This window comes from Oryctolagus cuniculus, chromosome X (genome assembly GCF_964237555.1).
Source record: "Oryctolagus cuniculus chromosome X, mOryCun1.1, whole genome shotgun sequence".
Classification (NCBI taxonomy): domain Eukaryota; kingdom Metazoa; phylum Chordata; class Mammalia; order Lagomorpha; family Leporidae; genus Oryctolagus; species Oryctolagus cuniculus.
Window position 1 is genome coordinate 65,450,014 of NC_091453.1, and position 119,718 is coordinate 65,569,731.

Here is a 119,718-nt window from a genome sequence, read left to right on the forward strand (position 1 = left end):
CCATTTTGTCAAAATTCCCACTTAACACACCCAAACATCTCAAACTCACTCTTTGTTGACCTTCTATAACCCCATTTTTAAAGTTTTTTTTTTTTTAAAGAGAAGGTAGACAGATACATGTTGGTAAATGCTGACTATATTCACACAGAGACATAGTCTAATCTCTGAGCCCAACATAAAGAGAACGGAGGAAAAAAGCAATAATTCTATGCACTACTACACAGGGTCCTACCACCCTCCAGCTTCCAGCAGAGTGAAGGCAGCAGGTGTTCTTTTGTTTCCCCACGGATCACAGTGGTCAGTCAACTGATTTTTGACGAAGGTGTCAAGACTATACATTGGAGAAGGGATAGTCTTTTTAATAAATGGGACTGGCAAAATTAGATATACATAAGTAGAAGAATTAAATTTGATTCATATGTCTTGCCATATAAAATTAACTGAAGATGGATCAAAGATTTAAACTATAAAATTATAAAACTATAAAATTTATAGAAGAAAACAGGGGAAACATATCAAGACATTGGCATAGGTGATGATTTTCTAGGATAAGACTCCAAAAGCAAAGGCAACAAAAGCAAAATATGACAAATAGGGTTATATCAAACAGTCATTCCTGCACAGCAAAGCAAACAATGCAGTGAGGAGACCTCCAACAGAATGAGAGAAAGTATATTTATTTGCAAGCTACTTATCTGACAAAGGATTAATACTCAGAATATATGAGGGACTCAAAAAACAGCCAATCCAATTAATAAATGGGCAAAGGATGTGAACAGACATTTCTCAAAAAAGGAAAAAATATAAATGGTCAACAAATCTATGACGACAAGGCTCAATATCAGCAGCCATCAAGGAAATGCAAATGAAAACTACAATGAGATATTACCTCACCCCTGTTAGAATGGCTATTACCAAAAAGACATAATGTGACAGACACTGGCAAGTATACAGAGAAACAGGAACTCTTACACACTGATGGTGGAAACGTAAATTGTTAGAGACATGTGAAACTCTATATGGAGATTTCTCAAAACCTAGAAATAGAACTGCCATATGATCCAGCAATCCCACTACTGAGTATATTATCCAAAAGATATGAAATCATTATACCAAAGAGATACCTACTCTGTCATGTTTATTCCAGCACTGGTCACAATAACCCATATATGGAACCAACCAAGGTATTCATCATCAGATGAATGAACAAAATATGATTTATGTACATAATGGAATATTATTAAACTGTAGAAAAGAATGAAATCTTGTCATTTGTAGCAAAGTGGACAGAACTGGAGGACATCATGTTAAGTGAAGTAAGCCAGATAGACAGCAGAAAGTAAGCCAGAAAGACAAATACTGTTGTATTTTCCCTCAAAGGAAGAAGTTTAAAAAAATTCAATATGAACACAAAATGATGGTAACCAGAGGCTAAGAGGTATAGAAGTTTCAATAGTGGGTAACAAATGAGAGACTAAAGGAATAAATTTTAGTGTTACACAGTATAGTAGGGATATATATATATATAATTATATCTAATATATAAACTAATACATCATTTAGTATGTATTGTATGAACAAATGAAAGAATGAGGCTCCAAGCTCCAACCTTAATGTCAAAGAACAGGAAACGTTGATTACCTTGTTCTGATCAGAACTCACTGCATACATGAAATGTCACATTGTAGCCCTTAAATATGTAACTTTTTAAAATCCTTTTGCAAGAAGTTTATTATTATTATGCATACTTCTATCATGTTACTCAGTTTATCAGATTAACAGATTATCAGTTAACAGATTTTCTGATCATATGTTTAAAATATTGTACATGTAAGATCATGTCATTAGCAAACAGAACAATTTCACTTCCTTTCTCAGCAGGATGCCTTTTATTTTTGTGTCTTGTTTAATTACTATGGTTAGGACTTGTAGTAATATATTGAGAACAATAGTGAGTATCCTTGTCTTATCTATGATCTTAAAGGAAAAGCTTTCAACTTTTAACCTTGAGAATGGTGTTAGCGGTAGTTTTATCATGCATGATCATTATTGAGATACATTCCCTTGCATCTGGTGTTGTGGTATAGCAGGTTAAGCTGCTACCTGAGTCCCAGATGGGTGCCAGTTCATGTCGCAGCTGATCCACTTCCAATCAGCCCCCTAATAGCCTGGGAAAAGCATCAGAAGATGGCCTAAGCACGTGGGTCCTTGTCACCTACATGGGAGACCTGAAAGAAGCTCCAGCCTACCAGATTTGGCCTGGCCCAGCTCTGGCCACTGCACTCATCTGGGAAATGAACCAGCAGATGGAAGATCTATCTCTCTGTGTGTCTCCCTCTCTCACTGTAACTCTTTTAAATAAATCAATCTTTTAAAAAAAGATACATTCCCACTCTTATGTTTAACAGGGATCACATTTCAGTTAATTTTCAACACTTAAGAATAACTGTGTATTAATTACAGAATTAAACCAGTCATATTAAGTAGAACAGACAAAAAAACTACTAAGAGGGATAATGTATTAAGTTGTTCATTAACAGTCAGGGCTATGCTGATCAAGTCACCGTTTCCCATAGTGTCCATTTCACTTCAACAGGTTTCCTTTTTGGTGTTCAGTCAGTTGTCACCGATCAGGGAGAACATATGGTATTTGTCCCTTTGGGACTGGCTTAGTTCACTCAGCATGATGTGTTCCAGATTCCTCCATTTTGTTGCAAATGACTGGATTTCGTTGTTTCTTACTGCGGTATAGTATTCTAAAGAGTACATATCCCATAATTTCTTTATCCAGTCTACCGTTGATGGGCATTTAGGTTGGTTCCAGGTCTTAGCTATTGTGAATTGAGCTGCAATAAACATTAGGCTGCAGACCGCTTTTTTGTTTGCCAATTTAAATTCCTTTGGGTAAATTCCAAGGAGTGGGATGGCTGGGTCAAACGGTCCCACATAAGAGTGGGAATAAGAGAGGGAAGAGATGTATAATTTGGGACATGCTCAAGCTGACTTGCCCCAAATGGTAGAGTTAGAAACATACCAGGGGATTCCAATTCAATCCCATCAAGGTGGCATGTACCAATGCCATCTCACTATTCCAAGTGATCAATTTCAGTTCACAATTGATCATAATGAAAGGACTAAGAGTCAAAGGGAGCACATAAACAAGTCTAGTACCTGCTAACACTAACCGATAGAATACATAAAGGGGAGAGTGATCCAACATGGGAAGTGAGATACTCAGCAGACTCATAGAATGGCAGATGTCCTAAATAGCACTCTGGCCTCAGAATCAGCCCTAAAGGCATTCGGATCTGGCTGAAAAGCCCATGAGAGTATTTCAGGCATGGAAAGCCAAGACACTCTGGCAAAAGATCTCTGTGAGTGAGATCCCAGTGGAAAGAACAGGTCTTCAAAGAAGGAGGTACCTTTCTCTGAAGGGAGGAGAGAACCTCCACTTTGACTATGACCTTGTCTAAACAAGATAAGAGTCAGAGAACTCAGAGGGCTTCCATAGCCTTGGAAACTCATGACTGGAGCATAGGGAGATTACTGATGCCATAGACAGGAGTGTCAATTGGTAAAGTCAACAACAGGAGTCACTGTGCACTTACTCCTCATGTAGGATCTCTGTCCTTAATGTGCTGTGCATTGAGATTTAATGCTATAACGAGTACTCAAACAATATATTTCACTTTGTGTTTCTATGGGGGTGCAAACTGTTGAAATCTTTACTTAATGCATACTAAACTGATCCTCTGTAAAAAAAAAAAAAAGAAATTATCAACTCCCAACTTGACTCTCACTGGGATTAAACATGACAATAGGTCTGATCTGATTTCATCATCATTTAAAAAAAATAGTCTATTATTTTTCACTTTATGTTTCTGTGTGGGAGCAAACTGTTGAAATCCTTACTTAATGTATACTAAGCTGATCTTCTGTATATTAAGATAATTGAAAATGAATCTTGATGTGAATGGAAGGGGAGAGGGAGTGGGAAAGGAGAGGGTTGTGGGTGGGAGGGACGGTATGTGGGGGAAGCCATTGTAATCCATAAATCGTACTTTGGAAATTTATATTCATTAAATAAAAGTTAAAAAAAAGATACATTCCATGTATACTTCATCTGTAGAGCATTTTAATCATGGGAGGATGTTGAATTTTGTCAAATATTTTCTGCATCTATTTAAATGATCGTATAGTAGTTGACTTTCACTCTTTTAATGTGATTTATTATATTTATTGATTTATATGTGTTGAGCAATTATTTCATCCAAGGAATAAATCCCACGTGATTCTAGTGAGTTATTCTTTTAACATGCCATTAAATTCAGTTTAGTAGTATTCTGTTGAGGATTTTTGCATCTTTGTTCATCAGAGCTAATGACTTAACAATTTTATTTGCCTGTGGTATTCTTGTAATGTGATACTTTCAGCCTTTTTGTATGAAATGTTTAAATATATTTCTTAATGTTTTCTCCATTGCAGTTACATTGTTTATGATTTCATTTTTTCTTCTACTAGCTGTTTCTCTCTAGTACTGTGTTTCTATTCGATTACTCTTGAAATGGTATTATGCACAGGCAACTTGTGAAAATCTAAAGTTAATCTATATTTTTACCCTTGTTCTAAATAGTAAGAATTATGAAATGTATATTTCTATCGTCATGTATTTAATTACATTTATTGCTCATTAACTGTTTAGCATTATTGCTGCTTTATAAAATATTCATTTCCAATAACTACAAATTAAGCATTTGATTTTCTCCTCTTTCTTGTACTAAGCATCACCAACTTTGGATTTTGGTTTAATATTAGGTAGCAGTGATCTGATTTGTCAAGAAATTTGTTTGGGTTTTATGGCAGATTGCATTTTCAAAGAAGGCTCATATGCTCTCATAAAAAAGTGACGCAGGCACTCTTTCCATAAAGAGATTGTGTTTTCTCTTCCCCTTTAAAGTTGGACACGTTTCACATGACCCAAGGACTATGGCAGAAGTTGACATTATGTGACTTCTGAGTCATAAAAGTCGACGGAAATGTAATGTGTTCCCTGGAATTCTCACTTGAAGCCTTCAGCCACTAGGAAAGCAATCTGATTGCCCTGAGAGCTCTATGCTATAAGGAAGTACAAACTGGCCCACATGGAAATCTCACATGCAAAAGTCTTGACCTCTTGTCTCCTCTCTGACATGCAACTACTGAAAAATTTCAACAGAGACCTACTCTATAAAGTCTATTCTACAGAAACTGTGAAAGATAAGAAAATCATTGTTATCTTAAGCCCTAAAGTTTGGAGTTATTTGTTACACACCAATAGGTAATTAAAACAAGTCTCCCTTGTACTTAAAAGACATTTTCACACGGAATAAAGTTTCAGGTTGATAGTTATTTTCTTTGAGAACATAAAGATATAATTGCCTTTTTGCCTTTATTAAGTTGTTTTAGAGAAGTCAGTTGTCATTCTATCTATTGCTTTTCTATGTGTTTTTTTTTTCCTGATTTTAATTTTTTCTCTTAGGCTTTCTGCACTTTATGATATGTCTCATATTTCCTTACTTAAAAATGCACTTATTTGAAAAGCAGAAAGAGAGAGAGAGAGAAAGAGAGAGAGAGTGTGTGTGTCACATTTAGTGATTCACTCTCCAAATGGCTGGGCTGAAGTCAGGAGCCAGGAACTCTATCTGGGGCTCCCACATGGGGAAGAGGGAGCCAAGCACTTGGGCAATCATTCCCTGCTTTCCCAGGCACATTAGCAGGAGCTGGATCAGAAGTCCAATAGCTAGGACTGGACTGGCTCTCTCAAATGGGATGTCAATGTTGCAAGCAGTGCCATTACTCACTCGCCATAACACTGGTCCTTCAGTATTTCTTTTAAGTTTTGCTGCATAAAATTCATTTGTATTTGGATTCAATTGACTCATGTCTTAAATCATCTTTGGAAAAGGCTCAGTTATCTTTTTAATACTGCGCCTGCTCCATTCTCCCTCTCTTTTTTGTCTTTCTATAGCTCAGAAGAGAGTAGATGCTAGCTAAAACTTCTTACATTGTCCACCACATTACTTAACCTCCTCTCCACATTTTCCATATTTGCATCTCTATATGATAAATTATTATCATTTCTTCTTGTATAAGTGGATTTTTAAAAATCATGGGAACATGGACTGTAAAGTTTATTCTGGTGTGAAATAAATTTGAAATCCGTGCATAGTTTTTCAGTGTATTTTCTGTGAACTTTTTGAAAACTTTGCATAGGCATGGAAATAAAAATTTTTGCATCAACATAAACTTCTAAATTTCATTTTCTGTTTACTTTTTGAAGTCCCCTTGTATATAACCCAATTAGTCCTCCCTTAAGCTGTGTTCAATCTACTATTAATAGCACTCACTGAATTCCTTTTATTGCTTCTTTAAAGTTCTAGTTGCTTCAAGTCTGCTATATTACTTTTTTCCTCATTCCTTTCTCCTGAAGATGTTTTCAAGCTTTTTATTTATCTCTCATAGCATAATTAGCTTAAATATTTTAGATTTTTTCTCGTGATTCTAGTATCTGAAGACTTTCCATTTCTGATGATCTTGTTCCTCCTGTGCTTGATTATCTTGTAGTGCTCATTATCCCTGTCAAGATGACTTGAGGAGATTCTCCTGGGCCTAAAAGTTTCCTCAAAGAGCCTAGGGTTTAATTCTTCTAGGTGATTGGGAGTCATAAGGGCAATAAATTAAAAATTTTTCATCCAGGCTCTTGTCTCCCGCAAAGACAGACATACTAAAAGGGGAGAGAGATTATATGCAAACCAGGACAGCTTATTTGGCAGTGAGGGAACATACATTTACATGCAAGTGTGGGCTGCCCTACACAAACAAATCCAACTGAGTGGGCCAAAGAACGGCCCACAAACCAGGAAAGAAAGGAAAACCAAAAACAGTACCTGCAACATGAAGTCCGTCCAAGAGTACAGGCAGGAGAGTAAAGATGTTCTGTTCAGACCGAAGTTTGCGTGCTGAAAGAAAACAGGAGCACAAAGGAGCTCCAAAGAAATGGGTTCAGCGACTCAACGCAAGACCCACCACATAAAAACATTGCGCTACTGGCTTCTCCTCCTTTTGTAGCCTCTGCGTGCAGGTCCCAGATATAAGGTGCATTATGAGAACTCATACCTTTTTTTTTTTTCTTTCTGATTGACAGTTAAGGAGTGGAGGCCTCTGGCTCAGCTCCATTCCCAGTGAGGGGATACTGACCAAGTCCTAGCCTGCTCCAGGGCCCCAGAGCTTCTTCCAAGAGACACCTCCACGCTAGTCCCAGGGTGAGTGCTGGGGTTGGGGGAGGGAGTGGGCCTCGGGGCTGGCGGCTTCTGCTTGTCTACCCGGATCCCTCATTAGGAGTGCTTAAGTCTAGAAACATTTTAAACTTCTTCCACAGTTTATGGTTCCTTGTACCACCCCATTGATATAAATTTGGGCTGGAATTTTAACTTTAGAAATAGGTTTTTTTCTTGTTGCTCTGCTCAGCATGAAATCAATTCTCTAGCAATGTCTTGGAGGTGGGGAATGAGAGTATTTCCAATTCTCCTCTACCCAGAGGGTATAGCTCTGTGGGGATACCGGATTAATATAGGGAAGGTCTCCTTTGATTTATGTCTCCTTTATTCTGTGAGTATATTGTTGTTTGGAAGAAAATAAACATTGGTCTAAAAAGAGGTAAATAATTAGGAAACGGGACTCAATCAGAGCATGGGATACCAATCTTAAAAGTGAGAAAAACATGTAACAGCACCAGTGAAAACTCATCAACACCTCCAGTAGGGGTTGGCAGACTATAGACTGTATCTATTTTGTAAATGAAATCTTATTGGAACACAGCCATGCTCATTTCTCTGCACACTATTTACAGCTGTTTTTGCACTATGAGACAAAGTTGAAGTGTTGAGAAAGATACTCTATGGCCCACAAAACCCTAAATTAGTTACTATCTGGCCCTTTGAAGACAAAATTTGCTAGTTCCTTTCCTTTTTTAAGGAAGTCACTTCAAACTTTATGTAAGGTAGCTACAAATAAACATAGCTCAAAAGAAAGTTTAATGTTGCAAATGTCATGTTCAGAGATAAGGTGTTGAGGCATTTGCCTGGTCCAATGATTGCCAACTTTGAAGGGTTTTAATAGTTCTAATAAAATAAATTCATAGGAAATTTTAGAACTCCAATTAATTAAATTCATTTGACATTGCCAGAAAATGAAAGTCAGTATTGTATTTTGATAGTTGAAGTTACAAAGGTGCACAGACTATTATATGGATTAACTGTAACACCTATGACTCGTGTGTATATTTGCAGTCATCTTTAATCTGTTGCAGAATTACCTATACCTAAGCATATGACAGCTGTCATGTTTTGGTTTTACCTTTGAAAGAGAAAAATCAGGAAAAAGTACAGATGTACTCATGGGTACTCTACTTCCAAGTATTTAATTTCTCCTATGGATTGACATTGACAAACATCAAACTATTTATGTACTATACAAACACATTTTGTGGGGCTTGAATAAAGGTCTGGAGATGACAAAAGATTGGAACAAATGGGCCCAGATAAAACTTCCTTTTTCTCAGAGTGAAAGATACCTACTAGATAATAGATATAGTTTTATCCACCAAGAAAACTGAAGTGTTCCTTTGAGGTATATGCCTGTCCAGCCTATCTGGAGATCAAAATCTCAGTGCAAATAGTTATCTGGGTTTTTATAAAATTAATAATTCTATTTTATTTGATGTGTAGTGAAGGCAATGCTTCTATTGATATTTGTCCTATATATTTTAACACATGCATGGATTCTTATAATCACTACCAGTGATAAGATAAAGGATTCAAACACCTCAAAGAATTCTCTCATGCTGCATCATTTTATAGTCAGACTCTTACCAGAACTAATCATTGACATCCATGCTCTTACAGTTTTGTCTTTTCAATAAACACATATAAATGCAATAATAAAACATGGATTCCTTTTGACCCACACTCTTCTTTTAGTAAAATGCACTTAAGATTCATTCATGTTCTTGTATGAATAAATATCATTTTTACTTCTGAGTAGAATTCCATTGTATGACTCTTCCAGTGTTGAAGGACATTTGTGTTATTTCCAGTTTTGGGAAATTATGAATAAACTTGCAATAAATATTTGAGTGCAGGATTTTGGGTGAAAATATGTTTTCAGTTCTCTAAAACAAATGCCTAGAAATACAGTTAAGAGGTTAGTTGGTCCTATCATTGTGATCGGTTGTGAACAGAGGTTGATCACTGGGACTAGTGAGATGGCATTGGTACATGCCACCTTGATGGGATTGAATTGGATTTCTAACATACATAACCATATAAATGTTGGCTAGGTTATTAAGGTTTTGTTGCAAAATCTCATTGAACACTACATTTTTTCTACATTTCAAAATATAAATTAGGGCAAAGATCCCTTCATATTTTGTTTTCTATCAAAGTAAACAACTCTACTTTTCAGGAGGAAAAGGGAAAAGGAGGAGATCTCTTATTGGAATTAAGAAAAGAGCCTGAAAAGTTTTTGAATGTAAGAACACATTTTCAGAAATATCATTCTCAAATTATAATAGTTTTTTTAAAATATAACTTTTTCAGGTCATTTTTTTTTAACTTTTATTTAATGAATATAAATTTCCAAAGTACAGCTTATGGATTACAATGGCTTCCCCCCCATAACGTCCCTCCCACCCGCAACCCTCCCCTCTCCCACTCCCTCTCCCCTTCCATTCACATCAAGATTCATTTTCGATTCTCTTTATATACAGAAGATCAGTTTAGCATACATTAAGTAAAGATTTCAACAGTTTGCTCCCACACAGAAACATAAAGTGAAAAATACTGTTTGAGTACTAGGAACTGTGTTTTTGGTGTGATATTTGAGAAGTCTTTGTTTAATTCAAGTTTATGAAAATTTGTTCCTCTGTATTCTTCAATTAGTTTTAAAATTTTATGAGTTTAATTTAGATTAATGATTAATTTTGTTTAACTTGTGTAAAGGGTAAAAACTTTAGGTCAAGGTACATCTTTTTTTTTTTTTTTTTTACATTTAGAAGTACAGTTGCTCTGGTTCATTTATTGAAAAGATTCACTTTTCTTCATAGAATATAGTTGTATCATTGTCAAAAATTGACCATATTTGTTTGGGTCTAAATCTGAACTTTCTTCTAATTCCATTGATCTATGTTTTTGTCAATACTACACTTTCTTGATTATTACAGCTTTATAGTATATCTTAATATTCAGTAGTGTGTGCCTTCTAGCTTTGTTTTTGTTGTTGTTGTTGGTAAAAGTGGTGTGGCTATTCCACAACCTTTATCTTTCAATATAAATTTGAGAAAAAAACCTCGTATAAAAGGCTAGTGCTATGGATCACTTGGCTAATCCTTTGCCTGTGGTGCCGGTACCCCAGGTTCTAGTCCCAGTTGGGGCGCTGGGTACTAGTCCCGGTTGCTCCTCTTCCAGTCCAGCTCTCTGCTGTGGCCCGGGAGGGCAGAGGAGGATGGCCCAAGTGCTTGGGCCCTGCACCCGCATGGGAGACCCAGAAGAAGCATCTGACTCCAGGCTTTGGATCGGCGCAGTGCCAGCCGTGGTGGCCATTAGAGGAGTGAACCAACGAAAGGAAGACCTTTCTCTCTGTCTCTCTCTTACTATCTATAACTCTCTCTCTGTCTCTCTGTCTCACTGTCTAACTCTGCCTGTCAAAAAAGAAAAAGAAAAAACCTTGTATATATGTGTAAAGAATATTGTTTGTATTTTTACTATAATTGCATTAAATTTATGGACCAATTTGTTGAGAATTGGCATCTCAACCATACTGAATCCTTCAATCCATAGGCAGGGGATGTCTCTCCATTTATTTTTATCCTTTTTGAGTTTTTTTCATCAGCATTTTATGGTTTTAGCATAAACATCTTATGTATATTTTGAATGTCATATTATACCTTAATATTAATTAATACCTTAATTAAATGTTATAGATTAATATTTAATTGAAGGAGATATTGTAAATATCATTTTTGCTTTTATTTTTATTTACAATTGTTCATAAGTAGTATTTAGAAAAGTTACTTATATTTATATGTTCACTTTCTATCCTACAATCTAAGTAAAAATGAGTCTAAAGTATACTGAAGAAAAAAATCAGAGCCCAAAATATTCCACACAAAGTCAATTTCATTGCAAGCAAAACGTGAAAAACACTGCATTGATCCATTTAGAAGACTGAAGTATATATTATATGAAAGATTATAAGAATTATGACAATAAAATACTTATCAAATTATATTTAACCAAGAATTTCTAACTCATTTGGTTATAAAATACTTGGATAGGCATAGCCGTCTAGAGCTAGTGTCATTCCCGTTCACTTTGAGAAATGCTCATCTGAGTAATCTTTTTCTCCGCAGGAGAGGTCAGGTGTCCCTGGGGATTTCCCAGAATCCTGGAAGTCGGACACCTGTTCCATTGCATTCAGTCATATTGATGGTTTATTTACTCTGTCCAGAATCCAAGTCTAATTTTCTCTGTTTCAGTTAATTCTGAGCAAAAATATGCCACAGGTAGAATTTAGTTAAGGATAGGGATCCAGAGACCTTGAAGGAGAAATACCAAATTTTTTTCAGGGATCATCTATCTCTACTGTAGGTATATGTATTATCAAACACCTGATAATTTCCTATAACTTTTTTCATTTCAGTTGATGTCACTAAACTGTCCAGTTTGTAAATTCTCTTATTCATTTTTTCAGATTGAGACAAATGCTTTTTTTATATATCTGATATTCTGAAACATTGCCCAGACTAAAACTTCCCAATAGTGGTTAAATAAGCTCAACTTTAAGTTCTATCAGAAAGTTGGAATGGAGTTCTGCAGGCTCAAATGAGTTGGACTCATTTATTGAAACAAGTGCTTTCATATAACCATTTTAGCTACCTTATATTTCAACTACCTTTGACTAATGCTTGTTGATCCTTTCCAGTATGAATAGACTTCCTGGCCATATAGAACATGGAAGTAAAAAGGCTTAAATAACTTCATGGAAGTAAAAAGGCTTAAATAACTTCACTTTAACACTCTATCCTTTGCCATTGTATCATTTGCCTCAAGCTATGAGTCTGAGCTAGAGATAGATTTTAGCATCATTCCCATAAAACAGGAGATGGAGGCCTGCACTATGGTGCAGTGGGTCAAAGCCCCAGCCTGCAGCACAGGCATCCAATATTGGCACTGTTCTACTTCTGATCCAGCTCCCTGCTAATGCACCTGAGAAAGCAGTAGAGAATGGCCCAAGTGCTTGGGCCCCTGCACACACATGGGAGACCTGGAAGAAGCTCCTGGCTCCTGGCTTTGGCCTGGCCTAGTCCTGGTTGTTGCGGCCATTTGGAGAGTGAACCAGCAGATGGAAGACCTTTTTTTCCTTGTCTCTACCTCTCTCTGTAACTCTGCCTTTTGAGTAAATAAAATAAATCTTTAAAAAGAAAGGGTGGAGTATGGGACTAGCTATACACATGAAAACTGCTGATGCTGATAAAATGTATAAGGTGATAGAGTTATAATTATTTGTTGTTTAATATTCTAAGATAGTTCTGTGCATCAATTTGGATGCATTAATTACTGTTCTGTTTTACCTTAATCATTTTGGGTAGCTAAGCTTTTTAAAAAATAAAACAGGCCCATAGCCTTCTGATACATTCACATTTGCTTTTCAAATTCTATTATTTCACAAAAATCACAGCATACTATCTGTGAATATTACATTTTAAAGTCTTCTACTTGGGTAGTATATTATAATTAGCAAGCACTTTCACATTTGATTCCAATAACAATTTTATGAAGTTGATATGATATTGTATGATATTGTTAAGTGTATCTTTGGTCTTCCTTTCCATTTTCTGGCATACAACTCCTAAAATCCTTGAAATCTTCAAGGCAACAAAGGTCATTTTATCTGTTGACTAGCAACCTCTAGGTAGTTTCAGTGTGGAAAGTGGTCACTTGGAACAATTAAGGCAGGATTAGAGGGTTGTAACTTTTACCCTTCCTCTCCAGTCCCTGGAGGAGGAAGAGGGACAGAAGGTTAAGTTGATCACCAAGGACCAATGATTTGATCAATCATGCATATGTAATTAAGCCTCAATAAAAACCAAAAAGGACAGTTTGAAGAGCTTCTGGATAGCCGAACATGGGTAAGGTCCTGAAGGGTGGTACACAGGAGAGGGAAAGGAAATGCCATATCTCTTCCCACATGCACTTCCCTATGTATCTCTTTCATCTAGTATTCTGTATCCTTTGATTATTTTTTCACCTGCAATTTACTAAATATTGTGTGTCTTTAAATGTTTTTATTGAATTTTAAGTTTTTATGTTTTATACAAATTACATGTATTTCATATATACAGATTTAAGAACATAGTGATACTTCCCACACTACCTTTCCTCCCACCCATACTCCCACCTTTCTTCCTCCTCTGTTTCCCATTCCTACACTTAATTGTCACAAAGATCTCTTTTCAGTTTACTTTATACTCATAAGATTAGCCCAACACTAAGTAAAGAGTTCAACAAATAGTATGAAGAAAAAAAAAAAAAAACACTGTTCCTCAACAGTAGAGGCAAGGGCTATAAATGATCATCAAATTTCAAAATGTCAATTTCACTTCAATACATTACATTTAAGGTACTCTATTAGTTACCTCAGATGAGGGAAAGCATATGATATCTGTCTTTTTGGGACTGGCCTATTTCACTAAGTATAATGGTTTCCAGTTGCATCCATTTTGTTGCAAAAGTCAGGCCCGCGCACGCACGAATGAGAGAGAAAAAGAGAGAGGGAGATTATCACTGAGTAGTACTGCATAGTTTATATATACCATAATTTCTTTATCCAGACATCAGTTGATGGACATCTGGGTTGATTCCATAACTTAGCTATTGTGAATTGAGCTGCAATGAACAGGGGGGTACAGATGACTGTTTCATTTGGGGATTTCATTTTGCTTGAATATTCTTTATAATAAAAAAGTAAATGCAAATAGTGTTTCTCTGAGTTGTGTGAGCTGTTCTAGCAAATTATTGCAAATAAGGGGTCCTGGTAACCTGATTTATAGCTTATAGAAGCGAATGTAAAATAACTTGGGGCTTGCAATTGGCATCTGAATTGGGGGGGCAGTCTTGGGGACTGAACCCTCCATCTGTGGTATCTGACTATCTCAGAGTAGACAGTATCAGAATTCAATTGAATTAGAGGACATCTAACTGATGTCTAATCCAGAATTGGTTACTTGCTTAGTGTGTGTGAGAGCATAAGAGAGCATTCTGTATTGTGAGAATATAAGAGAAACTGAGTTGATTTTTCCATTATGCACAGTTACGTTGACCTTCAAGACAGCTCAGTCAAAATGTAAATCATTGTTTTATTGCATTTAATTTATGCAGTGAACATTCTTTACTCCATCCCTTATTCCTGTCATTAATGTAGACAGTTTCATTTTTCTACTTTGTGTATTCACTTCTTTAAATTTTAAAGAATGAATTTGTTAATAATCAGAAACAGTAAAGATTTTCTTCACTGTGTTAGAACTGAATTAGCTTCTAAGGGAGTGTTAATTCTATTCCCCAAATCCATAATCGTAATGAGTTTTCTTCAGTACTAAATATAAAATATCTATATTACTGAATAAGACATAAGAATGGTTAGAAAAGTAATTACAGATTATCTTAACATGTCTGGAGCTAATAATAAGGAATCAACTCTTACTACCCTATCCAGCAATGTGAGAACGGTAGCATGCTAATGAAGCCTGCAGAACATAGAATGTCAGTTCCTTGGATTTTCAAGTGTAAGCAAAGTACAATTATTAAGTACACAAATATATTTTATTCATATATATTTATTAATCAATAATAGGATAGTATTAACACCCTCATAAAAGAGAAATAAAACAATCGAAGCTGAATATTATGCAATGCTCAAGAGAATTCTTAAGAGTAGAAACTTTCATGAGAATGATAAACCTCTCTGAAGTGAACAAGAATAGTCAACATCTGTGTCATAGTTAGATATAATCTCATTTCTTATATACTGTCTCCGAGTTTCAAGCTATTTCTCCCTTATATGCAGTGATGGGAAACAGTGATGAATGAGGCTAAGGGATGAGATGAGTGTAAAAGTTTCACACATTAATTGTAGCCCAACCACATCCACGTAGCTTCATCAAAATGCTACCTATCTGGGGCCAGCACTGTGGTGTAGTAGGTTAAGCCGCCACATGCAGTGCCCACATCCCATATGGGCACCAGTTCATGTCCTGGCTGCTCTACTTCTGATCCAGCTCTCTGCTATGGCCTGGAAAAGCAGTAGAGGATAGCCCAAGTCCTTGGGCTCCTGCACCCACGTGGGAAACCTGGAAGAAGCTCCTGGCTCCTGGCTTTGGATCAGCGCAGCTCTGGTTGTTGCAGCCAACTGGGGAGTGAATCAGCAGATGGAAGACTCTCTCTCTCTCTCTCTCTCCGTCTCCTTCTCTGTGGAGAGCAGCCCGGACTTAGACTAAGTTACTGGAATTAAGACTTATTCTATGCATCTGCTCTCCCACAATATGGCGCTGGGAGAGAAGAAAACAGCTTCTACACAGCTGCCTCCAGTTCAGCCAATAAACTGTAGGACTTGCTCCTGATTGGAGGAGAGCAGCGTACTCGGCGTGTGGGCAGCCGAGTTAGGATTGGCGGAGGAGGACTATAAAGGAGGAGAGAGACGGCATGCACCAGGAACATCTAAGGGGAACATCTAAGGGGAACACCTGTGCAGCCCCCGAGAGAGCCGGCTGGCGGTGTGCCGCTCCCCTGCGGAAGTGGGGAATGTGGCCAGGGGGAACTGCCCTTCCACGGAGGTGGAAGGGACAGTAGCCAACCCGGGAAGAACCAGCAGCAAACCCGGGGAGGGCCGAGCAGACAAAAGAACAGCGCAGGGTCCTGTGTCATTCCTCCACGAAGAGGGGGAGCGACATTCTCTCTGTGTGTAACTCTGACTTTCAAATTAATAAATAAATCTTTAAAAAATGCTCCATATCTAAGATTTTTGGAGAGCAGGAATGACCAGCATTTTGTGGATCAAGGAGTTCTTACTCATCTCAATCTCTTACTTTCTTTACTAGATCACCTCTTGGCTAGCATCAGATATTAACAGCACTTTGTGTTTAATTCAGATTTAAACAATCAAAACTGTTTAACATCCATTTACTGTTTACACATAAGGTGTATTCAAAATGATACTGCTAATGATATTAGTGAATTATTGATCTGATGTTTTACCAGGCTGTTTGACAGGTCACGTGTTTCTAATTAAATGTTCATTGATTCTTGAGAAACAGTGTTAAAATGAACAAGGATTAGATATGAAAGCTCTGCACACAGCACACAAATATAAATATAAAAGTTAGTGTACAGTAAGTTATTTTAAAGAGTTTTAATATAGATTTTTTGCATATTCTTTCCCCATTATAAAAAGCAGATTCCTTTTAAAGTCAGGTAGAAGCTAGTGTTTCTTACCTAGAATATTTATTAGACAACCACATGCCTAACAATTTAAAAATGTAACAAGCAATATAATACAGTAGACAAGACCTTAGATTCTAAAGTCAGTCTCCCTATCTTCAAATCCCAGACCCACCATTTACTATTATTTATCTTTGGGAATCTTTCCATGTCTATGCCTCAGTTTCTCACCAAATAACCTTCACCAAATTTGAGGATGACATAATATACATAGTAAGTGACCTGTAAATCATTACACTTTGTTCACTCAGCAGAAAAAAAGCTGGCTAGCCATCTGGATGCCTTTGCCTTCTCCAGAATTGTAGTGGTATGCTAGGTGTTACGGTATATATGTGCATCAGGAACATATTTTTTTTCTGAAGATACTCTCAGTGAATATTCTGGAGTTCAGTGGTGCTGAAGAGTTTTGCAAGGCAAAATCTGATGGTTAAATGCCATTATGATTGGAATTTCAAGTAGTAATAATATTACTGCTGACCACATTTAAATTTCATTATGTAGGTGAAACACTCCTTAGGACCTGGAGCTCCCTTCACTGCTGGATTTTAAAAGGCAATCAAATTCAGTGTTTCTTAAGGCACACATAAAGTCAGGGCAAATTTATTTGTAAAACTGCAGAAAGACAAATACAAATACCAACAATTCAGAGCATTTGTGGAATGGTTAGGTTTTTCTGGACCATCCCTTTCCCCTTTCTAGACAGTAATTCAGTCACTTAGACAAATCTCTTCCAGTGTATGTTAGAGAAGCACACTAGGACTGGAGCAAGACAAACAGGTTCCATAAATGAGAGAGAGAGAGTTGCTAGAATGAGACCCCATAGCAACCTTAACTGCAATTATCAGCCGGGTTTTACAGAGAGACTGTACATTTATCTGTGAAAATTAGTGTGTCCCTCGGCTAATACCCCCTATTTTGGTCTGAGATTCTGCAATGATAATACTTATGCTTGTAACTAACTTTGCTAAGCTTACAAACCTTAAGAAAACCACTTTCATATGATGTTTGTGACTTTTTTTTTCTCTAGCTCTAGCAAGTTTTAGCATGGGCATATCTGCAAATTTCCAGTCCCATGGGCTTGGAATCTCTGGCTTCTGCTCTACAGACTCCTTTACCTACTGCATAGCCTTGTAGCTATCTCTGTGGCGAGGCAGGGCCTCTCCTGGCACGGAAACCTGCCAGGTGAATCCGCCCCATAGGGGCGTGCCTGTACCATTTCCTGGAGCAATCTCACAGGGTGGCTCCACTTTTCATTTGAGCTCAAATACTTTGCTGCCTCCTCTGCAGCTGCCAGACCTGCTTCTGCTGCTGCTCAGGTAACTCATCTCTGCCTGGCACGACTCTGGGCAGAGGAGGTTGATAAATGGCTTGAGTACATGTTCCTGCCTGCCTATACTTTTCTTTCATTGTCTCTCTTTGTTTGTTCCTCAGGGAGAGCATCTGGGGAGTCCCTTGCTGACCATTGAGAAGATGATGAGCTCAAGCTATTGGAGTGAGACCAGCAGCAGCAGCTGTGGGACTCAGCAACCCCTAGAGGTGCTGCAGTGCCAGCCCCAGCATTACCACTGCTACCACCAGTCAAGCCAACCTCAGCAGCTTCCAGAAAAAAATGTAGTATACGAGCGAGTGAGGACCTACAGTGGGCCCATGAACAAGGTGGTGCAGGCCTTGGACCCCATCAGCTCACGAGAAGTGCTCTCCCCTCTCAAAGCTGCCTCCTCCTATCAAAACTTGGTTTGGAGCGACCATTCCCAGGTATCATAAAGACAGCTGTGCTAGGCTAATACAGGGAGTAGATCTTGAATCTCATCTCTCTTCTTTCTGCTTCTTTCTCTCTGTTGTACATGATATCTTTTGGTGGATCGCAGTACTGGACAGTAAGCTAAATTCAGTTTCATGCCTATAGTCATTTCTTCATGATTTCTTATGATTTTCATGATTTAACTAGAGCCTAGGAAGCCCCGTTTTCCACTGGATTTGATTGAAAGATCTTAACGGAGGTATTTTTGTTCCCTACTGTAAAACATTCCTCAATTCAAATACAGTAGGTTCTTTCCTTCCTTTCTTAAGAACAGGTTTCCACTGATTCCCTTTATATAAGAAGCAAACAGATATCTTGTACCTAATATGGTAGTACAGGGACAAATTGCATGTATGGAGTGACGAGCAGGTATTTGTGTTCAGCAAATAGTGTGTTGCTCTAGGATAAGTAACAGGTGCAGATGTCTGTTTCAATTGCCATTTGTGTTTCATCTTCTGAAAATGATCAATTACTGTATTATTAGGTAAATATTTTTGGAATATTGGTAGAAGATGTACTTAAAGAGTAGTATAGGACTTAGGAAGGTGAAATGGAAACAATAGTTATATGTAAGCTACAAAAGATGGAACTCTTAAAACACCCTTTAAACTGGAATTAAATCTTTAAGTTTTTTTTTTTAGAATCAATACCTGTACTAACAATCTTGCCAATAAATGAAAAGTAACATTGCAAGAGTATATAAAATGAACAGTTTTAGATCTATTTCACTTTCTGATTCTGCATTAAATTTTCATGTCAAGAAAGAAAAGAAAAATAGTGACTTTTTAAAATTTAACATTGCATTTTGTTTTGTTTTGTGCAGACTGGGAAACTCCTCTTGTAACTAAATCCATATCACTTAAAAGGCAATTGCTATAATGTCATGATTTTTATATATAGCATGTATAATCTTAAAATTCATTTGTTTTCCAAAAACAAATATTACATTATGAAAAATTTCTTGTCTTTAAGTTCTCTAGAAACTTTTATCCAAACTTAAATTGTATTTCCAACATAGAATTTCTACTGTAAATATCTCAAAGTGAAACCATTGGGATACTGTCCTATGTTATGTTATTATACTAGTTGGGGATAATATGGGTTATTTTTCCAAAAACTGAAATATTAAGTAGGATATGAAATGGCATTCTAATATTCATAATGAAACTATTTGAAGGGTATTTTCAAAGATATAGATAACCCTAAAACCCCAAATGCCAAAATTTTGCTTTTATTTCACTCCTTGCATGATTTTAGCATAAAACATGAAAAAAAAATCAAAGATTTACTATTGGGAATTTACTGATTGAGAAAAACTACAGCTGTATTGATATCAAGGGAAGAAAAATGTTATGATCAAAACTACTAGTTTGTATAAGTGATAATAATGCAAATGTACATTCCAACATTCAGTGTTGGGATGATAATGCCTGACTATGTGGGTGTCACCTTTGGTTCCTAGTAGCCCCAAAAGAATGTGAAGGCTGAAAACAATTACTATTATCATAGGAATGCTAAAATCATTGTATTTTTCATAGCTATTTTAACACATTTAACTTCTTCTTGTCAACTTGCTAGTTTAAAAAAGAAAATAAATAGATATGCATTTAAAAGCTGAAACAGTAAATTATAAATATTGACTACTGAATAACCTTTCAAGATCATGCTTTTTTATTTGCTCCATAGTTCAACTTTTTCTTTTAATAATCCCTGGGACCAGGCTTTGAACAGGTGAAGCTTTTTGCAGGACTTTCCCTCTTTTACCTGAAATTAGACAGAGATCCTTACAAGATCATCCTAAAGTGGAATTTCCCATAGAGGAATTTATAAAGACCCTTAGGGACAGAAAGTATGGCCAAAGAAACTAGGATAAAAGATCAGAACGCAGGATATTGTGAAGTCTGAGATTATTTTCATGATAGTAAAGAAAGAAAAATAAGGGCTTGTGCACTAAAATGCTGTTTGTAGATACAAACATTTTAAATTTGTCCAGATACATAAACTTACTTTGTTTCTTGTCTATAATTGATCAGATGTATTTCATGGTTTTCTTGGTAATTATTTTGTCTGATTGATGGGTGTTTCTTGTAGAAGATTAGCTATAGAAATCTTGCTGGTGACGTTGTCTAAACTAATGGTAGAATTGAAATGACTGAGTTTACCAATATGAGCAAGTAAAATCAAACACAGGTGTAAAATCAAACACAGATGGCCTTTTAGAACTGAATGTGGTCTTGTAAATAAATAGATTGCTAGAAGCTACTGGAAACAAAAGAAAACAAACAAACAAGCAAAAAACCCTTACAGTTCAATCTTTAATAAGGCTTAAATATTAACTTACTATCATTAAATGAAATACTGCCTTAAATGAACAGCACATCTGTGAACTAATCATTGGATTTCTATTTTTTCCTTCCATTAGTTTTAGTTTTCATGGAGTTCAAGATATTTTGCATTTGTACAGAAAAACTCAGTTGTAAAGGGAAAGGGTTTGTGTGTGTGTGCATGTATGTGTGCGAGAGAGAGAGAGAGAGAGAGAGAGAGAAGGATCAAATAAAATATTTTAATTTTAGTACTAGTCATTTGTTGAACTGCTGATCAAGTGACCATTTTGTAGGTAAATATTTTGTAGTTTTCTGGATAAATACAATTTGCCTGTCCACTCTGAGGACAAGCAGAGTCTGGCACATATGTCTATATTTCATTTTAAAAGATTTTTTGTGGTAATCAGTATTTTTTGAAAAACAAGGTTTGGCACAAGAAGGGATTTCTTAATGTTCATCTTATAAGGGTTGCTATTCTTTTAAATTTGAAAATCGCAACCAAATCTAATGCTGAAAAACAGCCTAGAGGAAAATATGTGTTTATGAATATGAATGTCCTCTACTCTCAATAATTATTCGGTTGGTGCTTACCTTTGTTTACCTTTTTTTTTTTTTTACTTTTCTTTGGTTACAAAGATTGTGGATAGCTCCCCTACTGTGCCAGGATTTCTGTACACTATGCGAAAATCTTCCTGTTCTGTGGGGAGGGGTATGTTCCTTTAAAAAGTTGTTGTTCAAGGGTGTGGTCACTAAAGTGAATGATTGTTCAGGGAAGTGGTTTGCCTGAAAAAAGAATGAGGTCATAGGATAAAGTGGCCAGCGTTTTCAGCTTCTGTCATCCTTTTTGTCTTACAATTGAATGAAGCTATAGAAATTGTGAATGCAACGAATTGCTGGATGAAAATGCCCATAGAATTTGTTTTTTTTTTTTTATATTTATTTATTTATTTGAAAGTCTGAATTACACAGAGAGAGGAGAGGCAGAGAGAGAGAGGTCTTCCATCTGCTGGTTCACTCCCCAATTGGCCACAACAAATGGAGCTGTGCCGATCTGAAGCCAGGAGCCAGGAGCTTCTTCCAGGTTTCCCACGTGTGTGCAGGGGCCCAAGTCCATCTTCCACTGCTTTCCCAGGCCATAGCAGAGAGCTGGATCGGAAGTTGAGCAGCCAGGACTCGAACCAGTGTCCATACGGGATGCCAGCACTACAGGTGGCAGCTTTACCCGCTACACCACAGCGCTGGCCCTGCCCATAGCATTTGTATAAGGGAGGTCTGATAATAAATTACTAGGCCTATTTTCAGTCAATGGAATTTGCAAGCTGTCATTGTGTGTATGTATGTGCATGCACACACCTTTGCATGTGTTTGAGAGAGAGGGATGAGGGGACAGTGGGAAGAGAGGATAATTTTCAACTGTCCTGGTCCAAATTTCTTTTCTCGACAATTTATGTTAAAAGAACTGGGAGCCATGATCTTAAACTTCACTTAAAAGTTAAAACTTTTCTAAACAAGTATATTTGGGCCAAATGTTTTTCACTTCAAAAGCTATCCCAATAGAGGTCCTTTTTTGACTTCATGGAATTCAGAGATAAGTTTATTTTGGTGCAGAAAATTGAGATCCATGCATAATTTTGAAGACCTGTCATATGTCTCGATTTCATTTTTTTAATTCATCTTTTAATTTTATTTTTTACAAACATTTTATAGTAGTCTTTACACTTACAGTTTTTTACTTTTTTTAAGGGGCTAGAGTCTTGCTATGTGGCCATGGAGTTATTTATTTTCATCGTATTTGAGAGAGAGAGAATCTTACATCTGTTGGTTCAATCCTCAAATGCCCACAATAGCAGAGGCTGTGGCATATGGAAGCCAGTAGCCTGGAATTCAAACTGGTTTGGAATCAAAAGCAGAGCCAGGTCTGGAACCCAGGCACCTTCATACGGGTGCCAGTGTCCCAGGTGGTGGCTTAATTACTGCACCAAATGTCTGCCCCTATTTCCAGTTTTTAAAAACAGAGCGCATGTACTGCAAGGAGACTGCAAGTCTTATTTCTTCTCTGTCTCATAATTCCCTTCAAAAACAAAAACAAAAAACCATGAGCCCCTTAAATGAGGGCTTACTAGTACATTCTATTGTTTCCTTTACATGAAAACAAAATCACAGACTTTATTCTAAATGATGGAAGTATTTGCTTCACCTAAAGAAAGACCATTATAATTTGTGTATTTCTTGCTGTGTAAAGTTCAGAATAACACGCCAACCATAGACTAAGGCAAGGGTGTAACCATGTAACCAAAGTAGCTTCCATACTACTCAGGGATTTTATCCAAGTGATAGTTTCCCTTGGCAAATTCTTTCAGCATAAATGTCAAGAAGTTTTTAAAAATATTCTCTTTTTGAACTTCTTACCTAAACTGTTCCCAACATTACTTTCAGTGATTCTCATAGTCATTGGGACTGACAGGAACATCCACAAGACTCCCCTTGTTGTCCTTCTTAGAAATTTGTACTATGTATTAGTCTTGAAGTAAACTTTTTAAATTCAAATTAAACAACATGAAAGAGTTCCATGTTCATTTCAACAAGTTTTCAAATATTTAGAGAACAAAGTCCTATACTACCCATGCATTTTTGTATCTATTTCCTAATTCTCATCCCCATCAGTCTCTCTAGTATCTGTTGCACATGGTCTTGAGCTCTTTGATCTGAGTTATCAACAGGAAAACGAAAGCCAGTGGGTATTGACTGACAAGGTTTAGATTTGGCAGTCTAAAGAGCAGTCTGAGAACACTGTATGGTGAAAATGTTCATGCAAATGAGTCTTTGCAGAATGTCTCAGAGAGAACCACAAAAAATAAATGTGCAGTGCAGTGATGAGGTGCACTTTGGCAGAACAGAACAACGAAGCCATCTAGTTGTAATGAGTGAGAACATAGGCTTTGGTTTTAGCCATCTTGGTTTTTAATTCTGGCTTCAGGGACTCTTAGTTGTATGCACCAGTTGCCTCATCTGTGAAGTGGAACAATAATAACACCTAACTCATTTGTGATAATCTGTGCTGGAAAATGCATAGCACAGTGCCTTACACATTTTAAGTTTTATTTGATGCATTAACCAAACAAATTGCTTGCTTTCTCAGGACCTCAGTTTCCTCACTTTTAAAGCAGGGAAACTAATAGTTTCTTTCAGGATTGTAGTGGGTATTGAATGAGATAACTTGTGAAGGTGTCCCGCAAAATATCTGGCACAAAGTTATCACTGAATAATTTTCTTTCTTTTATCTGTATTATTGATTTCTGAAAATACAATTGACAAAAGCCCTTTGCTGCAGAGACAAGACACTAAACTAAATTAACAGACTCTAAAGTGAGAGTTCCTTTGACATGGAAAGATTAGGTAAGCACCCATGCTTGAAAGACTTATTAGGACTCTACTAGCTATGAAAGACTAATGAGGAAAAGCATTAAAGCAATTTTCTGAAATATATGGTATATGATCAAAAGACTGGAACAGCAGGAATATATTTATAATGTTTACTGGCATAAATATCCTTTAGAAGGATGAATTTGGGAGTTCTCATGTTCTTAGTCTTTGAACTTGAACCTCAGTAGTTCAGATGGAGTTCTTAATTTGCTGTTCTTTCTTTTTTAATTATAAAGTGACACCAATTGTTAAACCTTGCTTGAAGTCTACCCCTTTACCTAAGGCTTCCTCTAGAGTGCACTTCTACTAAGGTAGTCACTAGCCCACATGTGGCTACTTATATTTGAATTTAAATAAATTAAATTGAAATCCATTCCATTTTTCAGTTACATTAGCTTTATTTTAAGTGCTCAACAGTCACGTGTTATTAGTGACTACTATACAGGACAGCACAGATATAAAATATTTCTACCATTGCAGAGAGTTCTACTGGACAGTGAAGCTCTGTACATTTAAGACATTCATTATTTACATAGAAATGTCTCTGAAGCCAATACATTTAAAAAGATTTGTGTGTACAACTGTGTGATCAAAGTGCTGCTAGTTTATATGATCAACTATAATCAACAAATAGGAATGGAAAGAAATGAAGTCATAGCCCCTCACAGTTTAAGTGTAAAGTAGCTACTTCATTAGAAGGGGAACTGAATCCATAATTTTTTTTTTTCTTATTTGAAAGGTAGAGTTACAAAGAGAGAGAAAGGAAGAGACAGAGACAGAGAGATCTCTCAACCACTGATTCATTCCCCAAATGACCATAATGATCAGATCTGAATCAGGCTGAAGCCAGGTACCAGAAGCCACTTCCGAGGGTCCCATATGAGTGTAGGGGCCCAAGCACTTGGGCCATCTTCCACTGCTTTCCCAGGTGCATTAGCAGGGAGCTGGATCAGAATTGGAGCAGCTGAGACTCTAACTGGTGTCCATATTGGAGGCCAGAATTGTAGGCAGCAGCTTAACCCTGTCCATCACAAATCTGGGCCCCCATAAAACATCAGTAGAAGAATTGAATGTAGAATTGAATTATGTATGTATACATGTATCTATTCTTCTATCTGTACATTTTTTTCCCAAAAGCCCACTGTTTGACACAGCTTTGATTAAGAAGAGTAAAAAGATGAAAATTAACCCCCTCAATCACAATACATCTTCCTTTCTTTTGCTCACATGATCTGAGTTTTATATCCTTTCTGCAACAGCTTCATCTTTTCCTTCACCCACTGAATTCATTTTGAACCTTAGTAAAGTTAAATATAATTCTAATTCTTAAAGATGAGCTAATCAAGGCACAAAGATGTTATGTAACTTGCTCAAATTCATATAGCTAACATATGGTAGAACCAGGATTTAAATCCAGCAATCTAGTCCCAGGTATATGACTATAACCACTATGCTATATAATAATCATATATTTGTGGTCTACACATTTGATTCTTTTTATATTATACAGTTTCTGCTTATATTTCAGGATCATTTGCTTTCATGTGCTACAATTATGAACCAGCTAAAATCCTTTGAAACATAAACCAGGATATAAATAAATAATCTAAATGAACATTTCATGCTTTTAAAGTATGTCATTTACAAAGAAGGGAGAATTTTTATTCAGAATTCTCTTTTGTGTGTTTTTCTCATAAGTATTACTATTTTGCATCCAAATATATGAGGCTCCAGCACTGGATAATAATTTTCTTACTAGTTATTAGTTATTAAAGACTCATAAATGCTTTGGGAAAACGTTAATAGAAATATTATGAAGAAATAAAATCAGCTTATACAGCTTATACTTTTTTGTAAAACTCACAATGTCTATGAAAAATGACATTTGATTTGTAATTTAAAATCAGGTCCAAAGTTATCTTTGAACTCCTCACCTTGAGGATGTTGAAGGACCTCCCACGAATCCTACCATACATTTACAGTCTATCTCCCAATACCCATCTACTCTCTCCTTGTGTTTCTAGCATACTGTATTGTTCTGTTTCTTGAACAAACTGAGCACTTTGTCTCCCTCCATACCCCAGCCTATGTTCATTCCATTACTTGCTCTCGCAACATCCACCCTCTCTGACATCTCTGTTGGAATCCCACTCATTTACAAAACCATCTTCAAGATTTTTCAACTTTGAGTCTTCTTAACCTCTCCTTAATGGAGTTCTCCACTCCTACTTCTATCCTTTACATGGTCTCCTTTTAAAGCTAGTATCGCTTTGCACTAACTAACATGACACAGGTACTTACAATTCTGAATATTATTTCTGTGGCACTTATTTCTCACCATCACACACTGTGTACTTCTTGGGGGTTGAATTTTTTCTTAAATCAAAACTCAGACGAATCAAAATGAATGTTTTGAGAAGTAGAATGGAATTGGAAATTATATGTAAGTCTCCTCTCTCTCTTTCTATCTCCCCTCTCCCTCCTTCCCTTCCTCTTTGCCTCCCTCACTCCTGCTGTCTTTCTCTTTCCTCTCACTTTCTGTGGTTATGACTACCAAAAATGCCTGAATATGGCTGACAGAAGTGGCTTTAGTAAAGTTATATGACTTAACTGGGCTGGACTGTTTGTGGCTTTCACTTTTCTATGCCCTCTCAGAACTGAAAATGGTAAGACACAAATTGCCTCTATGAAAGTTAACTGTGATACTTGTTCTCAAACTGTGTGTGTGTGTGTGTGTGCGTGTGTGAAAATTGTTGAAATCTTTACTTAGTATAGAGTTGGTCTTCTGTGTACAAAGTTAATTGAAAATGAATCTTAATGGCGAATGGGACTGGGAATGGGAGGGGGATAAGGAGGAGGTGTGGGATAAGGAGTGTGGATGGGAGGGCGGTTATGGTGGGAAGAATAACTATATTCCTAAAGTTGTAAATATAAAATTTGTATTCCTTTAAAAATAAATTAATTAAAAAAGGTGAACAACACTTGCAATAAACATAAGGAAGCTGTTTAGTAAGTCAATTAGTTTTCTATTATAGTTCTTAGACCCCCACTAAGCATCTGAACTTAACTTGTTTATATTTGGCTTATGTATTTTTCCTATGGACAAATATTTATCATTATTATTATTATTTATCATTATTTATTCTGTCATCACATCATTTCTCTGGGATCTTGTGATAATTCCTTAAATCAAACTATCTCAGAATTACTAATTAGTCTGTTTATAGATATACCTCCTCCACCTTCCCTACTGTTGAAATTTTGTCTATGTAAAGTGTTTATATGTATTGAATTCATTCATTGACTCTGTGAATTGACTTTTATGTATGTTCCAGGGATTCCCTCATTAAAAATACTCCTATTATTCAGAACTCATCCATATACAAAAAAACCATTTAGAATCTTCCAGGGAAAAAATAGTAGCATTTTACCCATTTCTCTTCTAACACTGACTTCAGCTTAGATGCATAGGTTTCTACATTAAATTATTTAAATCTTCAGAAACCTAATTATACATACAAATATGTTCTCTAGAATAATTGATTAAATTCCCTACAAACATCTCATATCACTCCTTTGCCTTCCCCCAACACCAAAAAAAAAAAAAAAAAAAAAAAAACCACCTTCAGTGACACTCAGTGTTGATAAATCTTAGTCTTTCAAGGCTCTCCCTGCTCTTATGATCCTTGGCTTATAGAGCTCCCCTTCTAATTTTCCATTTTCAGCCAAAATGTAAGCTAATGTTTTCTAAATATAGCCCTCAATTTTTTACAACTGTTTCTTTCACTCATGTTGCTCTTACACTTAAAATTCTCCTATCCTCCAACCTTACCAATCTAGACAGGCTGAAATTATACCAGTTTTTCGAGACTTTTCTCAAGTGTAATATTATGATCAAATTTGATTTTCCTAGGTTTAAGTTATCTCTTAGTGCTCAAAATTCCCATAGTAAACTCTTTATAGCTCTTATGTAGTCTTTATTCTTATTTATAATCATAGGTTTTATCTACTACCTGATCATAATTGTGGTGAGAATAGAGATTATATTCTATGTATCACTTATATCTCTCTCAATACCATTACAGAATGAGTAGTGGACAAAGTAACTTAGTCACTTATATAACCAGTACAGTAAAAATAATGTCTCATACTCATAGGTGCATTTATTACTTTAATCCTTAGAATTTCAAAAATAAGTTATAAAGCATTATTATTTTAATTGTACAAATTATACAATGTATGAAAAAGACAAAATGCATTGGGTATTATTTATCTATTATAGAAATAAAGAAACCAAAGCTTAGGTTGGGTGTCTGTCACAACAGTTATAACACTACTTGGGATACCTACATACCATATTGGAGTGCTCAGGTTAAAGCTTGGTTCTGCTCACAATTCCAGCTCCCTGCTAATGTGTCTTGAAAGGCAGCAGAGGACAGCCGAGATACTTGGGCCCCTGCCATCCACATAGGAGAGCCAGATGGAGTTCCTGGCTCCTGGCTTCAGCCTGACCCAGCCCTGGCTATTGCAGTCATTTGGCGAGTGAACCAGCAGAAGAAAGATCTCTGTCTACCTGTCTCTCTCTAATTCTCTGTCTCTCTCTGACACCCTGCTTTTCAAATAAATAAATAAATCTTTTTTTAAAAAAAAATAGCATGTGCAAGTTAGTACAGCTTGTTAATGCACTGAATTTAGAAACCAGCTCCCAATATTTTCATTACATATGCTACCTCCTTTAAGTAATCTTATAAGCTAAAGTTTTTTTTTTCAGTTTAAACAGGTTGATTTTTTATTTCAGTAAATCATTGGATGATTACCCTTACTGTATTTTTCCATTGTAAGATTTCATAATCAGAATAGAATATATCAAGCATATATTAGAGGCCAAAATCATTTCCATTCTGATATTCAATATCTTGCCTTGAAACAGTCCTGGAATTCAACTTTAATCATAAAAGTTTAAGGTTTTACTTATACCTGGAAGAGAATAAACTTCCTCAGTTTCTGATTTCCCTCTTTTTTAAAAAAATTTATTTATTATATTTATTTGAAAGGCTGAGAGACAAAGAGGGACAAGGAGCCAGAGACAGATGTCTCATTTTTGGGTCACTCCCCCAAATGCCTTCAAGGGCTGAGGTTAGGCCAGGCTGAAGCCAGGATCCTGAAAGTCAATCCAAGATGCCCATGTGGGTGGCAGAATCCCAAATACTTGAAATATCACTTGCTGCCTCCCAGGATTACATTATCAGGAAGCTGGAATTGAGAGTAAAGCCAGGACTCCAACCCAGACACTCTGATATGGGATGTAAGGGGTCTCCAAGCATCATCTTAACCAGTATACCAAAGATCTGCCACTGCTTTCCCTTCTTTTCACAAATACACTGAGGTACTCAAAACCATTATCACTGAGGTTAATAACAGAAATTTGGGCCATTTGTACTTCTTCTGACTTAACTATGAAGCACATACTTATTTTAACAAGAAGTTGGAAGATACATTTTGTGAATAGTGAATTCCCTAGGAAACCAGTTTCTCAACTCTGATTTAGCGTGTACTAAGTAAAATATGGACAATTATCTCAAGTGATGTAGTGAAATTATCTCAAAAAGCAGACTGATTTTAATCCACTCTGATCTTAAAAATTGCTAATGCCATATGTACTTCATAAAAAGTGAAAAAGAAGGAGGAAGAGAGCTGTTTCAAGTTTCTCAAACCTGAAAATTGTGTCTTGAGGCAGCATTGGAAAAATAGGCCTGAATTTTACACCAGGCCTGAGCCCACATAATCATAAACAGAATTCTTTTTCATCAGAACTATACCTAGGAGAAGTTGCCAACAAGGTAATGTTTATGTATTTAGCAGGTCTGAGCCACAGGAATAAATGACTCAATAATGTGATGAATATTTTATCAGATAAAGGATATTCTTCCTGCAAAAGTGAAGGGCTTGGATGATACAAGTATAAATAAAAATTCAGTGTCTTATTGAGGTTAGCAGCTTCTGACTATGCTTTGTAAATATATCATGTACTCTACAAACGTCTGTCGAATTTATAGCTTAAATTATTTAATCAGCACTATTTTCTCACAAGGCAATTTCAAGTGAGTCTCCCATTTTCAGACATCCATAAGTTGCTTTTGATAGTAAATAATAAAAAAGCAAAGTAACTTCCTATTTTAAGGAATAATCAAAATTAATCATATGATTTCATTCCACAACTTGAAAAACAGAACATACAATGAGGCAATACGATGTGACACAATGCAATGAGTAAGAAAGAGCATTAGTTCTAGAGTCATGCTACCAAGTTGAAATTACAACATCTTAGTATTATCTGTGTGGTTTTCATCTACTTACTTCACTCATCTTTGTATAACATCGCTTATGTGTACAAGTGGGGTGTAATAATAACTCCCTTGTGGGATTCTTTTGGGTGTTAAATGAGATGATATGTGTAATATATATTTGGCATAGGAAACTCTAAATAGGTGTTAGTTATCATCATCATCATCACATGAAAATAAGACTGACAACTTTAAAGGATTTGAAGCTGTCTTTTAAGTATGGAAAAATATGTTGGGAATGATCTCCTGTATTCACAGTACATCATAAACAGAAAGAAGTTTGAAAATCTTCCAACAATACTCTCCAACACCCACATACCATTTCTCACATGAGAAAACTGAAGCTCAAGGAGATGGTGTGGGTAGCCATAGCTGGCTAGTAGTGCATGTAAATTAAACACCCAACCCTCCCAAAAAAGAAAAGCCAGGACCTGATGACTTCACTGAATTCCACTGACATTTATAGAAGAACTAACTCTAATTCTTCTCAAAATATTCAAGACAATTGAAAGTGAAGAAGTCCTCCCTAACTCTTTCTATGAAGCCAACATCACCTTCATTCATAAACCTGAAAAAGGTACAACAGTGAAAAAGAACTAGATGATGAACATAGACACAAAAGTCATCAGCAAAGTATCAACCAATCAAATCCAACAACGCATCAGAAAGATCATTCACCCAGACCAAGTAGGATTTATTCCTGGTGTGCAGGGATGGTTCACCGTTCAGAAATCAATCAATGTTACACATCACATTAGCAAAAAGAAGAACAAAAATCATATATAATCACAATAGATGCAGAGAAAGCATTTGATAAAATTGAACATCCTTTCATGATGAAAACTTTAAGCAAATTTGGTATAGAAGGAACGTTCCTCAACACAATCAAGGTAATTTATGACAAACCCATGGCTAGCGTCCTATTGAATGGGGGAAAATTGGAAGCATTCCCATTAAGATCCAGAACCAAACAAGAATGCCCACTCCCACCGTTGCTATTCAAAGTTTTAGTATTTACTGGAAGTTTTAACCAGGGCCATTAGGGAAGGAAAAGGAATCAAAGTGATACAAATTGGGAAGGAAGAAGTCAAACTATCCCTATTGGCAGAAGACATGATTCAATATATAGGGGATCCAAAAGGCTCCAAGAAGAGACTTCTGGAATTCATAAAAGAGTTTGGTAAAGTGGCAGGATATAAAATCAACACATAAGAATCAACAAACTTTGTATACACAGACAATCCCATGGTTGTGAAAGAATTTCTAAGATCAATCCTATTCATAATAGCTACAAAACAATCAAACACCTTAGAATAAATTTAACGAAGTATGTCAAAGATCTCTATGATGAGAATTATAAAACATTAAAGAACGAAATAGAAGACACAAAAAATGGAAAAAATCTTCCATATTCATGAATTGAAAGAATTGATATCATCAAAAATGTCCATGCTACCAAAAGCAATTTACAGATTGAATATTATTAACAATCAAAATACCAAGGACATTCTCCTCAGATATAGAAAAATTATGCTGAAATTCATATGGAAACAAAGGAGACCCCAAATAGCTAAAGCAATCTTATACATCAAAAACAAAGCTGGGGGCATCACATTACCAGATTTCAAGACATATTACAAGGAAGTTAGAATCAAAACATCCTGGTAATGGTACAAAACAGATGGATATACAAATTGAACAGAATAGAAATTCCAGAAATCAACCCATGCATCTATATAACCAACCTACCTTTGATAAAGGAGATAAAATTAATCCCTAGAGCAAGGACAGACTATTTAACAAATGGTGCTGGGAAAACTGAATCTCCACATGGACAAATATGAAGACATGACCCTTACCTTACACCTTACACAAAAATCCATTCAAAATGGACTCAAAATGGATCAAAGACCTAAATCTATAACCCAATACCATCAAATCGTTAGAGAACATTGGAAAAAACCCTGCAAGACATTAGCATAGGCAAGGAGTTATTGGAAAAGACACCAGAGGCATGAGCTATCAAAGCCAAAATTGACAAATGGGATTATATCAAATTGAGAAGCTTATGTACTGCAAAAGAAACACTCGGTGAAGTGAAGAGGCAACCAAAAGAATGGGAGAAATTATTTGCAAACTATACAACTGATAAAGGATCAATAAACAGATTATATAAAGAGATCAAGAAAGTCAACAGTAAACAACCCAGTTAATAAATGGGCAAAGGACTTAAACAGGCATTTTTAAAAAGAGGAAATCCAAATGGCCAACAGACACATGAAAAAATGCTCAGGTTCACTAGCCATCAGGGGAATGCAAATCAAAACCACAATGAGGTTTCACCTCACCTCCATTAGAATGGCTTTAATACAAATCAACAAACAACAAATGCTGGTGAAAATGTGGGGGAAAAGGTACCCTAATCCACTCTGGTGGGAATGTAAACTGGTAAAGCCACTGTGGAAGATAGTATAATAGATATCTCTGAAATCTGAATCAAGACCTACCATAAGACCCAGCCATCCCATTCCTGGGAATTTACCAAAGGAAATGAAATCAGCATATGAAAGTTACCTGTACCCTCATGTTTATTGCAGCTCAATTCACAATAGCAAAGATATGAAATCAACTCAAATGTCCTCAACTGAAAACTGGATAAAGAAATTATAGGACATGTACACCATGGAATACTATACAGTGGGGAAAAATGAAATCCTGTTGTTTGCAACAAAATAAATGAAACTGGAAAACATCATACTTAGTGAAATAAGCCAGTACCAAAAGGACAAATATCATATGTTCTCCCTGATCGGTGATATCTAATAGAACACCTAAAAGTTAATCTATGTAAGTGAAATTGACATTTTGAAATGCAATAAATTTGAACAGTCCTTGTCTCAAGTGTTGAAGAATAGTTTTTTATGCTATTTGTTGAACTCTTTATTTAGTACAGAGTTAATCTTATGTGTATAAAGTTAATTGAAAATAGATCTTAGTAAAAATAAGAATTGAAATAGGAGAGGGAGGAGAAAGAAGGGTAGGAGTGCAGGTGGGAGGGTGGGTAGGGTGGGAAGAATCACTATGTTCCTAAAGTTGCATTTATGAAAGGCATGAAGTTTGAATACCTTAAATAAAAGGATTTTTGGGAATAAAAACAGGTATCCTGGCCCTATATTTGGGACTCTGTGCTGCATCATGATAGCTACCACTGCCTAATGCCTGTCTTGATTATTTGGTTATCAGGAATGTGGAGCTGTGACACAGAGGGCATAAAAACAAATAGAAATGTAACTTCTCATTGAATTTGATAATTTCAATATAAAAGATTTAGGTAAGCTACACAAAAATGAGTGATACTGAAAATTACACACTGATATGTGCCTTTAAAATATTCTCTTCCATTCAGAAACATTTTTAACCATGTTATAAAGACCACGTGGGCTGATTTGCTGCAATCCTGCCTAGAGATACATGCAACCAAAAGTACCTCCCATTATCATGATATTGTTCATTTTGGGTGTTTACTCAGACTGTCTTATAATTTGTAGACTCCCAGGGAAATAGGATTTTCTTTAGCAAATCTTTCTGTAATTAACAGTTTACTCTCAGAAATGAACCCTTATGATCAGCCTAAAGCCACACTACTGCAATTTGAATTCATGCTAGTCAATACTGTATATCTTAATATATTTGACTTATATTAAAGTACCATCATAATGTTTTATTTTTGAAGCTACTCTATTTGCCCTCTAATGCTCACATGAGGGTAATAAGAGAAAAGTCACATTTGCCTAGATGATCAACTTTTTTAGCTCATATAGAGCTAAAAATACCCAAGTATATTGTTATCTATGAGTTCTAGAGTTATAAATTATAATTTTTAGCTCTATAAAATTAGTGTACCAGCTTTTCAAATATAAGAATCTTAAAGAATTCCTTCATTTTACCACCAGACTAGTGTTTACTGAAACACATCATTTCTTCCCTTTAAATATCTACTATCTCAGCATCTGAATAAAGTAACCCTGCCTAGGCTAGTAGAAAGAAATGTCTTCATGGGTGATGTGTGCATGTCTGTGTGTGTGTGCCTATGTGGATTATTTTCTGAATGTTTATTAGACTTCTTAGTTTACTGTTTTATATTTAAAATTTAGTCCAGTTGGCTAGAAAGGTTTATTATGTTTCATTTACTAATGCAATTGTATTTTAATTGGTAAAGAGAGAAGGTGAGAACTACCATTTATAGAACATTCACCAGGTGCCAGCAGTGTGCACAAACTGTCTTCTCAGAATGATATTAGCATTAAATCCAGCTTAAACTGGCCAAACATTTGTAGAAAAGCAATCTCCAGTCATGCTCAATTTCAAACATTGCTGTTGGATGTGTAATTAGCATAACCATTTGGAAAGTCAACTGGGCAAGATCCATAAAATGAATCATGTACATCCTCCATTCCCAATAAATCCCACATCTTTGTGAGATTTTAGACAAACATTCACATTGCACAAGGATATTTCTTGAAGCGTAGTGAAAACCTGGAAAAAATTTGACCAATAATCACTTGGTAAATACGTAAATAAGCTATCAAGCAAACATTATGTAATATTATTAATTTAAAATAATGAATTGACATATCTAGTTTATAATATAAGATGTATTTTTTGGCTTGTTATAGACCAATAAGTATTACTATTTATACATAGAAATTTATGTGAAGACATAACTCACAGCAATGATTACTGGTATGCAAGTCATGTGAGTGGAGGGAAAATGGTTAGGGGAAGATCTTAATTTATTTGTATATAGGTGTTTATATTAAGAACGTATTCATGTGGGGCCAGTGCTGCGGCTCACTTGGTTAATCCTCCACCTGCAGCACCAGCATCCCATATGGGCACCGGTTCTAGTCCTGGTTGCTCCTCTTCCAGTCCAGCTCTCTGCTGTGGCCTGAGATAGCAGTAGAGGATGGCCCAAGTGCCTGGGCCCCTGTACCCCCATGGGAGACCAGGAAGAGGCACCTGGCTCCTGGCTCCTAGGGCCACGGTGGCCATTGGGGGTGAACCAATGGAAGAAAGACCTTTCTCTCTGTCTCTCCCTTTCACCATCTGTAACTCTACTTCTCAAATAAATAAATAAAATCTTTTTAAAAAAGAATGTATTCATGTATTTTTTGCACAACTAAAAATCACTTCTCTCTTTTCTTGTCTATCTAACCTACTCGTCTTGGGTCTGCGTGCCAAATCTAGTTGTGCCCTGTCAAGTAGGTAACCACTTTCTTAAACTGAAAAACATGTACTTGTTTGGTCTACAAGCTTTAATTTCCCTACATTTGAGCTGTTCTCAGCTGCCAACAGAAAATCCAGGAATTTTCAAAGGCTGCCTGGAAACACTGAGCTTGTAGCATTGCAGCTGATATAAGGGGTGGAGGAAGATGAAAACGTTACAAGTTAAACAACAATAATAAACCAAAGCACGTAAGACATTTGGCAGTTTGAGTAAATTCATAGTCTTGTTTTAAGGACACATATTACATTTACATTATAGCTATATTCCTATATAAGGCAGTGCTTCCCTTATAAATCTGTGATTCTGCTTTTTAACAGTCTCCATGCTCTCAAGTAAAAATATTTTTATCTTTGTGGGAAAGTATCCTGGATTTTTTCCATTGACTGTAAATTATAGTAAGGTCTGAAAGGATTGAGTAATGCCATCAACTCTGCACACCAATAAAGCTATGCAGCCTTGCTGATTTGGGAAAAATATAAACAATGCCAGTAGAATAAATGGAATGATCATTTTATTGAACTATTATTAAAAATTATATCCCTTCACTTTAATAGATCAATGTTTCTACAGCATGGCCTGCTCTTTGAAATTAAACCAGAAGCAGATATGACAAAGCAAAATTAAGAGTCAGTTTGATGTAATCTAAGGGAAGTAATCAATTTTTCAAAAGTATTTTCCTATATTGGTTTGAGAATTTTAAAATTTGATGCTTTTGTTTGATGAAAATTTTCAACTTATTAATTGCATACATAAAATAGCTTTGGTGGGTATTTAAGCAGATTTCTCAAAAAAAGAATACAAAGTAATAGCACAAAGATAACATGTTGATATGAAAGCACTCTGGAACTCATTTGTCATTAGGTTACTTGCGACACTGACAAGGTAATTCAGTAATATACTCTTTGGAAAGATGTACTTCATCTACGAAAGCATTGTACAATCTTGTTTCTTTTTTTATTATTTTATTTTTAACTTTTATTTAATGAATATAAATTTCCAAAGTACGATTTATGGATTACAATGGCTTCCCCCACATACCGTCCCTCCCACCCACTACCCTCTCCTTTCCCACTCCCTCTCCCCTCCATTCACATCAAGATTCATTTTTGATTATCTTAATATACAGAAGATCAGCTTAGTATACATTAAGTAAGGATTTCAACAGTTTGCTCTCACACAGAAACATAAAGTGAAAAATAATAGACTATTTTTTTTAAATGATGATGAAATCAGATCAGACCTATTGTCATGTTTAATCCCAGTGAGAGTCAAGTTGGGAGTTGATCATTTCTTTTTTTTTTTTACAGAGGATCAGTTTAGTATGCATTAAGTAAAGATTTCAACAGTTTGCACCCCCATAGAAACACAAAGTGAAATATATTGTTTGAGTACTCGTTATAGCATTAAATCTCAATACACAGCACATTAAGGACAGAGATCCTACATGAGGAGTAAGTGCACAGTGACTCCTGTTGTTGACTTTACCAATTGACACTCCTGTCTATGGCATCAGTAGTCTCCCTATGCTCCAGTCATGAGTTTCCAAGGCTATGGAAGCCCTCTGAGTTCTCCGATTCTTATCTTGTTTAGACAAGGTCATAGTCAAAGTGGAGGTTCTCTCCTCCCTTCAGAGAAAGGTACCTCCTTCTTTGAAGACCTGTTCTTTCCACTGGGATCTCACTCACAGAGATCTTTTGCCAGAGTGTCTTGGCTTTCCATGCCTGAAATACTCTCATGGGCTTTTCAGCCAGATCCGAATGCCTTTAGGGCTGATTCTGAGGCCAGAGTGCTATTTAGGACATCTGCCATTCTATGAGTCTGCTGAGTATCTCACTTCCCATGTTGGATCACTCTCCCCTCTACGAAAGCATTGTACAATCTTGTTTCTAACAAATAAAATTATACAAAATTGAAAGAAGTAATACCTTAAGAACCTAAGACTTACAAATGACGCTGCTCAATAACAATTTGTGAATCTTCCTCTGTTTCTCTCAACAGGAACTCCATTCTCCAACTTTGAAAATTTCTACTTGTGCCCCAAGCACACTACATATAACCCAAAATACTGAACAGGTAAAAGTAGTTATGAATTAGATGATATCCATTTCTCATTTTTATAAGTCATGCTCATATGTGTAAGCAATCTTTAGGCTCTCATAAGACTTGACGCATTCATAAAATGTTAGGACACAACAAAAATAAAGGAGGTTCCCACATTTGATAATCAGCTCAGTCCATTAAAAGAATATGAAGCAAGTGCTATGAATCAAATATTTTAGTTTCATTACCTACTCAATCTAATTGCTTTTGAGAGCAGTTTAATTTTAGCCAAGAATCTCCAAGTGAGTATGGATATTTTAAGAGTGCTTAATTTGAGCACAAATAAAGTGCCTAAATCTTGGATTGATTGACTTGACTTTCTGAGTGATAGACTTTAAATCTGCACTCAGAAAGAATGACTTATATGGTTATAGTCAGAACTAGTCATTTTCATTGATGTATGATTTGAGATCTGCAAAAGTCTGCTTATCCTTTATATACTAACAATTCCACTTTTGTAATTATTCTTTTTAAAGACTTATATTTGTTATTTATTTCCATCTTATTTGAAAGGGAGAGAGAGAGAGAATCAGAGAGAGAAATAGAGAAAGAGGGGAGCCTGTGGCCTAGCTAGTAATGGCAACGGCTGTGACCAGCATCCCATATGGGCACCAGTCGATGTCCTGACTGCTTCACTTCCAATCCAACTCCCTGTTAATGTCCTGGAAAAAGCAGTGGAGGATGGCCCAAGTGTTAGAGGCCCTGCATCCATGTGGGAGACCCAGGTGAAGCTCCTGGCTCCTGGCTTCAGCCTGACTCAGCTCTGACAGTTGCAGCCACTTGCATCCACAGTGGATGGAAGATTTATTCTCTCTCTCTCTCTCTCTCTCTCTCTCTCAAATCTGGCTTTCAAGTAAATAAATAAATCTTATTTAAGAAAAAAAAGGAATAGAGAAAGATCTTTCATCTGCTGGTTGACTCCCAAATGCCCACAAGAGCCAGGACTGGGCCAAGCTGAAGTCTGGAGTCAGGAATTCAATCTGGGTCTCCCATATGAGTGGAAGGGACACAAGTACCAGAGCTGTCACTTTCTACCTCCAATGGTGCACATTAGCAGGATGCTGAAATGGGGCATAGAGCCTAGACTTGAACCCAGGTACTCTGAAAGGGGATATGAGAGTCGCAAGTGATGTCTAAACCACTGTGCCAAATGCCTGCCCCATGAAAGATTATTTTTTTTTTGACAGGCAGAGTTAGAGAGTGAGAAAGAGAGTGACAGAGAGAAAGGTCTTCCTTCCATTGGTTCACCCCCAAATGGCCCAAATGGCCGCTACAGCCAGCGGGCTGCACCGATCCGAAGCCAGGAGCCAGGTGCTTCTCCTGGTCTCCCATGCAGGTACAGGGCCCAAGCACTTGGGCCATCCTCCACTGCCTTCCCGGGCCACAGCAGAGTGCTGGACTGGAAGAGGAGCAACCAGGACAGAACTGGCACCCCAACTGGGACTAGAACCTGGGGTGCTGGCACCGCAGGCAGAGGATTAGCCTAGTGAGCCATGGCGCCGGCCAAGATTATTCTTGAAACTAGGCACTATGTGTCCAAAATGTTATCTATAATAATAATACCGTATTAAGAAAAATGTGTTTAATTAGCAAGTTGTCATATATCACAAAGTAAATTATAAGAAAACAAAACATAGTAAGAAATGTATTACCACGTAAGAGGAGAATACAAAAAGTGAGATTTAGAGAATATGAGGAAGAAATATACTATTTTAAGGTAGCAGTTCCACTCAGATGAGGTGCCAGCCTATGGACTTTGACAATGAGGGTACATGTGAACAAAAATTCTGGTTTTAGACCATGAGTACAATAAGAAAGATGTGATACTGTGGGGGAAAAAAAGGATAAGATTATATTTTAAAAAACACCCTTTTCTTATCACTTCCCAATTTAACGGAAAGTAGAGCTGGGTCTATTAGAATAAAATGTATGCAGGAAACATTTGCTGAGTACTAAGTATGTGCTAAATATTACACAAAGGTCAATTAGACATAATCACTGTTCTCAAGGAGCTCATAGACTAGCATGGATCATATACATGACAACCTCAGGACAGTGGAGTAAAGAATATGCTTGACTTAGAAATGGAGCCCTGGGGCCAGTGCCGTGTCATAGCAGGTAAAACCACTACCTGCAGTGCTGGCATCCCATATAGGCGCCAGTTTGAGTCCAGGCTGCTCCAATTCTGATCCAGCTCTCTGTTATGGCCTGGGAAAGCAGTGGAAGATGGCCCAAGTCTTTGGGCCCCTGCACCCACATCGGAGACCTGGAAGAAACTCCTGGCTTTGAGTTGGCCCAGCTCAGGCCCTTGCAGCCACTTGTGGAGTGAGCCAGTAGATGGGAGACCTCTTTTTCTCTCTGTTTCTTCCTTTCTCTCAGTAATATGCCTTTCAAATAAAATAAATCTTTAAAAAATAGCAAATAGTAAAAAATTAAGAAAAAGAAATGGAGCCCTATGGGACCACCAAAGTATGATTGCCTTAAAAAAATTAGTACCTTTAATCAGAGAATTACTTACTATACTCACATCCAGTAAGAAAATTGCTTTAATTAAGTTGTTTTTCTTAACAAAAGGCTTTAAAATTGGGTTTATTATACATTTTATTTCTGATATTGAAAATATGCAGTTATTGTCAAAAAATTTGGAATTAGAATATAAAGGAGCAAAAAGAAAAATCACTCATTATTCCCTTCCCACCCAGAGACATTTGTAACATTTTGTTGTGTTTTATTCTACTCAAATACATTGCATCCTTGTTATCTCACTTAACTATGTAAGCTTTTTCCATGTAAACTTGCATTATTCAAGATTCATAGGCTATACATTTCAGCCTATGTATGATTATTTAATCTTTTCTCTCTCCATAGGAGAGTAGTCTTCATACTGTATCCTCAACAGCATTATTATTTAGTATCTAGCAAAATAGTGTAGTTTTATTGAACTCTTTTTATTAAGGTTATTAACCATTTTCATTTTTTCTTTTATAAATTATTCACATCATTTACTCATTTTTCTATTTGTATGAAGATTTTTTTCTCATTGATGTGTAAGAACTCTCTTTATATTAATAGCATTGACTTTTTTTCCATCAAAAGTTTACAAACATTTTGTTCTAGAATGTTGTCTCCCTTTTAATGCTTGTTACATCTCTTCTCTTCCAACACACTGAAATATTAAATATTTAAGTACACATACACACACACATTTTTCTCTTTGTGTCTCCTCTCTAAATGTAGAGTGTCTTTTCTAAACCAAAAAATTAATTAATAGATATTAAGGGACACTTTCTTAATATGATGTGCTGATGTTTAATATAAAATGAATATTTTGAAACTCTTATCTAATGAATTTTAGAAATTGTAATGAAATACCATGAAATTAGTAGAATACAATTACCAAGCAGAGTGCTGAACACATAACACAAGCTTCCATACTCTATGTGTCTAAGACTGAAATTAACTAAGTCATAAAATTGTACATAGCTAGTCATGCAAATGACTCTAAAATTTCACTCTTAAAATTGTTCCCTATTATTAATTATGGCTCCAAGGTTACTAAATAACTATAATTATATACAGCTTTTATCATTTCATCACAGGAACTCCATTCTCCAACAATGAAAGTCACTACATACCCACAGACCACTATTAGAAGATATATAGTACAAAATCCTGAACAGGTAAGATGTCGCACAAACTCTTTTCTCAATATATAATTCCTTAGGATCTTAAAGAAGACTGAATCAGTTACCAGATCCTTAAAATTCAGTTGTTGGACATTCTTGAAGTTCTAAAGTGACTAATCATCGGTATCAAAAATGTCATCTTTAATTCCAGACAGCCTTGAACCCATACGTTATAATTCAGATATGCAACAGTGCCAAGCAGCTTGGAAATTCTTTGATTATAAAGGCTTTCTATTTCTATAGCCCCACCCTTGGGCTACAGAGGATCCTTATGTACTTTGAACCAAAGAAAAGAGGGACAAAGTTCTTTCACAGACCTCACATAGAAACTCTATCAACTGTTATATCAGGGGTTGGAGTCTTTAGTCAATTTAGATTTGCCTTTAAGATAGGAGCTAGGATGAAGAAAATTAAAAGTCAAAAGTTCAAAAGTATCTCCATTGTTTTGTTGCCTAATGACTATGTGAACTTTGGTACCCAGCAATGAGCTGCTTAGAAAATTGCAGTATTATATTTCTTACTTAGTTATATAACCTTATATTTCACAAATCAGGATATTATTCTCATCTCACTTTGAAGAGAAAACTAAGGAAACGTTTTTCCCACAATGATAATCCTTCCTTGATGTAGACATTCATATATATGCATATTACTTCTTTAGCTACAACAGGAGGGTTCATTACCTTACCAGAGCATCAGCTATACAATTGTAAAAATGTGATCCAGATAGGAAAAGAAATTCTTCATTTTGTTCTTTATTTACTTTCTGTTTTAGGAAATGATATTCCCTCCCCCATAATAAAATTACTTGCATCAGCTGCGGAGAGCAAAGGGTTAAATTAGGATGCCATTCTTGCTACTAATGTAGGTGGTTGAGAAAGATGTACTAGACTTCTATTAGCATCTAGCACCTTCTTCCTATTTATTTATTTATTGATTGATTATTTGACACATAGAGTTATAGACAGTGAGAAAGAGACAGAGAGCAAGGTCTTCCTTCCGTTGGTTCACTCCCCAAACGGCCGCTACGGCCGGCGCTGTGCCAGTCCGAAGCCAGAAGCCAGGTACTTCTTCCTGGTCTCCCATGCAGGTGCTAGGGGCCCAAGCACTTGGGCCATCCTGCACTGCCCTCCCAGGCCACAGCAGAGAGCTAGACTGGAAGAGGAGCAACCAGGACTAGAACCCGGTGCCCATATGGGATGCCGGCGCCGCAGGCGGAGGATTAACCAAGTGAGCCACGGTGCTGGCTCCTCATTTATTTATTTTAAAATCATGTTCTCGTGTCTCCTTAGCAAGTTTGCTAAGTGTTCACATGTGTCTATGCGAATCCACGTACACACAGGTTCTGAGTTTAGGGCGATGGTGATTGCGTTGGACATTTGGTTGAGTTTTCATATATCCATGTAAATACTGAAAGAATATGATTACAGCTAGAGCAACTGTCTGCTTCATCTTTAGCAGAATCAAATGTTTAAGCAACAAATCTGAAAATTGTGTGAGAGAAAAGATGAGGAATAAAGGGAGAGGAGAATGTATCTCTCTCATTTTGGCAATCATTTTACACTTTTCTTTTCTCCATCTCTCTCATTTCCTTTCTTGCACAAAAACTGGGCAATATGCATACTTGAATGCGTATTACAGTTGATATCCCTGACTTTCAAAGAGTTAGTTCTAGATAGCACATTCTTCCTATAATGTGAGATCTGCTATATGCTTATCTAGGATCTATACAGAGAGATTTTAACTATGATATCATTTGGATTCCAATCCACTTTGTCAACAGTTCTTATATAACTTTGGACGAATCATTCTTTAGCTAATGGGAAAAAGAAAAATTAATATTTATTGAGTATATACTGCATGCTAAGCAAGTTACATACTTTATCCAATTCAGTCCCTTAAAATGTGAGGACAGTAGCACAGAGAAATTTAATCATATATTCCATGAGTATTTTGTAAATTCTCCACTATGTGTTAGAAATTTCCCTAAGAACTGGGGATAGAACAGTGAACAAATTAAGGTCCAAACCTTCTTGAAACTTGAGTTCTTAACTGATGCTAAACAATTCAGGTATGAAGTGACAGAGTTGGAACTGAATTAAACAATGTAGAGCTGGGAATGAAACATTTGCAAATGAAGATTAATTAATGATGGAGGTGAATTAGTTACCAGACACTTACCCACCCATTTACCCACCATGTAGTTACAACAGCAAAGAAATTAGAAACATGTATGTAAGTACATAACGTAGTAGAAAAACTGGGCTTGCCCCTTTAAGAGCTTGTTGTTATGGCTCTGTTCAGCTACAAACAAGCAAAAATTTCTTATGGAGAAGACTCAACAGGAGGTTGAAGAAAAAAAGCAGTTTTATTTTTTAACTCTTTCCATTATTAAGAACTAAAACAAATTTCAAGTGCTATGCTTTGTAAACAAAAATAATCTAGCCAGTTTTATGAAGCATCTTGAAAATCCTGTTTAGATATATTCCCATTTTATTTATGTAAGTATATTTCTTTTTTGTTTGCACTTTTAAATTCCCCCCGAGAAGATTCTAGTTTAATTACAATATTTATAATAAGCTGAGCCTCCTAAATGGCAACTTTATCCTCTTTCACCTCCCAGCTTGTCTAATCTTTATTTCTCTTCCCTGTAATTAAACTGATTTCAATCCACTTCTCTCATTATGATTTCCTTCTTTTTCTGTTCAGCCTTTTTATTTTTGGTTGCTCCTCATCTTCCCTATTCTCCATTTGTCGACATTTTACTCAAAGGATTTATGCATTCTGGCTTATAACTTGATTCAGATATGAATGAAATACTTTTGTTCTGTCAGTGGATAGAATGTAATTAATATTTATCAGTTTCATTAATTTTCCAGTTGTGGAGCTCCTGCTATGAGGAGGAAACCATACAGCCTTCAAATAGAAACAAGGAAATATAAGGCATGTTTCACAAACTAAAGATGCTTATAGTTCCTTTCAGGAAGAGAAATAAAACATGTCCACAAATCGTTATGTAAAATGCATGGTCAGATGTATTACAGATATCATGAGAGAAATACATTTAAGGTCTTATTGGAGTTCAGATGCTGAAGATAACACATTTATTTGGGAGGAATCAGGGAAAGATTTATTGCGATATTTAAGGTATGAATATGCTTAAATTATTATTAGCATCATTTTACCAGTGAGGCAACTAAAGTTTAAATAAGTACGATTTGCTCAGTTCTTCTGACTCAAATTCATCACTTTTTTTCTGATAGGTATTCTAGGGACAGCTTTGACAAGATTTGTTAACCTCTCAGATAACGGAGGTTAAAAGAAGAAAAGTCAAATATGATTCTGTGCTTTTCAGCTCGAGACACTGGGAGAATGCTGGATCAAATAAAAGGATTGAGAAGTGAGGGGAGAAGCAGCTGGTTTGAGAGAGGGGAAGATTGTGAGATCCGCTTGCATCAGTGATCTCTGAAATGCATGGAGGGGAAGATGCGCAGCAGATAGTTAAGACTGGTTGAGAGAAAGGTCACACCTGAGGTAGAGACATGGGACTTATTCTCCTTAAAGTCATCAGTCAAGCTGTGGGAATGATCACTGAGAGGTAACAGAGAGGATAGAAGCCAGAACTTTGAGAAATGCATACTTTAAGGGAGCAGAAAGAGGAGGCCACTTTCACAGGCACAGGTGTTGTCAGATATGAATATAAATACTGAGCTACTGAAGCAAACAAAGAGGGTAGTCAACCATCTCACATGACAAAAACACTAAGGAAGATGAACTTTGAAAATGTTTTCCCTGATCAGGGGTAACTAATAGAGTACCTAAATTGTAATGTATTGCAGTGAAATGGACATGTTGAGGTTCTATGATTGTTTACAGCCCTTGTCTCTTCTGTTGAGCAAGTTTTTTTTTCCTTCATACTATTTGTTGAACTCTTTTACTTAGTGTAGGGTTAACCTTACAATCATTAAGTAAACTAAAAGTAGATCTTTAGAAAAATTAAGAGTAGGAATGGGAGAGGGGGGATGAAGAAGGGTTGGAGTGTGGGTGGGAGGGAGGGAAGTATGACTATATTCCTAAGTGTGTATATATGAAATACATGAAATTTGTATAACTTAAATAAAATTTTAAAAAAACAGAAACAAAAGCAAAAAAATAGGATTCAACTATTGAGGAAGTGATATTGATATTTGACTTGATAATGATAACAGTTTCAGTATACTATGGAGGCAAAACCCAGATGCCAGAAGTTAATGGATGGGCCAGCGCCTCGGCTCAATAGGCGCCGGCACCCCGGGTTCTAGTCCTGGTCGGGGCGTCGGATTCTTTCCCAGTTGCCCCTCTTCCTGTCCAGCTCTCTGCTGTGGCCAGGGAGTGCAGTGGAGGATGGCCCAAGTACTTGGGCCCTGCACCCCATGGGAGACCAGGAGAAGCACCTGGCTCCTGCCTTCGGATCAGTGCGGTGCGCCGGTCACAGCGCGCCAGCCGTGGCGGCCATTGGAGATTGAACCAACAGCAAAAGGAAGACCTTTCTCTCTGTCTCTCTCTCTGTCCACTTTGCCTGTCAAAAAAAAAAAAAGTTAATGGATGAGTTGATCAAGAGGAAGTGGCAGAAATGAATGAGGATCACTCTTCTGGAAAAGATATTGGTCAAAGAAAGAGTAGATGGGATAGTAGCTAAAGGAGAAAAAGGAATTTTGGGAGAACCAAGAGAGTTGTAAATAAAATGAAATAACCAGTAATATGGAAGGCTAGAGGTACAACAGAGAAAGGAGACAAATGGAATAAGATTCTGGAAATGGAGAGAGGGGAAAGGATTTTAAGTACAGATAAAGAAGTGACTTCAGGAAAAGAAATAACAGTATGCCCTTCTCTTTAATGAGATGGAAGGGGCAAAAACTGAGAAGTTTGAGGTTGTAGGAGCTAAGAGAAAGACATTAATAGATAGATTATGTTGATTTTCTCCATAAGAGAGCGAGGGGGAATGAGCGCAGGAGGTTGAGAAAAATGAAGTTTTGTAACCACAGTTAAAAAGAATTTAATGATTACAAATATGATAGAAGTACCCCCTTGAAGTTGGATAACTTGAACTTGTAATCAGCAAAGCTTTTGTGAAAAAGAATTTTCCAGCAATGCTTTGTGGCCTGGGAACAGTAAAGTAGATGTTGACAATTATTTACTTTGTAAGATGTGAGAACTACTGCCAGAGAGTCTAAAAGTGACAATTAAAGTTATAAGATCAGCTGTTTTGAAAACACCTGCTAATTTTTAGGGTGGATCTGGCACTGATCCAAACATACAGATTGGGGGGAAAAAAGAGAAGCTGCAAAGTATTAAAACTGTAGCAGCTCATTAAGAAATCTAATGTTTCTGATTTTTTTTGCTGATTTTTTTGTTTAGAATGGTTTATTCATATAAATATTTGGTTTTACTTTCTTAAAGATTTGGGGGAAAGTACCCTTCTAAATATGGAGTATATTTTTTTTTCACAAAGTCATTTCAAATAATAAGATCTTAATGTATTCTGGAGAGAATTAGCACCATTAGTGCCTAAACTATTCTTTTTTTTTTTTTAATAAATGGTTCAGTACTTGTACCAAAATTTAGCTCACAGAGAAGAAAAATTGATTTTTTTTTGCCAAATTTGCCCCTCCTTTATTTTTCGATTGATTTGAAAGGCCAAGTTAGAGAGAGAGAGAAAGACAGAGAGATATTCCAACTGCTGCTTCACTCCCCAGATGGCCAAATGGCCAGAGGTGGGCCAACCTGAAGTAGGGGCCTGGAGTTTCATCCAGGTCTCCACATGAGTGCAGGGGCCCAGGTATTGGTCTATCCACCACTGATTTCACAGGTTCATTAGCAGGAAGCTGGATCAGAAGTGGAACAGCTGGGACTCCAGTGCCATGTGGGATACAGGCGTCACAGGTGGTAGCATGACCCACTGATCCACAATGCCTGCCCATTCCCCCTCCCCAATCCCTTAGAAGAGGCTATATCTTTAAAATAGAGGTCATATCTCTCTCACTATCCACTCTGCCTGTCAAAAAAAAAATAGAGGTCAGATCATCCCTTCTCACTCAATCACCTGTTCATTTGCTATGGGGAATTCAAAATGGATAAATTTCCTTCCTTCAATAAGCCAACTTTTATATATTTTTAAACTTGATATCCAAGAAATATTCTAAGAAGATTTTAAATATTATGGTATTGATTTTAAATATATTACTTTATTATTAAAAGACAATGCCATTTGTAAGCTAGAATCACAGATTAAGGGTACTTGAAAATATATTATTTTACTTGATACAATATATCTTGCATTATAATCTCTGTGATAAGGAAACTGAGCCTGAGACAGTTAAAAATTTACATAGGTTTCCACAGCACATATAGGTGACGGAGGAAGAACTGTAATATAGATTGTATGGTTCCATACCTTTTTCATTAGATTTGTTTCCATAGATTTTACTAATAAAACTCAATGAATTTCTAGTAGTCCAAGTCCAGTTTACTTTGTAGTTATCACCTATTGACTTCTCTGAAGCATCTATGCCTTTGACTTCCTATGTTTTTGAATATTTCTTTTCTCTTGACGTCTGTGATATTTTTGCTTTTCTGATTCTTAGTTTTTTAAAAACTTGTCTGAATATCTATCTTTGGTCTTCACTTTCAGCAATTGCATGTTACTTAGCACTGCTAAGCAGGTGGTTCTGAAATCTGGATCTGCAGCATTGAACTTCCCACCTAGTTACAGACTTGTGTTTTCAACTGTGTGCTAGATGTCTTTATCTGAGTGCCCAAATGCACAATTTTTGTAAAAGAGAATGCTTGGTAGTTGTTTAGGATCGTTTGATACATGTTAAAGGAATTACAGTGCACTATATACTTTGCTAAGTGTTATGAGGAATTAAAGCATGAATCAGCCCTAGATTGTTGCTAGGAAAGTACATAAAACTCAACATGTTTCTATGTTTTTATTTTTAAGATTTATTTATTTATTTACTTGAAATGCAGAGTGACAGGGAGAGGGAGAGACAGAGTGAGAGAATGATCTGCTGATTTACTCCCCAAATGGCTGCAATGACTGAGGCTGGGCCATACCAACCAGAAGCCCAGAATTCTATCCTGGTCTCCTACATGGGTGGCAAGGGCCCAAGAACTTGGGCTGTCATTTGTAACATTTGCTGTTTTCCCAGTTGCATTAGCATAGAGCTGGATTGGAAGTAAAACAGTTGAGCTCAAACTAGCACTCCATTGTGGGATGTCAGTGTGGCAAGTGACAACTTAATTTGCTGTACCACAATACCCACTGCAAAGTTTTTGTTTCTGGTACCAATGGCCATACAGTAGACACCTCAGATTTGAAATCTCAGAGTCATCTTTGAAAAGTACTGTTCTAGCGGTAGGTGTTTGGCCTGACAGTGAAGATGCCAATATCCCATATTTGAGTCATGGTTGTGGCTCCTGACTCTAGATTTTTGCTAATGCAGAATGTGGGAGTCAGAAGGTGATGCCTGAAATAGTTGATTCCCTGTCACTTGTGTGAGAGAACTGAGCTGAGTTCCTGGATCCTGGCTTTGACCTGACCCAGCCCTAGCCATTGTGGCTATTTGGGGAGTGAACCAGTGGAAAGAAGAGCACACTCCTTCAAATAATAATAATAATAATAATAATAATAATAGAATCTGTGTATCTCCGTTTTTTAAAAAAAGTACTGATCATGATCATTAGGATAATCTTCTAACTTGTCTCCTCACCTATACCCTTTCTGAACCCTTTCTGTTCTCTAATTAATCTTCTTGATTAATTAGACTTCTGTTGATCTTACATTCCTGATTAAAAGTACTTAACGATTTCTCACTGCTTGTAGAACCAAAGTTCTGTCTGCTAAATATAACTTACTCTTTTCCAAACTTGGTGACTTAAGTTATTTTTCACTTGGAAAATCATCTTTCATCTCTTCAGATCCAAGGACCACCTCAACCTTTAAAACACTACTTGAACCAAGTACCCTACATGAGCACTGCCAGATGAAACTCAGTTTTTCCTACTTTTACCTCTATCCTATATGTTCTTTATCTGTAGCTCTATGAACATGTATCACAATCTACCTTGTAGTATAGATGTTTATATTCATATATTATCTAGACCAGTGATTGACAAAATGTTTCTGTAAAGGCCCATATAGTACATATTTTAGGCTTTGTAGCCCATATAGGTCCTAGATCTCCTTTTTTAAATTTTTAATTTGTTTTGTTTGTTTGTTTTGGTGGGTGGAGAGAGAGAGAGAGCGCTCCCATCTATTGGTTGACTTCCCCAAATGACTGTCATTGCCAGGGCTGGGCTGAGGCTGATATGAAGAGCCAGGGACTCAATCCAGGTCTCCCACATTGGGGATAGGGACCCAACTACTTGAGGCATTATCATCTTAAGAGATGCATTAGTAGGAAGTTGGAATTAGAAGCTGTAGCCAGTAATGGAACCCAGGCACTACAATGTGGGACATGGGTGTCTTAACTGGTATCTTACTTGCTAGGTGAAATACCTGTCCCTGTTTTTTTTTTTTTCTTTCTAGTTCTCAAAAAAATCTAAATACTATTCTGCACTTGAGAACAGTAAAAAATTTTCTGCCATAGTTTGGTGACCACTGATGAATATTAAATTCTCCTGGTAATAATATAAGTCTGATTCATGTTTATATGCCTCATAGCTCTTAGCAAAGTATGTTGTGCATAGCAAGCACCTAAATCTTACATGATTGCAAAAAACTACCAAAGAAATTCTCTTTTACGAAACAAATGCAAAATAGCGTCTAAAAGAATATTTCTAATTTTATCCATCTTTAGATTTAATAGTTCATCAACTAGTCAAATTTAGTCACACATTTTACTAAAATATCCATGAACCATTTAGTTAAATCACCGTTTATTCAAACTTGAATACAGGAAGTATATAGCTTTTGATTCAAAGTGTCTTGCCTTCTCAACAACCAGTGTCTTGGGCCTGTTGTTCTAAGAATACTTATTATAGCAGATGATAAAAATGCTAGCACGTTTTGTTTATTTTGAAATAGTTCTATACACATTAACTGCTTATATTTTTGGCCATCCCTCCTTCTATACCATTCCCCTATTTTATAAAATAAATGAGTGCAAACTTTGTTTTGTATCAAAGCAACAACAAAAAAATCCCAGCTCTCCCTATATAAATAAGACTCAATGAAAAACAAGAGAAAAATAATGTAGTACCTTATACATTTATTTTAGACTTCTTATATGATTCTTATTAGTCTTTCCTTGGCTTCATTCAGATCTTGGACATGTCACCAGCCTTTATTTCATTGGCTGACATCTTCTAACCACTTGGCTAATCCTACAGTAATTTAGTTGATTGTACAGAGATACAGTGGCTCTTGAAGCCTCTACTCTGTTCTTAATATTCAAAACATATGTTGTACTGAGAGTCTCAGCCTTGATTATAATCACATGTAAGAACTGTACACTTCAAGGGCACCCAAATTGAGTTCTAGGAAAAAAAAATCTTTAATATAGTTATACCTACTTTATGGATTAGTAGTTTCAAATTATGTTTATTTTGCAATTGTTCAACAATACTTTCGCATAGAAAGAAACCTGCCAGTGAAGCCAATTTAAATGAGGTTGACCTCCTGCTTGTCTACCTCAGAGGAAACTCATTATAACTTGCCTGAGGAATAGAAAAAAAAAAATTGCTTTCCTGTCCTACTCCAATCTCCCCCAAAGATTTCGTTAGATTTAATAAAATGTAGTGGGAGAAATTCAGATTGTTCTTTTTGATAAAATGGACTATATTTATTACTATTTCCGTACATTAGTCAGAACTTTATTGATATGTCATTGCTACTGTCTTCCTCCATTCTGCCATTACCTCGCAGCCTGTTAGAGACGATATTTGCTTTAGTTAAGAGTCATAGGAAAAGATACTTTTTAAAGCAAAACACAATCTTTCCCATCTTTGTAGGAACCACTGTCGCCATTCCTAAGAGGGGGCCATTTCTTCCCAGGAAACAATGTTATTTATGAAAAAACAATAAGAAAAGTAGAGAAGCTGAATACAGACCAGGTAAGTAATATTTCTTTTTAAAATTGTTATGTAAGTGTATAACTTAATGCATGAATATTTTAAGGAAGTTAAAATCACGAAGTGTTAGAAAAGACCACCATGTGTTTTGACAGTGTGTCATTATGCCTGCACTTCGCATCATCCTTTATACTTTCATATCCATTTTCTCATGTGATGTATTATTGTCCCCATTTTACTAAAAGGGAAATCAAGGATATGTGAGGTCACATAGAAAATTAGTAAATTAGTGGTGGAGGGGCTGGTGTTGTGGCACAGCAGATGAAGCCACCACCTGCAACACCAGCATCCCATACGGGTGCCAGTTTGAGTCCCCGGTATTCCACCTCTCAGCCAGTTCCCTGCTAGTGTGCCTAGGAAAGCAGTGGAAGATGGAACAAGTGCTTGAGTTCCTGCATGCATATGGGAGATCCAGATGGAATTCCAGGCTCCTGGCTTCTACCTGGCCCACCCACAAACTGGGTGACTTAAAACAAGAAAAATGTATTATCTCACAGTTCTGGAGGCCCGAAGTCTGAAATTCACTGTGTGACTAGGACCATGATCCCTCTGAAGCTACCTGGGAAGGAATTTTCACACCTGTCTTCTAGCATCTGGTAGCCTCGGGCATTCCTTGGTTTGTGGTACATCATTAATCCTCTGTATTCATGTGGGACCTTCCCAGTATATTCTCACATTATCTTTTTCTGTGCATGCATACTTTTGTGTTCAAATTTTCCATTTTTATAAGGACACCATTGTATGAGATTAGGGACCATCCTGATGATTATCCCTTGATTAACTATATAAGAAACTATTTCCAAACAAGGTCACATTTTAATTTACTTGGAGTTAGGTATCTTTGAGAAGACAGTACAATTAAACCCATAACAGACAGTTATTATTGAATTAGTTTTCATAACAAATTCACTTTTCTCATGTGTATATCAAACTAACTAAAAAAATACTAGATTTTTCTTTTTAAACTTCTTAGCATGAGAACATGTTTTATTTTTATGAGCACTATGGACAGTTGTTACCAGAGTGATAGGTACTAACTCATTATTTATTTGATGTCCCGTAAAATTGAAATGCAATAAACTCCAAGACATATACATCCATATATTTAAGAATTTTATGTGCTTAGAAAGCTGGATATATTCTGAAAGGTATGATATGATATGTATTTTACACAAATCTTCCAAAGAAACCACAGAGTACTTCTGGACATTTGAGTCCAAATAGAAGCATTTCATCAAATATTTCTGCTCTTCAAGGAACACTTTCCTGAAGCTGTTAAATTATAATATATGTCCCTTACCCAACCAGACTGCCAAAACAAAAGTCTGATGTATTTTAGACAGTAAGAAATGTTTGAGGCACATCATTCCATGCTGCTTCCAGCTTCTTGTTTCAAAGAAAGTAAATGACCTTTTTAATTATTGGTCTCTAGAGTTTGCTATTTGGCTGGAACAACTAAAGAAAAGTTCTAAGAGATCACTGTTTCGCTTACTGCTTTTTTAACAATTTTATAATAGTTTTCAATTTACAAAACAAAAATTATGAAGTAGTACAAAATTCCTATATATCCCATTCCCAGCTTCCCCTATTATTTTTTTTAAGATTTATTTATTTATTTGAAGGCAGAGTTACAGAAAGACAGAGACAGAGAGAGAGAGAGAGATGTCTTCCATCCTCTGGTTCACTTCCCAAATTATTAGTATATTTGTCACAAACTGTAAATCATATGCAGCTTCTGTACTATTAAATATAATATTTACTTCTTTATGCCAACTTTTTCTTATTAACGACTTAAAACCACTTGGAATTTTTTAAAACTTTCATGGAAGCTCTTTGAGGTAAAAGGAACCATACAGATGGAACAAACTATGAGGATAAGCTGGATAAAACCAGAGTATGAATGAACCTATTTACTATGCACATATGACTGCAACAAATAATACCAGTTCTTAGCAGAGGGTTTTTTTTTAGTGAAAGGGTGGTAAAGCAGTACCAATTGCAAGATAATTATCCAGCTCATATGATTTTCACTGTGCATTTCTTTTTTCTCTATCAAAACCAAAAAGTATGAAAAATCAAAAATGTTTGATTTTTCATACTTTGAAACTTCAACTTATGATTTGCTTAAAATATAGTTAAAATTATGTATCTTGCTTTAGAACAATATCTTTAGTTGTTACATGTAAGGCATGCGGAGCCGGCTGAAATGCCCATGAGAGTATTTCAGGCATGGAAAGCCAAGACACTCTGGGGGAAAAAAAAAAAAACCTAAATGAAAGATCTCCACAAGTGAGATCCCAGTGGAAAGAACGGGTCATCAAAGAAGGAGGTACCTTTCTCTGAAGGGAGGAGAGAACTTCCACTTTCACCATGGCCTTGTCTAAATATGATCAGAGTCAGTGAACTCAGGGGGCTTCCATAGCCTTGGCAGCTCATGACAAGAGCCTAGGGTGATTACTGAGGCCATAAACAGGAGTGTCAATTTGTTAAGTCAACAACAGGAGTCACTGTGCACTTACTCCTCATGTAGGATCTTTGTCCTTAGTGTGCTGTACATTGAGATTTAATGCTATACCTAGTACTCAAACAGTATTTTTCACTTTATGTTTCTGTGTGGGAGCAAACTGTTGAAATCTTTACTTAATGTATGCTAAACTGATCTTCTGTATATAAAGAGAATCGAAAATGAATCTTGATGTGAATGGAAGGGGAGAGGGAGTGGATAAGGGGAGGGTTGCGGGTGGGAGGGACGTTATGGGGGGGAAGCCATTGTAATCCATATTCTGTACTTTGGAAATTTATATTCATTAAATAAAAGTTAAAAAAAAAAAACTCTGAAGAATCAAAAACTAAAAACCTCCAAGACTTCAAAGATATCAGTGAATGGTTCAGAGGCCAAATGGGCTCAGGGAAACTGTGAGGTACAACAGATGGGAATGGCAGTGTTCTAGTCAAGAGTCAGCTGATACACTGGAAAGAAATATGATTAAGAAAGGGGCTCTTGGGGCTGATGTTTTGGCATAGAAGGTAAAGCCACCGCCTGCCACACTGGCATCCCATATGGGCGTCAGTTCAAGTCCTGGCTGCTCCACTTCTGATCCAGTTCCCTGCTAATGAGCCTGCAAAAGCAGCAGAGGATGGCTCAAGAGCTTGGGCCCCTGCACCCATGTAGGAGACCTGGATGAAGCTCCTGGCTCCTGGCTTCAGCCTGGTCCAGCTCTGGCTATTGCGGCCATTTGGGGAATGAACCAGTGGAAATCTGAAAGGAAGAAAGGGAGGGAGGAGAGGGAGGGGAGGGAGGAGAGAAGGAAGAAAGAAAGGAAGTAAGGTAGGTAGGGAGGAAGGGACTTTTTTTTCCTTTATTACTCCCTGTTAATGTACCCTTTCCAAGTGTTTCCTAACTTGTTTTTTGAGGAACACAGGTTTGTTTGTTTGTTTGTTTTTTGTTTTGTTTTTTTTTTTTTTTTTTTTCCTTCAGGAGGGATCCTATTTTAGTAGTATATAAACTCCCCATTGACTGATGGTCTGCTCAGATTGTCAGTGTGATTTTATGCTATTCCAATAAATTAAGGGATTTTGTAACATAATAGAACATATTCACTCTCAAAGTGTGTAAGAAAGTTGCTGGTAACCTACATTTAGTTTCCTAAACTGTAAAGATCTTATTGTTAGCATACTTGTAAATCTTGAGACTTGAAAAAAGTCTTGAGAAAATGATTCTATTAATTATTTCTATGACCTTTACTAGCTGTATATCTACCAAGCTGTATATCTACTTGTTGCATACATGAAATGGTCATTTGTATACATAATAAAAATTCAGAGTATTCAACAAAATAAAAATTATAAAAATAATATAAAGAGTATGAAAAGATACATGGAAAAACTGATTTCTTTATCTGGGCTGTCTTGTCTTCTCAGAGGCAACCACTCTTAAAGTTTCTTGGTCAGTGCATGTAAAAGCAGTTGTATATGTTTGTAAATGTATACTCATATGTATGTGCATCGTTTTAAAGTTAAACCATAGGGGAGCATATTATTCATTCTTATACACTGTTGCTTTTTTCACTTAAAATAGATTAAAAATTACTTCATGTAAAAATTTTAAATATGAAATACTTTACTGTATTTTCCAACTTTCCACAATCAAAAGTAAATACAGCAAGCATCTACTTTCAAAATTAACTGTATTGCATGAATGTAAAATTATGTTTCAAAATAGAGTATTCTTTCGAAAACAGTTTTCCTGATGTCCCTTTGTGAAGTAGAGTAATACCAAAATAATAAAGCATATTCAAATATACCTGAAATCCTAAAACTAAAATAACTACCTGTATTTTCTTAGTATGTGTTCTATACTCACCAGAAAGCAAGTCATGAAAATTAAACAAGAAAATAACAAAGCTTTAGTTTAAAAAAAGCAAACTGCAGATATCTTGAGATCAGTAAATGTCATCCAGTATCCCGAATGAACTCTAAGCTAGGAATCATGAGTTACAGTTCCAATTATGCCACTAACTAGCTATGCTATTATAAGTATTTCATCTTTTCTGGACCCCAGGAAGATTTTTTCCCCTGCAAAATTAGTGGAATATGTAATTATAAATTTGATGACAACAATGTTGATGTAGAAATAATAAACGTTTATTTCTCACCTATAAGTTTCTAGTACATATTCTATACAATTTACAGACATTAATTCATTTATTACAACAATCCAATGAGACATGTACTATCTCTAGTTTTACGAATGAGGAAATTGAGGTTTACATAAAGATTGCATAAACAGTTTCCCAAGATCACAGAGTAAGTGGTAGAATCAGAGTTACAGTATGGATTTTCTGGCTTTGAAGAATTAGTAATTGGTTTTCAATCTTTTATTTTTAAATTCATGCTCAGTTTTCATAAGCATAAAAATTTGCCCCCATTGTGACTTTAGTATGCTTCCTGACACTGAAAATCACTACATTATATTATTTTCTTTTATTTTATATCCTTCTATGTTCACTATTAGAGTGTTATTACGTAGTTAGATACTTAAGTACCTGTTGAATCATTAGAGATTAATTAATATTAATATTCATTATAGTCTCAGTATTAACCAGAATATTAATTGAATCAGAACATAAAATTCCCTAACCGATCTAGGTTAGTGTTTAGATAGTCCTAGCCACCTGATCAAATAAAAAGAGAATTTAATACAAATTTTACCAATGGACTAATTTGAAAAATAATATATCACTAATAAAAACTGTAAGTTTTAGGTTTTGAATTACTATTAAAGAGCACATTAAATTTTAAAAATAGTTTCAGTTTTTTATTTATTATTAATTGTTATTCTCAGTGACTATTTTTGACATATGTGTGTGTTTTAGGAATATTATCCTCAAGTTCAATGCCATCATCACATTGTACAACAGCCCCAGATCATCCACTCTACGCAATGCCAACAGTCCCATTCTGGCCAACAAATACAAACTATCACAGGAAGTGATTCAATTTCTACAAACACAGGAGATGAATTGTGCCATAGTGGATCAAGCCAATTACATGAACAGGTAAGATCAATCAGCAATTCCTTCTCAACTCAAAGGATTTTCTGGGATCTCTCTTATACCACTGTACAGGTACTCACATTAACTTTCATGAAAATATTGTTTTGTTATAGCACTTTAAAAACAAACTTTTTCATTTCCGCTCAAAGATAAAACAATATTAAATCTATGTGGTATGTTATGATCTGTTTAATGAATGACTAGCTGATCCTCACTTCTAAAATGGACCCAGCAATTGCACAACATTAAATACTTTTAAGAGTTATGACATTAAATGAACAATGAATTGGAAATAATATTATCTAAGATGATTGTAATGTTCACATGTCACAAGCTGGTAATTACTTCCTGTATGTCTTCTTTGAGAATATATCATACTAAGTCAAGTCAGAATGTGTATGCATTTTATTACATATTACAACAAAATAGAAACTAAAACAGTTGCTAAGGAGAAATCTCCTGGGATATAATCCTCAGTGACTGATTTATGTTATGAAGTCTTCAGAATCTTGTAAACTCTGCTATACAAGTGTTAAAGAAAAACAGGTTTTCTTGTATCTTGACAAAACCAACAGTCATAACTGGAACAGTGGGTAATCATTCACCATTTCTGTTTTTTCATGTCAAATCGACCTCTCTCATGGGCATCTCTTACTAAAAGACAAAAGAAAAGAATAATAAATAAAGAAGGATTCTGACTATACAAGAATTTGATGGGCTTGCATTAAATGTTATGGAAGATTATTTTTAAGGACTGCAACTTTGAAATATACACTTTGGCCATATTGGTTAAAGAAAAAACTACAAGTGATTTACAAATATTTTTTCCAACCTAAAAAAATGCACAAGGTGGTCTTTTCTCTGAATGTCTGTATGTAAATAATGGCTTCTAGAACAACTCACAAACACAATCTAGAGTGTATTGATTTTCTTATGTATTGGGTTAGTAATGACCATAAAAAAGCCTTTTTATTAGATTAAATAATTTTAAATTGTCATTTGTATAACTCGAAGTTGTTCAGATATCAACAATTTCATATGGTTCAATCTAATTCTTAACTTTGCTTTCCATTAGTTTCCTCTAATAGGGGAAATGTAGCAAGCACATAAAACATAATACAAAACAAAATGTCTGTCATGAAAGAAGGTTGACAAACATGCTTTGGGAAAAGAAGAGACAAGAAATTAATTTCAGCTGGGAGATCAAGTGAGGTTTTCCTGAGGAGGTGGAAATTGACCTGTATTTGAAAAATGGGGAATTTCCATATGTGGTATTCTGGTGTTGCTTGGAGGTGATATCATAGGAAGAGGGACTCATGTAAACAAAATCATAGACTTGGAAAAATACATTTGAAGTTTCAAGACTTGATTTGTATGTCATGGAAGACATGTGATAAGGAATACTAGAGTATAGTATTAATGTGAATTGTTAAGACCAGGTCTTGAGGTTGGTTCTGGGCTTTCTTTAGCAGACAACAAAGTGAATGAAGGTTATGAAGTAGGAAAATACTGCTGGGTATGTTTTAGAAGGTAAACTGTAGCAGCTTTTTGTAAGATAGGCTAGCATATAGATTAGTTTTCTTCTTACAATGATCCTATTACAAAAGTGTTATTGTTGTGCTTATTCAGATAAGGAAACTGAGGACTGTCACGGAGGTAGTTTCTCTCGCTCTCACTCTCACTCTCGCTCTCGCTCTGTCTCTCTTTCTCTTTCTCGCTCTTTCTTTCCCTGCTCTTCCCTCCCTCTTAAATAAATAAGTACCGGGGCTGGCGCTGTGGCATAGTGGGTAAAGCTGCTGCCTGTGGTGCTGGCATCACATATGGACACCGGTTCTAGTCCTGGCTGCTCCACTTTCGATCAGCTCTCTGCTATGGCCTGGGAAAGCAGTGAAAGATGGCCCGGGTCCTTGGGCCACTGCACCTTCATGTGAGACCCAGAAGAATCTCCTGGCTCCTGGCTTCAGATTGGCACAGCCCCAGTCGTCCTGGCCATTTGGGGAGTGAACCAGCAGATGGAAGACCCCCCCCCCTTCCCTTTACCTCTCTGTGGCACTGCCTTTCAAATAAATAAATAAATACATATTTTTTAAAAATAAAAAAATAAGTATATAAAATGTAAAGAATTATAAAGTAGACATACTTTAGGCTATTTTACTTTTTTACTAATAAGTTTAATGGAAACTTACAAATTGTGTGTATTATATGTGATGTTTTCAAACATGTGTACATTACTTATTGTCCAGTCAGGGTAAATATATTTATGTCTGCAAATATTTAATATTTATTTATGGTGAAAACAGTTTAAAATTTTGTATAATTTAAAGAGAAAAATATACAGTACATTAACATTGTCCATATTAACCGTACTGTGCACCAGCACTCCTGAACTTTTATAACATTCTAACTGTGACTTCATACCCATTAGCCAACCTTTCCCCATTGCTCCCTATTCCCTTCCCTCCCTATGTTCTGATAGTCACCATTACACTTTTAACTTCTGTAAGATCACTGTTCTATAGAATCCACATATGACTGAGACTGTGTGACACTTGTCTCTCTGGACTTGGCTTATTTCACTTAACATAGTGACCTCCAGTTTCATACAAATTGTTGTAAATGATAAGATTTCATCATTTAAGAAGGAGTAATATTCCCTTGTGTGTATGTTCTTTTTATTTATCCATTCATTAGTGGATGAACACTTAGGCTGTTTTCATTTCTTGGATATTATGAATACTGTTGCTGTACATATGGAAGTACATAAATCTCTTTGATAGAGAAACCAGGAACTAGGAGCTTCTTCCGAGTCTCCCACTTAGGTGCAGGGGCCCAAGCAGTTGGGCCATCTTCTGCTTTCCCAGGCCTTAGCAGAGAGCTGTGTTGGAAGAGGAGCATGTGGCAGTAGAACCAGCACCTATATGGGATGCTGGCGCCACTGGCGGAGGATTAACCTACTGCACCATAGCATCGGCCCCAACTTAGGATTTTAATTCAATTATTTTAGCTTATGAAACTTTATTCTACTGAGCCACATGGCCTTCAGCGATTGACTTGGCTGAACTGAAGTTCAGTTTCTTTATCTATAGTAAAAATCATATTTTAATGTATTATATATGCCACAAGAGAATTAAATGACTTAAAATATGTAAAACATCCAGGTTAATGCTAAACTTATGGATGTTAAAATGGATGTTTGATTCTTGACTTTCTTGCTCTCTCAACTCAGACCTGAAATGTTTTAAAGCATTAATATAAAAATTGTTCCCATTGAAATAGTATTTTTTATAAAACTAAATCACCTTTAAAGTTCCTTTGGCAAAAAAAGGCATTAAAATATTTTTCAAAATTGGGTATCTAAAAATCTGGCTTCAAAATCTTTTTACAATACTGATTTATGTTTATTTCCCATGGTCCTCTCTAGTAACATCATCATTTTGTTTTCAAATTCAAAATATGATGAGTCATATGTCCTTCCTTGCAGAAATTAAGAAAAACATGCTGTGATAATTTTCCTGCTATTAGCAAGGAACAGATAATTTCTCACATGTTAGCAACAAGAAAAAGCTCAGCTAACTCATTTTAGAAGTTGTCATACAGGTGCTTTTTATAAGAACAACTCAAATAATGATCTATATTGTGTGTGCAACTCTTTTCCACTTGGCTTAAGGCTTCCAGGGAATCTTTTGAAATCATGGAAAGTTGTAAAAGGAACATTCCTTCTCTCTTGGATAGTGCTATTACCAGTGAGGAATTCTTCAATTTGTGACTTGATGCCTTTCTTCAATCATTCAGTAATTCACTTTTAGTAGACATCAAAACAGCACAGATCTTACCATCAGCTACTTTTTGGCAGGTCTTTAGGAAGCATGCTACATTGTTTATTTAACAGACTTCATTCACTGATGATGGGATTTTGATGCTGGTTAGTTTAATAAATTCAGCAGTTCTGTCCCTTCACTCGTAAACATTTGGTTCAAACCCTTCTCTGTAATTGTTGCTTTTTTTATCCCTATTATTGAAAATGAGTGCTTTTATGCAAATACTATTCCTTCTAAATACTAAATTCATATCTGTTTGGGGCCCAACGCTACCTTGTATGTCTCCTGTTATTTTCAGCAGCCTCCTCTTATAGTAAACTTTTTTCTAGGCAAGAATTTTTAATAATTTATTCATTTCTTTTCCTTGGAAAGAATAGAGACAGGGAGAAAGAGAGAGATGGAGATCATTTCTATCTGCTTAATTCACTCCCCCAAATGCCTGCAACAGCCAGGACTGGGACAGGCCAAAGCCAGGATCCCAGAACTCAATCCTGGTCTCCCACATAGGTGGCAGGGACCCAGGTACTTCTGCTATCATCTGGTTTCTCACAAATTGCACATTTGGGCCAGAATGGGCCAGGAAGCTTGATGGGAAATGAAGTAGCCAAGTCTTGAAGCAGACTCTCTGATATGGGATGCATGTGTCCGAAGTGGTTACTTAACTGCTGTGCCTAACACTCACCCCTTTGGTACCCTTTTGAACTCTTTTTTTAAAATATTTATTTGCCTGGAAGAGTTAGAAGGTAGGAGGGAGGGAAGGAAGGAGAAAGAGACAGACAGACAAATAACATCTTCAATCTGCTGGTCACTCCCCAAATGGCCACAACAGCCAAAGCTGGGCCAGGCCAAAGCCTGGAGCCAGGAGCTTCATCCAGGTCTCCCACATGGAAGTGGGAGCCCAAGTATTTGGGCCATTCTCTGCTGCTTTCCCAGGCACATTAGCAGGGAGCTGGATCAGAAGTGGAGCAGCTAGGACTCAAACTGGCACCCACATAGGATGCGGGTGTAGCAGGTAGGGGCTTAACTTGCTGTGCCATAGTGCCACTCTCCCTCCTTTTGAACTCTTGCTTTACAACAGACTCATTTTTTTTTAATTTTTACTTGCTTTCTCTTTTTACAAATAAGCTTTTCTTTATTTATTGATGTAATACATATCATAACTTATGGGATCAAATAGTATTAAAAGGCATAAAACAAACAGCAGTTCCCTGTTTCAATATTCTTAACTACCCAGACTTGATTCTCAGAGGCAACCATTTTCTTTTTTTTTTTTTTAGATTTACTTATTTATTTGAAAGGCACAGGCAGAGAGAGAGAGAGAGAGAGAGAGAGAGAGAGAGAAGTCTTCCATCTAATGGTTCACTACCCAGATGGCTGCAATGGCTGGAGCTGGGCTAATCCGAAGCCAGGAGCCAGGAACCTCTTCTGGGTCTCCCATATGGGTGCAGAGGTCCAAGGACTTGGGCTATCTTTTAGTGCTTTCCCAGGCCATAATAGAGAGCTGGATTGGAAGTGGAGCAGCCAGGACTAGAACTGGTGGCCATATGGGATGCCAGCACTGTAGGCAGCAGTTTTACCCACTACGCCACAGTGCCAGCCCCACAACTATTTTCCATTCTTAGTTTCGTCTTGGATTTGGATGTGCTTCCATATCACTAATGTGCATAAACTTAATTCTGCTTTATCTTGTTCCATCAATGTTCTATGTTATCTGTTGATAATGTGGTACATATTTAGATTTCTTAATCTTCCATCTACCTGTTTCAATCTCTTCCACCATTCCAATATGAATAAATCTCCATTTTTTATTGAATCAATATTTAGTGTTTATATTTTGATTGATATAATGTGTTTACTGCTCAACCAATTTGTGTATTATTTTTTCTTCTTTTACTTGTACAACTATTTCTTCTTTTGATGGTGTGAATAATTCCATATTCAGTTTCATTCTTTTGATTTTCTGTGTATATGTTGCTAATTCTTTTCTTAGTATGATTTTATACACAGTAAACAGTTCTGATGTTTGTCAATCAACCATCTCTAATCAACATTCTGCTCTCCTTAAAAATCTGCAGTCCATAGACACTGCCCCTATTGGCTTGAATTATTGCTATCTTCTGACCTTCTGGTCACTCTCCCATCCTTCAAGAGTTTCATCAACAAGCTTACAATCTTCTCTTTCATTTGCACTGAACCCTGCCCTGGAATCATCTCTAAGAACTTCACCACCCATATCAGCGATCTTTCCCACACTCATTATCCTCAATTTCTTCATTGCTGTGTCTTCACTCCACATAAACGTTTGCCTCTCTTTGAACTTATATTATTACTTGAAACAGTTTAGCCTGGAATTCTGAATATCTCTTTCTCTTATCATCACTTTCTTATATCATCTCCTACTCTCTTATTTCTACTTAACCTTGCCCTCACCAAGCTCTCTTTCCCTAAGTACTAAGCTATTGGTTTCCATTACCAATCAATTCATCAGTGCTCTTGCTAGAAGCCCTTAAATATTCTTGCTAACTTCTCCTATTACTACCCTCACTTTGCTGATTTCTCACTTTAGTTAGACTTCCATTCACATTCTCTGCTCATAAATTTTTACTTCCTTGTCAAAATATTCCTTGACTTTTCTTTAGAAAAACCCCAAACAAGGTTGTCTTAGTCTAGCACGGGTTGTCTCTTGTTTGTCTGGACACCCTGCATTGCTAGATGATTCTTTTAATTAATTTATACTGGCTTGTTGCCACAGTCTTCAATGTCTAAGCTTTATCTACCTCAGTCTACTCATATTCTAAATCCCATTGCTGCTCTTTCCCTCTCTGTAGGTGGCCTTGTCTTCTACTGAAAATGGGCAATGAATTTCAAATTTTAGCCTGTACCAGAATCAGTTGGATTACCCGTGTAAATTAGAGATTGCTAGGTCCAAAAATTTGCATTTCCAGGTTCCCTGCTTATCCTAATGCTACTAGTCCAGGGACCACAATTTGAATTCACCATGTGAACTGCTACAGTACTTCATTTCACTGACACCTTTTTCTATACCTTGAGTAAAATTCTGATTCTTTTGCTCTTCAAGAATCAGGACTATAAACTTGGCTTCTAGGTGACTCTCTTCTCAAGCCCACCTTTCTGTTGACTTATAATTCCATGTTTTTTGTCCCTTTAAATGCAAAATTTCCAAAGGAGGAAGGCATGCTGACTTGTTTTCACTTCCTCACTACCCATATATTCCTTAACACTTTGCAAACTGGATGCAAATTTCACTGTGTCCCTGAAACTGCTTTATTGACCTCCAGTTTTCCAAATTCCACTTCATTTTCTTGGTCCTCAACTTGTGCCATTTCTACTGATTTGGCACACATGGTTTATCTATACTATTCTTACATCATTTCTACCCATTATACTGTATCATTGTCTCTATATCCTCTTCTCATTATCTTCTTCCTTCTTGCATCAGGAAGTTTTCCTCCAAAACCATCCTTGACTACCTTCTCTTTTCTCTCTCCTTTCCCTTTGCAATATGATATAAAAGCTTGATTTCTACCACTACCTATACATGGATAACTCCAAAAACTTCCTTCCTCACCCCTATTTGCTTATTTGACATTTCTGTTTGAATCTCCCACAATCACCAACAACTTATCACACCAGCTTTTTACTCTATGGCTCTTAGTTCTATTAATAATATCTCCAGTATTCTAATCACCAGACTTAAAGCTTAACATCATTATTTTTACTTTACCCTTTAGTTTGACATTCCACACCTAATCAGTTGTCATAGTTTTATGATACTTCCTAGATACACATTTTTCATACAGCTGAAAATAGGTTTAATTCTGGAATTCTCTAAGTATTTGATCCATGACCTTCTTTCTAGTCTTTTTTTTTTTTTTTTTTTTTTTTGACAGGCAGAGTGGATAGTGAGAGAGAGAGACAGAGAGAAAGGTCTTACTTTTACCATTGGTTCACCCTCCAGTGGCCGCTGCCGCCAGCGTGCTGCAGCCGGCGCACCGCGCTGATCCGAAGCCAGGAGCCAGGTGCTTCTCCTGGTCTCCCATGGGGTGCAGGGCCCAAGCACTTGGGCCATCCTCCACTGCCTTCCCGGGCCACAGCAGAGAGCTGGCCTGGAAGAGGGGCAACTGGGAAAGAATCCGGCACCCCAACTGGGACTAGAACCCGGTGTGCCGGCGCCGCTAGGTGGAAGATTAGCCTATTGAGCCACGGCGCCAGCTCTTTCTAGTCTTTATCAGTCACCATATTCTTTTTTTTTTTTTTTTTTTTTTTTTTGACAGGCAGAGTGGACAGTGAGAGAGAGAGACAGAGAGAAAGGTCTTCCTTTGCCGTTGGTTCACCCTCCAATGGCCGCCGCTGCAGCCGGCGCACCGCGCTGATCCTGGCAGGAGCCAGGAGCCAGGTGCTTTTTCCTGGTCTCCCATGGGGTGCAGGGCCCAAGCACCTGGGCCATCCTCCACTGCACTCCCTGGCCATAGCAGAGAGCTGGCCTGGAAGAGGGGCAACCGGGACAGAATCCGGCGCCCCAACCGGGACTAGAACCCGGTGTGCCGGCGCCGCAAGGTGGAGGATTAGCCTATTGAGCCACGGCGCCGGCTCAGTCACCATATTCTTAACATTGAATATTAGAATATTCTAGAAGACCATGAAGTCTTGGAGGGAGGATACAGTGTCTTATGTACTTTTGTTTCTAGTAGTGTCTAGGACAGTACCTTAGGAAATTGCAGGGTAAGTTCTGAATAAATATGTGTATAAATGCTATGTTTGGTTTATGGGTATATATTTTAGCCTTAGATTTAAAAAATATAGCCAATAAAATATATTAAAGTGCTAGTGCATATGTACAGCAATTTCTTTCAGAGGCCTAGATTACATTGAATAAATTATATGCTAAAGAATTGAAGAACAGAGAAATAAGAAAGAAGAAAAGATAAAAAGTAGTACCAAAGTTGTTAACAAGGCCTTATATATCTTAAAGTAAAACATTAGTTTAAATTACTTTCCTTCAATATATTTATATGTTTATATATGTATGTATATATATACATACATGTGTATATACACTTCAGGAAATCTTCAAAAACCTGATGGAAAGTGGTTATGAAAAAACTATACATGAATTGCAAATATTTTACAGCAAAGAAACATGTTTTAATTGCACTTCCTCATTAACTTTTTGAAGTACCCTATAGGTATAGGTACAGGTATAGGTATAGGTATTTATACCTCCCAATTCATTTCAAAATGGATTTGGAGTGGCTGATAAGAATAAATAAAGTGAAATATTACAGAAAAAGAAGTGAGCACCAGGGATGGCATCAATACAATGGAACAATAACACCAGAAAGAAAAGAAAGTATGTTAAAATATAGGCCATGAGGTTCTGAATCATTAATAAAACTGAGTTAAAAACTTGTCTCTGAGCTTCCTTGAAGCCATGGGAAAAAGGAAAGTATGATTCATTAGAAATTTTCCATTGTTCAAGAGAAAAAGATTTATAAATTCTTGATATTCACTTTGTGTTATAGCAAAATGTTTTATTTTTCAGTCAGAAAGAATGACTCAAGCTGCTAAAAATCTTGTTTGATCACGTGTGTGCTTTACAGAATGACAATACAAAGCACCTACATGACTCTTGATTCTTTGAGAATGGAATAATCATTGTATTTTTCATCATAATGCCAAAATGTAAATGCACACACTCTCCCACACACCCCAAAAGAGAGAATGGTCTTGTTCAGATTTCACTAAAGTGTATTTCGATGTGATGTGTTAAAGCACCTCTTCCAACTAATGCTTTCCTGTATAGCCTACTTAATTTGAGGTCCAATTTCATCCTTTGTTACAAACTTTCTCACTGCTTACCTAACAAGATTTTATTTGTTACCTCCAGCAACTTTATGTCCATCATTACCTACATTTTGCAGTTGAGGAAACTGAGATTCACAGACTTTAAGTAATTTACTTAACCCACTACTGGGCAGTATGTTTCAAATTCCACTCATTCTTCATGATAACATTTTGCTGTCTAGATTTATTCACATAGAAAGTTAAATCAGATCTTTATTTCAAGTAAAGAACTGTTATGAATAAAGAAGTGGTCATTTTAGAACAAATTTTTATATAATACATTCAATTCATTGTGGTGATATTATTGAAAATATAATATGTACCACATTCTGTACAATTTACCATTTATTTATTAAAATATCTTTGGGGATTAAAATAGCAGTGAGCATTTTCAGGACCTACTTTTCTTATACTTTTCTCTTGCTATAATTGCTACTTTGTGGTACAAAATAGGAAGAAACTTTTTTTACCCTATTAGACAAACTGTGTTGTACCTAAATGCATTTAGCTTTCAGAGACTAATGCCTAGTAGATTAACTATGGTTTGAATATGCCTGACAGCCATTAGCTTCCACAAATCAAAGCAGAGTTAATAAAGTGGTAACCTTATCTATCTATAAGTATTATCATATCCTTATGAGCTTTGTGGGCATATAGGTATAATCAACATATTGTATCCTTTTATTAATAATGAGATTTTTCCTCTGTTATGCAACACTTCAAAAGTTACTACCTAGATGGATCTTAGCACAGCAAATCTTGTTACTTAATATGTTCATGACCTCTTAGGGTGGTAGGCACTTATATATAATCAGTTTTGTATAACATGGCATTTTAAGCACTTTATAATCTGCTAAACAACTCTTCTAAATAAGTGAAATATGCACACACTTAAGCCAATTACAAAGTGAGAATAAATTTAATTAAGTCAAGACCTTGTCCTGCTGGATTGCGATTTGTACCTTGACACAAACTATTCCTTGGCTTGAGAAACATTCTCATAAATGTGTGCTAGGAAGGCTGAAGGGGGCCAGGCAAGAATTTGTAACAAAAGATCAGCCTAATCAGCAACTATTGCATATCTAATATCTGTTTGACTCCATAATCACTACAACCACACTTTGTAAATATAGTTTATCAAAAGTTTCACCCTTGAGAATGAAGCTTTATATATAATACAAAGGTTAGCATGAAAAGTCTACCTACTACTCCTTGGCATCTCATAGATCACAAATATGAAACAAAACCCCAAGTTGGAACCAAGATAACATCCAAAGTAGTGGTAAAGTCCACTTTAGAAATTTTTCTCTTTAGAAATTGTTTCCTTTCTATATATTTTCAGAAAAATTTCGACTAATTAGCCTCTGCTTATACACCTAAACATTATCACCTTGCCTTCAGTATGCTGAAGCAGTTTACATCAATAAGAGATAAGGAATTGGATTTATTCTCCATTATTATAGTCAAATAGGACCTGATTTGTGGGTACTTCATTGATGTGTGCTCAAGAACTTCAAATAATTTTTGAAGAAACAACACATTTTTATATCTGGGAACACCTATTCCTCAGCATAATCTGTGTTCTTGCCCTGTTCACATATGAACAGCTAAAGTCATTATCCAAGGTGACATTTGAGACAGGTTATATTCATGAGGCAGGTGAGTAGATACCAGGTTCAGCTATAACTTCAGTATCTTCTCAACTCAATATTGTTACACAGAGAAAACATCCATCCATTAGGGTTAACATTATTCTGGACCAAACCATTCATGTTTTCTTATGATGGCCCCTATTTTTCAAGGTTAAAAAGGACCTGAATTTGAACCAACTCTAAAAGCTGCACTAAAACAAGCCCACAAACAATTCCAATAAAATTAAAAAGCTTTAAGGAGTTAAGATTTAGTAGTGGAACATATTGCTAACTGGTAGCATTACAGTGTGTGATTATGAATTTTCACCTTGTTCTTGAGTATTAATCCTGTAAAAGACTTGACAATAAATGAGAATTTGACTTCTCTCAGTCCTTTCCTCTCCAAACTTTTAACTCAATTTGGTTTTGGTTTTTACTATTACTCAACTGCTATTTTTAATTGCAGACTATAGAAAACTAAGTAAAAAATATTCTCATATAAAAGATAAGAGTGGGATTTTGTTTCCCAGTTTTCTACTTTGACATCTTTTTTAACCAAAAGAGCCTTTTAATAAAATTTTAATCCTCATAATTTTCCTCTAGCTCAATTAAACTTATTACATGAACTTCAGGTGTATTTTGCTTAGTTTCACACTAGGAAAATAAAAATTCTTATTGTTTCAAATTCTAGCCCAACTAACCTCCAAAATAATGTAGTTGTGGGCAGTGCAATTTCAAAAGAGCCAAGAACAAATAATAGAAGTCATTTTAGAAGACAATATAGAATAGTGATTATAAGACAGCACTGCCTCATCTAATCTTTATGGCACAGTGCCAGGCACATAGTAAGTATAATCATTTCCCTTTGGTAGCTTCTAACACCTCTTTCTAGCTTTGAACATATGCAAATGTTAATGTAAATCATTCCTTGTTCAAGCCTCTGTGATTCATTATTTAGTTGCTTAAAAATAACCCATAAATCATATAAGTAAAGGTTTCATTAATGCCACTAAAAAGTCATGTGAGTAAAGAGTTGTGCACCTAAAAGGACTACCAATGTCAGAATCACAATCACAGTACCATGACGGGAGAATGTGCAAAAAAACAAAAAGAAGTAAATATTTTAAGACCACTTCCAACTATGAAATTACTCTGGCAAACAAATCAAACTGGAAGGGATAGAAACATGATTTTCATAACATTATGAGGAGATTATAATCAGCTATGAGAAAATTATGCAAATACTAAACATATCAGATTAGTTGTTTGAAAATTCTAGCAGGGAAACTCGCACTTGAATATAGTTGGTTGCACAGATGTCCTCTTCTGCTTGGGAAATTTTCAGTATTGGAAGGAATACACATGGAAAGATGAGGAAGAACAGGGACCAGCTACAACAATAGAAATAACCTAAAGATCAGTGCAGTGACACAAACATGATGCATAGATTTCCCTCTTACCCACTTTGATTCTTGAAATCCTGTTTGAAACAATGTTTGTAGGCCACTCCCAGTTTGATGACTAAATATATGGTCCATAAGGACCATGAATAGAACTGGAAATCAACATTTAAGTATTCATATTTATTCTGAATAAAAACTTGTCTAATTTTGACCTTCATTTTCTGAAGGTGCCTATCAGTGACGCACTGATAACCAAGATCCAGAAATGTAGGTCAAAATGAACTGTCAACCTCAAACTCTACAATGAGCTGTTGCAGTTAGACTGAACTTTTCCTCCCAAATTAGGAAAAAGGTACAAGGGACCACTCTGATATTCTTGAGATAGTGTTGCCTCCACTCTTTTTGGCTTTCTCTTCACTAGATAATTCAAGAAAGAAATCTGGAGCCAGCATTGTGACATAGCAGGTTAAGCTGCTGTCTGCAGTGCCGGCATCTCATATGGGTGCTGGTTGGAGTGCTGGCTGCTCCACTTCCAATCCAGCTACCTGCTAACGTACCTGGGAAAGCAGTGGAAGATGGCCCAAGTGCTTCGCCCCTGCACCCACATGGGAGACCCAGATGATGCTTCTGGCTCCTGGCTTAGGCCTGGCCCAGCCCTGGTCATGGCAGCCATTTGGGGAGTGAACCAGCAGATGGAAGATCTCGGTCTCTCCCTCTGTCTCTGTAATTCAACTTTCAAATAAAATAAATAAAAACCTTAAAAAAAAAAAAAACAAAGCAGAGAGAGAAATTTGCAAGAAAATTCCTTGCAGAATCAGCTGGAATTTCAGGCAAATTCTAATCAGTTAGATGACTTCTTTCAATTTAACAGGCACTTATAAAGCAGCGTTATAGTGTTCAATCAGTATTGTGCTGGTGCTGTTGGATAAAATATGACTCATTATTTACTCTTGATTATTTCTTTTGTGGTAGGGAGAGTGTGTTGAGAGAACAAGACATATATCTGTAAAATAATATGAAAAGAATTTGACATAACTGTGCTCAAAGAACTAAATTTAATTAGATTGTTGATGGGTATAAATATAGTCTTCATGGAGGTAATAAATCTTGAGATGGGTTTCATAGGATGGGTAAGCTTTAGCTACACACAAAAAAGAGAAACAATATTCTTGGCAGCAAACAACATGAGTAAGGACCTGGAGGCGAAAATAGCATGGTGCATGCCCAGGACGATGAAATCTACAGCTGTAGCAGACATAATGTTGGGAAATAGAAAATATGACTTTGTTGATGTAAGCATTTAGATATTTTTTATTGGATGTATAGGTCTATGGATATATATTTATATATTCATGTATCATCTACATCTACATCTGCATACTCAAATATGTACTATTTGTTAATTTTATGACGTTTACACGTACAGTGTGATAATCTTGACATAGATTTGCCCATCTATTCATGGTTCACATGGGAAATCTTACTTTATTTATGAGGTAATCATTACCTTCTCTGCAAAGCAACTCCAAAGGATACATGGACAAGAAACTGAAATTGTGGTGAATTCATCCAAACTTTAAAAAATATATAAATATACATTATTTAATAAAAAACATGATGATGCTACATTTTATTTTGAATCTTGCTTTGTATTTTGTAAATTGTATTTTATGTGGAGTATGTAAAAATGAAAGCTTCTCTTTGCTTACTTTTCCTTACTGCTGTGTGTCAGAGCATACAAGTGTTTTTAAGGTCTGCATTCAGAAGACAGGTATGAAGTTTCACTGGTCAAATTTGAAGACCTTAAAAAAAATCGACTTAAAAGAAAACGAAGACCTTTTATCATCTGTATACTTAGAAATAAATGTAGTTTTAGGGTTCTTGGTTCTACATGCAAAATAAGAGGTTGTATGAAATAAAACCTAAGTTGTTGTATTCCAGACAGTGTATTTTGGGGATTATAGGGAAAACGGTCAGCAATATTAAAAAAAATAGTACCAAAGAATATGAAGTTAATAGGATGTACCTTATTTAACACACATTCATAATAACTTGTTACTGAAATTTCAAATAGCTCTGAATTTGCTAAACTTGGTCCTCAGCTTGGTCCTCTTGTCAAATTGACTAGATGTTCAGTCCAAATAACAAAGGAAGTCCAAAAATAAATACATAAAAAGACATTGAATTGAGTAGGTTTACTTAATCCAACTTTAAAATATACTATTAAATCAAGTTGGCGTTCACTGAGATATGCAAGCCCAAAAGAAATTAATTCTTCTATAATCAGTATGACTAAATAATTCACATTATTCTTTTCCCGCAGGAGACAGATGAGTAAGTCATGTGGTAACCATGGGAATTCAGCTATTCAGATTCATTTATTTTTCTTATTTTATTTAAGTACCAACATTTAATAGTTCTGATATGTTATTCAAGTGTTATATTCAATAGTTTGTTAACCGTTGGACAAAATAAAATTGAAGATGCTATTACAATGGTGATTTTCTTTTCAATTCCTCTCATATTAAAATATATATACCTCAGATGCAAAGAAACATTAGTGACTTGTTTCATGTAACTTTAGAATATTATTTTACTTTTCTTCCTTTCACATCAAAATATCTGTGACTCTGTGCACTTACTCCCCATGTAGGATCTCTGTCCTTAATGTGTTGTACTATGCGAATTAATGGTAAAACTACTGCTCAAACAGTACTTTATACTTTGTGTATCTGTGTGGGTGCAAACTGTTGAAATCTTTACTTAGTATATACTAAGATGATCTTCTGTATATAAAGATAACTGAAAGTGATTCTTGATGAAGAATGGGATGGGAGAGGGAGTGGGAGATGGGATGGTTGTGGGTGAGAGGGAGGTTATTGGGGGAAAAGCTGCTATAATCCAAAAGTTATACTTTGAAAATTTATATTTATTAAATAAAAGTTGAAAAATAAAAAAATAAAAGTGAATATCTTAAAAGAACAAAAAAATCTGTGACTTTAGAAAAAATGTAATATTTATTATAATTTTGATTAATGTTTGCTTCAGGTGTTAATTCAGGATGATGGCCCAGAGAAATTGGACCCCAAATATTTTGGAGAGTTGCTTGCTGATCTAAGTCGTAAGAATACGGATCTGTATCACTGCTTGTTAGAACATTTGCAGAGAATTGGAGGAAGGTACTATAAGTATTATTCACCTTATTATGGCTATCAAGTATTTTACAATATTCTACTCTTTTTTTAAACTGACTATTTTTTTTAAGATTTATTTATGTATTTGAAAGGCAGAGTTACAGAGAGAGAGAGAGAATCTTCCATCCTCTGATTCATTTCCCAAATGGCCACAACAACTGGAGCTGTGCATATCCAAAGCCAGGAGCCAGAGTTTTTCCCAGGTTTCCTATGTGGGTGCAGGAACCCAAGCACTTGGGCCATCTTCCATTTCTTTCCCAGGTGCTTTATCAGGGAGCTGGATTGGAAGTGGAGCAGCCAGTACTCAAACTGGCACCCATATGGGATGCGGGTGCCATAGGCAGCAGCTTTACCTGCTACACCACAGTGCCAGCCCTGAACTGGCTTTTTTTAAGAGCAATTTTAGGTTCCTAGCAAAACTCTAGAACTTTTAATGGAGTAATAGGAAAATATATATGAGCATATCTGAGCAAATGTCTCATTTTAAGGGTTAATATAGTTTATGAACATCTAAGTTCACTTAAGTACTTTTATGATCAGTAAACAATTCTGTGTACCTTCTTTTATAATGTACTTTGATTGCAAAAGTAACCTCTTGGGTAAGGAGCTCAAAAAATGTATGGCAAGAGGAGAGTTATAGTCCAACAACAGTTAAGCCACCACTTGAGATGCCAGCATCCCCTATGGTAGTACTTGACTTCAAGTCCTGCCTCTGCTTCCAATTCAGCTCCCTGCTAAAACACACCCTGGAAACCATCAGGTGATGACTCAAGTACTTGGGTCCCTGCCACCTACATGGGAGACCTAGATAGAATTTCTGCCTCTTGGTTTTTGGCTTGACCTAGCCCTGGCTGCTGTTGTAGCCATTTTGGGGAGTATGCCAGCAGATGGAAGATCTCTCTCTTTCTTTCTCTTCCTATCACTCTGCCTTTCATATATATATGTATATATATATATGTATGAAACTCAAGACACTTCATGGCATAAGATATAAGGTATAGTCCCACTGTCAACACACTGTTTATACTGATGCATATTCAACATATGAAGGCCAAAGTTTTGAATGTATATTAATCTGTTGTATATTATCTAAAACCTTTCACATCAACTTTGTATATAATATTATATATAAAGTATATAAAATATAAAATAGCAAATATGTTATATAGCATAATGGTATATAATTATGTATTTAATTATGTACACATCAATAATCAATCAATAATTCATGTATAAATGAGAGAATATTATGTTATGAAATGGATTCTGTAGGACATATCCCAAAGTGGCCTACTAATATATGAGATCATTTATCAGGTAAAATCTAGGAAAACTCCACAAACACAGAAAAATCCAGAAGATAGAGCAAAGATTGAGAGAATTGTTCTATAATTTTCACTAAATAGATTCTTTTACTTCTTAGTTTTTAATATGCAAGTTTATATAAATTTATATAAATTATAGAACACCATATGGATTTATACTGTTTTATATACATTTTCACTCAAAAATATATAGCATACACTTTTCCATGGCAATAATATATTTAGTGCCTGCAGTAAATTATCTCTTTAACCTACTGTCTATCCCATTTCTCTCCATTTATTGGTTTTCTTTCTCTTGATTTTTGTTACTTTCATACTCATGACTGCATTCTATCATCATCACCATCAATTGCTTTGCCTCCCTATCTAACTGTTCCCCCTTGTCACAAAATTCCAATTCTGTGTCAACTGGCTTTCTGCCTTACTTACTGTCTCTGTCTACTACCACATCCTCCATTCTATATTCATTATCCCTAGAACTAGGAGAGTTCCATGAGAGATGTTTTATTTGCCTTTGTATTCGTAGTGCTTAGTTTGGTGACTTGTTTAGTGTGGTGCTCAGTAAATATTTGCAGAATATGTCTTCTTCTATACCCATGCAGTTGATCACTGTTAGAGAAAAGCACAGCTTTTTTGGTAGCATTATAAATGTAGGATTTCCATCTTTTTTCTTGAGAAAGGCCTTCCTGATTTTTTAAAAAAGTTGTTGGGAGGGGGGAGAGAGGAAGGCAGGAAAACAGAGAGGGAGCTAGGGCTCATCTGCTGAGTCACTCCCCAAATGCTCACAACAGCTGGGCTGGGCCAGACCAAAACCAGGAGCTAGGAACTCATTCCACATCTCCTATGAGGATGATAGGGATTCAACAAACTGAAACATCATCTGCTCCCTCCCAGAGTACGCATTAACATGAAGCTTGATTCAGGGGCTGGATCCAGGGATTAAACCCAGACACTCTGATATGGAATACAGGCATTGAAATCAGCAACCTAAACACTAGGCCAAACCCTCACCCTCATTTTATCATTTTATCCTCACTGGTTTATCCTTTTCAGTGGCTTCTCCCACTACTGATTATTCAAGCAGCCATTTCACACATTCATTTCTTTGCACAACTTTCCTATCTTACAATTTTTTTATTTTTTTATTTTTTATTTTTATTTTTTTGACAGGCAGAGTGGACAGTGAGAGAGACAGAGAGAAAGGTCTTCCTTTACCGTTGGTTCACCCTCCAATGGCCGCCGCGGCCGGTGCACTACGGCCGGCGCACCGTGCTGATCCAATGGCAGGAGCCAGGTACTTATCCTGGTCTCCCATGGGGTGTCCTAACACTCTGTAGTAAATTGTTTATTGAGTGTCCACTATGTGCCAAGAACTATGTTATGTTCTTATTGATAACCCTACAAAATTTCAGGTGGAGATACACTGAGAGTAAGTTATTAAATTTAGGTCACATAGCTTCTAAGTGCTTGAGATAAATTCAAACATTTTTCAATACTGTTTTACCTATAAACTGTGACTGATTTTAAACTATAGTCTTTTGTAGGTCTTCAGTTTGGTCTAGGAGTTCCTTTTCTGGGCATTAATAATGCCCTCTGAATATTTCTATCTAAGTATCACATTTTATTGATTTATTTATATATTTTTAAAGATTTATTTATTTATTTATTTATTTTAAAGAGTTACACAGAGAGAAAAGAGGCAGAGAGAGAGAGGGGCCTTTCATCCTAGGGTTCACTCACTCCCCAGTTGGCCGCAATGGCCAGAGCTGCACCAATCCAAAGCCAGGAGCCAAAGAGCTTCTCTGGGGTCTGCTATGCGGGTGCAGGGGCCCAAGGACTTTGGCCATCTTGTACTGCTTTCCCAGGCCAAAGCAGAGAGCTGGATTGGAAGTGGAGCAGCCAGGTCTCAAACCAGCGCCCATATGGGATGCCGGCACTGCAGGCCAGGGCGTTAACTCACGTTGCCACAGCACCGGCCCCCACCTATTGCATTTTAAACTTAAGTTGTATATACAGACATAGTCTTTAGTATTCTGATTCTAGATTCAGAATTTATATACTGGGTTCATGTATCAGTTTTTGTTAAGTACTAGAAGTCTAACATTAGGCAACTTGTTTAACTTCTCTGTCCCTCAATTTCTTCATCTGTAAAGTAGGGATTATAGTAATATTTATCCCCTATATTTGTTATAAGCAATAAGAATTAGACTTTTACTTATAAGCAGTGTCAGGATCATGTAAGAACTTGGAAATAGAACTACAGAAATCAGAACTTCACGGGTTAGGCTCAGCAATGGGCCTAATGTTTGGAACCATTAACCTCAGGTTATGGAAATGAAAAAACCTGAGTCAAGGACTCACAGTTTGAACTTGTTTTCCCTGGGCAAATTACCTGTTCTCTCAGTAGGAGTACTACATGTGTAATATCAGGCAGCTTGAGATATTATAGATAAATTGAGGGAATTATCAATTATTTTAATCATTAAATTTGAAAAAGGACAGGATTTAGACTGATTTTACATTGTTCAAATCTTGCCTTGGAACAATTGCATTTGTAGAAAGTGCAAGGTAAGGCAGTATTGGGGCAGGCACTCTGGTGCAGCAGGTTAGAGCCCTGGACTGCAGCACCAGCGTTCCATACGGCCACCCGTTCTAGTCCCAGCAGTTCCACTTCCAATCCAGCTCCATGTTAATGCGCCTGGGAAAGCAGCAGAGGATGGCTAAGTCCTTAGGCTGCTGCACCCATGTGGGGGACCAGGAAGAAGCTCCTGGCTCAGCTCCAGCCAGTGCAGCCATTTGGGGAGTGAACCAGCAGATGGAAGACCTCTCTCTATCTCTACCTCTCTCTACCTCTGTCTTTCAAAAAAATAAAATAAAATAAAAATCTTTGAAAAAAAAAGACAGTATACATATTTTGCATTACCCAGTATGAGTTCAGGTTACATAGCCTTGGCAAAATAACTATTCAATGAAGTTTTATAGAATGAAATTAAAATATATTCTGCATTTATAGTTTTGTATTAATTGGAAGTAAAGAAACTGAGCAAGGAGAGTTAAATTATTTCATAATGATCTTCCTCAAGGCTTCAAAATAACTTCCTCTCATTGAGGGGTTTTAATAAAACATATAGGTGACCTAAATGTATAATTAAGCACTGAAGATCCTTGACTTTGACTCCTAGAATAGCTAAAATCATCAAAAGATAAATTGAAAACTTCTGTCTCCACATTAGTAAACACTTCACAATGATTAAGGTCTCATGAAATTTTGGTGCTAAAGAGTTTGTCAAAAGGCTGTCAGTTTTTCTTCTTACTTTTCTTACTCCTTTTTTCTTCATTCCATTCCTTTTTCTATAAGGTAAGACGGTATATACCGAGTGTTACTCTCTTTCTTTTTATGCCCAGTGAAATTCTAGTCACCCTCCCCACTGCTAAATCCACACTAACCTTTTCACCTTTCTGATGTACTGTTTTTGTTTCCTTTTCCCTCTCTCCTTCCTCCCTCCACCTTTTGCATCATTTTTCTTCTCTGTCCAAAATGCACTTCAGAATATAGGGCTTCAGGATAAGAATTAAGGAATATTATCTCATTAAATCATTCTGCTTGCCTTTTAAAACTCCAATATTAAGTGCCATTGATTGGTTCTTGTTCTGTTTGTCTTGTCTTGTTTATAGAAAGATGTGACTAGGGACACTTGGTTAGCATTGGAATTGGAAGAATTACTATTTTTTAAGATTTATTTATTTATTTGAAAGGTGGAGTTACGGAGTGGGGGGCAGAGAGAGAGAGAGAGAGAGACAGACAGACAGACTTTCATCTGCTGGTTCACGCCCCAAATGGCCGCAAAGGCCAGGGCTGGGTCAAGAGCCAGGAGCTTCTTCTGGGTCTCCCGCATGGTTGCAGGAGCCTAAGCACTTGGGCCATCGTCTACTGCTTTCCCAGGTGTATTAGCAGGGAGCTTGATCAGAAGTAGAGCAGCTGGGACTCGAACCAGCACCCATATAGGATGCCAGCACTGCAGGCAGTTGCTTTACCCACTATGCCACAGCTCCAGCCCCAGAATTACTATCATTTTAAACACAAAAAGTCTATTAATACTACCACAATTCCAGTTAACAGTAATTCAAGGCAACTAAAACTGCATTGTGATTCACGTTTTTAAGTTCCTTTAATTTTGAATATATACATGCAGTTAACTTTAATACAACATATATACTAGAAGTTATTTCAGTTTTTGCTAGAGCCTTCCCACAATTTCTATTTTAAGCAACACAGGAAATACCAAATACATGTATGCAGACAATTGCACATATGTAGTCATGCCTTAGGAAATGAAATCTTCAGATATTTTTCCACCTTAGCTTTTGCATTTTTATAAATGTATACAAGTTTTGCACAGTGAGTGACTCCCTTATGTCTGTAAGCAATGTATTACTCATAAGCAATTATTTAAAAGGTAAAGATAGGCACTAACATGCTAACACTATCTTATTTTAAAATATTCTGACTTGCTGTCAGAACATGTGTACTTGTGTTTTTGTTTGAGAAGTGTGTTCAGCATATGTATTTTGGGCCAAATTCTTCCCCCATGTGCAGAGGGAGCAAGTAGGCAAATATAGAGACTGGCATGTTGCCCATAACAACACTAGAACTGGATCCATTCCAATTTTCACTATTTCTAGGGGAGAAAGTGTCAGTCAGGTGTACCACTTACTGTGTACAGAACTTACTGTTCTGCAGCTCTGCTTATCTAACATGGCTCCGCAAAGGGTTTTTCAATCTCCATGGTTGTACTCTCCTTTTTATGCTGAGAATTCTATTATCTTGCTGGAATTTTTATTTTTTTGCTTAGAGGTTTGTTCTTATGTAAAGATTCAAATGCCTTTCAAGCCTCATCACTGCTACATATATTCTTATATAGACTGAATATGTTACTCAGTCTTCCAGGTTTTTATTTTGATAAAGGGTATGAAGAACTTGAACTAGAATCAGCACTGAAAAGGAGCAATACAAGAAGTAGAAAAGATAGAAATATATAGAAAAAACTATCATTATTATTTGTTTACCCAGGTAGCATTTATTGCCAAGCATGAAGGACTTCTACATCTAGCCACAAATGGACTGGTGCAAATGCATAGCACTAATCAATTTTGCTTATTCTATTGTTTTATCATTTAGATGTTCATTTTAAATAGATCCAGGGAAATTAGTTTAGTCAAACTAGCCAAAAATCCTATTTTAGTTACAAATATTTGATTGCAAATTGAATCAGTGGTATTATGACATATCAAAATTAATATAAAATTAATAGAACACTAGTATTTATATATGACCAAGGAAGACATTTCCTAAGTTTGTCTGTCTTTTCATTCTTGCAGCAAGCAGGACATTGAATCTACAGATGAGGTATGTGCGAAAATAGTCGAAAATCAAATATATAGATGACAAAGTAGATTCTGATATTTGCACTAATAATATTATTTTAGTTGGTGCTTTATTACTAGAAACACAGTTTAGAGAAAGAAATAATGATCAATTTACTTTTAAAATTATATATCACTTACATCTTTGAAATGGCTATAAAAGTGGCAAAAATTCACAAAACAGTTTTATCAGCTGTTATTCTATGATTTAATTTTTCTTTGTTTTCTGGAACATTTAAAATTTGACTAACCAGAGTCCACATTATAGAAAAATGGAAATCTACATAATTAAGTAAATATGATTCAAATCATTTATGTGTTGTGCCAGTCAGCAACTTGAAATAAAAATTTTCAAGTATTTCAAATATAAATTCTAGTACATATGCACATTTTGTTAATAATTGTTTTAATGGAACATGTAATCAAATAGAGAAAGAACGTATTTCAATGCAGTAAAAAGCACAATTACATCTTTGGTGCTAATTTTTATCTTTATTTCCAGTGTATTGGTATACTGTATTAATTATAGTTCAGTAAGTCCTAAATTGCCTTTTAAGAAGCACTTCAATTCAGCTTCTCACTTAAAATTAGTCCAAGCTTCTCAGTGTTGCTGTGGCAACATTATAATCTGTCAAAAGTCACCAAAGCTCTGTGTAAATCTTCAATAAGCCATGTAACTTCTTTATTTCCCAACATTTTCATTATTTAAAAAGCAGCCTCTAAGATGTATCTATCACCCAACAAAATTCCTATTGTCAAAAGATATACTGAATAAAATATTTAAAAGAATTTAATAAACCATCTTGTTTTGAAATGATTGAAAAATAAAAATAGAACATTTAATGGTTACCCAAAACTTTTCACTGAAATACTTGGAATTCAGGGTTCTTTCCATGATGTATATAATATAATTGTTATTTAAAAATTAAAAAACTAAAAAATGTAGACCTGGTGTTCATAGAAACTATTCTACATGAAGTGAATTAATCTTTTAAAATTCCTAAAAATATCTTGTTACACAAAAGTGTGTGGACTGCTGATCCTAAGACTAAAATATCAGCATGTTCAATTAATAAGCCTCTCTTTTCTTACAGTCAGAAGATATTGAGTCATTGATTCCTAAAGGATTGTCAGAATTTACAAAACAACAAATTCGCTATATTCTTCAGGTAAGATGGCGTCAGGAATGGGTTGTGAGATAAACATTAACAACTGCTCCCTAGTATGACTCCTTTAATTAAGAACAAACCTCCCCCACCAAAAAAAGCATCCTGTTTCATTAGAATTGATGAAATCTTTACTTAATATATACTAAATCGATCTTCTGTATGTAAAGATAATTGAAAATTAATCTCGATGTGAATGGAATGGGAGAGGGAGCAGGAGATGGGAGGGGTGCTGGTGGGAGAGAAGTTATGAGGGGGGAAGCCATTGTAATCCATAAACTGTACTTTGGAAATTTTTATTTACTAAATAAAAGTTTAAAAAAAAGAATTGATTATACTTTGTTAGACAAGGAGTCATTAGAGTTTAGTCAGACCATAGAAGACTCCTGTTGAATGACTAACATTCAAGATAGCATTCTAGAACGATTAACCTCCACTGTGGAACGTCCTGATTCACTCCTCAATGGTTTAGTACAATCTGACTAACTCATAGTCATTGCACGCCCTCTTCTCCATCTATTCTCCACTCCATGCCACCACTAGATTGAGAGGGAAAAGAGAGTGCCTTTTCTCCAGTAGAAGCTAGAGATCACCAGGGCAGTAAATTCCTCTATGATGAGGTGAGATAATGGAGCAAGACAGATGCTAAAGATGAAAACTATTACAGGTATTGGGGCTGGTGTACAGCAGGTTAAGCCAGTCCTGCAATGCCGGCATCCCATATCAAAGCACCAGTTGGAGTCAGTCCCAGCTTTTTTGCTTCCAATCCAGCTCCTTGCTAGTGTGACTAGGAAGGCAGCCAAAAATGACCCAAGTACTTGGGCCCCTGCCACCCACATGGGACACCCAGATGGAGTTCCAGGCTCCTGGCTTCTGGTGGGGTTGCAGTCATTTAGAAAGTAAAGCAGCAGATGGAAGATTTGCAAGAAAGTATTCTAAAGACAATCTAGTTTTGTGTGCTGAGGTCAATTTCTAAGTGTGATATTTGGTTTGATCATATTGATTGTGGTGTCATATTTGTAAAACTTAAATGGAATATTATTTTTAGAGGTACAGAGTCTGTATTATAAAGAGGTGATGGTGTGCTGGAACACATGTGCTCTTTAGAACCTGAATCTGGGATACATCTTTAATATTATTCCTGGTGGTGATATACATGCAAAGTGCATTTTAGGCTTATTTTTTTTTGGAAAACTCTAAGAATTTTGGCATCTAAGTTCATGAGAGATGTTGATGTATTGTTTTCTTTTTTAATTCTCTTTGGTATTTATAACAGGATAACTCTACCCTCATAAAATGCTTTGGGGAGTGTTTATTCCTTTTCTGTTTTCTGGAAGAGACTATAGATTTGACATTAATTCTTCTTTAGATATTTGATAGAATTCCCCAGTGAAAATATGAGCCTGTAGATTTGTTTTATTTGAATTTTCAAAAATTCTAAATTCAACTCTTCAATAGTTAAAGAATCATTCAAATTGTTTTTTGTTTTGGGTGATTTGTGATAACTTATTTTTTGTTTGTTTTTACTTAAAAGCAAGATTTATTAGAGTCAGAGACCTCCAGCCAGAGTGGCAAGGAGGGGGGCTTCCAAGAGAGGAAAAAACCCTGAAGGGGTCCATGGTACTGGGGTTTTTAAGCACAGTTTCGGGGAAGAAAAAACTTATCAGCTTGGCATTCAGTTACAAGGTAGGGAAAAACCCATCAAAAGATATGATTTGCAATCCTTTTTCCTGTCTGGCTTGCTCATCATAGAACAAAGAGCCATCAGAAGGGTAGGGTACCTAATTTACTTTACGATAAACTGGGAGCTCAGAAGGAATCACCACTCCCTTGCTATTCTCATAAGATTGGAAGCTTTCAAGGAGTAGGCAGGCAGTTTTAATCTTGCTGAAGAAAGTCCTTGGGGGAAAGCAAGCACTCTGCACTGTAAATTTCCACTGGGACCACCCTGACTGCCTGTTAACCCATCTGACACCTCACATCCCCCCCCCCCCCCCCCCCCCGCCCCGCCACCGCATAAGAATGGACCCTAACTTCTGTTAGGGGAACTGGGCGATGACTGCTCTGGCTGCTTCATGCTAAAAGGGGTGTTGTTGGAAACAGCAGTCAAGACAGGGTTCCAGCAGGAGGTGGCTTCTCAGCAGGAGGTGGCTTCGTGAGGGGGACACAGTGCCAGTTTGCAGAAACTGCTTCCATCCGAGGTTTCATGTGCATGGCCACCTAGAATTTCACTGTTTCAAGTCGGAAGAAAAAGAATATTAATAACCAGTTTAAACTCCCAGGTTCTAAAACAAAGGACAGAATCATTATTAGACGACCTAAGAAAGGAGCTATCTAAACTATGAGCAGGTTTTCCCATTGAGAGGCAAATAGAAACCGACAGAAGGGGTCTGATAATAATCAGGTGGGTTTTAAGGCCTGGCCAGGTATGAGGCCCAGACCTATCTATCTCTTCGCATGAGGTACTGGAAGAGACATCATAAAAAAAAAAAAGTGTGAACCTCCTTAGGGAAGGCACCCTGTTGATTTCCATTACCTAGCTGGTCTGGGAGGAAAGCTGGCCTGAATAGAAGTTTACAGTTCTGCCTGCAATGTTGCTGACCTTGTTTGGCCATCCCCTCAACAGCGGTGGTTACTTTGAAAGCTAGACTGAGTGAAGGGCTTTTTCAGTGTAGAGTCAACAGGGGGTCTGTGGCTCTGACAGAGGAGTCGCTCAGCCCCTAGGGCAGTTCTTCTTCCAGTGACCCAGCTCTTGGCCAGCAGAGCTGCCAGGGCTCTTCAAAAGCTGACTTCCATGTCCATCTGAAGCCCTGGCTTTCCACATTGAAACCCAATGCCATTTGCAGTGGACTGGCCTGATGTGTCTCCTTAATGGCAGATCACTGTGTAAGGCATCCATTAATTGCCCTGCCAACTATCTTTACATTGTGACTGCTGCCTAGCTTGCTCCTCTTCCTCCTGGTTTCTGTTAAAGCAGACCAGAGGAAACCTTTCAGAGGATGCAAGAGGGTGCTCAGTCCCATCTCTAATCTTTGGTGGCCTAAACTAGAAATCTATAGTTGTAGCCATGTTCTGATAGTGGTTTTTCTGTGAGGGAGACAGTGCCCATGAGGAAAGCTGTGTCCTCACTTTAACATCAAACATGCAGACAACCTTATGCAACCTGTCTATAAATTTTGAAGTTATTAGTAAAACTTTCTCTTCCTTCATTTGGATTAAAAGGGAAGGGTTTGCCTGTTTACTGTGCCTAAGGCAAAGTAAATCTAGCTGTGAAATCACAATTTAAGTTCTCATTTGGGCTATGTTATTATTACAGAAAAATGTTAGCCATTCCTTTTATAAGGTCTAAAGTTCAAATTGTACATCCTGGAGAGGCCTTCAGAACAATATCAGTTTGCCATCTTGAATAGAGAAATGAAGGAACAAGTCATTTTTCCCAGATCGCTTACTGTCAATAACTTAATATCAATGAAAACTTAGCAAACAATTTTAACTGTTAAATAACAACTATGAAAACATTTGCCAAAAGGTCCAATGTCTTCCATTAATTTCAAGACAAGAGTACATGTATTTGGAAACATTGCTTAAATATCTAACACAAGTGTGACTGGTTTGACCAGCAAACCTAAGTACAGACATATAAATGACTTAAACATTTTTAGTTTCTTTCCACCAACAAATTTAAAACATCTGGTACAGAAATTTAGGTCACATGAACAAAAAACATATCTTCGATTAATTTAGCAGTTTAAATTTATGAGCAATCTTTTATCTATAATCCAGTTAAAACAGAGCTTTTAATAAATACATGTAACATGACATCCTAGTTAGAATAAAGCCGTTTCAGTAATAGCTTCTTAATATCATTAGCTGTTTTTTTTAAATTATCATCAATCAATTAGAATTATTTCCTGCTTTTAGTAACCTGAATTAACCATACTCTTTCTCAGTTGGAACCTGTAGTCCATTATTGACTTTATTTGCTTACATAACTGCCCCAAATGATTGGATACAATAGAAGTCAGGGAAAAGGAGTCCTTTGAAACCTAAAAGAGGAAACATTTAAACACAAAAACAACAATGTTTTTACTTCCATGAACAATAAATCTAATTGTTAGTGTTTGGTGGATACAAAACTGTGGATGACAAAAATTCAAATAGCCATGTTTAAAATTATAAACTCATTAACCAACAAGAAAAGGGACTTGCTTATTCCACACATTATTTCTTGAAAGCACCTGTAGGATTTTGTAAAACATCTATCCTTTTTAGGCTTTGGGGCCTTTCTCATTAATAATCATGCCTGATGACACAATGAGATCATTAGACTTTTGTAACTTTTGGATATTTGTATCTAGAATTTTATGTTATCATAATTTAAATTTAGCACCACTTCACATCTTGACGGTACCTCTAATAAAATCCAAATAGCCTGATTAGTTGGTGTCTCTACAAGATGAGAGATATATCCTTTGACATTTCCAAGGGCCCAACTGGAAATATCAAAGTCCAAAGAATTTGGAATATCTCGTTGAAATAGGATCCCTTAGCATCATGACATAATATAGACCCAATTTGATCATTGTTACACAAAGTGATTACTCAAATAATTTAGAATCAGCATACACTTAAACAAGCCAGAACTCTTAAAACTCATCTGTTTTTAAACAATCAGAACTTAACAGAGACATTAAGAGAACACAGGGGCTGGCGCTGTGGCACAGCGGGTTAATGCCCTGGCCTGAAGCGCTGGCATCCCATATGGGTGCCAGTTTTAGTCCCGGCTGCTTCTCTTCCCATCCAACTCTCTGCTATTGCCTGGGATAGCAGTAGAAGATGGCCTAAGTCCTTGGGCCCCTGCACCCACGTGGGAGACCCAAAAGAGACTCCTGGCTCCTGGCTTCCGATCTGTGCAGCTCCAGCCGTTGCAGTCATCTGGGAAGTGAACCAGTGGATGCAAGACCTCTCTCTGTCTCTGCCTCTCTCTGTAACTCTGTCTTTAAAAAATAAGAGAGAATACAATAGATTACTTCAACAAAACAAAAAATCTGTCTCTTTGGTCATCCCTAGAATTGGAAATAAAACATTAAATGTCAGAGTTAGCACATGGAATCATCCCATAACTTGGAATAGTTTTAACAGAATCAGAACTAAGGAAGAGAAAATAACTTACTGGAGCTGACTAGAAAATTGACAGAGTCACCAATTAAACAAAAACTATTAAAAGGAGATGCTGCAATTTTTTAAAGATTTTTTAGACTATTTCAAAATATTTACTAAAATATATGCACTGCAAAAATTTCATTGCTTTAACAGGATCAGGTTCTAATTCTATGTAAAAATTTCTAAATTAAAATATTTTCTAAATAAGATAACACATCAAATTTCAACCTTAGTTACTTTGAAGTAATGTTGAACTATTTTCATGTGGACAATTTATGGAGACATGATAGCAAACCGAAATAGTTTTCCCATAGAATATAAGGTGCTAAGAGTACGAAAGTTTACATTTAGACACATTTATCTCATTTGCCTTTATACAATTTATCTTTAGCGATTACACCTACATGACTGAAGATGCTGATGTTATATCATACCTTTATCTGAATTAAGATCAAAATTGCATGGAATTATACTCCTTTTTATAAAACTCTAGCTATACATCAGTGACATTAAACCAGAGATTGTAAAATCCACCTTAGGGGGGCTATAACAAGCACTGATTACCCATTGCTATTTCATCAGAAACCTGTTAAACCAGGCTGTAAAACAAGTTCCGCAAGTTACAAAACAATACTTTTAAAGGCAGTGATCTTCCTAGATTTGAAAGAGAGAAATTCCTTTAAACCCAATGTCCAGTTACAGTTTAACCAATTCTCATGCATGAGACTGTTATTTACCAAAGGCATCTTTTTAGATTCTAATAGAATTTGAGTCTAGAGCAAGTGATGCCCAGTCACCAGTTAGCTGCTTCAAACTGCCTCTGTAACAAAAGTTTCAGCAGCTGCCATAGGGTCCCAGAGGTGACTGTGGGCTAGGGGCCTATGTGCCAGGGACATTAGGTTTAATGAGAGAGGACATCAATCAGAACAGATGGGCACCCCTCCAGAGATTCTTAAAGTGAATCTGATAGGAGGCAGAATGAAGCACAACAACCTACAAGAGGGTTCCTGTAAGAGCCCACAAAGAGGCAGAGTAGAGGGAGAAAAACTGGAGGCCCTGCAAAGCTGAGGTTATTGGGCCTATAACAAGCACTGATTACCCGTTGCTATTTCATCAGTGGCTATTCTTGCCTAGAACCCCCCACCCGGGGAAAATTACAACAAAATTTCCCCGGGGGCAATGGTCACTTGATAAAAACTCTCCTCCACTGGGGATTAAAGGCCTCAGCAATAGTCAGATGTGATAACAGAAGGACCATGGTGGCTCACTAGACCCCAGGAACCTGTGACACTCTGGAAAAAAATTTAATGCATATTGGAGCACATGCAGGGAAATAGAGGCAAGAGGCCAGTTAGGAGGCAGAGTTCTGATTCAGGGAGTCAGAGTAGAGAGGCTGACACTTTTCACAACTCACTTAAGCTAACTTCCCATCCTCTAGCCTGTAACCAGGCTAGGTGGTAGTGCAGAAAAAGATGAGGCATTTTTTGTTAAGCTCAGGGGTCAAAGAAAAATCTCAAAGTGGATGGTTTGCCTCCTGGCTGGAATGAAAAGATAAAAATGGAAGCATACTTCAGATCTTATCTCTCCTGAGTTTGAAACATTTTTCAAAACTCTCTCGTTGCCTGTGGTGTCCGGACGTGCACTGAAGTCCACAGGGAAGGGAGGAAGGTAAGGGTGAGATTAGCACATATCTCCCATTCTTGCTCAGCCTTCCAGACCTGTAGTCTAGGGTGTATATATTTTTCAGAATAACGCAAGCAGGGAATGATCAGTTCCCTTACTGGTGGTGTGCTAGACTGGGCCTCTGCCTGGTCAAATATGTACTGTCACTTTGTAATTATAAATAAAAAAATTGGTCTATATATGCCTCTTAACCTTTAGTCTTATCTAATAGGCCTGATTTCAACAATGAGCCTTCATGGCGAGAGACTTAGCAAACAAAGGTGTTTTGAGCTAGAGTTTGGAGAGAAAGTGCCAGTCCTGGTTAGCATCTAGGTTGGTAACTAGGCAGGTGAAGAAACAAAGAAGCAGAGTGGGGGAATAAAAATTCTCTCATAGGAAGTGACGCAAAAGAGGGGACTTGAGAAGAAAGATAGGGGATACCAGAGACATTCTGAGACAAGTTCAGGCCATGTGGGGCCTGCATCTAATCGGAGTCTAAACCAAAAAGTTAACTGTCTGTAAATGGGATAATCAAACTTTACCCCAGAGCTAACGAATGAAATATCTAGGAAATATCCACTAATGGAACCAAATTGAGTTTGAGGAGACCTGGCAAGGTACAGAAAGCATTATTTAGAGGAACACAGAAAGACCTAGATGTTGTCAGTTTCTGGGGTAAAGGAAAAATTCATTGAGGCAATGGAGCCAGAGCCCATGGCCTCTCTCCAAGCTGCGCCCAGTCTCACGGACAAATTAACCTCTGAGGAAGGAAAAACAGAATGCAGTTTTCGACCAACACCCTAACAGGCTGTCAGGGTCTGGTGTCTGGTCAGGGAGTACTTGAAAAATGCCAGAGAGTGGCCATGGCCTGAATTTCGAGGTTGCTCCAAGCCCTTCTCCCAGTCCCATGTGTCAGGCCAATCTTGGCAAAAGGAAGCTGAGCTGGACCAGTCAACATTCCCAGAGCTGAGAAGTATGAAGAGTGGAGCCACAGGCTTTACAGCGTGTGAGGACTCCAAAAGGGCAGGGGACTGGCTCCCTGCTGGAAAGTGTATTTCTCGGTCCAACACCATTCTGGCAGTGGAACTCTGGTACTTGGCCAGGTGACCTTCAGTTGTCTCAAAGCCTTCCAGTCCCATGTGAAGGGCCAGTCCATGCAAGAGGGAGGGGGAGGTGTTTCACAGCCCCACACCCACATGGGATTGTCAGGGAATGGGGTCTGGCCAAGAGATTTTCAGAGCACATTGGGAAGTGCCCTGGCCAGAGTCCTTCAGTCATCTCAAGGCCTTTTCCCAGTTCTTTCAGGAACAGTCAATCCAGACCAAAGAGAAGGGTTAGAATAGTCTCAGCTCCAGGGGATTGCTCTGGCCTTAATCAGCAAGCCTAGCCCCTGAGTCTTAAGATGGTCAGCTGTGCTAATTTCTTTTAAATGGCTGATAGAGACCCGGTGTTTTTGAAAGAATGAGAATTGCTATGGAGGAGAGTGAAATTCTCCAAAAAAAAAAAAAAAAAAGGCAAGAGCCATCCACATGCTCACCAGTTCACCAGTACGGTGGGATGATGCTGGCTGGAGTCAAACTCCAGTGGGATCTGCATCACATTGGAGTTGCTGTCTGAGTCATGACACAAAAATGTTATGGGTAAAATGGCGGTAGAGAAAAAATATTAGTATCTCAGTTCTTTGTCTCACATGGAAGAAGAATTTCCAAACGGACAAGCAGAGAGATTTAAAAGCAAGATATATTAGAGTCAGAGACCTTCAGCCAGAGTAGCAGGGAGGGAGGCTTCCAAAGAGGAAAAAAAAAAATAAAACTTAAGTTTTTCAAAGAAGTAGTCCATTTCATTTAAATTAGGAAATTTTGCCACTCTATTATTTGGTGCATAAACACTTAAGAATGCTATGTCTTCTTGGTATATTGACCCTTTTTTCATTGTTATATCTCTCTGACCTTGGTAATTTTCTTTGTTCTGAATTGGATTTTATCTAATGTCAACATAGCCACTCCCACTTTCTTTTTTGTTGTTGTTAAATAATAAAAATATAAATTTATTTTAGAATAAGTTTCCTAAAATTCTAAAACTTTAGCATTTGGAAATTTGGGGAAAATACTTAACACATTGCACAAGATGATAAAAAAGTACTTATGTTTGTGCTGAAGCACAAGGATCAAAAGCAGGGCAGCCATGACTTGAACTGGCACTCTTATAGTATGCCAGCATTATAGGAAGAACTTAACCCACTGTGCTCTGATACCAGCCCCTGAAAAGAGTTTCTTACATATAACACATAGTTGGAACACTTTTTTGAAAAAAAAATTACTTAATTTTTTATTTGAAAGGCAGAGAAGGAGAAGTCTTCCATCCACTGTTCACCCCGCAATGGCTGCAGTGGGGACTAGGAGTGGGGCTGACCCAGGTGGAATCCAGGAACCAGGAACTCCATGGAGTTCACCAACCTAGTACACCAACCTAGTGAATTGTGTTGGGTTGCCTCCGTAACAGCCTGTCAAGGGGTGAAGTCTAGGCTCACCCCTTGACCTTTGATGGCTAGCAGGGGAGTAGCTTTGCAGTATTTTTGTGGTGTTTGGCTGGAGTACAGTGATTATTGTCTAAAAATGTTGCCTTGCTAGGTTATTTCTGTCATAGCCCTCTAGCTAGAGAAAAAAAGCTTCCCTTGTGACTTTTGTTATCTGGATCCATTGGTGTATCTAGAATACCAGTTTCCCCAAAACCAGTCTGTGATATACAAAGCAAAAAGAAAATCCAGGAACTTACTCTGCTTCGTTTCTCAGATGGCAATATTTCTAACAAGCTTTTTTCATTTTTTTCCATTTTTTCACCATTATAAGCTTTTTAGTTTTGTTGTTGTTGTTGTTGTTTTTACATACTTTCTGGGGGTTTTAGTTTTACTCAACAGGAGGACTATGGACAAATGTTTCTACTGCATCGTTCTAGAAGCTGAAGTTGCCTATTTTCTAAACAAGTCTTATTTGAAGAAATGAGAATAATCTTGTGAAAGGGTAGTCTCCTTCTCATAATTTCCACTCTTTTAAGCAAAGAATAAGAGTAAAACGGAATTTGTTGCTAGAATTCTTCCTTGAGAGAAAGGTGATATTTTGTCACCAAAAAAAACCTCATTTTTTTTACCTGTGATCTCGTCAAGAATATTGCTTCAGAATATTATTGAAAAAATAAACTGTATTACCATTCTAATATTGCCGTCTCAAAGAAAAAATTATTAATAAAGCTGCTGATGAGAAGAGAAAAATAAGATTATATTCATTAACATCATCTAATTTCAAATGTTAATAAAAATAGACTACCAATCTTGTTCTTCCTCCAGATGAGGGGTATGTCTGACAAGTCACTCCGGCTAGTGCTGTCTACCTTCAGCAACATACGAGAGGAACTTGGACATCTTCAAAATGACTTGACAGTAAAATTTATTTTGATTTTTCTTTCTAAAGCTACCTTTTAGAAGTCTACCTTTTAAAAACTTAATACAGCTTAATAGTATTATGTTCACTCAGACATAGCTAAATTATTTTCTTGAAACAGTTAATTGGGGTTAAAGAGGAGAAAAGGGGTACCGAATATGTAAATAAAAGAGTGTTGGATATGCACTTATTATTTAGTTTATCAGAAAGGTAATTCAATGCTTGAAGACAAGGAGTAGCCTGCAAAATTAGAATAATTTGACTCATTGAATGGGAAATTCCCTCTTTTCTTTAATAAGAAAGCGTACTCTGAATTTATCTTGAAAGAAATAACTTGAAAAATCCTCCAAGAACTTAACCATTTATATGTTATATTTTAATTGGTCTTTTTGGTACCAATATCTAGATACATTCAGGATGCTTTCCATATGGTGAATTATTCCTTGAGGACTTTGGAGTGGTTTTTGGTTTCTGGGTTTGATGAACATATTTAGACTCTAATTTGAAATTTTACCACCTGCTAGAGTTAACAAAGAGTCTTTGTTGACTGGGGAAAACATTAAAATAATTCAGAATATTCTTCAGTACATGTGGTGTTGGTCCACCCATCAAATTCTCTCCTTCAATGCAGATTTTAAAAGTATTAATCCTTTTCTATCCCATATTTTTGCTTAACTTCTGAGAATTCTGCTTAATTAAGCTACTGCAAAGTAAAAGTATGCTTATTTAAATCTTTTAAAGTTAGCAAGTTTTGTAATATGTGACTACTGAGAAGCTTCTGTAATTTGGAATCATAACAAATATATTATATCTCTAGTCACTGGAAAACGACAAGATACGGCTTGAGAAAGACCTGGCATTCAAAGAAACTCAAATAAAAGAGTATGAAGAACTCTTGGCATCAGTGAGAGCAAATAATCGCCAGCAACAAGTAAGTTGATGCTTTTATTGATGATAAACTAGATTGATAGCTTTTCATATGCACTATGACTGGCACATTGGATTTATGAGTTATAATCCAGACAGAATTAAAACATGATAGAACTATATGGAAATTGAATGGCTTTGGATTTCTGATGACTAAAAGCAGTCTCAAAAAACAGATAACCTTATGTGCTTTAAATATAAAGTATATATGGTACTGTGTACCATATGGTGCACAATTTATCTGTTGGGTGACAATAATGATATATACTCAAACCTACATTCACTTTTTCATTTAATCTACTAACATGTCAATGTGGAAAAGCCTTGGTGGGCCTAGGCTTGTGCAATGAATAAGTAAATCAATTCTAGAGGATTTCTCCAGATGTTTGAACAGAGATGGTTCTTGGAAATTTTTAATGAATTTCTAAAGCTCACTCCTTCCTAATCTTCACTGTCATGATTGTCCCAAAATTTTGCTCAGTTGATAGTTAAATATAATCAGGCATCTGGTGATTTTGATGCCTACTAGAAGACAGGATACAGTATTGTAAAATAGTAGCAAGTATCTCATTACTGAATTTGGACATTGAAAATTCATATAATATTTACTCCTTCCAACTCAAGATAGGCAAGTGAAATTAATATTTTATGTGGATTATTTAATATACCATTTAAGGACAAGCAGAAAATTGAGCATAGCAAGGTACTCAGTGACTCAGTTAAAAGAGAATTATCCCAGAAAAAGTGAAATGTATTTGTCTTATGTGCTTGTGTCTTTTTTTACAGCAAGGGCTTCAAGACTCAAACTCAAAATGTCAGTCATTGGAAGAAAATAATCTCTCTCTCCGGCATACACTTTCAGACATGGAATATAGACTAAAAGAACTGGAATATTGTAAACGTAATTTAGAGCAGGAGAATAAAAACCTTAGAATACAGGTATTAAAAGTTTTATTTTAAATATGTAGTATTACTTTAGTTATACTGTTGTAATTTTAGCATTGGTAATAGTGAAGTTACATACTTATACATATATCCTATTCACTTTGAGAAAGTACATGGATTGCTTTCTAATGATCTGGCATTCAGTTACGTCCAATCTCACTGATATTTTACTTTTATAATGCATTTTCTCAAAATGACCATTTCAATGTTTTGTTTAACTCATAGTTTTCATCTAATAAGTCTTGTGATATATTTGCATTGCCTTAATAACATTCCAATTATAAAAAGTTACTTTGTATTATATAGGTTTCTGAGACTTGCACAGGCCCTATGCTGCAGGCTAAAATGGATGAGATTGGCAGCCATTATATGGAGATGGTAAAAAATTTGAGACTGGAAAAAGACAGAGAGATCTGCAAGCTAAGGGTATGTTGATCCCATGTTACATTAATACATAAGTTAGCATATTCTTTCTAAAAGATAATGATAGTTTTCATTTTTAAGTCACAAGGATAAATTAACTGAAGGTAAGGTTTTAGGAATATGCCATAGGATCCTTTGTTTTAAAATATACATCACTAGGTATAAAGTATCACTGCTAAATTGTTTTCTAATTTAGCTTAATCTCTTCTAGAAAAGTAAAATGAGATACAAATGCCCATGTTTTGAGTTTTTATTAATTTACTTTGAGGATGCAGGTGGAGGGCCCTTTAACATCTTCCCTAAAGCATGCTTATGGAAACAAGAATAATATTCACGTTTACTCAGCAAACCCAATGTTGGATTCATAAAAATCCTCAAATAAATTTGAGGACTAATAAGCATGAAGGACTTTGTCAAGAATGAGGATGAAAATATTATCAAATTTTATGTACCTATAATTGGCATCAAAATTGGGATATCTGCAAGAATATAATTTTCTTGTAATCCTAGGTTGAATTGACTTAATTTAATGATTTCTAAATGTAATAAGATTTATTTAAATATTTTAATGGACAAAATGACCATAGGTTTTTCTCTGCCAATATCACTGTGTAATCTTTATTGAAAAACAAAATGAAACAAAACACAATTTGTTAAAATGCCTAAAATGTTTCAATATTTGTCCTCCCCTGGTTTCGTTTCCATCCCTGTGTGATTAATAACCTAATATCCATCTATGTACACATATGTGGTAAAGAGGAAAATGAATAAGATTTGTAGTCAGAAAACTTGTCTTGGAGTTGCAACTATGTTACTGCATGATTGTATGTCATTTAACCTCTCTGGAATGCATTTACCTGTTTTGTAAATGAAGATTATAATAATGCTTATCTCATAGGGAAACTATGAGAACTGAGATAATTCTTATCAGAGGAATAATTTGTGAGCTGAATATCACAAGATAATATTAGTTATTAGTATTGAGGTTTACTTAGTATTTGAAGAAATCTATAGTACCTATTTTCTTAGCTTTATTTTTTAAAAAGATTTTATTTATTTGAAAGACAGAGTTACAGAGAGAGGAAGAGACAGAGAGAGAGAGATCTTCCATCCACTGGTTCACTCGCCAGTTGTCCACAACGGTCAGAGCTGTGCTGATCCGAAGCCAGGAGCCAGGAGCTTCTTCCAGGCCTCCTATGTGGGTGCAGGGCCCAAGCACTTGGGCCATCTTCTACTGCTTTCCCAGGCCATAGCAGAAAGCTGGATTGGAAGAGGGGCAGCTGGGACATGAACCAGTGCCCATACGGGATAGCGGCACTTCAAGCCAGGGCTTTAACCTGCTGCACCACAGCACTGGCCCCTCTTAGCTTTATTTTAATTCTTGTGGTCCAAGATTGTTACTTAGATAACACTTAGTTCTAAATAACAAAGACATCTTTACAAACACGAGAAATTCTTGGGGCAGGCAACTGGCACAGTGATTAAGACACCAGTTTGATACATGTCCCATATATCAAAGTGCCTGTGATTGAGTCCTGGCTCTGCTCCCAATTCCAGACTCCTGCTAATGTGCACCCTGGGAAGTATCAGGTGATGGCTCACATAGTTGGATCCCTGCCATCCATGTGGAAGACATAGAATGAGTTCCTGTCTCCTAGCTATGGTCTGGTTCAGCCCCAACTATTATAGACATTTGGAGAGTGGACCAAAAATCTATCCTCTCAATCTCTGTGTGTCTCTCTGCCTTTCTAAATAAATAAGTTAAAAAGTTTGAAATTCCTCAGGATAGTGGTGTGGTGTAGTGGGCAAAGCAGCCACCTGCAATGCCAGCATCCCATGTGGGTGCTGGTTGATGTCCCTGCTGTTCCACTTCCTATCTAGCTCCCTGCTAATGGTCTGGGGAAAGCAGAGGAAGATGGCCCAAGTGTTTGTAACCCTGCCACCCATGTGGGAGACCCAGATGAGGCTCCTGGTTCCTGGTTTCAACCTGGCCCAGCTCTGGCTGTTGCAGCCATCTGGAAGTGAACCAACAGATGGAAGATCTCTGTCTCTGTCTCCCTCTCTCTGTAACTCTGACTTTCAAATAAATAATATTTTTCTAGAAAAAAGTTAGAAATTCCTAATTGACATTTCAATTCACATTTTATACTCATAAAATTCTATACAAATTTATAAATACTATACATTGCTTCTCATAGTTATGAACTAGCTATATGATTTTGTGTCAATAAGCCTGTTTCAAGATTTATAAATAAAAGTTATAATAAAATTAATTGCTTCTCTTTTAAATCCTTAGTCACAATTAAACCAGTACCAAAAAGATGTTTCGAGAAGAGAAGGAAGTTGTAGTGACTTCCAATTCAAGCTTCATGAACTGACAAGCTTGCTTGAAGAGAAAGATTCTCTGATAAAGCGTCAGTCAGAGGTAAGAAAGAAAAGTGTTGGGGTGAAGGAAGATGATACAATTCAGTCCTGTAGGATAAATGCTTCTCTTGGCCTAGGAAAGGACACATCTTCAGGACTCATAACATAAAACAATGTAAGTGCTTTGAAGAAGTTGAAGATTTGTATATCAGCAGAAATAATTCAAATGAAAGCTGGAACTGAATCAAATAAGTGCTATGGTACTATATGTTTAAACTGGTTTTATATCTCATCTACAGTGCAACTCCTAGTAAGACTATGAGCTCTTTGCTAGATTGTAACCTGCTTCATCAAAGCACTGATTACATTTCTTCCTGTATCTGTAGCATGTAGTCCAGAATCTGGCATATACTGGGTCATAATGGAGCTACCAGAGTTGGTGGATAATATTGTCTTACCATTACTGAAAAAAAAAAAAAAACGGTGCTTGTAGTAATATTCAGTTATAAACCTTCTGATAGGAATCTATATCTTCTTCCATATTGATGTTTTAATGCTTTTGTGCCTTCGCTATACTTATCAAGCTTTTTAGGACAAAATTTTCACATGCTCATCATGAGAGCTGTGCACATTCAATCTCAAGTTATCCTCCAAATACAAATTTTCTGCATTAGTTAGTGGGTCCTTACACAGGCATAAAATGTAACTTATTAGATACTGTTAAACAATAGTATATGATATTCGACAAGTGGGATTAGCACTTCCTTACCTCAAGACTAAGAAGGACAGAAAGGAGAGCATCAATTATTCGTGGGAAACTTCCATATGATCAAACATACTTCTTCATGCTTCTACTTTTCTTCAAATTATTATGACTTTTATTTTCAAGGAACTCTCGAAATTGAGACAAGAAATATATTCATCTCACAACCAACCCTCCAGTAGCGGAAGGACTACCATCACCACTAAAAAGTAATGTATTTTTAAATGAAATTGGAAATGACATAGTTATATATATGTTATTAAGTGTTTAATGTATATGTACGTAAGTATAGCCCTAGGGTGAATTTGATGTTTTCTGTTGGCCAATTATCTTGGTGAAGAATCATTATTTGCAAAAAGACCTTGCTATTATGGTCAATAAAATCCCAAATTGCACCATTTCTATATTTATGATATATTAAATACTGTGAGAGTGAAAAATAATTGGTTATTTAACCAACCATATTAGTTAGAACTCTTCCATTGCACATGGTGGAGACCCAATTTAAACTTGGAACTAGTAAATTCACTTCATTGGGATTGCTTTATGTCTGAATGGATTTGTATGCTCAAAATACTCATGTATCTTCACAACTCTGTCTTTCTCTGTGTCTTGCCTCTGCTCTTTCCTGTACAGACTTCATTCTCAGTCCAAATCTCCTCTCATGGAAATAACATAGCTTACATTACAGCCACTTATTAAAAAAAAGTAGAAAGTAACAATGAATAGTCTCAGCAAAAGCCTATTTTGGATAGCTCATATAAATGGAATAATACAATATGTAGTCTTTTGTGACAGAATTCTTTCATTTTCCATTTTTTCAAGATGCATCTATGCTTTACTATGGGTCAGTGGCTAAATAATGTCCCATTTATGGGTATGAAACATTTTAATTATTCATCAGTTGATGGGCATTTGGGTTATTTTCAACTTTTAGCTGTTTATAATTGTACTGCTATGAACATCTATCCACAAGTTTGTGTGGAATATATATTCAGGTTTTTTTTAGTATATACCTAGGAGTAGAATTGCTGCATCACGTGGTAACTCTATGTTTAAGTTTTTAAGAAATTACCATACTGTTTTCTAAAAAAGCTGTATCATTTTACATTCTCACCAGCAGTGAATGAAGGTTTCAATATCTTGCCATCTTTGTCACCATTGTTTTTTATCCATCTCTTAGATAATAGTCATCCCAGGTGGTGGGAAGTGGTATCCACTTATAGTTTTGATTTGGATTTCCCAAATATTGTTTAACTCTTTTCATGTGGTTATGAGCCATTTGTATATCTTCTTTGGGTAAATGTCTATTCAAATTATGTCTCCAATTTTTACATATATATATATATATCATAGACAGAAAACAGAGAGAGACACACACACACATAGAGACAGAGAGCTCCCATCCATTGGTTCACTGCCCAGATACCCACTATGGCTGGAGCTTGGCTAAGTCAAAACTTGGAGCCTGGAGCCAGGAAATCAATCCAGGTCTCCTACATGAGTGGTAGGAATCTATCCCTGATGTCTCTCAGGTTCTGCATGAGCAGGAAGCTGGAATCAGGAGCTGGAGCCACAGCTCAAACCCAGGCACTTGGAAGAGAGATGCTATCATCTTAACCAATATCTTAACCACTAAGCTAAACACCTGCACTCTTTCTCTAATTTTAATTGGATTGTCTTTTTGTATTGAATTGCAAGAGTATTTGTATATTTGTATATTCTAGATCCAAGTCTCTCTCTCCCTCTTTTTTTTTTTTTTTTTTTTTTTTTTTGACAGGCAGAGTTAGACAGTGAGAGAGAGAGACAGAGAGAAAGGTCTTCCTTCCATTGGTTCACCCCCCAAATGGCCGCCATGGCCGGCACACTGCACCAATCTGAAGCCAGGAGCCAGGTGCTTCCTCCTGGTCTCCCATGCGGGTGCAGGGCCCAAGCACTTGGGGCATCCTCCGCTGCCTTCCCGGGCCACAGCAGAGAGCTGGACTGGAAGAGGAGCAACCAGGACAGAATCCGGCGCCCCAACCGGGACTAGAACTCGGGGTGCTGGCACCGCAGGCGGAGGATTAGCCTAGTGAGCTGCGGCGCTGGCCTAGAGCCAAGTCTCTTATCAGAAATATGATTTGCAGATATTTTCAGTCTTTCCATGGATTGTCTCTTCACTCCCTTGATAGTGTAATTTTTGGCACGAGGTTTTAATTTTATAATATTCCAATTCATCTATTTTTTTTTTTCTTTTCTTGCTTGTACTTTTGGCCTCATATGTAAGAAACTATTTCCTAAACCAAAATCATGAAGACTTCCTTCCATGTTTACTTCTAAGTTTTAATTACTTTTATCCATTACATTTAGATTTATGATCCATTTTTACTTAGTGTTTTATATTACATGAAGTAGGGCTTCAAGTCCATTCATGTTCCTGGGGCTATCCTGTTGTCCTAGCTCCATTTATGGAACACACTATTCTTTCCCCCACTGAACTTACTTGGAACCCTTATCTATATTCAAATGACTGTTAATGTAGAGGTAAACTTGTAGATTCTCAATTTTATTCCACTGATCTCTTGGTATATCTTTATGACAGTGCAATACTGTCTTGATCACTGTAGTTTTTTAGTAAGTTTTGAATTCTTTTGGCTATTATTGATTTCTTTTCCATATGAACTTTAGAATAAATTTATCAATTTTGGGATTGGCATTGTGGCATAGCTAGTAAAGCCACTGCCTCTGACACCAGCATCCCATATGAGCGCTGGTTTGAGTGCCAGCTGCTCCACTTCCAATCCAGCTCCCTGCTAATGTGCCTGGGAATGCAGCATAGGATGGCTCAAGGCCTTGGGCCCCTGCCCCCATGTGGAAGACCTGGAAGAAGCTTCTGGATCCTGGCTTCAGCCTGGCCCTGCCCTGGATGTTGTAACCATTGGCGAGTGAATCAATAGATGAAAGATTCTCTCCCTCACCACCCCCCCCCATCTCCTTCTCTTTCTCTCTGTGTTTCTGCCTTTCAAGTAAATAATTTTTTAAAAAAGTTTGTCAGTTTCTGTAATAATTCCTGCTTAGATTTTTAGGAAAATTTCACTAGATGTGTTTGGGTAACATTACCACTTAACAATACTAAGTTTTTTGAACCATGAGCATGAGATCCTTTCCATTTAGAGCCCCTTTCATGTCTTAAAAGAATATTTTATGCCTGTCATTGTGTAAGTCTTTCCCTTCTTCTATTAAATTTATTCCTAAGTGTTGTATTTTTGATGTCTTTGTAAGTGAAATTATTTTCATAATTTTAATTTATATCATTCATTGCAAGTGTGTAGAATTATAATTTATTATTTTTATTTACCTTGTATTATTTAACATTGTTGAATTTATTTTCATAATTTTATTTCATTGCAAGTGTGTAGAATTATAATTTATTGGTGTTTTATTTACCTTGTATTCTTTAACACTTTTGAACTTATTTATTAGTTATAAAAATGTTAATTGGATTCCTTAAAAATTTCTATGTACTAGATCAAGTTATTTGCAAACAAGGATAGTTTGATGTCCTCATTCCCAGTCTGGATGCATTTTATCTCTTTTTCTTGCTAAATTGTGCTAAATTTTCTAGTAAAATGTTAATTAGAAGTGCCAAGATGGGTATCCTTGGTCTTGTTCCTGACTTTATGGGGAAACCTTCACTCTTTAACCTTTGAATATGATGCTAACCATGGTCTTTCCTTAGATGCTTTTTATCAAGTTGAAGAAGTTCTCCTCTATTCTTAGTTTGTGGAGGATTTTTCCTTTTTGTAAAACCATTTAAGTGTGTTGGAAATTGTCAAATTCTATTTCTTTGTCTATTTAGATGATCATAAGATTTTTGTCCTTCATTCTATTAACATGGTATATTAAATTAAATTATTTTCAGATGTTACAACAACCTTGAATCCTCAGGATAGAATCCACTTGTTCATGTTATATAATTATTTTATGTATTATCAGATTTGGCTTCGTTTGCTGGCATTGATTTAAGATTTTCTTCCTTCTATAGTCCTAAACAATGTTTTTGATTTAATTTAATTTAATTTAAAGGGAACAAATTTCAAACATATAGTTTTAAGAGCATAATGATACATCCCACCCTACCCTCCTTCCCTCACTCTCTCTCTCCCTCCTCCTCTCTTCCTTAATTCTTTTTTGATTTTCACAATGACACACTTTCAATTTACTCTATAATCACAAGCTTAACTCTCCCTAACAACAAGGTTGATATGCAATTTTCTCTTTTTTTCTATTTCTTTTACTTATTTGAAAGGCAAACTTACAGAGAGAAAAAGGGAGAGACAACGAGAGAGATCTTCCATCTGCTAGTTCACTCTCCATATGGCCGCAATGGCCAGGGCTGGGCCAGGCCAAAGCCAAGAGCCAGGAGTTTCATCAGGGTCTCCCACATGGATACAAGGGCTCAAGCACTTGGGGTATCCTCTGCTGCTTTTCCAGGCATATTAGCAGGGAGCTGGATCAGAAGTGGAGCAGCCAGGACTCAAACTGGTGTCCATATGGAATGCTGGCATTGCAGGCAACAGCTTTACTCACTATGCCACAATGCCAGCCCCTGTAATTTTCTTATGATGTATTTTTCTGCTTGGAAATGAGGGTAAAACTGTCTTCATAAGATATGCTGCATAGTATTCCTGATTTTATATTCACCTCTGTTTTAATTCTTATTTTTATGGAGTATCTCTTCTTATCCTTTCATTTTCAACCTGAGAGTGTCTTTGAATTTAAAGTGTGACCCTTCAAGACAGCATATAGTTGAATTATGTTTTTTAAACATTATCCTGATCTCTACTTTTTTTAAGAAGTTACTTTCATTTTATTTATTTATTTATTTTTATTTTTTTTCAAAGATTTATTTATTTGAAGGACAGAGTTACAGAGGCAGAAGCAGTGGCAGAGGAAGAGGCAGAGGCAGAGAGAGCAGGAGAGGTTTTCCATCCGTTAGTTCACTCCCCATGTGGCCACAACAGCCCAAGCTGGGCCCATCCAAAGCCAGGAGCCAGGAGTTTCTTCCAGGTCTCCAATGCAGGTGAAGGGGCCCAGGGACCTGGGCCATCTTCGAGCACTTTCCCAGGCCACAGCAGAGAACTAGATTGGAAGTAGAGCAGCTGGGACTCGAACTGGCACCCATATGGGATGCCAGCACTACAGGCGGCAGCTTTGCCCGCTATGCCACAATGTCAGGCCCTGATCTCTACTTTTAGTTGGAGTTTTAAATCCATTTACATGTAATATTATTTATAAATTATAATTTATATTTGTAATTTTATTATTTATTTTCCAAATGTCCTTTTTTTCCTCCTTAAATTTTAGCTTGAGGAATTCCTTAGGAATGCCTTGTGGGACGGATTTACTGGTAACAAATTCTCTGACTGGCTATATGGAAATCATTGCTTTTTCTTCATTTTTGAACAATGCTGTCACTGAATAAAAAAATCTTAGTTGACAGATCCGTTTTTTTTTCTTTCAGCAATTGGATATGCTATCCAATGGCATTATAACATTTATGATTTCTAATTATAAATCAATTTGTAATCTTATCGGGGTCCCTCTTATAGTATATATATTTTTTCTTACTGCCTTTAAGATTCTCTTTTTCCTTGGCCCTTGGCAATTTGATTAATATATGTCAAAGTGTGATCTTTCTGATTTGTTTTTCCTATTTGACATTTGTTTAGCTTCTTGAAAGTGTAGACATTTTTCATCAAATTGGTTGTAGATGCGTGGATTGATTTATGGAGTTTCTATTCTGTTCCATTGATCTATATGTCTAACTTTTTGTGCCAGTACCAGGCTGTTTTGATTATAACTATCCCATAGTATGTCTTCAAATCTGGTATTGTGTTGCCTCCAGCTTTGTTTTTGTTGTATAAGATTGCTTTAGCTATTCAGGGTCTCTTGGTTTCCATATGAATTTCAGCATCATTTTTTCTAGATCTGAAAAGAATGTTGTTGGTATTTCATTGGAATCACATTGAATCTGTAAACTGTTTTTGGTAGTATGGATGTTTTGATGATATTGATTCTTCCAATCCATGAACATGGAAGATTTTTACATATTTTGTGTGTCTTCTATTTATTTCTTTAATGTTTTATAATTTTCATTGTAGAAATCTTTGACATCCTTGGTTAAATTTATTCCAAAGTATTTAATTGAAGACGTTTCCAGACATCATTTCCTCACAAATTTTTTCTGCCACTTTTATTCTCTCCTTGTGGAGATTCTGTTAGGTAAAGATAAATGTTCTGTACTTATGGTTAGCTGAAATTTTGTTTATTTTTCTTCATCTCTTTTTCTTTCAGTTCCTCAGACCAGATAAACTCAATTATCTCTAAGTCTGCTGGTTCTTTCTTCTGCCTACTCAAATGTTCTATTAAGACCCTTAGATAACTTTTAACCCAGTTACAGTATTTTTCCTGAAAATGTATTTGTTTATGAAAGAGAGAGAGTTCCAATGGCCTGGGTCATTCCCCAAATGCCTGCAATAGCTGGGGCAGGGCTGGGCTGAAGCCAGGAGATAAGAAATCAGTTCAGGTATTTCACATAGGTAAGGAAGTACTCAACCACTTGAATCATCAACTGATGTCTCCTAGGTTATAGATCAACAGGAAGTTTAATTGGAGAGCAGAGCCAGGAGTTGAACCCAAGCCCCTGATAAGGCATGTGGGCACTCTAACTGCTGGTTTAATTGCTAGGCCAAATGCTTGCCCCTCAGATCCAGGATTTCTGTGGTTCTTTAAAAAATAAATTTTCTTTCTTTATTGATATTCTTTATTTGAAAACGCATAACTCACATTTTCCTTTAGCTCCTTAAACATGATTTTATTCAGTTCTCTGAATATATTTAAAACAGCCAAGTTAAAGGCTGTGTAAGTATATACCACCTATGCTTCTCAATGGACAGTTTCAATTGATTTCCCTTTCCCCATTACAGGCAATAGGTTCTTGTTTATTTGCATGACTCATAGTATTTTATAGAAAACTGGACACAATAAAATGTGAGAAATTCAATTCTCCTCTGACCAGTTTTTCATTGTTATTATTGCTTGTTGTTGACATTTGTTCACTTAGTGATTTTTATGATTAAATTCCATATAATCTGTATTCTTTCCATGTGTGGCCACAGAAGTCTCTGCTTCCTTAATGATTAGCTAACAATTGGACAGAGGTTTTCTTAAGTTCCTGGAGCCAATCAATAAATTTCCCAGTTTTCACTGAGAGGCTCTGTGTGTTTGGGTATGTCCAATGTTCTGGTAAGCAGTTTATAGCTCAACCTTAGCCTTCAATTCCTGCTCATATAAAATTTCAAGGTCAGCTAGTGATAAAGGTTGTTTTCTCAGGTCTTTTGTTAGTATATGTGCAGCTCTGGACATTTGCAGAACCCTACACATGCTCCCAGCCTTATAGATCCTAAGGAATGTATATGTTTTTCCTTTATCTCTTTTTAGTAAACCTTTTGCTTGCCTTAACTGTTAAAGCCACCCCCAGGCATCTGTAATGTTAAACAATTTCGATGGTTTTTGACAAATTCTTCTAGGGAAATGGCTTTTCAAATTAATTAAGCTATATTTCACATTTTTAAAAAGACAACCTTGCAAGTGAGATTGTCCACAGAACCAACAGACAAGTCACATAATCACACTTCCAGTAATGGTAATGTGGCTTTGATGAAATTCGGACACATTTTATATTCCAGTGGTTTTTTACCAAGATTGCTGGCTATTGTTTTTACATTTTAGTGCCTAGTTGGAAAATTAGGTATGAAAGTAGAAAGTTTCAAACACACGAAGCTTACCATTTTAACAAAAAATAAGCTATTTTTCCTTAACAAAAATCTTTGCTATAAAACTTAGTTTCCAGAATCCTGAAAAAATTGATATTGACTTTTTTTTGAGAGTTTTCTTGTTTGTGGTAGAGAGAAGTTTTAGAGGTTGTTCCTTTGCCATTTTTGCTGATATAATCTTCCTTTACTTCTTTAAATGTGGCCTCTTTCAGTATTCGAAAATGTTTATTTTAACTTACTTGAAGTCAATGTCTTCTAAGTCCACTGTCTAGCTGCTTTAAGAGTACATTTTATTGCTCACTTGCCTCCGCTTTATATGTCACAATTTATTCCTTCTTAGCATGTCTTATAATGTCTTGTTGAAAGCTGGATATTGTAAATAATACACTGTAGCAGCTCTGAATACTGATCTCTGTCCCCTTACCCCTAACCACTAGCTAAGGATTGGTTGCTTGTTTGTTTAGTGGTTTGGCTAAATGCGTTCTTCAAAATCTGTTGTCTCCAATGTATGTCATTTCTGAAAAGGACACTGAAAAGTGTCCCTTTTCAGATTTTTTTCTTCTAATCTAACTACCTAAAGATGGAAGGGTAATCTTTGGGTCAGTAGAAGCCACCTATTTGTAATAGTTTGTATTTATGTCACCTTAGGTCATTAGATTTTTACCATTTTGGATATGTGTATGGCCTGGAACTGCTATCATAGTTGATGGAATTTACATTTTTTGATACCACATTCAGCCAGAGACCAGCAGATTCAAAGCCCCTTTTCTATACATGAAATACTGCAGCCTTTTGTTTTTTGAAGATTTATTTATCTATTTGAAAGAGTTACACAGAGAGTGAAGGAGAGGCAGAGAGAGAGGTCTTCCATCCACTGGTTCACTTCCCAGATGGCTGCCAACAGCCAGAGCTGAGCCGATCCGAAGCCAGGAGCCAGGAGCTTTTTCCAGGTCTCCCACATGGGTGCAGGGTCCCAAGGACTTAGGCCATCTTCTTCTGCTTTCCCAGGCCACAGCAGAGAGCTGTATTGGAAGTGGAGCAGCCAGGACTCGAACTGGTGCCCATATGGGATGCTGGCACTATCGGTGGTAGCTTTACCCACTACGCCACAGCGCTGGCCCCCAAGATTGCAGCCTTGAGCATACACAGATTGTCCAGATTGCCAAGTATATCTCAAATTTTATTTTTTATCCTGGTTTCATAGGAATCACCCCAGGTCAGAATAGCTTATAGTCCAATAATTACTCAGAAATTATACTTAAGCTCTTTGTGCTGGTGAGTCTCTGCCCCATGTTGATAGTTTGTGCAGCTTGCAAAGTTCTTTCACATTTTCCCCACATCCTGCTCTGATTGCTTCTCAATGGGCATGACCTAGTATGTGTGCACAACCTTCCTGGCCGCAGACACGACTTTTATTCTGGGAATGTTCTTCTTAGCCTTCTCTCCCTATTCCTCTCTATGAAACTTCTGGCTGCTCTGCAATTTTCTTTGTGTTCTAGAACTCCAAGACTCTTCTTAATTAATCTCCACCAGGAACAAGCTTTTCTTTTTATCAACAACATTTTTAGGTGTGAGTTTCTCCATTATCTGTTTCAAATGAAGTCAGATTCATCAAACAGAGCTCTGTGTCCTTATCCGCTTGCCTTTTACCCTGGAAAGAATCCTATGCCACTAGACCAGAACTGAGACAGTAACCTGACTTTTCTAGAGTGATAGGTCAGTTCTAGCAATAGGCATTGGGGCACATGGCAACCTTTGGTCTTCTTAGTTGTCACTATGATTTTGGAACCTCTGGCCAAGGAGCATACAGGAGTGAGGGTGCTAAAGGACCCAATATTCTCAGCCTGCCATGTCCACGATAGTTTCCATCCTATAGATGTGCATGAGGTAGAAGAATAGAACACAGATTTCCTAGCCACTCTTTGCAACATGGGCATGGGATGAGAAAGACATGATAAACACAGGTAATATTCCTTTCTTGGATTGAAAATATAGACACTGACTGGAAACTGAGGAAAGAAAAAGGCCCTATCTTCTTAGCTGAACCTGCAGAGTAGAGCTTGTATAACATGGAGCTGGGGAGGGGCCAAAATTATGGTGCAGCAAAGTTAACTCGCTAGTTGTGATGATGGCACCTTATGTTGTAATGCTAGTTCTGGTCCCAGTTTCTCTACTTCTGATCTAGCTTCCTACTGTGTCTGGAAAGACAGTGGAAGCTGGCCCCCGCCACTCATGCGGGAAACCATGGTAGAGTTCCCGGCTCCTGGCTTCAACCTGGCCCAGACTTGGTTGTTGCAGCCATCTGGAGAATGAACCAGAGCATGGAAGATCTGTTTCTCTTGTTCTCTCCATCACTCTGCCATTCAAGCAAATTCAAGACAAACATGGAGCTGGGGAAAGGGATTAATAGAAAAGGTAGCTCAAAAATCATAGACTCTCAGGGCTGGCACCATGGCTCACTTGGTTAATCCTCCGCCTGTGGCGCCGGCATCCCATATGGGTGCTGGGTTCTAGACCCGGTTGCTCCTCTTCCAGTCCAGCTCTCTGCTGTGGCCCGGGAGGGCAGTAAAGGATGGGCCCCTGCACTCACATGGGAGACCAGGAGGAAGCACCTGGCTCCTGGCTTCAGGTCGGCATAGTTCTGGCCGTAGCGGCCATTTGCAGGGTGAACCTACAGAAGGAAGACCTTTCTCCCTGTCTCTCTCACTGTCTAACTCTATCTCAAATAAATAAAAAAATCATAGATTCTCAATGTTATTAATAAAATTTAGTAGATTTTCTTCGATGTTATTCTATTTTCTGTTTGCTGTCTTTCCTTTGGGATGAGTTCTAGAGACTTTAAATGATTGATTTTTTTAAATAGTGCATTTCATGAGTTAAATCTTTTTTTATTGTAGAGGGGATCTTTTAAACCCTCTACTACCCCATTCTGGAAGTCCCATACCTTATCATAAGGGTTTTTAAATTGTGTTTTAAATTTTAATAATTTAAACATTATTTTATAATAATTTAATATTTTATTAATAATCTAATAATTTTATTTATATAGAGGGAAATTTTATGCATTTCATAAAAACAGTTTTAAGAGCATAATACTTCCCACATACCCTCCCTCCCTCCCTCTCACCCTTCCTCTTCTTTCCTTTCTTATTTGTTTTTAACTTTTACAATGACATACTTTCAAGTTACTTTATTAACGCTCCACTTTATAATAAATTCAACAAGTAGAAAGTACAGAAACCACTGTTCCTCAGGAGTATAGACATGGGCTATATACAATAACCAAATTTCAATGTTTTTATGGTTCAGTCTGTTACAAAGGGTGAATCATATTGATTTTGAATATTAAACCAACTTTTCATTACTGGATTAAACTTTAGTAGATTGTAATGTAGTATACATTTATATATTTTTGGATTCAATTTACTAAAATTTTGTTACTATTTGATGGCTATATTAATTAAGGATATTGGTCTATATATTTCTTTTTTAAAATGCAACTGACTGTCATCACAAATGATGACTTCATAGAACGAGTTGAGATATGAGATATTTTCTGGAACAGTTTAGGTGATTGTCTTTATGCGTAGATTTGAATTTGTTTTCTATTTGTCCCACATTTTCTTTTTTCCTTTCTTAGTTTATTTTTCCATGTTTGCACTTTGCTTATTAGTTATACTCCTTTTTAAACAAAAGATTTATTTATTTATTTGAAAGTCAGAGTTACACAGAGAAAGGAGAAGCAGAGAGAGGTCTTCCATCCACTGGTTCACTCCCCAGTTGGCCGCAATGGCTGGAGCTGCGCGAATCCGAAGCCAGGAACCAGGAGCTACCTCTGGGTCTCCTACACAGCTGCAGGGGCCCAAGAACTTGGGCCATCTTCTATTGTTTTCCCAAGCCATAGCAGAGAGCTGGATAGGAAAAGGAGCAGCCGGGACTAGAACCCGCGCCCATATGGGATGCCAGTGCTTCAGGCCAGGGCGCTAACCTGTTGCACCACAGCGCCGACCCCGTTATACTTCTTTATTATTGTCATAGAGCTTGTAGTACTATTCTTTAACTTATCACAGTCCAGCTTCAGATAATGTAGCATAATGACTTTATGATCATAAACATCCATTTCCCTTTCATGATCTTTTTACTATTTTTATCATATATATTTACTTTTATATATACTGTGAACACTTTTTATTCTTGTGTTCAACAATATTCTTTTGAAGAAACATTAACAATTAATGGAAACAATGTCTTAAATTTACCTACATACTTATCTTTTCTGGTATTATTGCTACTTTTGCTCAGAACCAAATTTGTATCTGGTATAATTTTCCCTCTTCTTTTAACATTTCTTTTCGTACTGATCTTATGGGGAAGACTTCTCTTTGATTTTTAAACCTGAAAACAGTCTTTATCTTGCCTTTACTGCTCAGAGCTACAGTACTCCTCTCCAACAGGGGGATAAATCCCAAGACCTCCAGTGGATGCCTAAAACTTCCCAGAGTATATTTTCCTTTTTCTTCTTACTGTAGGACTTGGAAACCACTGCATAGATTTTTTTCTTCCCTGATTAGGTTGAAAGCTTTTACCTTTTCATTTAAAGGAAACAGGCTCTTTACATCTTATCTTTGGCATATCTGAATTTTCATCACCACTACTAGTCTTGCACTTTTGGATCATTATTAAAGAAAGTAAGTTACTTGAACACAAGTCAACCTGATAACTGAGACTGCTACTACTAGTGGCTAACAGGCAGGTAGTATACTCAGCATGGATACACTGTACAAAGGAATGATTCATCTCCTGGACAGGATGGAATGGGATGGAGCAAAATTTCATCATTCTCCTCAAAACAGTGCACAGTTTAAAACACATGAACTATCTCTGGGACTGTCCATGTAATATATTCGGACTGTGGCTGACCATTGACAACTGAAACTGTGTTTAAGGGAAGAATGCTGTGTTTTGGGGCGTATAGGATAGAAAGCTGATAGGTTTTAGAGGAACTTTATAGATGTCACTGCAGGAGTGGGTGTTTACCCTAGTGGTGACGACGTCAGTTAGGATGCATGCATCAACATCAGAATGCCTGGGTTCAACACCCAGCTCCAGCTCTGGACTCCAGCTTCCTGCTAATGTACACACTTCGGAGACAATGATGATAACTCAAGTAGCTGGGTTCCTACCACCCATGTGGGTAACCTTGACTGAGTTCCCAATTCCTGGCTCGCAAGCTTTGGTTCATTGTCAGCTGCAGGCATTTGGGGAAACAAGCTGGCAGATGGGAGCTCTCTATTCTCTCTCTCTCTCCCTCCCTCCCTCCTTCCCTCCCTCTCTGCCTCTAAATAAAAAATAAAGTATATGTTTTTAAAGATGTCACACCACTGTCTTCTGACTTTGTTTCTGACAGAAGTTTGCTATTAATCTTATCATTTTTCTTCTTTGATTCCCGTTCTTTTTTCTCTGGCTGTTTATCTTTTGTGGGGAGAGTGGGCAGGAGAGAGAGAGGAGGAGAGGGGAGGGGAGGGGAGGGGGAAGGGGGGAGGAAGAGATGGGAGGGGAGAGGAGGAGGGGTGAGGCAAGGAGAGAGGGGAGAAAAAAGGGGAGGGGAGGAAGGAGGGAAGAAGTGATGAGGGAAGAGAAGGGGAGAGCAGAGGGGTATTGAACCCAGGCACTCCAATATGGGACATGAGCATCTTAACTAGAATCTTAACCACTAGGCTAAATGCTCTGGCTCTTTTTCATTCTCTAACATTGATTTTCAGCAACTTGATAACAGTGTGACTCTGTGTGATTTTCCCCATATGTCCTCTTCCTTAGGTTGCATTAGCTTCTTTGGTTTGTATGCTTATAGTTTTTCATCAAATTTGGAAATAATTTGATCACTACTCAATTATTTTTTGTCTTCTGCCAATCCTGCAGGACTTTAATATATAAATATATTGGCACCTGATATTTTCCACAGATAACTCATTCTGTGTACATTTTTCTTTATTTTGGGCAATTTTTTTAAAATACTACTTTTTTTCTTCTGTAGTGCCTTAACTAATGTTAATCGCATCCACTGTAATTTTCATCTTCATAAGTTCAATATTCCAGTGGGGATCTTTTTTTTAAAGACTTATTTATACAAAACTCAATTTCAGAGAGGGAAGGAGAGACAAAGAGAGAGGTCTTCCATTCGCTGGTTTTCTCCACAGATAGTCACAACAGCCAGGGCTGGGTGAGGCCAAAGTCAGGCCAGTGAAAGCCATGAGCTAGGAAAAGCATCCTGGTCTCCCACATAGGTGGTAGGGATGCAATCACTTTGGCCATCTTCCACTGCCTTTCCTAGCAAGGAGCTAGATCAGAAGTGGAGCAACCAAGACATGAACCAGTGCCAGTATGGGATGCCAGCATCACAGGCAGTGGCTTTACCTGCTGTGCCACAATGCCAGTGTTGGGATCTTTCTTATATCCCTATTTCTCTTCTCCCTGTGCTTCTGTTTGCTTCTAACTCTTTGAGTACAGACCATATATTTTATGTTTATCTAGTATATCTGTCATGTCTTTATTTATTATCACTAATTTATTCTTCTAGTAATTGTTACTCATATGTTTCTGCTTCATTGAATGACTACTGATTTCTTATGGGATGTCATATTGTGATTTTACATTATTTAATACTGTACTGGGGACATTACTTAAAATGGAAGTTTGATCTGAGATGAATTTAACTTACTTGGATTCATTTTAATAAATTCAAGACTTGTCTTAAACCTGCCATCCAAGACTAATTTCATCCCACCGCTGATGTAGTATACTCTTCTCTGTCTTCTTTTCTGATGCCCCTTATATCAGGAGGTCTTAAGATTCTGGTTAGTTCAACACAAAATATTAACATCCCTGTATGACACCAAGAGATTGCTGGTCTGCTTCTTTCTAGCGGTTCTTTCCCTGAACTTGGTAGCTTGTTCACATGCATACACTGATTAGTGCTCACCCAGAGACTCATGAGGAAACTTCTACATGTCTCATCACTTCTCTCCATCTGCATAGTTCTCTGATATCTGATACTGGGACCCACAAATTCCGATTGCCTTGGTCTATTTTTACTCTAAACTCTCAACTAGGTAAGATTGCTGGGATTTGTTTGGTTTCCTTTTTCCTAACCTGTGACCAACTAAATCTCTCTACGCAGTGACTAAGACACTTGTGAGGCTCTTATAATTTGCTTCCCTTCTCTGGGAATACTGTTCCTTGCTGCCAGTGTTCATTGGTAGTGAATCTTTGTTCATTCATAAGTGATTTTCTTTTTAGAAACAATTAAAAATCATTGAGTCAAGAGAGCTTAATGAAGGGAATCAAATAAGGAGTGACTAAAACTGAATGAGAGTTATTTTCTCACACAGCCTATAATTAACTCTTTTCTTGTGTATAGATACAGAACACAATATCCAATCCTGGGGCTCCTGTATGATGACTATGAATATATACCACCAGGTAGTGACACACAGACTATTGTGATTGAGAAAACAGAAGACAAATGGACTTGTGTAAGTTTACTTGGGCATTTCTAGCCCCATTTTGACCATGTCTTTATTGTCTTTAAAACTTGAGTTAAAATATCAAAGTTGATTCCTTTTTTCTCTTCTAACTTTCCATATTTCTATTACTGATATGTATTTGGAATTAAAAAACTGTGAATAGTCATGGATAGGATCATATAATTGATTAAACTATAATAAATTACATGTGATTATTATTTTTTACCCTGAATAGGAAGAAAACTAACATTAACAGCATGATAATATTCTTTTCTTTCATATTTCAGGAGTTGTTGAACTTATTACATTCTTTTTTAAATTTGTTTTTCTAAAGCAAGTAGCAAACACATAGACAATTATGAGGAGGAGTAAAGGATGTTTTAATAGACTGTCTGATACTCTCGAATGTGGTACTGATTCCTATAGATAATTATTTTAGGATTTGGAAAGAAGAGAGGTGTTATGTCTAAGATCCACCAGTGTTAGTTCCCACAGTTTACAGTGAGGTTGCTGAAGAGTCCTTTATAAACCATGCACTCTAATATTTATCTCTCGTAGTATCTTCCAAGATGACTAAGTAGCCCAATTCATTGCTAAGGAGGCTGATGATGAAAACTCTCTTCTTTTTTTTTAACATTTTATTGAAATACAGTATATATGCAAGAAGTGCACATAAGAATACAGATAAATGAGTTTTTTGTTTTTTTGTCATTTGATCACCCAAGAAGAAATGAATACTAGGGAGCTTCAAAAAGTTCGTGGAAAGAAAAAATTAAAACACATTTTTGATGTTCCAAAATACTTAAATTATGCCATTTTTTCAGAACACATGTTTCCATGAACTTTCTGAGGACCCCTCACATTCATGTATTTCAAATTTTTAAATACTGAAATAAATTTATCTTTAAATTCCATTTTCCATGAACTTTTGGAAGTTCTTTCATATTCTCTAGCACAGTAGTTCTATCTGAAGGCAATTTTGCACCATAGGAGATATTTAGCAAAGTTTGGAGATAATTTTGGTTTTCATAAGCAGTGAGGAGTTGTGGGTATCATTGGCATTTAGTGGGTACAGGACAGTCCTCCACAATGAAGAATTGTCCAGCCTAAGGTGTCAATAGTGCTGATGTTGAGAAGTTCCACTAACACAACAGAATGCTCTTGGTTTTTTTGCCCTTAATCATACACTCCTGGTACTACAAGAGATTATAATAGTAATACACTGTTAGTGATCACAAGAATGTGATTGAGAATCCCAGCTGTCAAACAAAAGAGAATCTGACTTAAAACATTGTGAACCTGAGAAACTTTGTTTTGTTATATTAAAATTCTCCACGTCAAGCTTCTTACAAAAAGCACACAAAACTAATACTTGGTTATTAAAGCCAAGAAGTGGTTATCCTTGAAAGGCAGGTGGATATTGATTGCCAGGGAATATAAGGAGGCATTCTGGTACATAATAATGTTATGTTTATTGACCTAGGTGATGGTTATGTTTATGTGCTCGATTTGGAAAAATTTGTTTAGTTGAATACTTGTAGTGTGCACTTTATGCACATGATTCTAACACATCAATAAAAATAATAAAATTCTTAAGTTTACCATGATGAGCAATGGATAAATAACAAATATAAAGAAATTCAAAGATAAGTTTATTTTCATGTAAACAATTTTGAAATCCATGCATAATTTTTATACACACTTTACATGAACTTTTGGAAGACTTCTTATATCAAAGTAGTCTGCAGAACTTTCTGAAGAAATCTTAACATTACACTTCAGCTGTGTAGTTAATAACATTGTCTATTAAGTAACTTTAAAAATATCATTTGGTCACACAAGCTGAAATATTCAAGTAAACAAAAATTCTGGAAGGTTTAGCTCTGAAGTTTTTCTTTAACTACAATCAATCCATAATTCCTGAAGTATTAGAAGCAATCAGTATTTAGTAACCCCCCCCCCAAATAAAGGGACTCTGTAATTTCAGCCTTTAAGTATATTATTTTCTTAGGTCATCAATTAGTTGAGAATCAATTGATAAATTCATCTACATTTTTTGTAGCATTTTGATGCTACAAAAAACAGATAAGAAGCAAGAGACATTCAGCATAGGATTTAAATTTTGAGAGAGAATTTGATGCTGAAAGTTAAGTTTTAGAAACAATTGCTGCTACTAACCATATGTGCCCAGAAGTGGCAACCATGTGAGGATCTATCAAATAAATTATCTACAGAATAGTACTCATTACTGTTTCTCCTTTCAAAATGTGCAGCAGAAAACATGAAAGTAGCTATAGAGACTAGCAGCAAGTTCACAATGTGTTTAAAATCAGAGATGATAGATCTATATTTATTAACCAAGATGTTATGGCGTAAATTTAATCTCTAAATATGACACTAAGGAGGAACAGTACTCAGTCATCTTTACCTCCTTAAAATCATTTGAAACATATTCCTTGACTAATGTCAGATAGATAATTCATTGTTTCATCAAATATACATATAAAATAGAACCACAAAGTATAATGAATTCTTTGCTTTTACATATACTTATTTAAACAATTTTCCATAACTGTATACATACAACTGCAATATTTGAAACTAACTATGAACTAGTTGTGAAATAACATTTTTTTCTTTTTTCTTTTCTAGCCATGAATGATCCATTTTAAAATACTACAACTCAAAGGAGGTTTTTAATGTTTTCATTAGTACTTCAGTTGTTTTTCCATCAGTAAAGGCCAATCAAAAATGTTAACCATGCTACTACCAATGAATCTAATGGAATGAATTAGCTCTACAGATGACAGTTTCTCCATTTATGAGACCTGAATCTCCTCTATAAATTTTCTTTCTTCAATATAACAATATGCAAACTAAAAGGGGGAATCCTCTTATTTAAACTGATTGCAGACACTGCAAAATATAACTTGTTGGTTTTTCAGATAGTATACTTCCTAGATATTGAACTGATTTATTGGGGTATAAATTTCACAAGTTATCCCATTAGAAGATGTTCTCTGATATTAGATATTCAATTCAGGTATAGGATTAAATATAACTTTTAACAAAAGAGGCAAAGATGTTTAACAAACACAACATAAGTAGTGCATGATATATACAGTCTATATTTACCTTTCTCACATTAAGCCTTGTGACTAAAAGAGATTCTTTCTGCCACGCTATTTCCACCTCTTGGAGACATAATTAAATCAAAGGTGATAGTTAATTTTATTTAGCAGGGATGTGGGATAGTATCTTTTTAAATAACACAATCCATTAATTTGTACATTATGCTATTATGATTTTCAGTATATATCATTGCCCAAGCAATCTGTTCTTTCAAAGTCTATCCTCCTAAAATGAGCCCATCCACCTCCTTAAAAACATAAGCACTATATCGTAGTAGTGGGTGGAAGGTAAACTTTTTCATAGTGATATACAAATAGAACAGTGAAATGCTGTATAAAGTCTTGATTAAAAGTAGCAAGAAAAATACTTGATAGCATCATACTTGGGAAAAATATTTTATAGGATAATATTTAATGTACTTAGAAGTTGTTTAATTGGGTTCTAACGACCTTACAAAGTGAACACAGTAATTTTATAAATACAAGAATGTAATTTCCTAATTTCAACCCATTTGGCTAACTTTACAACTCAGCAACATTAAAATGTTGCATTTGTCAAAGTATAGATTAAATCAACAGATATGTTTGTGTTGCATATGAATAAAATTTTGCAGTGAAGTATCTTTACAAATATCTACATTAAATTGTTATGACTTAGAATTATAACATAATAATTACTCATATAGTAGAAACCATTAACATAAGAACAGATGATGCACTGTACTAAATTATAAATAAGAAAATGTTTTTAATATTCTTTAATAAAAATGCTTATATGTCTTAATATGATGCTAAAAGCTTTATATTAATATTTTGGCTAAAATTTCAAGCTCTGTAACATGAATTGATACAGTTCTAATTCTTTCACTATTTTGCTCTATGAAATGTTAATACTCTAAATGAACTACATTGTCTTTACATTTTTTGTCCTTGGTGTAGCAGTAACAGAGCAGTTACTTGTCTGGTAGCTACTCATATATGTAACTGGAAGCAAAGTTAACCATTCTTTACAAATGACTTAGGATAAGTTTTTATTAGTTTGATTTAAAACTGCTACCACTACTGTTTGAAAATAAGAACAGGTGTGATTTTTCCAAAATATAAAAAAAAAATAGAAACAAACAAACAAAAAAAAACCCAAAACCCAGGGTCCATAATGGGAAGCAGTTAAGTCAGAACTTCATTGTCTCACTCCATCCATAAACAGTGAATAGGGATCATAAAAACAGTTAAATGTTGACCACTGAAATATATGGAGAGGAAATAGATATGTATTTCTTTTCCAATTTGTGTTGTTAAACAGGACTAGTTGTGATGCCGTTTCCTCTCACAAGTTTTACATAGCTTATCTATGAAAACTGCAAAGATTTCAGGTGAGAAATGCCTAATTTTTATTCCAGTATGTTTTTGCCATAGATTTATCAAATAAAATGGAAACTGTGCAATGACATGCAATGTAATTTCTTTATGTATCTAAATAAATAATGTGAAGTATCTATATGATCTTTGTGGAAGCATTAGTAGGAAATGTACAAGGAAGGATTTTTTGCTTAGCTATTTTTCTCAAGAAATTCTTATGTGAATGTTTATGTTGGAGCTAACAAACACCATTTTCGTTAAGAAAACAAAACCAAAACAAAAAACTTCCCAATGTGAAGACAGTGTTTAAGCATAGCATAGTGTACGCCCTTCCGTTGATGCAAATTTCTCCTTTAATCGAGAATGTCTGTGCTTACAAACCTAGTTTTTTAAGTTCCACAAGTCACTTGTTTAAAACATGATTCCATGAAGCATTCTTCACATCCTTGTAATGGTACTTCAATTGTATTAGTTTTTCTTAACATGGATAGTACAAAAGAACAAAATAAATCTTTAAAAATTAATTGCATCTCACTACCCAATTTAGATCATCTTAATGAAAAAACATCCTCATACTAGTTCCCATTATTGCAATCTATAAAGATGACATATTTCTTTTGAAAGTAAATAATATGCTGTGAAAGTGTTTCCTTACAAGGTACACGTTTCTTACCACATGCTAGTACTAAATTTATTGATATTTTTGTCTTGAAAATGCAAAATATTTCCTGCTCACCCTGGGATAAATAAAAAGTAAAAAATGTAATAAGCAATTATATCTTTTGTAATAAAACATTCAACAATATTTACTCCAGAATATGACATACCTCTTTTTAACCTAGAAAAGGAGCACTGGAATTGCTGATAGCCAGACGTCTTGGTAATATTTGTCTCTTGTAGACAATGTTTGTTTAAGTACATGGTTTTTGTTTGCTTTTCTATTCCACATTAAAGTAATTCTCTGCTGTGGCCCGGGAGTGCAGTGGAGGATGGCCCAGGTCCTTGGGCCCTGCACCCGCATGGGAGACCAGGAGGATGCACCTGGCTCCTGGCTTTGGATAGGCGCAGCACACCGGCCGCAACACACCAGCCATAGCGGCCACTTGCGGGTGAACCAACGGAAAAAGGAAGACCTTTCTATCTGTCTCTCTCTCTCTCTCACTGGGAAAGCAGTGGAAGATGGCCCAAGTCCTTGGGCCACCGCACCTGCATGGGAGACCTGGAAGAAGCATCCTGACTCCTGGCTTCCAATCTGCTCAGCTACAGCCGTTTCAGCCATCTGGGGAGTGAACTAGTGGATGGAGGACCTTTCTCTCTCTCTTTCTCTCTCTCTCTCTCTCCCTCTCTCTCCTGTAACTCTGCCTTTTAAATAAATCTTTAAAAAATAATAATAAAATCTTCATTTTTGAAGTTTAGGTGTCTGGTATCATTTATGTTGAGGGACTCTTTGCAATAATTTGGTCCTATCTATAGCTGATTTGCTGACAGTGTTGAATATTACCAGTTCATATGTTCCAAGATTCAACAGACTTATTTCTTAAAACGAGAGAATATGTAAGCTTTTTAATGTAGTTCTCTCAATGATTCTGATGAACCAGCATGCTATGATGAATGGGTAGTGCTGGAATTTAGAATGACAGGGTTTTAGAATAAGATGCCTGGTGACTAGTACTCAAATTATAGATTAAATGTTAATATGCATATTGTCAACAGGACCCAATTTAAAAGTGCAGCAGGGTTCCCTTTGAAGTAGTAACTTGTGTAATGCTCAAAGAAAGGGTATAACTGGAACTGGCAGGTGATATTTTGGAATATCCATTGCTACAGCATTGACCATACAAATTGGAGAATTTCTCCTGTAGGTTCTCTGCACTGCCAATAATAACATCCAGTTCTTATCAAAGATCTAAGAAACCCTTCTTAACCAGTTCCAAATTTACAAGCTAATTCTTTTAGAAGGGCAGAATAGAGCTAGGCAAAGTTGGGAAATTATCAAGATTTTCCAATCCAACAAATTTATAGGGTTCTAAGCTCGTCTTGCATTTTTGCTAAAAGAAGCCTTCTTAGTTCTCAAAAAACTTACTGCATAGGATTTCAAACCTATTCAGCTTTTTCTTGGTTCTCACAAGAAAGGTAAGAAAAATTTGAACAAGAGGATTATTTTGCTCCTTTGCCTTAATAGCAGGTGTTATCTGCTATATCTTCCAGCAAAAATTCTTTAAAATATGTCTAGGATTTGCTTCAAATTAAACCAATGGAGGAAAAACATCATCAAAATTACCAATCAGGGATACAAGGATAAAGGGAGGTAGGAGAATATAGAGAATTGCCCTGAAGTGGTAATTGTTAATTCTGGGTAACTGCTGTATAGGAGTTCCTAATATTCCTATGCTTTTTTATAGATACACACGCGATGGAGATCTGGGTTTTTTTTAAGTGCAGTTCATGGTTCAAACTGGTAGTTCTGCTGTATGAGATACGAAAAATTAAATTTAAGAGCCTTCACTTGAGTAAGAAAAAAAAAAATACTTTCCATCATGGCGTAGGCCATTTAGAAATGACAATTAGATAATCACATTTACAAATGATGGTTTCACTTTGGAAAAAATCTTTCAGCAATTTCCATTTTTGTTTCTTCTTGTAAAGGTTAACTTGCAGATCTACATTTTTAGGAGGCATCTGGGTATATAGGAAAACTTTGCGCCAGTAAAATCTGTATTTCTAAAGGCAATCTTTGGCCAGCGCGGTGGCTCACTTGGTTAATCCTCCGCCTGCGGCGCCGGCATCCTATATAGGCGCCGGTTCTAGTCTTGGTTGCTCCTCTTCCAGTCCAGCTCTCTGCTGTGGCCTGGGAGGGCAGTGGAGGCTGGCCCAAGTGCTTGGGCCCTGCACCCAAGTGGGAGACCAGAAAGAAGCACCTGGCTCCTGGCTTCAGATCAGCGCAGTGCCGGCCGTGGTGACCATTTGGGGGGTGAACCAACAGAAAGACCTTTCTCTCTGTCTCTCTGTCTATAACTCTGTCAAATAAATTAAAATAAAATATAAAAAATAAAGGCAATCTTTGTTTGTAACATGGGCTGAATCCCTACTCGAGATCAGATTTTTGAAGCAGTTTGTTAAGTAGAATACCCATCTACTTTTTAGTTCCACTGT

The 119,718-nt window shown here is 36.5% G+C and overlaps 1 protein-coding gene across 2 annotated transcripts; it reads left to right on the forward strand.

The window, feature by feature from the left end:
• Positions 1–17,817: 17,817 nt before the first annotated feature.
• POF1B (POF1B actin binding protein) lies at positions 17,818–116,654 on the forward strand. Of its 2 annotated transcripts, XM_002720251.5 has the most exons (17): positions 17,818–17,905; positions 18,021–18,344; positions 37,767–37,841; positions 41,468–41,548; positions 51,551–51,652; positions 57,046–57,228; positions 72,991–73,121; positions 79,841–79,868; positions 80,980–81,054; positions 91,220–91,312; positions 92,131–92,244; positions 93,027–93,179; positions 93,492–93,611; positions 95,905–96,033; positions 96,862–96,944; positions 111,970–112,084; positions 114,728–116,654. In XM_002720251.5, the coding sequence occupies exons 2-17, from the start codon at positions 18,060–18,062 to the stop codon at positions 114,731–114,733; spliced, it is 1,773 nt and encodes a 590-aa protein (XP_002720297.1). In that variant the 5' UTR covers positions 17,818–17,905; positions 18,021–18,059; the 3' UTR covers positions 114,734–116,654. The 2 variants fall into 2 exon arrangements, with proteins under 2 accessions (XP_002720297.1, XP_008271214.1); XM_008272992.3 differs by lacking the exon at positions 114,728–116,654 and having other exon boundaries at positions 111,970–112,123.
• The last annotated feature ends 3,064 nt before the right edge of the window (positions 116,655–119,718 follow it).

Bases quoted from the DNA above. Each gene is read 5' to 3' on its own strand.
- POF1B (XM_008272992.3), top strand. From the start codon at position 18,060: ATGATGAGCTCAAGCTATTGGAGTGAGACCAGCAGCAGCAGCTGTGGG. The intron at 91,313-92,130 runs GTAAAATTTATT...TTATATCTCTAG, and splicing joins ATCTTCAAAATGACTTGACA to TCACTGGAAAACGACAAGAT. The intron at 92,245-93,026 runs GTAAGTTGATGC...CTTTTTTTACAG, and splicing joins CAAATAATCGCCAGCAACAA to CAAGGGCTTCAAGACTCAAA.